The sequence below is a fragment of the Diuraphis noxia genome, unplaced genomic scaffold (assembly GCF_037042655.1).
Source record: "Diuraphis noxia isolate RWA-SAM2 unplaced genomic scaffold, SU_Dnox_SAM2 contig0009, whole genome shotgun sequence".
In the NCBI taxonomy this organism is placed as follows: Eukaryota; Metazoa; Arthropoda; class Insecta; order Hemiptera; family Aphididae; genus Diuraphis; species Diuraphis noxia.
In genome coordinates this window covers 337,816-463,627 of record NW_028301719.1, presented here as the reverse complement: position 1 = coordinate 463,627, position 125,812 = coordinate 337,816, and the positions used below count along the sequence as shown (strand labels likewise).

At 29.3% G+C, this 125,812-nt stretch overlaps 6 protein-coding genes and 1 pseudogene across 10 annotated transcripts; 4 read left to right on the top strand and 3 right to left on the bottom strand.

Annotated features, from left to right (window-relative positions):
- Window positions 1–24,159: 24,159 nt before the first annotated feature.
- LOC107164379 (uncharacterized) lies at window positions 24,160–30,032 on the bottom strand. 3 transcript variants are annotated; one of them, XM_015512180.2, is made up of 5 exons: window positions 29,763–30,032; window positions 29,411–29,688; window positions 27,738–27,819; window positions 27,398–27,598; window positions 24,160–25,860 (listed from the first exon to the last, which is right to left on the bottom strand). In XM_015512180.2, exons 3-5 carry the CDS (start codon window positions 27,782–27,784, stop codon window positions 24,831–24,833), a joined length of 1,278 nt encoding a protein of 425 aa, XP_015367666.2. In that variant the 5' UTR covers window positions 27,785–27,819; window positions 29,411–29,688; window positions 29,763–30,032; the 3' UTR covers window positions 24,160–24,830. The 3 variants fall into 3 exon arrangements, with proteins under 3 accessions (XP_015367666.2, XP_089086631.1, XP_015367664.2); XM_089230505.1 differs by having other exon boundaries at window positions 29,411–29,512; XM_015512178.2 differs by lacking the exon at window positions 29,411–29,688.
- A 137-nt stretch (window positions 30,033–30,169) lies between these two features.
- On the top strand, window positions 30,170–32,109 carry LOC107164378 (RWD domain-containing protein 4). Its single transcript, XM_015512176.2, has 5 exons — window positions 30,170–30,386; window positions 30,450–30,566; window positions 30,899–31,008; window positions 31,585–31,750; window positions 31,832–32,109. The coding sequence occupies exons 2-5, from the start codon at window positions 30,456–30,458 to the stop codon at window positions 32,012–32,014; spliced, it is 570 nt and encodes a 189-aa protein (XP_015367662.1). The 5' UTR covers window positions 30,170–30,386; window positions 30,450–30,455; the 3' UTR covers window positions 32,015–32,109.
- On the bottom strand, window positions 32,036–35,223 carry LOC107164377 (RUS family member 1). Its single transcript, XM_015512175.2, has 9 exons — window positions 34,826–35,223; window positions 34,353–34,510; window positions 33,987–34,147; window positions 33,599–33,797; window positions 33,422–33,540; window positions 33,100–33,299; window positions 32,450–32,733; window positions 32,258–32,375; window positions 32,036–32,198 (listed from the first exon to the last, which is right to left on the bottom strand). Exons 1-9 carry the CDS (start codon window positions 34,902–34,904, stop codon window positions 32,143–32,145), a joined length of 1,374 nt encoding a protein of 457 aa, XP_015367661.1. The 5' UTR covers window positions 34,905–35,223; the 3' UTR covers window positions 32,036–32,142.
- A 2,140-nt stretch (window positions 35,224–37,363) lies between these two features.
- Window positions 37,364–52,330, bottom strand: LOC149054184 (uncharacterized). Its single transcript, XM_089230539.1, has 16 exons — window positions 51,896–52,330; window positions 51,190–51,449; window positions 50,288–50,558; window positions 48,847–49,092; window positions 47,453–47,624; window positions 43,159–43,303; window positions 41,760–42,629; window positions 40,661–40,858; window positions 40,369–40,586; window positions 39,992–40,259; window positions 39,632–39,868; window positions 39,395–39,568; window positions 39,067–39,320; window positions 38,750–39,002; window positions 38,032–38,225; window positions 37,364–37,958 (listed from the first exon to the last, which is right to left on the bottom strand). Exons 1-16 carry the CDS (start codon window positions 52,158–52,160, stop codon window positions 37,766–37,768), a joined length of 4,218 nt encoding a protein of 1,405 aa, XP_089086665.1. The 5' UTR covers window positions 52,161–52,330; the 3' UTR covers window positions 37,364–37,765.
- On the top strand, window positions 44,945–58,211 carry LOC107171537 (glyoxalase domain-containing protein 4). Of its 2 annotated transcripts, XM_089230540.1 has the most exons (9): window positions 44,945–45,016; window positions 45,113–45,166; window positions 54,334–54,545; window positions 54,664–54,752; window positions 54,819–54,868; window positions 54,986–55,251; window positions 56,254–56,409; window positions 57,182–57,357; window positions 57,469–58,211. In XM_089230540.1, the coding sequence occupies exons 4-9, from the start codon at window positions 54,666–54,668 to the stop codon at window positions 57,592–57,594; spliced, it is 861 nt and encodes a 286-aa protein (XP_089086666.1). In that variant the 5' UTR covers window positions 44,945–45,016; window positions 45,113–45,166; window positions 54,334–54,545; window positions 54,664–54,665; the 3' UTR covers window positions 57,595–58,211. The 2 variants fall into 2 exon arrangements, with proteins under 2 accessions (XP_089086666.1, XP_089086667.1); XM_089230541.1 differs by lacking the exons at window positions 44,945–45,016; window positions 45,113–45,166 and adding an exon at window positions 48,840–48,979.
- A 48-nt stretch (window positions 58,212–58,259) lies between these two features.
- LOC149054183 (uncharacterized) lies at window positions 58,260–58,942 on the top strand (annotated as a pseudogene).
- Window positions 58,943–66,719: 7,777 nt separating this feature from the next.
- Window positions 66,720–68,321, top strand: LOC149054182 (uncharacterized). Of its 2 annotated transcripts, none has more exons than XM_089230528.1 (3): window positions 66,720–67,129; window positions 67,264–67,461; window positions 67,752–68,321. In XM_089230528.1, exons 1-3 carry the CDS (start codon window positions 67,109–67,111, stop codon window positions 67,896–67,898), a joined length of 366 nt encoding a protein of 121 aa, XP_089086654.1. In that variant the 5' UTR covers window positions 66,720–67,108; the 3' UTR covers window positions 67,899–68,321. The 2 variants fall into 2 exon arrangements, with proteins under 2 accessions (XP_089086654.1, XP_089086655.1); XM_089230529.1 differs by having other exon boundaries at window positions 66,909–67,129; window positions 67,234–67,461; window positions 67,752–68,317.
- The last annotated feature ends 57,491 nt before the right edge of the window (window positions 68,322–125,812 follow it).

Sequence of the window (125,812 nt, the reverse complement as noted above, 5' to 3'; positions counted from 1 at the left end):
TAATGTGCTCAATTTTTGATTTTATTCTTACGACCGAGCTAAAGTTTTTTTTTTAATTAAAATTTTAACAACATTTGTTTTCTCAGTATAGATATTCGTATAATATGGACGTATTATTATTACTAAAATTGTGAGTAGTGCCTACGAAATTAAAAATTGTGTAATAATGGCCTGTAATAACTCGTAAATTTTTTACAGTTTTTTCTTCAATAAATGGACCATATAGCTAGGTAATGTTTTCAAGGCCGATACTATTTTATTGTGATGTTTGATGTAGTCTGTACTTTTTAGGTAAATAAAAATAAAAATTGATTACCCCATTTTCATGTGTAGTGTATAATTTAAATACATGCCTCTCCTCCCCCGTTAACTCCAAGTCTTATATAAAGCGTGTAATACGAAAATATATAATATATTTAAGCCTTTGTGGTACTATAGTTACGCTTATAATATTATTCTCGTTATAAAACCTATCAGGTAATAATATTAAGTAAAAGTACGCAAATGCAATATATTATAACAATTATTATTTAACCCTTAATTATTTTCACCTTGCAGCAATTTCGATCACATAAATTTATCGGTCGACGAAGAAGAGTATCATCCGCATGAATAGCTGTGTAGTCTATCTCTGTGTGGATTCTGAGAAAAATATAGGTCAGATATGGGGTAGGGGCTCTGAAAATCTGAAGAAATGGAACGAATGCAAAGGCATTATGTGATTTTATCTTAAAAATGTGGAATAATCGGGCTTAAAAAATCACCCTTAACAGTAAGTTATTATATAAACACTACGCAAACCAAAGACGAATTTAGTTGGGAGACAGGTTACGCGTCCAATATTAGGTGACATTTTTTTTTTGTAATATAAACATAAATACTGACATTCTCTTATCTTGTTGAAACTTTTTGTTTTTATTAATCTTGTAAAATAATAATTGATATTATGCACCGATCATGGAAATGTTGACAATTGTAGCTAAAGAGCATCACTGTGTCCCGACTGCTATGGACATTTTTCTATTCTTAATAAAACAGCGCTGCAGATTGGGAGATAGATAGCAGTTCTTAATTTTTTTCACTAAATCGTTTTTTTCTTTTCTAAACATCGTTTGGTATGTATAAAATTCATTTTTATTTTCGAAAATTGATGTTTACTAAGATGAGAGGCTAGGGAAGGGTTAATGTGAGAAAATGAACGAGTACCGAAGCGTGAAAATTCTAAAACCTCTATAGCCATATCTCATTTATACATCTTAATATATGTATATAGCGGAAAATGGTCTGCAATGATCGCCCCGTTGCTACGAGGTTACTCTGACACCACACGGTGCTCATTTTTCTATAAAATTCATATACCATGATTTAGTAACCGTTTGTTACCATAGATTTAGATAGCCGTCACCCACGTGTAAAAACATTCTACTCAGACATTTAAAAATAATTCTGAAGCTTAGCGACTGATTCGTAACCATGATAAAAACAATGTCGAAAAATTTGACTTTTTGGTGCCTGCAGAGTGTTAATACTATATAATATTACATTTAATTTTATAATTTAAGAACTTAGTCATATTTAGGTATGAAAATAACTTATGTTATAGTTTCATTCAGTGAGTAAATTAGTCATGGTTGTGATAATAGAGTCTAAAGGATGTCAGTAAAGTAAAATATAAAAAAAACAAAAAAAAAAATGTTATTTTATAATACCTCAAAGGCTCAAAAGGGCTTTTCCGTCGGAGGTACAACCTTAAAAATATGTCCATATATATAAATATTATATAGTTATTATTTATAAGTTATCATATTGTATTCACCCACAATAATGTATTGTATTTTTAAAGAAAGATCCATGGACAGTTGAAAAACAAATTCCATATATCATTTAAATACATTGAAATATATCGAGTTCAAATCGCAGGCAGGTCATGTCTGAATACACTGTCATAATTATTTATTTATTTTTAGATTTTACAATAACCGTTTATAGACTTATCTTATACACTATATGAAACACTGACCATGGTGGGAATACATATAGCAAGATTTTCTCTTAACATTTCCCGTCATGGAGACAGTGAAACATGTCGGTGTTGCGTTCCCTTATAACTGTAACAAAGAAGGTCTGGAACAGCACACTTGTAGTTATATTGTTATGCATTATACATTTATACGAGTACATATAATATATAAGAATACGTTGGCTGGAATAATTTATAAAGGACCATTATAATATTATAATACAATTGCCACTTGTATAGCCTTATTAGTTTTAATATTATTTTTATGTCTTACGAGTTATGATGATGATGACATTATAGAACTGAAAAATAATTTAATGAACGCGTACGAGTTCATTGAACGTTATAAATGAAAGTCATCAAAATTTTGCATGGCTCGTTGAAAAAAAAAATGTCAATACATTGAAAATAAACTGTTAATCGATATAATTCGATACCGTTATACAGTGCGTGTATGGCAGTTGATACAACAGTTTTGCCGACCACAGTGATAAAATTAAAATTCCGTTTTTGTGCACTTTATGCTATACCCTCAACAGAGTGTGCAGTCAGGGAAATGTATTAGCTAGGGTCAATCAGATGTTTAATTTGATAAAGAATTTTTTTCCGTGGACTCATATATTAAAACGTGACAGTAAAATCACAAACCTAAATAACAACGATATTGTGAAAACATAAAATAATAATAATCGACGTTCGCAAAATTATAATAACATATACATATCATCGTATTACCTACATTAAAAGCCTGCAGGTAGGCGCTCATTTTATATATATCGTATAGTGATTATTACAAAGAATATACACTTCGTGGCTTCAAGCTTATAATATTGTAATTTGTAATCATACTATTATAGGAATCGAAAATATTTAGCGATTTAATATAGAATGTCACATCATTATCATAAATTAATAAACTAACGTGCAAGCGAGCTATAAGTTATATAGTAAAGAAAATTATGTTATTCATATTATTTTGACATTCGATATAGTATACATAGATACATAGATGTTATTATATATATATTATGTAAATTCGTGAGTTTACACATCATTATTTGGTTATAAAAGCCACGTGGTATAAACCATTAATATTATACAACAATGTATTAAAAAATTGTTTTTTTGAACTCAATATTTTATATGTATAGGTATACTGAGTTCTGCAATGATGTTTTTTTTTTAATCGCGCATTAAAATTATATAACAATATATGGGTATGAATATGTAAAATGAAAGAAAAAATGGCAGACCACTGAAAGAATAATATACATAAATAACATGCCATAAAATATTTATATACTGTTTCATTTTGTAACATCGTGCACGCTGTACGGTGACATTTTTGGTATTTGGTACGTTGCCATTTCCCGAAAGAAGACAATTTAACACTTTAGACGTATATATAAAATAAATATACGCACAATACACATATAAGCAACTACAATAATATTTAAGTTTGTATTTATTTTTTACACAACAATACGAAAATCTAACAGTAAAAAGACAAACAACGATTAACGTGATTTGTAATAATAATAAAAACGTCATCGAATGGCTAATATAATACCTATTATACCTAAATATATTATATAATATACTACTTGTACCATAACGATTTTTTAACGACTACCTATATGTATATTCTCTACTGCGCATATTGAATTGAATTAAAATAAATATGTATAATATATATACGAACACGATAAACAAAACAAACAACATATTTATTATAATACCTATATATACGTATTAAATACATATTCAAAAATGAATAATGAGATACGATTCGCATACTAGTTGAGAAGACGGTCCACATCTCAGCTATTGCGTGGTTTTCAATTTTTTTACTAACTAGTTTAACTTGCATAATTGAATAACTTTGACATTAAAAAAAATAATAAAATTAGGTTCACAGATATAATATAAGATATGATAGGTTAAATATGGCCACAGTAACCTCTAGCAAACCTTCTTTTACCGCTTATATATGGTTCGTTTAAACTTTGAATAATTATGCATAATATTAATTATTTGAAAAAAGTTATCGTTCTATAAGTCTTACGTACCTATAAAATATGTTCCGATGTAATGCACTGATGCCGTTTAAATTTCAAATAAGAGTTGTAGCATGGTGTAAATTTGTAAATTTTACAAAATTATAGTATGACCACTACTTAGAACAAATTAGTTGATGAATAAGGTGGTAATATGCATACATTTTTATATTTCTAACGTTTTTTTAAAAAAAAAAACGCAATAATCGACTGAGAAAATTAGTGTTTTCCGTTAGATAAAACCACCTTGTAACGCTGAATTATAATCACATGTACTTTCGCATTAGTAAATATAATAATAACAATAATGTATTATAAATTATAATATAATTATGTGCATCAGCGTTGTTGCTCAAGCCGTGTTGCGTTTGGCCCGGCCACTAATAATGTGGTGCCAGGGTCATGTACCTGTATAATAGTTGTTGTAGTCGCATACATATTATAGTGAGCATCCGAGAGAGTGACCTTGAAGGAGACGCACGAACGTGAATTATATATTTTACAGTTGTTGGCAACGGTGGACGAGACTCGATATCGCAATCGGCGGGCAACTACGTGGATAAAATAAAATTAAAAACTTAAAATTAAAAAAATCCCAATACCGTTTTAGTCTTTTAGTAAGTATACATAGTTTATTACTATAGCTAGATCATAATAATATATCATTCATATTATGGACATGTCACACGCGCAATAGGGCATGGACCAGTTGCGCCTATAAAACAAAATTTGTTTCTATTTTTGAACATTGTTTTATTAATACATGTTTTCATAAAAGTATACACTATAGATGTAATGTATGGAATAATATTATAATAGTAATTTATAAAATATTAATTATATATTATGTATGTGATGTAATATTAGGTACTGATGTATAATCTACAAATATTATAAATATTGACGCCGTTCATTGAATATTTTTGATATTTTTGAGTACAATTATTGGTCCATAGACCCAGAAAACACCGAACGCAATAGTTATCAACCCAAAAAAAGACCGATCGCGATTGGTATATCAAAACTTCAAAAGGTCATTTTAAGCACAATCGGTAAATTCCCGCTTAATAAACGCGATGCTGATTATTCGATACTTCACGTACATATACATATTAACGATTAAAGTTTCGGAAAAATATTCGTGGGCGTAAGTTATTTGTACCTATTTACTATTTTTTTTTTTAGAATTTGGTACATAAAATATTTTATACTCGCAGCACTTGATTTATGTGAAGGTATTATACTTATACACACTTGAAATGTACACTCAGCACTACAATGTACATTGCACATATGTGTTTGTGGTTATTTGATATTCGTATTATTCCAATTGTGCGCAAGTGTAGTGGATGGGTGGTCACTGGTCGTGATGGGTGGTTAAGCTCCTTAAAAACAAAAAAAAAATAAACAAATGCGAATAAAATGTTCGTACACTTGTATAACAAATTTGGAATGTAACAGAAGACAGAAGAGCTTCTCAATAAAATACTCAGAAATTAATGGTTATATTATTGTTTGGAGAAAAGCTCAGAGGGGCTTTTGTTCTTTCTCGATAATTTTCCACTTTATTCCATAACTGGACTATTACACACGCAAAAACGTGAGGATAATATCATATTATATAAGCAATAATCTTACAAAACCAGTCATCCCCATTCACCGACACTCTTGTAAAACGGATTTATATCATAATAATAATATATAATATAATATTTTTATGCATATTATATATATATTATACCCAATAATGGTCAAAATGAATCAACCAACAATATAAAATCTGAACCTGATGTATAGTGAGTGTTGCAGCGTGCAGGCGTAACCGCACATAGGTCCCAAACTCCGAAGTGCATTTATTTTGGAATTTAAAATTTGTTATAATATTCATTAGTTATATGTCACTATAAAATACATACCTATAGTATACCTGAAGTATCTGCCTACAGCGAAATGATATAAATGCTGCCCGTGAAATGCACTTAAAGAACAGACAGTTTTCGAAATCAAAATTCTGGCAACGGTGAAGGTTTTGATTTTTATACGTTTATTTTAGATTTTTAGTATTATATTAAAATATGCTTGTTGATTGATATACATATATGTATATAAGTATGGTGTTTTTTATTTTGTACCAGTGCCAAATTTCATAATCCATAAATGTGTATATAAGTATATAACACGAGTCCAATCCGTATAAAAGGAACATGGTTCGACAAAAATAATTTTATGTTTGATTAATATAATTTCTCCAAAGTTGCTATTTTTAACCACATTTGCATATAGGCACTTACATAATTTAATAGAAGGTTTTACTTAATCGTCGTCATCTATATAATTATACTCTATATATGCATCATGCATGGACCTATTATAATATAAAAATTATTAACAGTTAATTAATTAAAAGAGTAATTAATTTGACGGTTAACCGATATAATGTCAATTATATAATATGCTTGCTGCCTGTAATGATAACTGTTCGCTTATAAATTAATATTTTTTTTTCAGGCTGTGATGGAACAATAGAAAATGTATTAAATATTCTTAAGAGGACGCCACGCATTATTATCTCCGTCTTACAAGTGATGGCGTACCACGGCAAATTTTATGCTCAGCAGATCACATTTAGCTCATAGTATTTTAAGATAGGTATACAAACAATTTACAATTTAAAAATACTCACAACTCCCTTTAAATTAAAATATAATAAAAAGCCTGCGAGAAGCTCTTATATTACCTTTAATTTTTATCAGAGGTCAATTCACTCGAAATTTTAAACTAACGAAGCTAAACGTGATCTGCTGGGCATAACATTTTCTATGGTACGCACTTGTAAATAGATTTGAATTTGTTGTCAAGACTACATGAGATTGACTTTCCACATTTTCGATATTTTCTACCAAATTCCTGAAAACACTATGTTAGAAAATTGTGGTTTTTAAATTTTTGGAGAAGTTGAAATCAAAAAATCTAAAATATGGAAACGTCGATTTCAAGTAGACCTGACTACAAATTCAAATCTGTTTTTAGAATTCTTATCGCTTTACTATATCCATCGGTACATTTGGCAAAGAACATGTCTAAAATCCTATGACGTGAATGTGTTAGACACATAGACAGAAAATCTGCACGGTATCAGATTTCGTGATTTATTTATCTCACTTAAGCGTTATTTGTCTTAGAGTCTAAAGATACAGAGTTCAAACAAACAAATTTAAACAAAATCATGATTAAAAATAAACACATTTACATAAAACAAATTATTGTGTAAACAGTACGTATATAGGATAATTAGGATAAATATATAAATAAAAAAACACAAAAAGAAATTTTAACAGAGTTACATATAGAAGTTTCTAATATTTAAAATAATCAATCATTTAGAACTACCTTAAACATTTTCTTAAACATCCAAAATTTGTCTATCGTGTTTCGATCTATATATTATTGTGTTAAAAATATAGAGCAAGAGGTGTCGCCGTTATGTTATTCTTATTCCCTTCAATTAGTTAAACAATAATATTCTATACACATATAATATGCAAACAGTTCAGAGGTTAAGAGGGAATTCGAATCAAAATTTATCCAGGCCCCCGAAGAACTTAGGGACCCATGATGGCATCCATGCAAAAACCAAATGAGCCATCTTTGGTAAGTGTAAAAACTACAGTCTATAGACTATATATAAGAGCTATATCAGCACATATTCGTGAAAAGTATAATGTACATAGATTTAATATTCTGAAATAAATTTTTTTTTTAAACTGGCCTCTTGCATGATTCTGTCCCGAGCCCCGAAATATCACTGAACGGTCTTGAGTTTATAGATTAAGCTATAGCAGTTTTCGAAGTCTTGTAGAATTGTAAAAAAAGTAAAAATACATTTCTTGATTTAGTGCCTACCAACCTACCTACTATCCATAGATTATTATAGTAATAGTGACTTTAGATTTACCTATATCATAATATTAACGATATGACTTGACGATTAGTTGGTAGGTATATAGGTACACAGAAAAATAATATTCGAGATCAAGTACAACGCCTAAAGAAAAAAAATGTGACTGGCTGCAAGATTATTACTATATTATGCATATACGCACAGTATAAAAATATAATGTAATTAAATAATAGAATATAATTATAATCTGCAGTGTACGTATATAGATATTATATAGGCATCATATATAAGAAGGTGATATAAACGCGTAAAAACTAATAATATAAAAATATTGTGTTACGAAGTATTATGACACGTATATGACGTAGGTAAATAATATATATATACAGTGTATAGGAGTATATATACATAAATGTTATGTACGCATATTACATATATATATTATACATAGAGAGATATTATAGAAACAATAAATAATATTATATTTTAGGGTCATAGGGACATGATAATTGTTGCTATACTCGTATATTCAACTGTGCCTATTGATAATATTTAACTATTGAGTTTTCGTGCGTTCATTGGATCGACGATTAACATACGTATAATATTGTATTAAAGAAACTGCTGTTTTTATTCAGATTCAGACTGCGTGTAGTTATCGCAAGAGTTTGCCGAGAAAAGGAGAGTAAGGCGCTCGAAAGACGTAAATATTATATTAGAATATTACACACATTAATATAATTATTATTCGTGTTTTATATGCTACATACATAATGAACCAATCGTTGATCATAATATAAGCGATATAATAATGTTAATACCACATCATAGCGGCCTATAATATGTATTAGCTATTTGTACCTATATATATATATCAAATAAACATATCAATGTGAACTTATAAGTGTCTATACCTTTAGAGAGAGAGAGAGAGAGAGAGATGCTTATAACGAGATAAATGCGCTGCATTATATATTACAATATTCTATAAGTTATTCAAGTATGATGTTATGATATTATATGTAGTACTTGATTAATTAAAACAACGACAAAAAATATGAAATTCGCACTTATTCGCGAAATATATTGTGTTATATTTTATTTATAAAAATTAATGCAAATCTATAGTATTATCGCAATATTGCGTGCTATGCGGATATAATATATTATTATTATTATTATTACGTCGTATATGTATAGGGAGTATATTTTGTACATACGTCTGTAGATAATAATATATTATATTTGTATTATATACGATAAAATATAATATATATTTAAGTATCGTATAGCTGTACTATATAGAACTTACACGGATATATAGCATGATATACATTTAAATTCGATTTTACTCGATTTTGTCAACCCAGATCACATTTTAAAAATGATTGGAAAATAAATTGCACAACGGTCGTTAAAAAATCGTCGAGTTTCGCTAGTTTGTATACACAGTACTTACACACACAATGATTTCAGCCAGTCAAATCTGGAACTTTAATTTGGAAATAATTTTCACGCTATACATAATTGTACACAATCAATGTATGTCGTAAGGAGGCACCCCCTCCCTCCATCAAATCAGCCGTATTTTATTTTTTATTGAAATTTTACCAGTGCGTTAGTACATATGATAATATAATATATTATGTAATATGTATGTAGGTACTATATTATATAATTAATATATATTCTGATAAACACGTGCAGAAATCTACAGACGAGGATCCAAGAGTGGACTATATTATATAGGATTTTAGTCTCAATGAAATATTGAAATGTCATATATATTTTCTATTTATTTAATTATATGATAAAATATAAATAAATCGTATTAAAACCTATGCCGCGTACATCTAAAATTAAAACATAAATACAATTTTGAATATTTTTATCAAATATTATCTATAACCAATAAATTATATAATTGTATTTTTTCCTGAAAACAATTTAAGCCCTCCCCCATTTCGGACATGTATTTATATCCAGACTGTGATGAACAACAGCGTATAGTATATAGCAAGTAATATCTGTGGTGAATGATGCTGATAAAAATTGTTTAAATTGTATTGGGTTTTATTATTCCTCTCCCTCCCCACTTTAGAAATCCTGGCTTCGCCATTGACTACAAATATTGATAGAATTAATCAATTAAATATATAAGTAGCTGGTAATAGGTATTAATAAATTAGGTAGGTACTAGGTTCTAATAACATCATCACTATGATAATAAGTAAATCATTACCTAAATTATATTTTTACATCGAAATTGTTGTGATGTGTATTAAAAATTTAATAAATCATGCGATTTTTTACCATGTGTAAATTCGATATTAATACAGATAAGTATACCACGTGCAGTTTGTATAAAATAATATTACATTCTGGGCGCATGCACGTATATTAAATAACTGCAGTGTATTTATCTATATAATATGATAACACGTGGGCATTATCGTTTATGATCACTGTAATTATTAGTGCCGTATATATATTATTACTGTGCACTAGAAATAATGAGATTATTTTCAAATGTAAAAAAAAAAAAAATTAATTAGTAATAATATAAAATGATGCAGTATACCTATACACGCTGAAAAAATATACGAAATTAATTGCCATTAAATTGAATTACGAAACCATTATTGATAACACTGATCATTTTACGTACCTACGTAGGTTTTAGTTAGTCGTGTTTACTCAATTGGTATAAAATAGTTGTAATAGTAAGTACCTATAATATTATACCGTGAATTGTAGTGACGTATAAGAAGTCTATAGTCCGATTAGGTAAAATGAAAATCTGGAATCACATTTTTGTTTTCAAAACTCGTAATGATTTGTATGTTTGATTAAATATCACGGTTAATATAATTTACGTAACAAATAAACATATGAAAGAAATAACAATATAATGATTGTTTAAGTTTAAATGGATCAAATCGGTCAGCGTGTAATTATGTGCATAAAGTCTAAAGGCTTTTTATGGCAATATTGAAAGTAATTATTTTTAAGCACCTTCCTATTCCTATACGATGATGTGTGTTAATAAAAATATATTTATTAATTATAAAGTATATATATATATATATATAGCTTTATATAGTGTTGTTTGTATTCCTTTAAAACTTACAACAAAACTGCCCAATGAACACCGAACTGATATTAAACATTATTCAATAGACAATAGTAAACAAAAGTCAAAATCGCTTTAAAAATATAACACAATTTAATTGATGAAGTAACAAATCTCATGCTTCACAATAACGACGACCACGTAAAAAATAATTCCCTATAAATACCTATATGCGGTTAGCGAATTTTTTTTATTTTGGGTCTGAATAAAAGAAGTTCAAATTTTCACTACAAAGTTTAGTTTTCATCACGCACATCTTCTGGGAAACGCTGATTCCTATTGTATAGTACATATTACCAGAGACGTATTTAGGAATTTTGCGCATCAGGTAGGAAAAAAAACTGCCCCTTCCAACCTAAATTTCTTTAGAATTAGTTGTATTTGTAAAAAAAAAACCTGATAGTTTATAGTATCTGAGTGTCATTATTTTTTTTTTATCACCCAAATGACCATTAGGTACCGTATTATATCAAAATACTCTCCAAAATTTAGCACCTGAGACCCAAACCTCCCCTGCCAACCTAGATATGTCACTGAGTATTACGCACTATATAATATTATTATATTATTATACTCGGAAGTTGGAATGCTGCAGCGACGGCTCGACGTATTCATAATATGTAAATTTCGAAAAACAAATGTGTATTTAGACTATTTACGGATATTATGATGAAATGCACTCTGAAGTGAAAAGAATGAAAAGTAATAAATTAGTTCATTCGACATACAAGAAAAAAGGAAAAAGTGTCATCATTAACTTCAACGGGGTAAATAACAATATGACGTATCGTATGATGTATATTATTATTATTATATGGCGTGTATTGTTCGTCCGCTCGACGCGTATACAGCGTGCATTTCGTGGCACATAATTACAATGATTAAAAACACATATTATAGGGGCTTTTAAATGGAAATTCGAGCAAACAAAAACACGACCATCGGCGGAGAATGAACGAAAATACGGATGGATGTGTATATACAAAAAGGATAGATGAAAAGGAAAAAAAAATTGAAACAATATTATGCAGCAGTATATTATAATGTATAGTGCATATATGTAAACAAAAATATATTATATATATGTGCGGACGCTAGAAATTGAAATCGCAAACAATAATGCAAACACGAACAGAGCAGCTGTGCAGCAGTTATTGTAATCTTTGCAGAAAAAATGTACGTCTGCGGTTCCTAGTAGTCATCACTAGAAGAATAGGTCGAGAAAAACAAAACGAACAAAAGATTTGTTTTTGTCTCTACCGTGTTTATAATAATAATTAAAACTCACTGCGCACTCGCTTTAAACATATACACACACATATATAAATATAATACGTACCTACTACGTATTATTATCTATTGCAATGACGAGAGTAGGCTCGGGCCTACTATTTAAGGGAAGGTGGTGAATTTGTCGAAGTCCACACATGTTCTGGCGATCTGGGCATCGATAGAACCAACAATAATATGCCCACAAGAGTCCAATATTGACTCCTTCATAATATAGGTTCAAGGTTCCATACCAGGGGCCCGATGGAATTTTAATTCTGCTTAGTACAAGGCGATCAGAAGAAATTCGTTAGATAAATAAATAAATACAATTGTTGTACACTTTGGGAAAATACAACAATTATTTTTGTTGCTCACTGCAGCACAGAAATCAGCACTGGCACCTATGTCAATAGTAGACAGTAGGTATAGAAGACATTAAACTATACGCGGTGGTTTGGTCATCGTTAATCTGAAGGACAAACAATTCTTTTTTATGTGACAAAATTAATTCGAATGGTTTAAACTTCAAAACTCTAAAACAGTATAAGCAAATTAATAAAAGTTAAATAGAAACAGGTTATATTATAATTGTAGCAGTAAACACTAAACACTGACTACCCCAAAAGTATACGTATTAATATTTTAGGAAATATTTGATTTAATAATTTGAAGACGACATTACAAAAAAAACATATTTTTTGAATATGTCACGATTGTTTATAATTTCTAAGTTTTTACTTCTTTGAATAGCAGAGAGTACACTTCTAATTTCATACGTATACTGCGATATTTTGTTTTCATGTTCAAATGTTTTTCTGATAACTTCAAACGAGTACATATAGTTAATTATAGTTATTATTTAATGTTTAGATAGAGTTTAGATGAGCTGAGTATAGTGAACCAACATTTTAAAGGGTACCTATAGCTACAGTATTGTTCTGCAATAACTTCAACTTTTGGGAAAACATTTTTAAATAATAAGTGTCTAAGTACTGTTAAAATGACCATCTAGACAACGCGATGTTTATTTTTGTACTACAAAATTAAATGTACAATATAAGAATGTTATCAGAGATTTTTGTCTATGTCCTCCTCAGATTTTTATGTCTGCGGGCACCCTTGATCGATCTTAAAGCATTATATCTATAGGAATTTAGGATATTATGTTATTTTTGTACTTTCAATCTAACATGATGGCTTATTATTGATATAATATAGTAGTGAAGCAATGAGAATTCTGCAAAAACAAATTTAAATTTGACGACGAAAAAAATTCGTTTTCGAGTGGATTTTAACCGTCGAATTTGAGTGTTCGACAAAGAATCATCATTATATTCTCTGAAGTTGATTTTTCTATTGGTATTATTCCACCGCGCGTGTCATGGTCAATAAATTGTATCACCAAACTGCACAAGTACGCCGCCATCGTCCATCGAGATGTTTCCATCGTTTCAAATCATAATAAAGCCCTATTGCAGGGGGCACTCTTTAAATAAGCTATTCAGATGAGTGGCTGGCAAATAATTTTGCAATGGGGTTAAATAAGGCTGATTTTTTAACACGAACTTTTTGATAGTTAAAAATGAATTTTGTATATTTGTAACAATCATATTCACCTGTGCTTTTCTAATTTTACCACCATTGCTTCAAATTATTCACTCTTTTGAAATACATATACCATACCTATCATAATATTATATAGTTTAAAAAAATATGCCACCATGATTATATTCGCACGAAATCTAAAAACCCGATTTGTCAGTTATATTCCACACGGACAGACTATTATATTATAACAACGCGCCGTAACACGCAACATACACTGCAACACTACATACACAGCAATAACAAAATATTTGTGACGGTGTTCCGGAAATCGAACAGAAATTAGACGTGTTGGCTTTGGGAATTTTCCATTTCCTCTGGGGCTTTAATGCACATCGCATCTATTTATTTTTATTTTATTCGCCAGCCCTTTTACATAACAATATAATACCAGCGGACTCTGCTACATAATAATATATCATCGTACTTATATAATTATATTATACCGAGTGTAACAGAAAGACTTGAAAAAAATAAATATATATATGCTAATTAAACGTATGGCAAAAATTGTTAATATTATATGATAAGTAAATAATTTAAGAAATATACACGTGTCAACAAATTCTCAAAAATCATGTTTTTAAAAAAGTTATTACATCATGAGAGATTTACAGAACAAGAGATTCTTGAAACACACACCATTGCTAGCATCAGAATCCACGTAGAAAGATTCTTTGCTAGGTTAAAAACTTATGGAGTGTTAAATAAAATAAAAATAGAGCTTCTACCTTATATAGATGATATTGTTCGTGTTTATTGTGTTCTGACAAATTAACAACCTCCAATAATAAAAAATGAAATTTTGATTGCGACTAATTATGGGTGAAATGATTGCATACTATTTCATGTTATACCGGGTGCTACACCCTCCCCCCTTTTTAAACAATTTAATATGTTATTTTGTATAAAATAATTTTTACTCTACAACTTTAACCTTAATTAATCAAACATACAGCACTGGGTATAGGTATACATATTATAATAACACATAATGCGTGCGTATATCAGGTGTGGACGTGTGGTCAATTTGCGACACGCGTCTTATTAAAAAAAAAACCAATATTTCTCGACAACGATAAAATTAAAAAAATTATAAAATGTATTTATTAATATTTTTGCTTTTGATATTATTGTATTTATACATGTGGTTCGTTGACGTATTCATGTTGGCCGCCCCTGGCGTATATCAGTATATGTAGGTATCTACAATCTACATAATACATATTAAGTAGTATTACATTTATATACGTATAAACATAAAACGATGTACCTCCATATTATGTACATTTATAACCAATTGTAACCGACCTATTAATGTCTTTAATCATAATAATCATAATTATTTTGTACTCAAATTGTGATGTTTTTGTTAATAAATAAAATTGATGTAGTTTTATTTCACTCTCACTACAAATAACATTTTCAAACATATTATTTTAATTTATAACAAATATATACGTCATACAGTTTGCTATGCCTCCAAAAATATTCCTCGCCCGTCGTTTGCACGTCTATGAACAAGGCATGCAGTTGTATGGGTACTATGTAAACATTCGTTAAGTTAAGTACATACAATTTTATGGGCACTAATATAATAGTCATTAATATATTATGTATAATAATAAAACATTTGGGTATTAAACTTAAGTAGGTAAGTTCTAAATTGGTCATTGACATTTAATTAAAATATACCTAAATACTCAATTTATAAATCAAAGTAATATCAAATCCATGACATATTGACATGGGAGACTATAATAATTATTATGTAATTACTAATTAGTTTATTTCATTCATTAAAAAACTAATTTTTTTTTTTTTTGGAGGGTGTTTTAAACCTTTTTTTTAAAATAATATTTATAAACATGACAGTTGTGTGCATTTTATAGTTTTGTTCTTTCAGTTCTTTGATATTGTATACCTTCCTAAAAAAGTTTATGATATCATTGTAGTTACTTACACAGTTGTACACAATGCGTGCTTCAACTTTGAGTTAACCAAGTCCGATCTTAATATAATTGTTTATGTTTTACCTAATCAATCATTAGGTGCGTTTTACACCGCGACGGCCAGCATTTCTCCATAGAATCGCAGTAAAAACGAGTCCAAGAAAGTCCGGTTCATAAAATATAAATATATAATGATATTAAAATATTAATTCATTTGAAAATAAAAATAAATTATTTGAATTATTAGGTCACTTAGTTATAGAAAAAATAAAAACTAATTAATTATTCTAAAACCGTAATACTAGTATAGATGTAGAGGGAAAAGGTTTCAATAAGTCCCTACGGCTAATATCATTTGTATTAAGTACAACGAAATACTTAAGCTATTTTCTACTGTTGCAGAACACTCGAACACTGACACCCATAACTGCAGTTGTAAGACCCTACGAGTATGCCAAGTAGAACTTATAATGGTTAAACATTTTAAATTTCTGAGAATACGACAAAATAGTAGATACCGTGGTATAGCTATATCATCGGTGAACGCGGTATAGATTTATAGAAACTCTAAGAGCTTATAAATATTTATAATTACTTATACAGTGCTATATACCTATAAAAGTATAAATCTGTGGCAGCAGCCAATTCAATATATTCAGTTCGGGTAAATGAATAATTTCATTTGCCAACATCCATTTCAGAGCGGCAAAGATGACGCGTTTAGCGTTAGTATAACCGCACAATAACAGACGTTTCACTAGAGGAATCAATATTTTTGTAAGTTTTTTTGATTTGATTTTGCTATGAATGGTCTAATTCTAATATATTATTATAAATATTTCGAAACGGACGAGCGTCGTGAATACCGAAGCGCGCAATGCATAAAATACACGAATCAACTAATAGGTATACAACAGCTTGGCAGTTGTTGCAGTCGAGATCTTTTTCACTTATTATTTGTACGCCACCACCCACTCATGGAATATAAATAACAATTTTTGTAAGTAGTATTATAAACAGTACACCCTTATGTGACAATTATTTTTTGTATTTCACGCGTACATTTTAGTTTTACCACTATTGTTATTGACGACTGACGTAGAGAAAAGAGTTAAAGCCTGTCAATATAAAAATTGGTGGAAGGTGGAACATGTCTTTACATATTTACAATAGTGATTTTCGTATCGATAAATAATTTATGATCATCATTGAAAATTGATATTTTAGTTATATTTTAAATTCAATATTTATAACATTTTTCTTCTATTATTATATTAGTCTTAAAAAAGTATCCAAATCAAATCATAAGATGCAGCGAAAGAACTGTTAAATAAAACTAGAAATTACTTTATGTATATACAAAACTGACAATAGACAAATTTTATTATAAGACAGCTTATTGAATTATATTAACAAGTTTTTTTTACGGGCAAAAATTCTATTATTAATATCTACCTATTGGAAATGAACTAATTAAATTTTAAATTTTAAATATTCATGAACAGCTTAAAAGAATATATAATTTACCTACCAAATACAATTTATTGATTATTTTATTGATTTTTATTGATCTTAATAATATCTGCTTCGACATCTGTGGTCATTAGAAATTTGTGTTGCTCTGTAAAAATGTATGGTGCTTACTTCGATGACTGGATTTGGACCAAGACTTGTTCCGATGGTTTATGTTATTAAGCTCTTCTCTAAGTTTTTAATATATTTTGCATTCTACGAAGATGTGTTTAATAGTGCTCGGTATATTGGTGGGTAACCATTCGTCATAATTAATTTTTTATAATAAATATTAATTATTAATTTCGTATTCGGAGAAAATGTTTGACTTGGAATTTTACAAATTAGTTGGCGCTAAGCATGGTCGGCGTGGAAATCTAATGTAATCACATTTGTTTAAATCAAAATTTGTATTTAATAGTTCATAAAAAAATATATTTTAGTAAAACTACGCACGAGTTTCTAACATTTAAACATCATCTAAATCGATAATGAAATAAATACATTTAGAGTTATACATTATAATTTCAGTATAGTTATCACATTACATTATTTCAATGAACAAATTGTGTACACACGTACATCTTTGGTACAAAAGTTATATAATAATATATATATATCTATGAATTTATCTAATTGATTTGATATAATATAATCTATGGCGATTGTCAAAATTGTTGCGGTAGACGCAGTCGATTAAAGATTTTAACATTTCAATTAGATATAGAAAGACAAACATGAACGAAAAACATCCTGCTTTTCGTGTAATTTAAAGAAACTTAAAGAAACTAATAATAACTATAAAATTATCAAATGGCTGTGAGCAACAAAACTATCACATTATATTGTATAAATTTGAATAATTTATTATTATTTTAATAATATAGGTAATACTTGTTTGAAATACAATGTAAAATAAAAAATAGTTACTTCTTATAATTATCATGACCTTATGATTATTAATATTATGCTACCTATTGCTTTGAAAATAAAAATCAGTATAATTTTATTACATAAATTATTAATCACTATTTCCATAGTTTTTTTTTATTATTACTATTAGTATTTTTTATTTGTATTTATTTATTTCAGATACCTACTTTTAAGTTTTTATAAAAATGATGGTAAGTATCTGGAATAAGTTTTGCTTTACAAAATGAAATTAAATCTTTTTTTTTGCAAGATTCTAGGCTCTTCAATAAATTAAAATTTCTTATGTATGTTTGATGATTTTATTTTTCTTTAAAAATACAATTTCTTGAAAATTTGCTTGTCTATAAGTTGTTTAAGTTGTAAAATCAATTATTCAGTACCATTTATTAGTGTATAATATAATATTATACAAACTATATACAACAACTGAGTACTGACATAGATTAATATATTATTATTACCTACTTAAACTTTATATTTAAAATTCATATTGCTTAAAAGTTAAACCATTTATAATTAAATTACATTTTTACAACTTTATAGGTAAACAATTTTATAATTATTTTATATATTACATATATTAGGTACCTAATTCTATAATTTATCATGATTTATTATTTATTTTCTAAAACACAATATATCAAAAATAAATAAATAATAAATTGGAATAATATTTTTAAATTATCGAAATAAAATAAATACAAACATTAATAAGCAATTATAATTAATCTTTGTTTTATTAAAATAAAAATGAACTGGTAGGTGTCCGAGTTCTAGTAGATAACTTTCTGTGGTTAGTAAACTAGTGAAGAAATATTATATTCATATAAAGCTAATAAGGTCTTGAATAAAATATTTAAAACATAAAATATTAACACATTATAACTAGGTAGGAAAGATAAAAATTAAACATTAATCGCCAATCGGGTTATTTTAGATATATATTATCTGTAATGCGTAAAAAAGCATTATCTTCATCAATAACCAAACAAATAAACAAGAAAAATAATATTAAAATAATATATTATATTGTTATAATTGAAATTTAAAATTACAAACTTTTTTGGTTATTGTTATATCACATTTAATTATTTCAGTGAACAATATTCATACACATGAACCTCTTTGGTATGAAAAGTTTTAGTAAAATATTATATATCATTGGATTTAAACAATATTTCAAAAATTAATATAAAATAATAATTATAATATTCATGAATTATTGAAATAAAATAAATAAACAAACTATACCAAGCGCGTATAATTAAACTTTGTATAAAAAACTATTAAAATAAAAATGAACCAGTACCAGAGTTTTAGTAGCCAGTTACTGGCTGCCAGTAGGTAACTTGTCATCGCTAATGAAGAAATGTTATATCTTTATATTCATATAAAATTAAAAGGTTCTTGAATAAAATATTTAAAACGCATTATAACTGGTTAGATACAATAAAAATCAAACAGTTAACGGGTTGTTTAACTATCTATTATCTGTAATGGTTAAAACTGAATAGGTCATAAAATATTGTTTGAACATTTTTATTGAAATTTCAGAGATGATATTCGTCAGTGAAAATATGTCAACTATAAATATCATATTCGTTGTGTAGCCTGTGTGAAATGAGTTAACATAATGTTTTGGAGATGAAGTTTTAAAGTAGATCCAAATATGGGATGGGGCAAGTCATTTTCTATTTTTCAGTAGGTTTTTTTTATATTGTTAATTAATTAACTGATCAGGGGATAAATTGCCTGACATTTTAAATTAATTGTTTTGTAACCACTGGTAAAACACTATTCAGGCTATCAACAAAATCATGATCAAAATTAAGAAATTGGTCTGGTATAATATTAAAAAAAAAATTTTTTTTAGTAATTTCCTCAATGATATTTAAATATTTTCACCAATTATCAGGTATGATGACCTGTAGGTACTATAGTGACTGGGAGTGTGAGAGTGGGGAGTGAGTGAGAGGGTAGTGTATGATAGGGTGAAAGGGGGAACAGAGAGACAGGTAGAGAGTGAGGTAGAAGTGGTGTAAAGAGGTGGGAGAGAAGCAGAAAAAAAGCGAGAAAGAAAGAGTGAGAGGGCGAGTAAGAGATTGATATGGTGATTGAGAGGGAGTGGTTGTGGGGGAGATAGTGAGAGAGATAGTTGAGAGGGAGGGTGTTAGTGGTAGAGGATTAGGTTAGGGTGGGGAAGGGGAATAGTTAGGTAGAATAGTTATGTTTACAATTTCGAATACGTAGGAAAGGATCTTGAATTGCAAAGGTCACTCGACCCATTGAGTGAAACTACCAGATTAGGTAAGGTTTACATCCTTCGACTTATAGGATAGAATAAAAAGAGAAGGTTGGTTAGGCCGATTAAGAGGATATCAGTGCAATTTTTTCTCTCCGACTCGTGCATTTTTTGTTTACAATAATATAAAAATATTATGATTATAGTGAATGTATTTTGTGCGTGGGTCAGAGGGAGAAAAAAGAAATGCACTGACAGACTTAAGTGTTATCAAGTTGAAAAATCTCTTGATTGTTAATTGTTTAGGTATATTATCACAGTCTTGTAAAAAGCATGATTTTGGTCATTACATGTAATGTTGTTTAGACATTTAAAAAAATGTATTGTTTTTCATGTATGTATTTATTACCTATTCAATATTTTAAGTGACACACGTGTTGTTATTATTAACTAAATTAACAAAAAAACATTCTTGAACTTGATGAAAAATAGACGTACAAGTACTAATTATCTCATATAATAGATAAGGTTATGGTTTATATGTGTTTAAAAAGTAAATTTGGGACCTGCAGGTGTGGTACGGTGGTTGGCCGAAGTCACTTGTTCTGATATCTGAAGTCAATTCATCGACCGGCGTCGCTAGCTCCTGGATGGGTGACCACCTAGGTTCTTAGTGACGAATCCTCGTCCTATTTACATAATGTGAAACCAAACAATAATATCAAGTTAAACAGTATTGATCATTTGAAAAAAATTGCCATTGGCCTGGTAGGTATATGCAGTACACACTAGTCATATACTAATATAAGAATACAAAAAATAACATTTATATTTAGAATACACAAAAGTGTATTTTGGGGCCTGGTGTGGCGCGATGGTTTGCCGTGGTCTAACATCGTCTGACGTCAGTAGCTCCTGGATGGGTGACCACCTGGGTTCTTAGTGACGAATCCTTGCCCCATATGGTCACGTGTTTCTAAAAAAAACACATGATGTAATTATGGCTATAATTGATGATGGTTTTGTTAAAAAAAAAATCTATTATGTAATTTAAAAAAATAATACGGATCCAATAGTACATTGTTTAAGTCTATATAAGATATTATAGTTCATAGATTATAACTTATCAATAATATTTAACAATAAGTCTGCAATTTAAATAATTTTAGATGACTAAATTTTCTTCTAGACACTTTGGTCTTTATTACCATATAAAAAAATACGGACATTGCAATGTAAAGATTACATATCATACAGCAAAATGTTATGTTGAAATAATAAAAAATAATATTTTATAGGAGAAAAAATTTTGTAAACATTGTTATAGAACATTTCACTTAAACAATATTCAAAATCGTAATAATTCAGCTTCTGGTGTCGAGGGTCGTTTATTTAAGTTACCATATAAAAATTAAAAATAAATTATCATGATGCCACATGAAGTTTTTGGGGTCAGAAAAGTATAATAACTATAATTTTAGTGTGTTGAAAGGGGACATAATTTAGATATTACCCCATTTATATAATCATATTACAAAAGTTGTTTAGCTTTAATGAGGATGTCTCACTTGTCCAAGTATTCAGTTATATTCATACAAGTGCAAGACTATATAAAAAATATATGCTCAGCAATTACCAATAAGTTGATAATTTTTTAATAATAATAGGTAAATTCTCTTCAACAGGACTTTTGTAAGTCGGAGACAATACAAACACATAAATCTTTAATACTTATTAGTTATCACTTCTACAATTTACGTCCAATCATACTTCCGAGTTCAGATCATATTTTTTGATCAGACCTTGATAATAATATGTACTATGGGTGAGCCTATATTCATTACACTTCAAGTATACGTATTTATGCACTCATTACGACCAGACACTTGTCTGATAGATATGTGCTTAAAATTATATACACCAAAAAGTTGGGCATGGCTCTATTCATAATATACGTAGATATTATCAAAGAGCAAGTGGCACCGAAGTCCTAAAAATCTAGTAGGGCGAAAACTATTTCAAGAGGCCCATATATCTTTATAATTAAAGGTGTTTCTAAGAGGTTAACAATCAATAGAACAACTTGATAAGTAAACACTTTTATCGGAAACCAACTAAGGATCTTTTTATTCAAAGTGTCCTAGTTAACCATCCGTATGTCGCGCGTTACACAAATACTATTTATTTTTCTACAATCATTTAGATTGATACTTATTAAACCCAGTGTCGTAGTTAGCCTTCCGCGCCGAGGGGTATTGGGTGTATACTGTATACACATTTCCCCTCCCTAAATCCTAACCCTGGCTACGGCACAGCCTTCCCCGCGGACATGCAGATGGTTAATTAAGTCATAAGGAGGTCTGTTTAGGTTATAGGTACCTATAGCCAATGGTAAGTTAAGCTCAGTTGATGATAGAAGACTATCATCACTGGTAGTGACTTTTGCATTGATTTTTTCCTACTAACTAACAAGGTATTCGAGTATTCGACATTGTAAACATAACAATGAAAGAAAATATTTAAAAATTAACGAGGAAAATATTGATAGCATACCTACTTAATATCATATTAAATAGCGTATACTTTTTATTAAACTTTTATAATTAAATAATTAAAACTTGAAAACAAAATTTTTAATATTAGTTATACCATATGGTTAATATTTTCGTAATTTTTAACACGATTTTAGCGCCATATTAGTGTTATACCAGTATTTCATAACAATTAACAACTGTTAATTACAGTAAATATTGAATCCTCTGATCAAAATTTGTTCTATTGTTATGAACTTATTGTTCTCAAGAGTAAATGCCATTTATTTTCTTGGAATTACATACTGGAGTCTGCAATTGTATAATGTATATACTTATATTATAGTTGTTTTCAAATTATATTTTTGACTATTGAAAAACAATTGCCTGCGGGCGACAGTTCCCCACCTTTTAATTTTTTTTTTCATAATTTAATTATAATTGTTTTTTTGTGTACACAATTTTCTAAAAAATTATACCAATTTTCATTATAAGTTATCACTACTAAAACCCTCCAAGCATTCCAATCCATATGCCTACGGCTAATAACCTCTGCCCCTTGGTATGTTACCAATAAAAATCTACATAAAGACCTGAACATACCAACCCTAAACGACTTAGCCAAATCCTATTACTCAAAATTCCACTCAACGCTCCGCACTCATTCAAACCCCATAATTAAAAGTTTATCGTCTATCTCAATCATTCTTAGAAGGTTAAAAAGGCAATGGCCAAGAGATCTGCTCAATACCTAATTAAAAAAAAATAAAAAATATTAAAAACCCTAATTATAAAAAATAAAATAAATAAACTCAAACCCTAACTTCTTGTCAGGTGGCACTGCTGGGAGCCTTCCTTCTCTGTAACTAATGTTATTTTTTTTTCTTTTTAAGTCACCACACTGACTTATTATACACTGTATGTATAGATTATAAATAAACTTTTATCGTCAATAATAAAAAAAAAAAAAAAAAAAAAGTTATCATTAAATCATGAATTAATTGATTTTAAGAGTAAATCGCATTTATTTTCTTGAAATTACATATACTGCAGATATTCAGTGTGTATTCTTACATTATAATTTTTTTTAAAAGTACAATAATTGGTTGTTACATTATGGTGAGCGGTGTTTCGTCCTGACTAGGAAATGTAATTTGCTAAGACTGTGAATGGTCCGTCTCCAAGTGTCTTGTTTAGTCCCATCTGCCTAATCATCTGATGAGCTCTTGTCCTCGTCTGTCTTGTATGTATATGATTCGGTCATTAGGAGTGGTTGTGACTTTCCTGCTATACGTCGAAATTCGGGTCTCGAACTTAATATGCTGGCCGTTTCGTATTCTTTCACATGGGCCTACAATTGTTTACTAAGAAGAAACGTGTGAAAACACTTTAATAGTCTGATTAATTTTATATCTTATTCACCACATTCCATTGTTGACCTCCACATGATTTTGATATCAATGACTTAATAGTTTTAGTCATAGTTAAGTACCCCTATATTATAGTCACAATTGCGTGCCATCTCATACATACTTTTGTACTTTTTAGGTAGGTAACAGTAGTAATCCCAAATCTAAAATGTCGTCTTGTATTTCACATCTATATAGCTATTTGTCAGTATGCATCATTGTTTGTACTTTTAAACATGTTCTCATGGATATTTATATGGCTTTTAAACAGCATGTGTTCTCATATGGGTTTTTAAATGATCTGCACGAGAAAACGTTCGTTTACATATATCACATTTAAAGGGTTTTTCTCCTGTATGTGATCTCATATGGGTTTTTAAATTTCCAGCTTGAGAAAACATTTGATGACAAATCTCACATTTAAATCGCTTTTCACCAGTATGTGTCCTATTATGTTTACTTAAATTTGATGAATTAGAAAACCCTTTATCACATAAAACACATTTATAATAACACTTATTTGGGGAATGTGTTCTCATATGGGTTTTAAAATTTGCTTTATGAGAAAAAGCTCGTTCACATATTTTACATTTATATGGCTTTTCACCAGTATGTGTTCTTAGATGGACTATTAAATGTATCAATTGAGAATACTCTCGATCACAGGTATCACATTTAAACCGCTTTAGTCCAGCATGAACCTTTTTATGCCTTGATAAACTTGATGCCGAAGGAAACCTTTTGCTACATGTATCACATTTATATGGCTTATTTCCGGTATGTATCCTAGAATGAGTTACTAAATTTGATGAGTAAGTAAATTTTTTATCACACACATCACATTTAAATGGCTTTTCTCCTGTGTGTGTCCTGGTATGGAGTCGTAAACTGTCTAAACGAGAGAAAGTTTTCTTACATATATCACATTTATGAGGCTTTTCTCCAGTATGTATTATCATATGACCTCTTATAGCTGATTTAGTATAATATGATTTATTACAAATGTCACAAACAAATGCCTTTTCTCTTTTACTGCTATGAATCTTCTCTTTTGACGTCAATAATTTATCATTCACATTGTATGTCTGATGATTATTTTCAGTATGAATTTTCTTACGCCTTTGATATTTATTTGAATTAGATCTCATGTCCGAATTCATTTGAGTAATAAATTCAGAAGTATGGTTTTCATTAGAAACAGTTCCTTCAAACACATTACCATTGATATAATCAGTTTCTATTTTTATTTTTGTTTCAGTTTTGTTAACTTCATCTTCAAATTGACTTACAGTTCTAAAAATAAAAATAAATATTAAGTACAATTTTATTTTATTGATTTAAATATAAAATTTGAGAATTATTTTAGTTAGTTTCTAAACTAAAACAGGGTACCATGTTAAAATATCTTTTTTTTAAATACAATAAATAATTTCAGCACATTTTTCAATTCACCTTTCAAGCTTTTCAATCTTAATAAAATGTTTATAGAAATTTAAAGAAACAAGCTAAATATTTTTTCAAATTTCAAATTTCTATAGATATATTGCTCAAAATATTTTTAAAACACTACCATATACATATATAAAATATAAACATTATATGAAAAAGTCAAGTACCTATGGCTATTATTATTATTATTTTTTTTTTAAGTTACACTCTTCTTTTCTTACAATTTATCTTAAGCGGAAAGTGTTTAAAACCTTATAAATCCACCTGAATGATGTGTAAACTAATATAAACAATGAAGACTATGATAAGATGATCAAACTCATACAACTGCCTAAATGAAAAACATCCCATAATGATTCTCACTATTAAATGGGCTGTACTTGTCCCTAGGGTTGCTACTTTAACCCGTGTAGTATAGAAATATTTTATTAAGTTTTTTTTTGAAACTATATATATGATATTGAACCATGACCTTTTTTAAGTTGTATAGCTTGTACAATTATACATTTATATACTTTAAACATGCGCATGTGTGCATATTTCATAAATATATTTTTTTTATTTCAATATTCTGTAAATAATCAAATTATATAATCCGTGTTAACACTATACTTAATTATTTCATACCTGAATTCATAGTAAGACTGAGCATAATATTCCACGACGCACCTTATATATATTGTCTCCTTGAACAATCATTTTATATTAATATGTATTGTTATTTGTAACACTAAAATTTGTTTCTTAAGAATTTTGAATGTTTAATGTGTAATCGTACAAGCTATATTGTTTAAAAAGGGTCATAGTTCAAAATAATGTATATATTTTCTAAGAAACTTAAAAAAACATGAATTATCCTTAAATTACACAGATTTAGGTAGCAACCCTAGATCCCGTGGTCTCCTTATTCTAGTCTTCATTCTTACAAGTAATAATTTGATGCAAAATCAGTTTCAAATATTAAAAGATAGTTTTGTTATAAAGTTATTTTGGCCAGTCATTGGCTACCACTACAGCGCTCCATAGCAGCTAACAGCGGGTCGTCACAAGTTACAAATGTTACCAAGTAACTTCTAACTTGATAAATTTATATTTTTCTTCAATGATTGTTTATAAATGTTTCAATTTCTACTAGATATCACAATTCACATTATGATGTAGAAAGAAACATAATTTCTAAAAAAAAGTACCAACCAAAAGTTAACCTAAGTAATTAATAATTTCTGTTACTAGTGTCTAGTACCTATAGTATACACGTACTAATGTGATTCTCTAATTAGATGACTCCTATTTTTATGATAAATTTATTAGTTTGTTGGTTAGGTTAGTAAATAGTTTCATTCAATTTTATATTAAACTATAAAGCAAATACAATTCTTACCCTATTTTTGATAAATGATTATCATCATTTTGGTCTGTTTCATCTATAATTTCCTGTTTAATAACTTGATCATCACATCTGATATATGGAATTACTATAGAACTGCGAATCATATCATATTTATGGTTTATTTCATCTATAATTTCCCGTTTGATAATTTGATCATCACATCTAATTAGTGGAATTTTCAACATTCTAGAACTGTATAAATTGCAGAAAAAAAAATATTAATTATTATTCAGTATTAAATCAGATACAATGAATTAATTACATATATAATATTTAGGTTAAAATTTCATATTATTGTAATGTTCCACTACCTAATAGTGTACTTGCTTACTTGGAATTTATTACTGGATCACTAGAAGATGTTCTTAAAGGTTCCATATTGAAGTAGGTATGTCCTTATTGGTTTTCAATTCCTGTAAATATGAACCATTAAAATTATGTATATTTCAGGATAAATCGGTCATTTGGAGGGAGGGATTGCAGAAGGATTTTATCAATTAATGATTGATAGTTCAAAACAGCGAGGTATTTATTTTTTAGATTCTGAGCGGAGCGAGGAATGTATTGATTTTACCATGATGTGTTTTTATTTTTTTTGTGTCTGTCTTCTGTCATCACGTTTTGGGACAGTAAAAGTCCTTTGATTTTTGACTTCAGAAATTCGTTCGATCAAAAAGTGAATCCAGTTAGTACTTTGGGGGGTCAAAAGTAAAAAATATTTTTCAATATTTTTCTATATAATCGGGATAAACAAACTATAAATTAAGGGAAAAACAGGAAATCTTACGCACAATCAGTTTTTGACAAAATCGATTTTGGTTTTTGATGTAACTTTAAAACAAAGGACCATAGATACATGAAATTTTCACCGAATGTTTATATAAGTATATTCTATCCACCATGCAGTTATCAAAAAATTTTGATTTAAGTTTAACTATTTATAGGCATATGCATTTTTGATAATTATTAGTTTTTTTTAAATTAATATTGATAAAAATGTATTTGTTGGGTAGAAAAGCTTGAAAATAATATAAGGCTCCTAACATATTGTTACAATAGGAGTTGAAAAATGAAATAAATTCATAATCACAATTTTTTTTTTATACCTAAGCATTCAAAGTTTGAATTTTGACAAAATACGTTAAAATCACAAAAATTCGCAAATTATTTTAAGCTAGAAATTCATAAAAATGTTCTCTTTAAATCTAAGATTTCAAAATTTAATACAAGATTCCTTACAAGTTTGTCAATCTTTATCACAAAAAAAATGTCCACCAGAAATTCAAATTAAATTTTTATGAGCATTTGAAATTTAAACTTTTACAACATTGGATTTTCACTAGATTTCTCATTTAGCAATTTTTTTTATTTTGGTGTAACTCTGAAACAAATGACAGCAGATACTTGAAATTTCCACTGAATGTTTATATTATAGGCATTTTATATATTTTATAAAATTTTCAAAATATTTTGATTTGTTTTGAGCTGTTTACTGACATTTTACTTTTTTTTTCTATAAATATTGATAAAAATTGATTTGTTCCTTTTATATCTAAGATTTGAAAATTTTTAATAATCTATAATTTATCGTAGACAAATAAACCGTCTTCACTCAGAATCATTTTTCGTATACAATGATATATTATTGAATTCAAATTTAATTACATCCATAATTACAGTAACCCACTCGTAGCCTACTGTACAGCAGAGCGACATCCACGACTTACCAGCTTTAAAAAAAATGTTCTTGTCACTATAAGACGTGTCGTGTAGTTATTAACACATAAAAGTTGATTCTATAATATTGTTAATTTAGTAAAAACTAAATTAAACTTTTTAATATATACAATATTACGTATAATCGTAGTGAAGTTGTAAATCAATTAAAACAAAAATGCTTTCAAAACTTTAACCTTAAAATTAGGCAGGTAGATATTAAATTTGTATTTTATTACAATAGACTGTCGAAAAGGGATGCATTTATAGAAGTTACAAAGTACTTACTAGTTACTGATCATTCACAATGACACTGTGTTACTGTATTATGATTTAGCTGCTAGGTAACTAATTTAGAGATGTTGTAGCAATTCGGGATAGTACTTGGTGCTGAATGATGTGTCGAATTTTAGTAGCAATAGATACGAAAATAAAAACAAACCATATATAATTGTAGAAACCATTTAAATTATAAATAATTACTATTCGACATTAGTTGTTAAGACAGTAAAGTTGTAGCTCAGGCACAGAAATACAGATTATAAGAATATTGTGATTTGCGGTAGCTGCAGCAAGACGCAAGACAAAAAAGCATGGTTAATGGTTATATTATAGTAGAGCACTAAAAATTGTCACTTACCTATCAGACAATTAGTACTTGGCAACGCACGACGTCTTGGAGAGAGAAATTAGAATTCGAATTCGATCATGTCATCATGGACCACGATACAAGCTTAGCAGCCGGGTAGGTCGAGTGTCGGCCACGGAACCAACCGCGCTCAGCCTTGCCGATTGGCATTCCGAAAAACGGGCATGAAACCATAGATATTAAATATCCTTTAATATTTATGCATGAATAATATGCTTATAACATAAATTTCAAATTTTCACCGAAAAGATAATACTGATAGTATTACCACTAGTACCGATAAAATGTTTTCCTTCGTGCATAAAATATGATAACATTGATGACTAACGATAATGTTATCATTGAATGTCAGAATTAACTATTACTTATTAGACACATAATATGTTTGTTCTTTGATAATATAATATTAATTATTATGCCTTAAGAATTACTCTCCTGTATTATTTTCCTCGTTGATGAACTGATATTTTGTATTTTTGTTGCTACTCAATCGATTTCTTTAAATTATCTTCATTTTAATACGTTATTTTAAATAATGATGTGCATAAATTACTCAATCATATTATTTAGTCACATTTAGTTTTTTTTTAAATAATTGCATATAAGTAATCATAGGTACTTATTACATTACGTTATTATGATAATTTGTGGTACACATTTTTTTTTTTTTTTAATTAGATAAATATGGACGAAGACTGTTCCGTGCTCCAAGAAGAAGAAAGAGAAGCCTTGCTTTCTATTTATGATGGCGATGAAGCTTTTAAGCAAGTTTCTCCTACTGTTTATCAATACAAGGTAAGAAAATATTGAACAAGCAAGTTTTCTTTTTTAAAAATGAAAATTTTTTTGACAATGTAATCCAATTTCATTTAAACTAAAAATTTGGAATTCTGGATCTAATTTGTTATTAAATATTTCATAATTTGTGCAAGTTCAATATTTTTGTAACTTTTTTCAAATGATTTTTGTCATAACTATTCAAAAACAAACATAGAACTTTAAAATATATTTGAATCTATACATATTCACTTTGCTTGTTAATATTTGTACTGAATAGTACACGTCATTATTAGTTTATTATTATTTTATTTATAATATACCTACTTTACTATTTTTTTCTTTTACAGTATGGAGAAGATAACGATAATAAATCTTTTCTATTGGAGGTTGAATGGCACAACAATTATCCAAGTGAAGCACCTAAAATAAATTTAGACATGTTCTACAATAAACACATGTATGGATAAATTTGATTATGAAATAAACTTGTGTAATATAACGTGTAAGGTTTGGATGATGTAACAAGTTAAGTTTAGATATACAGCATTGATGCCCAATCTTTTTTGTTCAGCTCGCCACTTTGGTAAGCAATAATCTTGCAACGGGCCACCAAATATATGTATTTTTTTTTTTATTATTATTATCATTACAATTATAAAATAAATAAATATAACTTTACTTTTTTTTAAATATATTGTTCGATTTAAAAATTTGTGATGCGGGTTGGGCACCACTGGTATAGTGTCAAATCATTCATAAAAAGTATTCTGAAATTATTTTATTTTCACATTAAAGTAAATGTATTAATCAATTAATTATTTGTTTAAAACTGTTGGTTAATATTTTATAGTTTTATTGAGGGATAAACTTAAATATCAATGGTTATTTTATTAAAACATAAGCAATTTTCAACTTCAGATTATCAGAATCAAGACTAACTTATAGTTACTTCACTCTTAAACATACTGAATATTACTTCTTAGAAGAATTTAATTTAATTTATAAAAATATTAATATTAAATAAACATTTTAGAGTAAGTTCAGTCAAAGAAAATATTAAAGATAAAATTTCAAAAGAGGCTGACCACTATTTGGGAGAGTCTATGACATTCACTCTTTTTGAATTTCTTAAAGATTTTGCTGAGGAACTCGTTGCTGATCAACCAGAAAAAGAAGTTACTGAAAGTATAACTAAACTTGTATGTATTTTAGTATATTATTTTTAACATTAATAAAATACATTATAATAAATGTTACAATATATAATTTGTACTTTTTAGTCTATAGATGATGATGATTCTGCAAAAAAGACAACAAAGAAAGAAGTTATGAGCAAATCTCAAAAGAGAAAACAATGGGATCGTTTAGATTCCAAAGGAGAAAAACCACGAGGATATGATTGGATAGATGTTGTCAAACATTTATCACAAACGGGATCATCCAAGGTAGAAATATCTACGTAATTAAGTTAAATAACACTGTGATATGAATTATGAATTTTTATGTTTTTGTGAAAAAATATTTTCATTTACAATATTAACACTGATTAATATTTTTATCCGAATGTCTATAATTAATCCATTAAATCCTATCACCAAGAAGCCCTCCATTCATCAACTACTAGGTGATGACTTGTACAGCTCCAATCTAAAACAATATTAAAATGTTAGTAGTGAGTCATTGATAAAATAATAATACATAAATACCTGACATTTTAGCATGTAGGAGAAACTTATCAAAGTTTTTATTAACAAATTCGCATGACAGTTTAACATACTCTGAATGTGTGCAACAAAATTGAGTGTTGTTCAATGTATATTTCATCTATAATTTTTTTTTTAAATATATTAAGTATTATGCTACTATTCACTAATGGAACTATTCTATTTAATACTTACAGAACGAAGAGAATTGAGTTTTATCATTGAAAATTTATTCTTGGGACAAATTAAATGACCTAATATGTTAGCATGAAAATATGCTTTTAAAATATTTTCAGTATTAATATTTTTATCTAAGACTACGCGTATGATGTCTTTATGCGTATCCACAATTAATATATAAAGATAATCTTTATACAATTCAATGTGATCTATTATATCCCACGTCGTTAATGTGTTTGTATACAACAAATCATGGACAGATGTTCCCAATTGTATTTTAAAAGAAGACAGCTTTTCATCTAAAAAAAATTAGTTAAAATTTTTTAATCTAACCATAAATTGTTAAGTTTTTGTTATTAAAGAAAATTCTACATATTAATATCAATGATTAAATTTAAATTAATATCTGTAAACAAGTGTCTTCAACCTGCCTTGTCTTTAATTGTGGTCTATGAACACATTTTAAGCACAACACATATTTTTTATTATATTATTTAATATAATAGGCTGTTACGCTTAAAAGATTGAAGAACCCTGATATAAATTTAAACTAAAAAAAAAAGTTTTACCATAAATCTGTTAAGCTGTAATAGGTGCTTTAATTTTATACGAACATATAACAATTAAAAATTATATAAGTAAGATTAATAGCAAATACAATTTACCTTCTAAAAAACAAGCTTCTCGTTTATTGATATAATCAGGTTTTTGTACATCATGGTTTTGCGAATCATTAGACAAATAATATTTAAGAGTCAAATCATAACGGGCACTGTTGAAAACATTGATGTTTAAACTTTTGACTGCTTTGTAATTGGCAAACAAATGCAAAGAAGTTACTACTAAGTATATTATCCATATCAATCTAAAAAAGTTGTAATTAACATTTATCATTAAGATTTTATAAAAAAAATAAAACTAAAAGGATATTGTATCTGTAATGACAAAAAATAATAAATGTTTGAGTGTGAAGACCTTCATACTTACAAAATACGGTTTTCAACAATAGGTAACATAATTAATCCGATGAGAAATGCAATTAGATTAATACAAGTTTCTTGACTACCGTCTTTTGCTGAAACATCTCCCATATTTTCACGAATAGCCTGTTTAAAGTAAAAATGTATTGTATAAACATAATATATTATTTTAATAAATAAATACCTGGTGCTGAGTTAATGCTGCACGTGTGGCTCCTCCAGCAACACCTACAATGGACTTAGCACAGCTTGAAAATGATAGGATTATTAATGAAAATTGTCTAATCCATGGTATACTTAAAAGTAATTCAATGAAAATTGCAAAATCGTTAAGTGCATCGGCTCGAAGTCTCCATTTTTTACATTGTGTATCTAATTCAGATCTGAAATCAACAAATTTTACTAATCAATGTTTTTGCAAACATAACTAATACAAGTGCTTAAATATACTATTTAAATAAAAACAATTAAATTAATAACTAGTGAATATCTATATTAATAAGTTAAAAAATAAAATAAAACTATTGGCATCGGTGCATCAATTCTACATTTTAATAAATATGGAAGTTTACCCTTTCCACCACGCAAAACTAATGCGCCCGACCATGCCAGCTCCATCTTTGAGTATATAAGTAATGGATGCAGCAAGAGCTGTAGCTTGAGCATCGCCTACACCGACACCTTTCAGAATAGCATTTGTGGCTAATATGTTTGAAATTGTACTACAAAACGCCTAAAACCGAATTTAGGTACAGTTAATCTACTGAAGTAATAATTTGTACACCAATCAAAACTAAATTTCCATTAAATTATATATAGGTCAATAGTTGATTTTTTTTTTAATACTTTAATAGATAAATACTTCAAATGTTTAACATAAATATAATAGTATTAATCGATACCTAAAATGCATTATTTTAGAAGTACTAATATGTCACCTGTATGGTATCCCACATTTGATATTCCGTATAGTCTTTGCTCACACTATTTGGAAATCCTCTGGGCAAAAATACTTCTTTTAGTATATTAACCGAATTACGAATGAAGCCAGTAGACTGTTTCCGTCTTTCAGATTCCAATATCAATTGTCGTTGGTCTAAAAAAATAAAACCAGTGATGAGAGTGCAGTTATTAACTGAACTATAATACGGGAATAAGGCGCTATATCATATTTTCTAAATCTTCTAAAATATAATTGTACCACGTACTGTTATGGGCATATTGGTTTTTAGCAATGAAAAAATTATACGAATCTTAAGTTATTAAATACCTACCTACAATTTTACATTTTATATCAAAATTTGAGGGCGATATTTCATTCTCTACTGCGCTGAATCAGATTTTGGGGGGGGGGACTAAAGTTATTAGAGCTTGTCATAACCAAAGCGGTAAGTAAATCGTTTTCAAATACCGTGTCTTTTGTATATGACATTGCACTCTTCCGGTCCGTATTCTTCGCTCAGAAGTATTTCGTCGTGATTTTTCGACATCCTCTTTGACGTCGGCGCCCGTTGACGGTTGACAATCAGTGAGAAAGATATGAAACGGTGTTCAAAGAAGTGCGTTCGGAAGCCAAAATAAGGCGGCCATAAATCGTGAACATAGTGGGGTCAGCGGGTGCTGATTTTTTTCGCAAGCACTGCGCGACTTAGCGACAACTCGAAAGCTTCAGAAAAAAGTCGTATTCCGATATCCGATAACGATTGGCGGCGTTTGGTGAATTGTTCCATGACACGAACGTCGATTCAGTGACGGTTCGACAGTCCGCACGAACTTCGGTCACGGAATAAATAAATAATGATAATAATAATATTATGTTTGACGGCCGAGTCAACCACGACAGCCGCTGATATAGTGTTATCACGATTCGCGACATGACGACAACTTACTTACTTACTACAGAGACAGACGTCCTTTGATCATGATATAATTATTATTTATTATGATCCAAGAAACAAACAAACCGTACAAAACTGAAAACACAAGCCATTAAAATTATTTCAACGACGTAGGCAAAAAACACATCATTATTATTTCCACAAAATCTTCACACAGTCTTCGCTGTCTCTTGTTCGGTTATTGGAAGCCGGTACCCGATCCTACGACGGACCATTTTGTAAACAGTAGTAATGTAAAAAAGAGGCGAACTTGCGATATATACCTATTATATATATATATATATATGTGTGTGTTTACCTCTTTTGTGTATATCGCGTATACACATGCAAATTCATATAATATGCAAATCATAATAGTTTGATTATTTGTACATTAAATTAACTTACCCCACTTCGACTCAAGTCTTTTTTAGTGTTTGATGGACGAAGGAAGGAGAAGTAGGTTCAACACTAATATTAATAATTTATAATTCAATATTAATTGACAACACAAATGTTCATTTAGAGATATCTAAAATGAGCATATTTTATTATTTAAGACACAGAAAAATTACATTTTATATATATAGAACGGCTCTTGTATAAAAGGACATAACGATGTGTGACCACAGATGTTTATTATAATATAAATATCTGTTTGGCTGTACCTATTATACCATATTATAATATAATAATATATATTATGTGGAGGGGCGTGATGATTTGGGAAAAATTAAAAATGTTCGCCCTCTTAAAGTTTAAAATGTTATCAAAAAAAATGTCTGGCGCCCCTTTAAACGATGCGCCCGGGGCATATGCACCCTAGCCCCCCCCCCACAACGGCACGGCTCTTATGACACTCTTTTTAGTATTACCTAGTTGTGGAGGGTGGCAAAACATTTGTTATGTACCCAACACAACGTTCAACTTAGAATAAAGATAGAGATAGTCTTTATGTTAACCATGATAATTGATAATATCATATTATAGTAAATGGCTAGACGCTGTTATGTGTAATGGCGTCTGATTTCTTTCTTTTTTTGCTCTTACGCGACAGGACGACTGTATATCGGCCTTGTCAACTTACTGTTCAGTCCTGCAGCAGTGACCGACTCATTCGTAGAGTGCTTACGCAGAATAAATGATCACAACTTAAAGAGTTGATAAAATATATATATTATTAGTCATTACATTAATTTAAAGTGTGTAGGTTATTTTATTATTCTTTTCTAAACAATCGCCTGATAAACGAAGCATCATTTGGTTTTCACCTACTGCAGAGAACGGAACAACAAATTGTCGTCTTTCGGATATAACTGAATACGACACAATATAAAATATAACGCAGCAATTGGCAGCATCACAGTCCATAAACGCGGTGCTCATAACACATTCGTTTACAGGTAATTACCAGGTACTTACCGTTATAAAATTACACTAGAACAGTGAAAATCATTAATTCGGATCGATATGCTGCAGTTACAATGAATATTATGATCTAGAAAACAATCGAATAATATTAAAATTGAATTTAGCAGGTTTGGCAATTATTTCAGGAGTCGAAGCCTAAACAGTCGTTAGCAATCGTTCAAAAATTCGTATAACATTAATAGTTTTGACAAGTCGTCTTTTGAAAAACGTAGCCTATAATATACGTTTGGACTATAAATAGACATTATTGGGTAATTACCTTAAAAGTTTTAACGCCCACCAAAGTTATCGGTATGATAATTACTATAATCATAATTAGTGACGACACGTGGGTACTTTCAAGGCTAAATAATTAGGTATGATAATAGTTTTCCGTTTCTATTTTATTCTATTTACATTGTCAAAAAATGAAATATGGAAAACTACGAGTAATGGTTTTGTGTGTAGAATAGTGTGGGGGGGAGGAGGCGCCAGCCGGATAAAAAGTGTTTTTTTTTTTTTTTTGTGATGATACCTAATTATTTAGCCATGGCCTAATCTAGCCTAAGCCTAACCTATTTACTTAAATTATAAATTATATACCTATATATAGATAGGTATATTGTTAAAAAATTTAAAATTATAAAATGTACCAACTACGCTGAGATAAAAAAAAAGTGTTATGCATTTAGTAACTAAATTTTAGTTGGACGGCGCTTTTTTATCGTATTTTAATTTTTGATATCCAGGCTTTTTTTCCGAATACCAATAATACCATACACATACCTAGTTTTATGTAGGTATCACATCTAACTACAATGAACTAAACATTCATGTGTCAAAATAATTGGTATATGACTTTAATATAAAAAGTATCTTTAATGTATAAACATAGCCATATTATAGCATGTTGAGCTTGAGACGCGTATTAAAAATAATTGTAGGCATTTATTCTAATATTTAGTTTAATCGGAAATTAATAAATCTATTGTATTGAAAGTATTTGTTAGTAAACAGTAGATTGACAGATTCGAGTATACCGTTTAAACATGACATTTTCATTATTAGTATTTCCATGTATTTAATGGATAAATGTTAATCAAACTGTCTTTAATAATTGATGTTAAAATAGTTTCCAGGTTAATTTTAGCCGTTTTTGATATACAGTTTGGATGGTTTTGTTTTGAATTTCTTAATTGGTGGTAATATAATGGCTTGCATTCTATTTCTTTTGAACAGATTTTATCTACGACATCCCTGTGATAGTTATAGTTGGGAGACCTTATTAAATTACGGGTTTTTTTTTTAGATTATTAATTGATCGATTTACCATAACATGTTTTGAAAGTTATCCGAACAGACCAATTTTTGTTGCATGATTCTTTTCTCTTGTTGAAAGTTATGCTTTTTTATGTTATCTTTTGCTTCATTTGTCCATTTGCTAAATTCATCGTTTATTCTGACATAAATGTACAGGACTAAATGTTTTTCTTGTGGCTGTTTTTCTATTTTCATGTTTAATTTCTAAAAACATTTCATAGAAGGTATAGGTATTGGTCAGTAGGTATATACAATTTTAATAATAATCTTAATTTTATGTTACATATTATAATGTAATCATTTTTATTTTTGTATACGACAATTATTGATAAGAAGATGCCACACGTTTTAAAAAAACCTTTCGTGCGAAAAATATACACTCAAGCCTCAAGCTTTACAGTCATATATAGTTACAAACTACATACTATTTTTATACATCACCATAAAACGGTACAGAGAACAATTCATTAGTATCTAGTATTAAATATATTTTTTTATTATTAATATTATACTCGTGTGTTAAGATTTTCAAACTGATTACTTAAGTTATTAACACTGTACTGTGGTACGCGATATTAACAATAAATTATGTGTGATTTTGATAATTTATAATTAATAATATAATATATAATTAATTTATGTGATATTTTTATTTTTTGTCAATTATATAGCACGTATTATAAAAATAAAATATCCTTAGAATTAAAACAGACATTTAAAATTCTTACTGATTTGTAATTGCCGTATTCGTCGATTTTGAAATATCCTTCGAGTCTCTTTTTATTTATATTATAGTTTTTTAACGACTGTTCATAATTTTTAATTTCAGAAACAAACTTATAGCTAATATTCAACATTATCGTTAAGATAGCTGGCTCGTTATAACTGGTAATAGAAATTTCAAATACTTGACTTCTATGTTTTTTTAAATTTCCTTTAAGCGGACATATTACAGCTGTTAAAATGTTGTCGACTGTACACCTAAATCACATTATTTTTGAACAACCCCTACCTATTATATATCAAGTAAATAAGAAAATCATACTTTTTCCATTCGTAAATAATTTCTTCATCACTATTATTATACAGGCAAAACATGGATTTAATATTTGATAGTGTAAATATCGGTTTAAGTATTATGTTTTCTATTGATAAAAATATTTCTCTATCATTTTGGATCGGTAAAAATGATGACAAACCATGTCCTGGTGAAATAGCAGTTCTGGTATACGATTCGCCTTGTCCTAAAAGGGTTATTTGGCGTCTGTAATAATTGTTTGTTAGTAACATAATTGTAGCCTATAAAAATATAATGTTATTTATTTGAAAAATTATTATTATTTCCGTTAAATTTGTTTTGTTTTTTAAACTACCTCAAACGCACATAGTCTGTCGGGTGAAAATACAAATAGTATTGGATTTACAGATTTAGGGCTGAATACTCCACTTGGGTTTAAACAACGGAAATATGGATGTGCGGGTGTTAATGAATCATCAATTATTGAATATGTTACATTGCAATTATTGCTGTTATACACCCAAAAAGCCTGCAAAGTTTAATGAATTATTATATTGTTATTGATTACATAGTGACATATATCATAATGCACTTGTGCTGGTGGATTAGGATGAGCAATGAATATTGGTACAAAATTGAATTCTAGTTGGTCGGTTATGCCGTATTTTGGATCAAATGATATCAAACCATCTTCGAACGTTTTGGGTTCTATTAGCAATTCAGTGTTATAAAATAACGTTTTGTAGAATCCAATCGACCAATTATAACTCAAATTAGCTTCTTTGTCTATAGTATTTAATTCAATTTGCATTTTTGAAAAATGTTCCATCTAAAATATTATCATTTTCATAAGTATACATATTGATATTATTATACTAAATAACTAATAATAAACGTAAAACATATATTACGAAGGTAATCAGTAATTACTGTGAAATTTGTTTTGAATTACTTTCAAGTTTACAGTTGGGGTGATTTTAACACTCTTGTAATGCATGCATTTATTGGACAGAGTATTACAGTTTTTGTGATTATTATTGTTGTTTTTGTTCTCTGAAGTGCAGTTTATGCATTCGTTGTATTTTATTTCCCAACTAATTGGAACTTTAGAACGATTATATAACTGAATGTCATAAGTGGTCGATTCAGAAATTACAGGTAAAGTCCATATTAATCGTGATATATTCTTTTTATAAATTTTACCGAGTTCGTTGTTTATCCTGTAATCAGTTTTGTGCTTATATATAATATAATAATAATAATATATTAGGTACCTATAAACTAGGTGATGAAAATATGACCTCTCTTGTTAATCTTCATTATAATTACTTTAAGTGATGAAAAAGTTTGTTCAAAGCCAACTTGCCGAAATAAGGAATAGAATCGTTAGATATTCTTAAGATTTGCAGTGCACACGTTTTGACGTTCATACTGACCGTTATTGTATTCTCGTTTTCCGGATAAGGTTCCACATTAGGATCAAACTGTATGTTGACGAAAAACTTTTGAAATCCCACCTCTGTAGGGTATATAGATAAATCCATTTTCTAAAAATAATTTAGCATAAAAGTTAACGCGTGCAATCATTGAGAATATTAAAACTTAAAAACGATTAACGTACACACTGGTTTTGCTGGGGCGTGAATCGAAAAGTTTGCGGATTTATTTTACTAGTCGGTATAGGCCAAATCATAGAATTGGCTGAAGTCGTAACAAATTTGATGTTTGCGTAAGAACGACTTTTATTTTCGATTATAAATCGTTGTGTTCTTTTCGTGTTTACTATCATATTGTTCAAATAACATTTTTCTGGCGTTATCTATAGTAAAAAGAAGAAAATTATGTTACCAAATCATTTATTCTTATTTTTCGTAGGTATAAATAAAATGTAGGAGTGGATTTATAAGTTATTGTACCTGTCTACTGTATTCTGTACCTATGATATTCACTATTATCCAGAGAATAAAGTATTTATTTTACAATAAAATACAAGATCTTAATAACAGTAGGTTAGGTTAGGTATATTAAGAAATCGTGAATGGCAAAAATGTAATAAATAAATAAATGGTGGTGTTTAAAAAACAACTTATTTAAACTTTTTTGAAAAAAATTAGATATATTTCCATCTAAATATTGATGTATTATATTAAAAGCTATTAGAATTATTATTTATGTTTATTTTTTAATGTCTTGGATTTATGGTAGTAACTAATAAATGGTTTCTTGTTAGGTGGCACTACTGAGGGCCTTCCTTTTCTAATCTCATTAATGTCATATAAATAAAATTTTGTCATCATACTTACTGATTATTGTAAAAATAGATTGTAAATATATTCTTCTAAATAAATAAATTAAAAAAAAAAAAAAAAACTAATAAATAATGATAACAATAATATATTGCACCAAATTCCACCTAGCATATATATGACAATTTTTTGATTGTAAATAATGCGAATTTTGATATAAATTATTCCGAAAAAAAAACACTATGACCGATACAGTGTTTCTCGGTATCCATCAGGTATGTATAAAATATACCTATGTATGGGATTATTAAAGTATTATTAAATATAGATAAACGAATGGATTTATCACTGTTTTTGACTTTTATTTAAAATAAATGACTAGTCACGCCAAATGATTTTATAAAATATTTTAATAATTTATCGGTAAAATGGCTTAGTGATTGATGATGGCAACTTCGAAAATTTTAAGCTCACCTGGAACCGCGTTCTGCATCCTGTGCCTTCGATGGTGATGGGTAACGCGTTGACGATTTTGGGATAGTCGTCGCGGTCGCACGTCAAGTAGCATGTCGCGTCTACCGTGTACGTTAAGTTGGCCGTCGGGCAGAACGACAAACGCAAGTTGCGTCTCTCGTTGGGTCCCAACTCGCCGACTAGCGAATCGAACGCAAACACGAACGGCCAAGGCGTCGTTCTCTCGGCGTCTCCCTGCAGCATCGATGACAGTGGTCCGAACTTTGTCGGAGACGCCATCGAAGAACTGATTGAGTACATGTCATAGCTCCGATTCGTTACCGTCGACGAACTTTCATCGTCCGCTTCAGGTCCGGCTTCCCCCTCGTCCGGTTCAGCGTACTTCGATTTGACGTGCTTTTCCGGTTTAGTGTGATTTTCCGGTTTAGTGTGCTTTTCCGGTTTAGTGTGCTTTTCCGGTGCGGCATGCTTTTCAGGTGCGGCATGCATTTCCGGTCCAGCGACCTTTCCCAATCCACCTTCTTCATTTTTCGATTCGTCGTCGTTTTCTGATCCGACGTCAATTTCCGATTCGGTATAGCTCTGGTATTCGTCGCCGATCTCTTCGTCATCGAATTCTTGCTCGGCCACTGAAGCCCACGAATAACGACGTTTAGTGGACGGAAACTCCATCAGCTCGTTGTTCACCGAATGGTGCTGACCGCTCACTTTTATGCAGTACCGCAACCAATGTCGGGTCGTGTTCACTATCGGCACGCGTTCGTCCCGTATTTCACACCCCACTTGGACGTCGTTCGGCACTTCCACGTGATTTCCATCTCCGATCGTCACGCACCCGAATTCTGCGCTCGCGTAGATGTCTATGGTGACCTGCAACCGATTGTTGATTTTCTTTTAGTTCGAATTTATCATCAACGGCGTCATGCCCTGCACTGCTGTACAGTGTGGCGCAATTTAGACTATACTTTTTGGTGATCGTTTGAGTTTATGAGATGGCATGGATGGGGGGGGGGGGGGGAGAAAAAGCTCATTCGAGACCTGCGGTTAAATCATCATAGAATCCCTCTCCGCTACACAAAAAAAAACCAATTGGTGCAACAAACTTTTTAACATTATCAATAATAATATAATATTAATCGATTATGAGTTTATGACACACAGTGCAATATTATTCAGTGTCGAGCGAAATTCAAAGACAGTTATTTTATGTCATCGTTACTGACGTTACTTAAAATATAACATAATACGTTCAAATTTTTATGACAATTATTATGAACTATGCAAATTAGACTAATGATTATTCGTTTAGTAAAAGTAAGGATTGCTTCACCCGCCCCTCACGCCACTGACATTGAAATTAATATTAATAAATAATTATTTATTTATAAAAGTAACGTACCGAATTATTTTTGGAATCTGCATCGAACACTACGTTCCACCGTTCAGCGTAAAGTGACTGTTTATTGCTTGTTTTCATGAGTTGAAACACTACAATTTGGTAATCGCTATTTATCATTCCCATCATGGGTTTTGCTAAAAACTTTCTATAATATAAATATTTAGCGTCAGTGCTTCATACACGACTGACCACATGACCATATTATAATGTATATTGTGCATACAAAAATTATAAAAATTATAAAATAAATAACGATAGAATTGTCACGGGTATTCAATTTCGGCTGCAAACGGATTGTCCTCAAGTTTTTTTTTTGTTCACACGAGTTGTGTCCCCTCATTTTTTTTTTGAGATTACACGAGTTTCTTTTAACTTATATAAATAAAAAGTAAACAATAAATACACAAATAATCATTATAATAATATTTCAATAAAGCCGCCTCCACCAACATCAATACCCCCAAATTAGACCTTTCGTCTTTCAAGGACACCGCCCGAAACTCCTTAATAAATAGCAAAAAGATTCACCAACGACTCTGGGACCAGGAACTGAACAACAAACTACATCAAATAAAACCTTTTCTGTCACCTAACCCAAATCCTCCCTCAAGTACGAGAAGACAACAAGTAATATGGACACGGATGAAAATTGGACACACTAACATCTCACACGTACACCTAATGAGAAGAGAGCCGAGACCAAACTGCGAACTATGCAACAACGCACCGATTTCCACAGCACACCAACTCCTGGAATGCCCTAATCTATCTGAACAAAGAAAAATCTTTCCACACTTAACATTAAAAGATATTTTAAGTATAGATAATTTTAACCTCCTAATAACATTCCTTAAAATAACTAATCTCTATAATAGAATTTAAATAATTATATATTACTGTTACCTATACCATTAACACCATATACCTGTATTATACTGTACTTCCTTTATTTAAATATTAGTATTAAGATGATTGTAAATAACTTGTAAACATGTTTTTCCGGCTAATGACTTTATTGTTGAAGCCTTATCATTAATAAAAAAAAAAAAAAAAAAATATTTCAATATTGATTATAATACACAAATATGAATTTAATGACAAATATTGTTTCGTAATACACTAATACTCGTTACTAATATATCTAAATTAAAAATAAAATAATTACACATTGAGAAAAAATTCAAATAGGTACAATTTTTTTTATAAATTCTGATTGAGAAATGTGTCCATTACAATATTATGCATTGTGTTTTGCATGAAAAAAAATCGATTTGAATTTATCAGCACACAACTCATCAACTCAACTTGTCTGAAACCTAATAGAACTGCCGGGACACAACTCGTGTACCAGAAATTTGGTCTGGACAAAACTGCGTAGATTTCAACAATAATTTAAGACATACTTAAAAATTAGATAGGTATCCTTTAATCGTGATTCTAACTCTTTCAACATAATATAGGTACCTATATAGTACATGAGTGCTAACTGACGATATATAAATATATTTTTGTGTATTTATGTGGTGCAGAATTGAGAATATACAGTACACCGTACACATAATATATATTTTAGTAAAGTAGTAAACTCCTGCACAGTAGGAATTTATTAGTAATAATATCGTTAGATGACGTATGAATTAAGAATTTGAATTAATATAATTTAAAAGTATCATTTTAAGCTTTTTTAAAAATGGTCATACTGCTAAATTTTTTGATAAAATTGATTGATATCTTATCATTTATCATTGTTGTTTTCACTTTTCATTCTTATCAGTTTTCTAAACCAAATATTGAAGTTACTAGATACAGGACGGTCTACAATCAAATACATTATTTAATTACTCATTTTAACTTTAAAGTTAGTTTTTTTGGTAACCATACTTTCAGCTTTTAGACTTATTGTTGTTTGAAACTTAAGTAAACATAAAAATAAATAAAGGTTTATTGTTAATAGGCACGTCTACATAGAGTTGAATAACAAGAGAAATCAGTTTCTTCAACTTTTAAGGTAATTTATTTTTATTTTTAAGATACCCGCTTAACATAAGCCAGGAAACGTCTATTATTTACAAAAGAATTTAATTGTAATGATACCTAATTTCTAACAAATTTTTGTATTTTTTTTTTTAATGAGGTAGAAATATGAATTTTTAATTCTTATACCAGCTATTTACCTATTTAAAAATAACTTTTTTGATTAATATTACAATTTTACTTTTGAATCAACCTATTTTATTTAATTTATTGGAGATTTTATGCCTTATATTCTAATAATTACGAATTAATAAAATTATGAATTTTTATCTGTCAGAATAGCATTTATCTCGCTCCTCAAAATTAACTGACCATAGAGTCTGGGTCAGAAAAGCACACTGAATCCTAGGAAAACCTCACAACATTAACTTATTCGTGGTTTACTTAATTATTTTTGTGATCATGTAAAATTATGACATTATTGTGTCCTCAGTCTTATTTACTATACCTAATATTGCTTTTTACTCTATTTTTTATTTTTATACATGTTCTTGTATAGGTTATTAAAACTAAAATAACTTGTTAATTTTCATATTTTTTGGTATTGGTATTTCAATTTGTACAAGATAAAAAAAAAATTAAATTGGTATCTAGTATTGAATTGTAAAGAACTTATACTTAAAAAAAACTTTATTGTATATTTCTTGTAAAAAGAATTTGCTACTAAGAAAATTATTGAATAACTAATGAACTAGTAGGTACAAAAATACTTCCCTACTCTAGTTACCTACTAGGTACATAACATAATATTTAGGCTATTTATAAAAACTTGTAAATACATAATGTAAGTGTTAGTATAGTTATTAATTCTATATAATAATACAGTTTATTCTATGATTCAATAAATTTGGGATTTATTGAGTCTGCAATACGGAAGTCTGAAATTATGGATGGAATGTTTACTAGATCTCTGCCATAATGAAACAATTTATGAGCCAGTATAATTAAAGTGGGCAATTTCATGGAAACTATTACCTAACCTTCTATTTAATGAACACGATTAGGTTTAGTGTGATTTAGTGTTTGTTAAAAATAATTAGTAGGCACCTATTAGGATTTTACATTATACTAAAATGTAGGTAGGTACATCTAATTTATTTTAGATTCTCTGGACTCTCAATGATTTTTTTTTTTTCTGAAAAACACTGATCATTAAAACTTTAAACGAAAGTTGTAATTATTACTTTCTTAGATATTAAACTATTCATTATACACTCCTATTAATTATTATGATACCTATTTTATATTTTATGAGATATTTTATATCGTTTATAAGTTTATAAAGTTAAAACAAAAATTATCTTATTTATTTACAAAGATATAATCTTTTGTATACTGTATATAAAATAATTCAATATTTTTAAATTATTAAAGTTTAAATTACGATGAAATGTAAGAATTATGCTATGATTTTATAATTATTATTTTTATGTATCCAGAAAAATATAAAAAAAATAATAAAAATATCATAAAATAAGGAATATATTGTATTTTGTACTTTATGCCTCCCACTATACCATATACTAAAGAATATTTTACATTTGAATATAATATATTATGTTGCATTATGTACACAGTTTAAGAAAAAATTACTATTAGATTTTCTAGTTTTTATTACATAAATCATATTAAATGTAGTTTTTGTACATTAAATAATGAGAATTAAAGTTTATTGTTATTCTAATCATTTTTAATCTAATTGATAGTCAATCCATAGTTGATAACTCACATCATATGCTTATATGCAGTACCTAAGCACAAAAGAAACTTAAATTTTGACCTCATAAAATTATCGAATTTAATGTTTAAGAGGTAGGTTTACTAGGTAGTAAAAGATAATCAATGTGTATACTGTTTCTTAGTGTTAAGTACATATCTATTATACTTTTTGTTTGTGTAGGTAAATACTAAGCTACTGGCAATTCGTATAAAACAAAACAATTACAAATTACAATTAATAGCTATAAGTGAAATGTACCATCAAAAAGCATAATTCTCTTATTTTCTGTTTTTCTTCAATTTTTGAATCATTATTTTGAAAAATTGACTCATTCAAAATGAATCCCTAACATTTTAATTATTTTTTCTTTTTCTATTAAAATTTAACAATTAAACAATTTTAGAATTATAAGTCAATATTCTTTACACGCAAAATAAGTGGAGAGGAATTTAAATGAAATATTCTCTCAAATAATATGCATATCATTGTTCTCATAAATAATCGAAAAATATGCACTATGCATTCGTTATTTTTACTTACGATTTATTAGGCGGTAGTAATTCAAACATGGTTGGTACTCGGACGATTCTTTTAATTAACAGCGTTGCAAATACGGACTTAGAAGCCGGCACAGTAGGCGGCATTACTATTACGCGGTTGTTGAGTTTACACGTCGATTTCCATCCGGCAAAAGGCTTTTCGAAAGAATGGCCTAGATATAAGTACAATTTTATTTAAGAATGTTTTCGCCTCGGTCATATCAGGGGCGCCATTTCAGTTTTTTTTAAGGGTGTTGTCCATGCAATTAAAGAGGCCAATTTTTTCCCACCACCAGGCCAATTGTCAAAAAAACATTTGGCTTTCATACATAAAATATTACAAATTAATAAATTAAATATTAATATTTTAGGTACTAGATATCTTACCATTCAACTATTACTATTTTGAAATTTTTTACGCATACATTTAATTAATAGTTAGGTACTTACCTATATTTGAAATTAGAATATCAATAAAAATATAAAATACAAATCAATCATTAAAAGCAGTTTATGGCCTAAACCATAATGTTAAAGATAGGAAAACTGAAGGCCAAGGCGGCAAAGCCGTGTATCAGTGACGCCTAGGCCAATAGCAAATAATAAATTCAGGGTGTGCAAGTGCACACCTTGCTCCCCCCGCCCCAAATGGCGCCCCTGGGTCACATGAGTAAAATAAATTTGAATACATGTTATATTATACAGGGTGATTCTTTTAAGTGGGTACACTAATTAATAATTATCTCGAAAAGTATTTACTTTTTTCAATATATTTTTTTACATGGTTTCAAGTTGTTAAAAAAACAACGTTTTTATATAAAATTATATTTTTAAATATTTTTTATCCTTATCGTTTTTTAAGTTTTTTACTTTTTTGAATGACAACATAGAGTTTTAATTTTATATTCCAAAGCAGAATATTTTTCTAAGTATTTTGATTCATAACAATCAAATTTAGGATTAGTAGTTTTTGAGTTATAAGTATTTAAAGTTTAGATTGGCAGAGTGGAGTGGTACGGGGTTACCCCGCAAAATGTTTGTCCACTACTCCACTTATCTAAACTTTTAAATACATATAACTCATAAACTACTCGTCCTAAATTCGATTTTTATGAATCAAAATACTTAGAAAAATATTCTGCTTTGGAATATGAAATTAAAACTCTATGTTGTCATTCAAAAAAGTAAAAAACTTGAAAGATGATAAGGATAAAAAATATAATTTTTTAATAAAAACATTGGTTTTTGAACAACTTGAAACCATGTAAATTAAAAATGTATGTTGTTATTCAAACAGTAAAAAACTTAAAATAGTAAAAATATAAAAAAGTTCTATATTATTTCGTAGTGTCTTATATTAAATAGATCAGATATATAATCTTTGCATATGCGTACCAGTGACCGTTATTGAAATGCTCATTGGAGCGACGTATGTGGGCATTGGAAATGCGTCATATCCAGTGTAACAATCCAACGGCCGCGGAGAGTCGGTGGCCCCGAAATGGACAGATGCTTCGAACTCAACAAAGTAAATATTTGAAACGAATTTTGGTTGAAACACGCACTTCAGCCTTTTCGAATCATGACTGCCGATATAAAACTGTTTTGGACTTATTGCGAAAGAATTATCACTGCCGGGTTCTGTGTATGAGAAAGGATAATGTTATAATATATAATATATATACCCCAGGTTAATATTTAGACGTAGAGCCGTAGATGCTATAAGTCTGGTGAAAATTGTCGTTTTCCACCGCTAGCCTAGCCGTTAACTATACCAGGTTTCCTTGTAATTTGTGTTTGCATTAAATTTAATATCTTGTTGTTTTCAGTATTATGATTAAATTGAAGGGTTAAAATATTACAGTATTAATTTTTAAAGTACGAATTACACAATAATGCCAATATAGGTATATTTAATCAGTGTAATTTTACTCCTACCGCCAAGGCTCTAATTTGTTTACGAGATACAGGGTAAGTAGGTATCAACTAGTTTTTGTAATGAAATTTAGGTAGGTATAAATATAAATTATAAATACTAGTATTATTTAGTATTTATAGTCAATAGTAGTGTAGTAAACCTTTCTTTATATGTGCTGTGAGTGTGTGTATAACTATTGTAACTATTATTATTACTGTTATTAACAGTAATATGTTGGTAATGAATTAAACTATAATTATAATTAGAGAACAGATAAAATAAAAATGTTGGACCCCCCCATAAAAAATTCCTGGGTAAGCCCCTGCCTTGCCACACACTGCATAAACATTTACGTGTTACAACCTACCATCTTAAAAACCTACAAACAAATACACAAAAATAATTCCTACCGTATCATCCCACACCCAATGGTCTATGTTGCCGTGGGTTCCCTCTAATAATAATAATAATAAAAAAAATGTAATGTTAAATATTTAAATAGAAACAACTGAATACCATGAGAAAATATATGTTTTTTGAAACGTTTTACTGAGAATTTTTATTACAGCGAGCGTGCGTTTAAAAATAAAGTTTTTAGATAATTATTTGAATAAATAAATATGTTTAACCATATAGCACCGTATGATAAATTGAATACAAAATTCATAAGTCATAATATTAACTTCAAACTAATAAATAAATGATATAAAAAAAGGTAATTTTTTTTTAATATGAAAATCGAAAATGTGTGTTCAGTTACGTTTTTGTTATAGTACCTATAAATTTATGATACCAATTCAAATTATCTTCAGATTCGCTACTGATTAGGTATAGTGGTATGTGTATACTTGATTATGCTGGACAGATAGGTGGTAATGTGTATACGATAATTTTTTATGAATATAATTAATGTTTAACCGTGAATCCAATTTATGCAAAGCGGCGTGTCGGAATCGTTGCGTACATTAAAGGACATGGTTTTTGCATTCCTTACGTAACCGAATCGTAATTCTTTTGGTATCACGGTTACTCGGTGTTGTACGTCATTCCTTGGGTGCGCGACGTCTTTAAAGAATTCGGCGTATTTGTTTTCCGATCTCGGCAATGGTCCGAACGGTGACCTGAAGTACGAAAACGGATCCATCTTCATTGTACCAGAAAATGCGTATATATCAATGTAAACGGGATGCTAGAACATAATATATGCGACTACCTATAGAATAAACGCTATGTAAGTGATCAACAAGTTATATGATATTTGAATTTCTACCGATCGGTGGTGACTTGTCGCCTCCGTACATTATAGGCATATGATATTTTGATTTTTTTTTTTTTTTTGTCTACATAAAGGATTAGAGCATGATAAGTTTTAACGTGCATTACAATAGTTTATAACAAAAAATAACTGTCGAGATATTTTGGAGAAACGCGTATAAATATGAATGATATAAAATATAAATATAAAGATCGTACAACAAAAATGTTAATCCGTAATCGTAATAGTTAACCTGAATTGTAAATTATAAAGTAAATAATTAAAATTATTTTATTAATTATACTTCGTCTAAAATATTCCACGGAATACATTATTAAATTTAATCTGGTTTAAAGAAAAACATTTTATACTTGAATATACTTTTTATCTTGATAACATATAATAAAAAATATTAAATAGTAAACACTAAGATGCTTAAATGTGTATATATTATCATTATTTAAAATTGAAATCAGTTAGGACATTAGGAACGGAACTATATCCCATGAAAATATTAGTGGCTATGTGCCTTACATATAATAATATATGGGTGTATAGAGCTTACGTGGTACGCGATCAGAATGTAAAGCCGTTTGTAATAATATCCAATTTGAAAGGGTTTTAGTTCCAATTTGATCTGAAAGCGATTTTGAACGACTCCAAATGACGGATGACATTTTATCGGACAATTTGTCCAATCGTATTGCACTTGATACTGCCCAGGCATTTTGGAATTGTTTATAAGGTTTACGGACTTGACTGTTGGTCCATCTCCTCCCGATTGACACATGAACACTTTGGTTGGTGAAACTTTCACCGATGGTCCTTTAAGTGATTGGAAAATACAAATTTCATATTGTGTACTAATTTAATAATATATTTTATTGAAACATTGGTAAGAGGTTCCTACGACCCTACTATACTATACGTACGCTTTGTATGCCGTAGTATTATTACAATAATAAATTAAATAATGAGTTAACAATACAGCTTTAAATATTATAATATACTCGACCAAAATAGTGATATGTTATATGATATATTCACTTATTTCACAATATTGTTTACGAAACCCTGTGGCATTTGCGTTATTATATTGTATTTAGTATCATAAATACTATAATAACAAATAATAATACTACAAATACTTGTATTTATACTATTTATAGTCAATGTGGTATACGCACCTACAATTAAGTATTCAGTTCGTTATAATTTATGAATACAGTTAAATATTTAATATTTAGCGTGACTATAACTACAGCACTTACCGTAACAAGATCCTTTTACGCAAACTGTGACGTTTTGTACTATCTCATCGACAGCACTGTGTTCACTCTGCAGTGATTCACACTCGGCAAATTCATCATTAGTTGTTTTATCTTGATCGTTTATCGAAAATAGTGTAAAGTACTCTAACGTATTTTGTATGAGTTCAGATTTTGGAGAAAATATAACGGTAAAAGTCGCTTTTTTGTTTGGAAATATTGGTGGAGTTATTGATGGCTCAAATTCGATGGAATCGGCCAAGTACATAGATTCATTGTTATTTTTTACTTTAAATTTTGTGACTTTCTAAAAAATAAACAATAACAGTAATAATAAAACGTAAATTATTTATTTTTGGTGTTATCGTTTTGGTATTTAAGTAGGTACATACGTACCTATCAACAAATACATTTTGCATAAATTATAGGCTCCTATAATATAAGAATATGTACCTATTACAGGTATTATAAACAAAGCAACAAACTAACATAACAAAACATTTAATTAAAAACAAACACACTTATTTTTAATGTTTAAAAGTTATTATATAGGTATAAATAGATTGGTTCTTTTATTAGTTTATGTCAACAAACTCTACATTTTATCCAACTTGAATTTAGACAAAATTTTGTGCAAAATCATTGAATAAATTATAAATAGTGAAAATATAATGGTATATTGTACCATAATATATTTTATATTTACTTAATAAATGAGTAAATACTCTGAAATGTTTTAAGATATTTAGAGAAAAATCAATTCAGATACAATATTGTAGTGTGCCTTCAAAATATATTATTAACTAAATTGGTTATCAACAATATTTTATCAAGCATAATTAATCATTAGGGGCGCTTAGGCGCTAGTAGGCACTTTATATCACTTTTTGTTTCTATGTTATTTTTTTGAATTTAAGTTTCTAAAAATAGAAAACACTACTTCCATTTCAGATTGTTCATGATTTTGATTTGGAAAATAAGTAAAAACTAAAATAATTATCTACAATAGATTACTTTCAAAAGTATTAAGTACTTACGTAGTTGTGTATGCGATATGTAATAAAAAAGGCTGCAAAAAAAAATTATTTTAAATGAAGTGAGGAAATTTATTTTTTGACCCAATGCTATCACTTATCAGTTATCACCTATTTACATGTAAAATACTGTAGTACCCAAGGCCGTACTTAGAATAAATTTCAAGGGGAGTGGAGGTTATACAAATCTTAGTAAGTGGTGAAAACAAAAATGATGTTAAATTTCTAAGCTTGGGTACCTAATGCGAGAAAATTCGGGGGGGGGGGTACCCCGAACATTGCGTATACCCACGAATATTTTTAGCAATACATCACTGGGTGTATAATAATATATATGAACATAGTAGTTTTTAAAAATAACTAAAAAACAGAAAGTATGAACTTGCTTTTAAGTCGTTGGTTATATCGATTAATCTTTTACGAACGGATCCAACTGGGATGGCACCAAAGTCAATATTTATGAAATATTTGTTTGTGTTATCTGTGGTTGTTTCAGATACAGAGCGCATAATGATTTATGTTGTACCGTGTTTATTATACTTATAATATACAATTAAAGCCTCATTACACCAGAAAACAATAAATTAATATTTTATATTATTATTGCGAAATATGCACTATACTGATTAAATTTAGAATAAACAATCTATGAATCGTCATAGAGATTATCATAATTATAAATATAGAATTCAAAATAATGTGCGTTTGAAATAGTGAGTTTTGTTGATTTATGATTATATTTTTTTCTAATAATTAGTTGACGAGAAAACTACTTAAAGTGCAGCTTTTACGATTTATATTTTTTTATTATTGAGTATTTACATTATTAGTTATTCAATATTATTTATATTATATACGAATTATTATGCCAATTATGGGATATACTTATTTAATGTACAAATAAAAAAAAGATATTTTAATATGTTTGTTGGCTCACGCTCAATAGTAAGGGCGAAGTAAAATATTTTTATTCGAGGTATCGAATTGAAATAACACATAAAAAAATAATATTTTTTTTTTTTCAAAATATACGTAATTTAAAAACGGTTTAATTTTAATATCACTAAAGCAGTTAAACCTTATTGTGTTGTTTAATCCTTCGAATCAAGTCCTAAATCCTAATTACACATCTACACCTGCACACCGCTGCACATTTTGAGAATAAATAGGTATGTAATAACGAAAAAATATACACAGATTTTGTTGTACGTGTGGATAAATGTTATTTTTACATCTTAATCGTTTTATAATTACATAAATCTGTTTTTAAGTCTTAATATTTTGATTTTTTCCATGCCCATGCACGGGAAATAAGTACCTACATACCTGGCTATCTGCATAGTACTTATAGCTTTAGGTATAAAGTATTACGAAAATATTTTGATGACGTAATCATTTTAATTTCAGATTAACCACAGCGAACCGGTTTGTCAGTGGATCCCCTCCAGCTTACTGTGTACCTAGTGAATTACGTGTTCACTGCTGTCCACTGGTACTTACTAGTTACTACCACATTACTATATAACTAGTGAAGTATATAGTAACTACTATTTACTATTATTTATACTATTTACTACTATAGTAGATATTATAATAATTAGTTTCCATTCGCTCCGAAAGTAAGTATTTTCGACGTCGTGTTTTGTGACGACATTATATTAAAGAAAACACTAAATTTAAAACTTTGTTTGATATTTTTATCGTTGAATCAAAAAAATCTACTGATTGACTATACAGAGATGAGTGGCCGCGCATTACATTTCGTGTTCAAAATAGCCGAGAGAACGAAAACCATTAAGTTTTTTAGAGAACTTTTGGGAATGAAAGTAATTATCTTTAAAAAAAAATACATAAATGACTTCAATGATTATTATTTTATTTTTTTTTCAAAGATATTGAGGCACGAAGAATTCACTCAAGGCTGTGAGGCAGCGTGCAATGGGTAGATATATTTTTTAGTTAGAGTATATTACACATATAAGATGTTCATTGTTCAGTCAAAAATTATTTGTTATGCAATCGATTACTTACATAATTCCTATCAATTCAATCCTTGTAGACCATATGACAACCGATGGAGTAAAACTATGATCGGATATGGACCAGAAGACACTCATTTTGTAATTGAACTTACCTACAACTATGGTGTTGATGATTACAAACTTGGAAATGATTTCCTTGGAATAACATTAAAATCTTCAAAAGTGTTAGAAAATGCTAAATCGCTTGGTTGGCCTGTTGAAGTTGAGGACAACACGTCTTACGTTGTGGCACCTGGAGGATATAAATTTTATGTGATTGATGAACCTCAACCTGTTGATAAAGGTATGCATATTAAACATTTTTAAGATTTAACTTTGTAGATACTATTAAAAATACTTAAAATATAGTAATATTATTGTTTTAGATACAATAGATATCATTTATAAATACTAGATATTTAATAGATGTATGTAATAACATAAAAACTTTAAATACTTCTATAATTGCATTCTTAATAATTTGATAATATTTTAAAATTTAAATCATTAAATCATTAATTAGAAACCGTAAGAAACCTACATTGTTACATTCAAATAATTTAAACACAGCTAAATTATGTAACTATTAAGTGTGTACACTGTACATTTTAATAATCACAGTTTTATGTGTTTCAAACTTTCAAATAATTTATAGCTGTGGTACTTATAAAACATAAAAGTGTGTTTGTACTTCCAAGAATATTTTTATTGTTTTTAATACCTGAACAGCTTGACTTAAAATCGTAGACATATTAATAATATGTCTATGCTGCTTAAAACTTTTCATTTTTGTTTAATTTTTTAATTTTTTCATCATCTTGTGTTATGGATTTTTTTTACCAATTATTTACATCTTTTGTTTATTTTAATATCTGGCTGTCCATTGCGTTTTAATTGACATTCTACTGCATTATTATTGAAAAATAAATTAATTAGTCTTCCAATAACTGCTACAAAACAACTATTAATGTTTTAACAGTACAATTATTAATAAAGTAAATTATTATTTTATTAATTTTTTAAAAGTAATGTAGTAGTAGTAATTATCATTAAATTTGTGCTTTAAAATTGTATTTTTAATTATACTAATACATCATTCTAATTATACACTTAAATCTTTATGAAGAACAGATGTTTTCCTTCATCTTGAAGATAATTATTATAAAAATAACAATATTAGTGTTTAAAATAAGCGGCTTGGTAAATTATTCATTGTATTGTATTTTATGTTTGATAGAACTAATTTTAATATTATAATTTGGGCACTTTTTAATATTATATTAATAATCAAATTGTATTTTTCTAGATCCTGTTATAAATGTTATGCTATCATCTACAAATTTGACAAGATCTATGAAATTTTGGAACGGCATACTTGGCTTAAAAATTTTCAATCAAAATGAATCTGTAATAGAATTAGGATTTGCCGATGATCAAGCTAAGCTGAAATTAAGAGATATTGGTAATTTTTAAATATGTTTTTTTTTCATTTTTTTGAATTATTAGTTTAATATTTATATAATATAATATGCATGTAAAAAAATGAATGCATGTTTGGATGAGGCTGATAGACATAGAAATGACTGTATCGTTGTTTCCACCAAATTTTGCACATATATTCCTTGAGACTATATTTATAGTTTGATTTTTTAATCTAAATAGACAAATTGTGTACACCATATTTAAGAAATAAATTTTTTATTTTTTAGATTATTCTTAGAGATATCAAGAAACTTTAAAGAGTAGTTAGAACCACATTAAAAAATATACCTTATACTTTATCTAATCTGCCACAGTCTCACAGGTCTTATATTTGTTCATTATTTCAAGAGTGATCGGGTTATACAGCTAGTTTATTATAAAAATTGTTAATTGAATATTGTTATAAATAAATAAAAATAAATACTTATAATAATATTTATTTGCATGTATACCATACCTACAATCTACATAGTAAAAATAAAACATTTAAGTAATATGCAACACTCCATGTAACTATAAGCCATAAGCGTGTATTGGAGAGTTGAGTTCAATCTATAAAGTTAGCTAAACAATAATGTTATATGTATGTCTGAAAGAATATAACAAAAATAATTGAAAGAAACATAAATATTTGTTCAAAAATTGTTAAAATCTAAATTTAAAATTTAAATTTCTTAACTTTTGAAATAATATAAATAAAAGTTAATTTTATACCTACATTAATTTCAATACAATAATATAATTGTTTTCAGGAGAGCCAATTAACCATGCCACCGGATATGGAAGAATAGCATTTGCAGTTCCTACATCTGAGTTAAAAAGTTACCAAGAAAATGCCTTAAATAATCAATATAAAATCTTAACTCCTTTTGTAACCTTAGATACGCCAGGAAAAGCTTCAGTTTCGGTGGTTATTTTTGCTGATCCTGTAAGTTAAATTGTCTCAGTGCATATTAAATTAAATTGATTATTTAAGTTATTTTTTATACTAAATGTTTGATTGTAATCCATGGAAAATAATCAATTTGTAATTTTTTAGGATGGACATGAAATATGTTTTGTTGGAGATAAAGAATTTCGTGAGTTATCTCAGTTTGATCCAAGTTCTGAAAAGCAATTAGACAAATATATTGTTAAAGATGAAGCAAGAAAATTGAAACATTAAATGTTTGTGATAGCAACATTTTTTTTTAAATTTATGTTTCTAAATTTGTATAACCAACATACATTTCTATAGTTTTATACTTATATTGTTGTACATGAAATAATGTTAAAGATAACGGGTTAACTTATTTTGAAAATTAAATAATATTTATAATACCCAATATAAAATATTGTTGATATATTGAAAATATATTGAAAATATCTCATAAAATTATCCTGAAATATAAATGTTATGTTCAAAATAGGTATAATATTTCATGTTTGGCAATTTGGCATTAGGTGTATTTGTTTTATATACAAGAATATTATTTAAAACAAAAAAAATAATAAGATATTTAATCTTAAGACGTTTATAATTTATTACAAATCATTAAAGCATTTACATTTTTAATTGCAATGATTCTATTAAATATTTTTAATAACAGTGATTTACCGCGGTCGTGAACACGAGTAATAACTGATCCACAACCACTTCAGTTAGTTTTGTAACAATATGCGTTATTTTCGATCAAATAATTATAATTCATACCATAGAAGAATATGAGTCGTAAAATTGGTTTATTAAATAATAATTAACATGTTAATGAGTATAATAAATTGATTTGTATTTTATTTTAATTCTCGAGTACGTTTTTTCATAGTCCGATAGTCGATTTCAAATTTACTATGATAGACAGAACTAATTTATTAGTAGTATCCAGAGCCATATCTAACAGTTAAGAAAAAATACAAAACAATTAAGCTAGAGGGGGACCCTCTTGTACTTACAAAGGATGATAACGATAAGTTAAGCCGGTTCCAATGTTGCGACATATATACAATAGATCAGTGAATTCAATCAAGAGGATATTTCGACATAAGCCAAGATTGATGACACTATTGCTGAGGCAGCCATATCAGAGTATGAACTTAGTGGGGGCATCAAATCTGTCTATGACATATCTTCAAGATTATATAAATATCACTGGTAGGGAACCAATAATGGTATTTTGGAATGGAACAAGGATTTAACAATAATTAAGAGATTATGGTTAAGGGGTATATTAAAGTATTTAAATATAACAAAACATAGTGATTAAAATAATAATGAATTCCATTTAAAACTAGTCAATATGGAATTTAAAGAAATATGTTCCAGTAAAATAAGAACAGTGAATAAAAATAGTAGAATGTTGAATTTATTAGAGACATGTGGATTAATATGTGACATGTATCTCAGTATCACACATTGTCACGATCCAGTGGCTGATGTAGCCATGTAGGTAATTCAATCAAAATGCATTTTTAATCATATAGTAGTATACTATCTAAAATTAAACCAACAACATTATATGGATTACCTATGGTAAGAGGTATAAAAAAATAAATAACAATAATAAAAAATGATTATATATAGGTAAATAGTAAATAAATAGAATACTAGAATACAAAAAGGTAAATTCTAATATAAATTACGTTTGAACGCCTTTGAAATTCATTGAGGAATTAAAGAAAATCATAAGCACGGAAGTACATATCTATAAACTTAAGGAAGATGAAATAAAATCAATAAAACTTACACATTTTGAATTTTTGAAAGCTATAATAGGAGGTTAAATCAACCTTTTGAATTTAAATGATTAAATAAAATAACAAGAGATATTGAGTTATTTATGAAAGACCATTGAAAGGGAGAGTGTAAGGAACTTTGGAAAATAATTCAAATGACACATAAATACCCAATTATCCTAAATAAAAAAATGTAATTTGGTAACTGACTTACTTGTAACAATTTTTATTCTAACTATCTATTTACATAGATAAATATATTATAATAATTATTTTGGTGAAGGATTCATGGATATTATTATTAACACAACTATTATTGTAATTATCTTAAGGGCCTAGCCACACTATGCGTTTTGGCGGGTCCGGGTAAATCGGATGCGTTTTGACCAGACGGTATTCACTATGCCACAATATGGGGTTTTGTTCCTGCCAAAACAGCCTTCTCCCACCATTTTTTTTTCATTTTTTCATGAACCACAACAGTTCAAACGCTTGTATAGGACTGACGTATGATTCATTTGATACTTAACATCTCATTTAAGATTTAACTATAATTATTGAATACCTACTTAGAGAAATATTGATATTATTCAGACACTGCTTAATTTTAAATAAAAACAATTTGATATTATTTTACAAGTAAGTAATTTATATTATATTATATTTTAATTTCGTAAGCTTTACACTTTTAAAATACATTAATTTATATTTAATCATATGTAATATAGCTTAAAAGTTATATTTAAGAATGAATCGGCAAAGGGTTAAAGTTGTTGCAGTAGCTGAGGCATTCGGTTTGTTAGACGAACCTGTAGAACGGAGGTACTGGGTGCATCCAATGAATAATGATCGAGAAAATAGTGAACAATTTAAAAAAAATATTGAGAATATAAGGCGTTACCCGGAAAATTTTTTTGAATACTATCGAATGTCAGTCTCGAGTTTTGATGAGTTATTGGAAAATGTACGGCCTCACATAACGAAAACTACCACAACATTTCGTAATCCTATATGTGCCGAAGAACGCCTCACAATTACATTGAGGTGAGTTAAATTTTAAACATCAATAATAAATTTAGTGGCATAAAATTATGAAAGAAAATACTAATAATTGTTGTGAATATAATTTTTATTTATATATGGTTATAAAAAATTACTATTATATTATATAAACAAATAAAAATAATAATAAACAATACAAATTTAATTATATTAAATGAGTATCCTTTTAAATATCTGACTTAGATATAAAATAACAATAAATAATTAAATGTTACAAATATAATTTTAAGGAGTGTCCTTTTCAATATCTAACTTAGATATAAAACAAAACAAAAAATAATAATAAATAAATAAAATACAAATTGAATTGTATTAAAGAAGTATCTTTTTAAATATCTGACTTAGATATATAATAGGAAATAATAAAATTTTTTTTTTTTAAATGCGAATGTTAAAAATATAAAAATATCATATTGGGATATATATATATATATATATGTATAAACATCATAAAAATAATTATACTTAAATTGTCTAAATTGATGAACAGATTGTAAGCAATTGTAAAGATTTCTGTCTTTTACAGCAGACATAACCCTTTTTTTTTCATGGGGAGGTGTCGCGGGCTATACGAAATGTCAGTACAAGTTATTATTGTTGCGGATATATAAACTATCGCACTATAAATTATAATGTTGTGCTATTTTAAATATCAAGTTGTAGGTATGAGATAAATAGATCAAACCTCTGACCTTTCAAAATGTATTAATATATACCGTGTTCAAAACAAGACTATCGATCATCAGCTCTGACAGCCAGGTATTAGAAATCCCGAATCTCGGCAGACCTTCTAAAAATTAAGATTCGACTAACACGATTTTCTACGACAACAACAACTCCACCCTGCAAATACGCAAGCCGCCAGATCGAAGGAACCGCCATAATATAAGGACGCTTGGATCACGCCATAATAATTAATTGCACCATATGGTCGCTAAGATCTGAGCACCTTCACGCCACTCAGTCTCATGAACACACGTAGGTACCTACACGCTATTGTACATTGCTACATAATTTTTGATTTATTAAAAATAAACGATCATTGGACATAATATATAACTCGGACTTTATCTGTAAAATTCGTCATCAAATAATTGATAACTGGAAAAAAGTCCGCACGCAACAATAGAAAACAGTTAATAAACTGTCAGACTATGACCATATTATAAATTAAAATAAATTAGTTTAAAAAAAACACTGAACACAGTGAATACAATTCGATAATATGCTCAACGTTGTGATTTAAATTGAAAAACACAATTTTAATATAATATTACACGCATATTTGAAATATTTAAACAAAAATAGGTAGGTGAAATTTTATATCATGAAAGATAATTAACATGAATAATAAATAATAATGAATACCTCCATATTTCAATTGTATTAAATTGAAGGCTGTAAAAAAAATTATTTTTTTAATCTGTTAAACATTAAAATAGTTTGTCAATTGAATTTCTTGGTTTACTTAAAATTAAAAAAAAAAAAAAAAAATACTAAACAAACTTTGTTCAACGTCACCTTACATTCTTTAGGTTTAGTATTCTTTTTTAATTTCATACTCCGTAGCAGGGAATTTCAAAAATGTAAGTGTATAAAAATCGAATTTCAAACAAGTCGGTAGTTAATAAGTTGTAAGTACCTATTTAAACTTAAAAGTTTAGATAAGCCAAGTGAAGTGGCACTACACATTCCGCAAAATGTCGGACTACTGTTCCGCTCGCGTTGACTTGAAATTTGAATGAAATTATAAGACTTTAATATCTTTCGAGATATCTAAAGAATGTTTAATGTTGAAAGAATCACTCAATAATAAGCGTATTTAATCTATGCTTATTAGCGCGCTTATATTATTAATAAGTTTTTTTTTTTTTCTTTATTTGTAATACACAATCTGTACACAATCGGCACAATAAGAGTATGAGCTAAGACAATAAAAAACATGAAATTATGAGCTAAGAAGCCACCCACCGATGACACTTATGTTTTTAAATTATTTGTTTTAACTTAATTATTATTATTATTATTATTAAATATTATTAATAAGTTACATTAATATTCTGATATTCACTGACCTCTGTACCAACTTGATTGTTATTGTTAACCAATATCGTTCGTTTGTAAGTATCGACTGCATAATTTTGTTTGCTTAATCTCTAAGTTTACAACATCCAAATGTGTTTTATTGTTTTTTTTTTTAACATGATTTAATCTGTCACGATGCATATACCGAGTGTCCACAAAAACAGGGTAGGTACACTTGTTCACTCGGTTACTTACTCATATTACTGAGTAGGTACCTTATACTTATTGAATTCTGTTTGCTGGACATGAGACTAAACCACGAAAATGTACTCTATAATAATGTTCATGGACTAAACTTTGGTAGGTAGTGTATACGTACCATAGGTCGTAGGATCATAAATAACTTTGGTTTTCTAAACTCTTTTGTTCTGCGCATGTGCAACAATTTCACTATATCTGTGTACCGACCCAACCCTGTTTTTGTGGGCACACGGTATTATACAGTTTTATACAGGGCGTGCCTGTAATTTTTTTTTCGGGGAGGGTTTCAATATTTTTATTAACACGTATATCAAATGTATTTATTTCACTTGATAATAATTTAAAATTTTGTGGAGAGTACCACTCAACTCCCACCCCCTCCCCGTCCCAGGCACGTCGCAAACTAGGTTATTATAATATAATAATAATACGTTCTTACAAGACTAAAAGGGAAATTCACTTTAAATTAACGGACATTAATTTAAACTACAATTTACGAAATATTATAAAACCGTAAAATATTTACGGCGAGTCTCGTCCGACATATTATTATAAAAAAACACGAATGCGAGTTTTTTAATAATTTCATATTATTGTGCGACGTACACCAACATATAAGCACACGACACAACCAAAGCGAGAACATCTAACCACTCGAAATGCATTTTTAGTAATATTATATTATTTATATTGAATCGTCTATGAACCATAATGTCATTATTTAAAAAAAAAAAATGTTCAGGCCATGTTCTATAGATAATTAAGACCGTTTCGTCGAAACTCTTTGACACCAATCGTCGTTAAAATATATTTACATACAAATATACGCGCCATTACCTACCCATAGAATCCTGCCCGGGGATATTCTGTTTACAGTTTGTTAAAAAAACCAAATTATTTTTCAAATTAGTGGCTGGGTATAATATAAAATATATTTTAATATTTTCGCATGCTATTATAACTTTTTTTAAATTACGTACCTACAACTGCACAAGCTGTATACCTACCAGACATAAACATTATGTTTATCTTAGAAAAACAAAAAAAAGGTCTTTTTAGTGTTTACCCGTTTCAGTTTCTAGACCTTAATAATTAATTTCTTGCAACTTTTTAACATATACATATATAAATAATAAACATAATAGGGATACTCTTATTTTTAGAACAGGAACTAGTTTAATATTATGCGAATCTGCGGATTAATTTATTCCTAGTTTTGACGTTTCAATTATTATTAATATTATTATTAGACATCACTCGAGTAAACCGCAGCTGTATGGTGATTCGCATATAACAACGATTTTTTACTAAGTATTATGTTTACCAAAAAACTTGAACACTTGTCTACGAAACCTTGAATTCGTCAAGATGACGTTTGAACGCATAAAAAACTTACGCTACGAAAGCGTATAACATTATTACACCAAACTGTTAAAATTTAGATAACCCACCGTACTTATATTTTGCGGGCGCCCACCCAGTGGCGGACCGAGATTAAATTTTAAACGACACAATTTCATTTGTTTGACCTCATCAACAAAGAGTTCTGGGACTGCCCACCCACTAGTCCAGTGGCGCACTCAAAGCGGTGCATCTGAACCACTTGAAATGGCGGGTGGGTGGGTATAGGCAGGTAAAAAATTATTCAGGACAATTAATACTATTACCAATGTAAATAAATACTATATATAATAGGTACTTGCGCAGTTATCGGTCACGTGGATGAGCTTTGCCAGCTTTGGTCGGAATTACACTATCTTTTGTTCTTTTTTTTTCTTTTTAAACTCAGCGCTACTGGTCACCACCTTTGAAGAGCTGACGCAATAGACCATTTTCTCATAGACCTGTCCATTCTGTACCAAATACATTGATAGCTGCGTGCGGACACGACGCAGTGATGCAGCCAGGATAGTGAAAATATTATGTACAGGAATAAACATAGAAATTCATAAAATTTGTACCATAACAGAGTAATTTAGTAACCCAAAAGCGTCACCTATCTTGACACTGCAGAAACGTGAAAATTGCCGCGTTGACGTGGTCTATTATTGTAGCAGAACTTTGACGCATCAGCCGCGTACAAATTGAGACTTTCGGCCCGCCACTAAACTATAACTTATCGCACATTTTACGACGAAATAAATTGTTTGGCGAGCAAATCCCTCATGCATACATATGTATATGTATATAGTATCCCTGTCGAGTGGGTCACATGGTCGTGTGCCGTATCAATGGCGTGTAACAATATATTGTCAATTTTACGATAATATTTCGTATTTTTATTATGTAATGCTTTAAAAAAAAAAAAAATATCAAAAAGAAACATCTGTAGTCATGCTACACCACTACGTATATAAATATATAGCTGATAGCTATATATATATATATATATAATATATAATATGATATTTCGACGTGCATAACGGTGGTAAAACGAATTGCTAAATCCAAATTACACCTCGGCCCAGACATATTTTTAATGAGCCTATTCGTTTTTCCGTCGTTAAATTGAAAAAAACCGCGTGCCTATGTACACATTACTATAATACCTATACTTACATTAGGTATTATTATTTAACTTGTAAGTTAATTATAAGTTGTGACACGATTCAAATTTTATATGAAAAACTGTCTGGACAAAAATGTTTTGTGGTTTTCTTAAAGACTATATAAGTAGAGGTAGTGTATAGAACGAAGAACGCATTAAAAAAAAAAAAAGTCTATATACCTATATTGGTACACAATATACCGTAAAAAAAAAAACATCACATAATAATAAAAATACGAACTTTTTTATTTTTATATTGAATACTTCCTTTTTGTGTTAGTGTACCGTCCGTGGACGGTATATCATGCCCCATCATACGCCCATATCATGGACCATATATTGATATATACATATATTGATATATTGTATATATAACACATAAGTGTATAGGTACGTGAAAATATGCCTACACTCAATACGTATGCCATAATATTTTCTCGGTGAACAAGAATATCAGATAGCCGATAGGTATTATTATTCGTGCGTATGTGTATATTATTGTATACATATAGTATATTATAATATACAAAGTATTTATACGTTAAGGGCCCGTATTGCAATATAGTTGAACTCCGGTTAAACCACGTAATTCGGCCGGGAAAATCAGTGGTTCAAGCATAACCGGGGTTTAAACTATGATTGTAAAACGGGTCCTAAATAGGGCCGGATTTAAACTTTAAGAGGCCAAAGGCAAAGAAGATTTTGGAGCCCCCGAGTGGTCCATAATAAAAATTGCATACTTACCGTGTGTATATATACAAAGTATATAATATATATTTAGTTTTTATTATGTAAATAAATATTTATGTCAAATAAATTCATCAAATATTCTGATCTAAATGTATGTCAACGTCAAGTACCTAGCGGATCTAAGAGTGAATCAGGTGGCGATTTTCAAAAACTTTGAAGTTACAAACATGTTCAATCCAATGTCGTGGATCGCCGAGCCATCACTCTCTCCGTTCTCACAAAAAATAAAAATAACGAATGGCACAATTCTATCAGTATATTTATATGCATTAAACCCGACTATTACATATACTGTAAATACCTACGTATTGATCGTGAAAATTATTCGGTACTTATTGGCACACAACAATAATATTTAGCTTACTCTAAAAAAATTGATTTAAAATTTCCAACGTTAGATCGGTACATCGTTTTTTCTTTTCCAGAAGTCGTGCCGTGTGGGGTCTATGGGGGGGGGGGGAGGGGCGGTTGAGATCACTCTTGTTCCACCACTATGCACTAAGCTTATACAATACTATAATATGTAAATTGTCAGTGAGTATGGTTTCACTGTTTCTGCAGTTATATATATATGCAGACTACACACATAGAAATATTGGTGTTGATTTAGCAATAATTAAGATGTTGAATATAAATAAGTTAAATTAAGAAATATTTGTATTACACATGACGACAATGGCGTGTTGAATTGAGTTATATAGTGTAACAACACAAATGTTTAAAATTACTCATAACTTATATTATTTTAAATATACGTTATGCTTAAATTTATCTAAAATTAACTCAAAATAATAAAAAAATATATTAATATGACATTTTGATTTTATTAATTTGAATAATAAATGTGGGTCGAATCAACAGTCATAAATGGCATTTTGACCACCATAATATATATAGCAGAGAATGGATTTGATAACTACAATTATGTTAAATCAACCCCATTATACTTTAAAACGACGTGCGATAAAGGAGCAAAATTTACCGGAAGTCTAAATTTAGCGCAAACTTCCCGTGGCCGCGTCATGGGTGACGAGATAGACCAAGTTTCCAAGATATTGATAAATGATAACTGTCGTTCGACGTTTGTGTGTGTGTTCTTTTGTTTGTTTATATTAATAGTTTTATTACAACTAATGTGCAGTGTACGCCATACATAATACTTGTGTTATTTCAAATTCCAATTCATAACCGTCTCCGCGTTCTTCGCTGTAGTCGCATAGGCATAACAGCGTTGGTACTTCGTTGGTCAATTATTAAATATTGCAAATTTATTTTTTTGTCAAATTGTATAAATGTATGTTATCATTTTATCAATACGAATATGGATTTGTTTCAAGAAGAAGTATGTGTTAAATTAACTAAATATTTTTAAAGAATTCTATTTTTATAGTGCAATTTTAAATTGAATGGTGTTCTTAAACGAACATATCGTTTTCTGTAATATAGTTTCTATATTCGGATTCTTTGGCACCGCAGACAATTGCAGTTACACAGCAGTCTGTTGGAGGACATTTATTTGAAAGTACTTTAGTCCAAGATATTTCAAATCATTATACAATCCTATCTACGCCTTCAACGAGTACATCAACGTCTAAAAACGGCTCAAAAAAAAGACTATCGCCATTAGGACATAAGAAATATGGTATTTATAAACCAATGGAATGGACGAATGAAGTAAGTTTATTATTTGAATTCAGATAAGTAACAGATTTTTTAATTAAATCAATTCAAAATAGTTAAGTTTTAATATTAGTCAAACCTTATATTTAGGATTTATTAAGACATTTAAATGTAACATAATTAAAATATTATAAGCTAATTTTTACTATTAATTTATTAACTCAATTAGGTAATTTTACATTTTGAATAACTTTCCCAGGCTCAAATATAATCAAACTATTTACATGATATTTAAATACAAAAAAGACATAACATATTTTAAGGACTTTAAATTTTGTTTATAGGCAGTATTAGATTTAATACATACAACCAATGATGGGAGATATATTTTAGTTGATGCTGAACTAAATGATGGGTCTTTATCTGACGATTCCCAGAATTTACTCACACAACTTTTAATAAACCATTCATTTCAAGAAAATAGCAAGTAAGAATATATTTCATAATAATTTGTTAATGGATAATTTTTTATCAGGGTTTGAGTGTATATATAGTTTACATAGAAGTGTGCACTGCACAAGTAGGAAGCAGATGCTGTACTTAAACATTTTCTTAGGGCTATAAATCTTTTTGCTGTTAATAAAATCGGTACAACACTAGATTCTATTTGATTATAATATTTAGTACATATTATTAAATAATACTAAATATTGTGATGCATCTAATACTTAAGTCTGTTTGTATCATTAAGATATGCATTATAATTTGTAATGTATTTAAAATATAATACTTTTTTGTTGTTTATTAGTATTCATCACAATAAATTATTACCTATCTGTATATTTTATTTATAATATATATATTTTGTTTTGTATATATTACCTATTTATTTAATTGTATTTGTGACATCAATAAAAGTTTGATTTGTATATAAAACTGAAAAAAATTGTCATTTATTTACCTTATATCATGTATCTATATCTGCTATACGCATAGCATAAATGACAAATGTCATAAATCTTATTTGTATTCATAGCATTTAAACTACGGCTTGGTAGACTTCAAGCCGATATTAGCCAGACCAGTTACTTATTGTAGTGTAAAAATACCTTACAAGGTAAAAAATATTCAAAGTTATGTGGTAAAAATAACATACAATAAAATTATTTTGAATATTTAAAATTTGTTGATTCAATATTTTCTTTTAAATTAAATCAATAACAAAAATGAGGTTATTTTAACACTTGCATTGTGTAATTTTACATCAATTGCTTCTTATCAAACAACTACAATAATGAAGTTGAATTGAAGTATATCTTATTTGATCTATATTATATATAGAGTTAATTTCACTAATAGTTGGAGTTATTTTAACAATAAAATAACGTTTTAAAGTCACACACAATATAATTGTTTTAAATAAGTTTGTAGTTATTTTGATTCTGAATTGAAACGGAGATAACTACTAATTATTTATTTAAAATAAATATTATGATCAACAATTAGTTTTTGTTAAATTAACAACAAATTGGGACTGGCTGGAAAACGACGTGCAGTTGTGCGTAACATTGACACTTTCGAGAGTTGAATCAACTACACTTTTCTATGTGTGTATAGGCTAAGTTCTACTTCACATCACATTAATACGAGTGAGTATAACAAATAGGCATAACAATTATATGTATACACACATAAATTATAATAATATTGAATATGGTTATTACTTTTACTTTGAACTAAAGTTCATAAACGTCTGACAATTCACATAGGTTTTCATATCATTAAAGTCAAAAACCATAACCCCGTTAGAAAATCGTAAAAAATACATTTATGTAGGTAGCGGATATTTAAAAAAATTTAACACTCTCAGTATAATAGTGATTTAAAGTATAAGATTCCGAGTGAATTAAAAGGCTTTACATTGAAATAGTTTTGTGATTCATTACATTTAAAAATAATATGTCTCTTTTTAAACATTTTTTTTTTGTCACCATTAAATAAAAAAAAAAAGGAATGATTAAATTTTAGTATATTTTAAGAAAATAAATCGAATCGATTTCTTCCTTTTTCCGTAGGTATATTGATATACGTATAGCATAATGGTCTCGGATAGTTGATTGTAAATTTTATTTTATTTTACTCGTTATGTATAATTATATATGTATTCTACGTTTTACTTATGGTTATGACTTATTTTTTCTCAATACATTATTCGCTTAGAGGTAAACATATTATACCTAATAAAGTATGGCGTGATGAATGTGTCAGCTTTGTTTTTTAACTTAAACACGTTTTAGCGGATAAAAACGTTTATATTATTAAAATAATATGTTGTTCATTATCTGCACACGACGGACAACGGTCAATTTGAATGTTTTATGCTCGACGATTGTCTTATTATGTATAGGTATACGTTTTTTTCTTCGGTTCGAACTCTGCAACTTGGAAGATTAAGATTTGCGATTCGCAAAAATGGTATGACACCGACACTTATTTTTGTAGTAGCTGTTGATATTTAGACACAGTATTTAGAGGGAAACTAATGATATTAAAAAAGATAATGATGGTGTTGGTGAGTGTGTGGCACATTTTTTTTTCACCATAAAACTATTCAGTAAAAGAGTGCACAGTGGCGGTCGAGGAGGGACAGGGGGTTGATATATATTTTACAATGGATGTACGCATAAAGGACTAACAGGACTTGAATTCCTTCGAGAACGTCAAGAGTCTCGAGTTTTTTTTTTTTGCGATAAAGAACGAGGCAGGACGGATGTGACGTCTTAGCACCGAGTTGGTTGTATATTATGAATTGAGTTTTACGAGTGTGCACCTATTGTTGAAACGATGTTGACGAGTATGCGGTTTTCGCGGCGAGTGCGTCGATTTTGGAATATTTTTCTCATCAATATCGCTGCGGGTTTGAAGCGGCGCAAAAACACACATATTCGCGTGTATATATACACATACATTATTGTATTTATTATTATCGTGTGCAACGACATTGTATTGCATAAGTCGTTATATTATTACACAACAATACACAACAAAAGTATAGAAATGTTTTATTGGCCACGAGTCCTCGTCGGCCGTTCACCCCTCCCCCCCCCCCCCCCCGATCACCACATAGCCACGAAATAATATTAGGTACCTATTGCAGTAGATGCGCGTTTATCATAATTAATCAGAACATATTTATGCATAATTATTATATGTACACTGCAGCAACCCGCGTTGTTGTGTACCCACCTTACCTACCCGTGTTTGAGCCGAGAAATTTAACGATTTAGCGTTATGGCGTAAGCTATATCATCTACATATTATTATGTATTCCGTGTGTTCCAGTATATCCCCCTCGTGATAATTTATATTATGCGCCGTAAACAAAATGGTTACGTTTCAATACCTTTTATCTATTATGTGCGGGTAAACAATGCAAGTTGCTGCAGTCTATGACTATATTGTTGGCACAACTATGTCAATGCAGATTTCTGAGTGATAAAAAATAAAATAATTATAAGGTTATAAATAGGGCTGGGATTTTAATGCCCTCAAAAACCCCGAAAAATGTCCTAAAAAAAATGCTTTTATGACCTAAAAACTCTAAATAATGCCCTAAAAAAACACGAAAAATGGGCAATAAATCTACAAATTTTTTTATTTTTAATAATTTTAGTATAAATTATAATAAAAAGTTACTCAAACCTTGTCCGATAATATAATACGAATTAGGAGTACCTACTTATAATCTGTTATATTTATTTAAAAACCATGTTGGTGTAAAAATCTTAAGATCTTAAAATAAAATTTCAAATTCATGCACTTGGTTTCCAAAAACTCAAAAAATGCTCCAAAAACTCTAAAATGCCCTAAAAAATTAAGAAAATGATCTAAAAACTAAAAAATGCAAAATAAACTTTCTTATTCTCATTCAAATGTATAAACATAAAACAAATTTGTGACAATATGAGCATTGCACAGTAAGCTTTGAAAAACAATGCAAAGTGCATCGAAATCCCAGCCCTAGTTATAAAGAATAAAAATCGTAGTTGCTATAGTGTCAATTAATGTCGTAGGTACACTTTATGAATTTCCAAAGCGCTATAACATGCATAGGTATTATATTTATGTACAAATAAATGCCGTTTTAAAAAATATAGCTTGTTATAACCTAATAAGTTTGTTGTATTAATTGGCCACATCGGTCGCCTGCAATGTCATAATATTATGTATGAAACGAATTGTTGGGTCAAAAATAACAATAGTTAAGAACTGTCTTTAGAATTCAAAACAATATATGACACAATATAGTAACATATCGACCCAATTGATATTATTGTAATTGATCTGAAATTAAATATATAAAGTATAGTAATAATAATATGTATAATCATCATTTTCAACCTTTCTTTTAAACACGGCACACTTGTCAGCTATAAACGACGTTTTCTTCATCAAAAACCATTTTTTTTTTTTTTAGATAGTCGTTTAATTTTTTTACACCTAATTATATAAACAAAATTACAATTTATTGTACACTTAATAATATTTAATAGCCAATGTGTCGTTACTTATTGTATTATATTTTTATTAAAAAAAAAAAAAAACTTTCAAAAAAAGCTCGTGATACCTACACAATGTTTGAGGTACACCGGTGTACATCATACAGCACATCGGTTGAAACCCATCACTGACGTATATTATGCATAAAATTATAATATAGATTGTATATGGCATAATAAATGTATGGATAATGATAGTAAATATCAATTATTATTCAACTCAATACACATCATCTCGAGGCTTACAGGTTTTAATGTATTATTTTTCGTAACGAAATCGTTACGCAGTATTTATTTTAATTTTAATCTGATCCGTACTTCAACATTGAAAAATAAAATTCGGTATTGTTGCGAGCAATCAGAATCAATAGGCACATTTGGCCGAGCATTTCTCGCGAGAGTCGTATAACAGGCATGGTCGAGAATGATGATTGCGTTTGATTATACAAACTGTACAGATACAAAATACATATACATATAACCTACGTTTTTCGCAGGCGGCGCTTGTCCGCAATTTTACCATACAAATTACATATTGTCGGACAATTGTGATTAAATTAACCTCTTTACATGCGCCGTACCTTTTTAGAGAACGAGTTTGGGACATTATGGAAAACGTCATGCGTAGATATATCGTAGGGTCGAATTCGGGACGAGTTTTCCGTCTGAATACTTTATATACACACTAATGAAGATCACTGAACTGCGATTTTCGTAAGATAATGGATTTGAAATTCCGTACGTAGGTACGTCCTCATCAGTGCGGCATAATAGTACCATCAGAGTATAATATATGGTTTATGATACAATGGGACACGCGGAGAAGAAGGGGAAATGGCCAGAATAACATTACTGCAACAGTATGACTTAAATGATATACAGCATGATATCGGGATGATTCACCGGCAAGCATGCTCAACCTCATTTTTTTCGTTTATAACGAATTAATTCAAACTCTGATTTTTAGGGTGCTCACAACCTAACCTGAAGGTGTAATATAGTAACATTCTGAATATATTAAAATTTTGATTATTCAATTTTTTTTTTTTTTTTTTTAATTATCCCGCGGCAACTAAGGCCATTGGGAAGGGGGTAGTACTGTAGGTTCTTATGGCACTGTAGGTTGGTTTTACACGTCGTGGGTGAGAGTTTTGGCAGAATTTCTATTGGGGCACCCGTAGGTTTCTGCCATGCCCCGGAGTGGGGGATGGCGGCACTTGTTCTCCGGACACCGTGACTTGCCCGGAGAAAAATGCCACCCGATGGTCGAGGATCGAACCTGGTCCGGCTGGCTCACAGCCGACGCGGTAGACCACTCGGCCACCTCGTGCCCCTAATCAAAAGTATTTTATACTATATTGAAGAATGTCGCCAGACGATACAAATTTCTTTTCTTTTTTTTTTTTCAAACGAGCACCAATTTTTTTAACAAATAATAATTTTTTGGAAAATTCTGTTGTAGCCAAATCAAAATTCGAGCTATAATTTCTGAGCTATTAAAATATATTACTAACGATAATCGTGCTTACAATTAATCTTATAAAAATACAAAATAGATGTAATATCGGGATTTTGCATTTATGCTATACTTAGCATATTTTTACGGATAATAAAATGTTGATGGATTAACATTAATAAATAATAATACATACATTTTAGTATATTTTTCAAACCACTTTAATGCCCAAATCTTACGAGTCAAAATTGATGAGCACTTGAAAGTACTTGAAAAAGTTGTTTTTCACAGACTGTTTATCACTCACATCACTTTTTTCGTCTTTCTCGTTTATGTTTTCGATGACATCTCCACATCCTAGAGCTTTTTCTAAGTCTTCCTCTGATTTTAAAGTAGATGTACTAAAGGCTATCTTGTCGTATGCGCTCTACCATAGATTGCGGTCATCTACCTGCAATTACGGCACGCTTGTCGTATGCGCTCTACTACCTAATTTATCTATTAAAGACGAGACGATGACAAACGGTCTTATATAAATACTGTATACCACTTTAATAAGTAATATAAGTAATAATAATAATAATAATAATAATAATAATAATAATAATAATAATATTACGTGTGTTGTTTATTTTTATTTTTTACTTCTTTTATTGACTATATGGTTTACGTGTATATTATTATTTTTTACTTTATGATTTAATTTATATAATAATTTTATTTTTCAATCTATAAATTGTAATCGTAATCCGTGCCGGCCTAGAAAATATTATTATCTTCAAAATTATCTAAAATGCGATATTTGTCGCAATAAAATAAATCTAAAAATACGGTTTCCAAATTTTCCCATAGTTCGACTTATCTATATATATAAAAGCAATGCTTGTACCTATCACCTGTGTATGTATGTATGGTGTAATAAAAATAATTATTACTCATATTACTTATTAAAGTGGTAGAATCAAACGGTAGAGCGCATACTGCAGTCGTATAATGTCGCCGGTAGAGCGCATACGACAAGATAGCCGAGGTAGAAAATATGAACACTGCGGATAATACCTTTACAATTTATAACAGTTAAAATTCACTTTATTTTTTATACTTACGGAGCTAAACGTGATCTGCTAAGCGTAAATTTGCCATGTTACACGCTTGTAAGGCGGAGACAACACATTGTAGATATGATGGCGTACATTGGCGTCTTCTCAACTATAATAACAGACTACGCGACGTCGCCGTAGCGATAATAATCATTAGAAAATATCGAATAGGAATTTTTCGATTCCATTTTGAAATATAATCTAAATAGCTATAATGTTCGTGCAATATGCTATGTGAACACTTTATCGTTACAAGATTACGGATCGGTTCATATAATCGATATGCATTTGTGCAGCGTGATGTACTTGATTTATTTTGCACACTTGCAGGATCTGGGCAGGGTACACTTTGTCTAGTCCAATGCCCGATCAATTTATGACCAATTTGAGTATTAAAATGATGATTCTTACGTTGCCCAAAATATTTGGGCATTGTATAACAATGCCGAATTTTCTACTTTGCCTGTAACATATTATAATATATTATGATACATAAATATTAAAAAAAAAATTTAATTGGCACAAAAAAATATATATATTCTCTTTTGAACAAAAAAAGTTGGTAACTATAAATCCACAGGAATACAGGATACCCCTTAAATCTTATGAAAAAACCTGACCTACTTAGAAATTCTAAACATCAGAATTTGAATAAATTCTTTTTTAATGGTAAAATATGTGGACGAAAATATAGGTATACTCGATAAATCATTCTACATAATTAGTATATACCTATAATATTGCATAATACAACTGCAGCCAGCGGAAATCCATGAAAAGCAAATCTTTTTATTTTTAAGGCAAACCACATTATATTATAATCTTATTAGTGCAGTATGTACCTATAGTTACTATTATATTATAATTATGTATTGTGACCCGTGTAAAAAATCGATCCGAAATGGCGTTGATGATACAATAAAAAAACTAACACTCGAATTCCTAAGAAAAAATAATATATATACCTAAATAACCTAAGCGAATATTCATCGCATTATTGTTCGCCGTACGCATAATGATGGTCTCACGCCGCCGTTATAGATTATATATTTTATTAATATTTACCATCTCTTCGTATAATGTCATAAATTATTACATAATATTGTTTTATAATATTATATTGAATATTCACGTCTCCATCATGTGCGTCACGGAACAAAAATATTTGGATCGCGTGCGTGCGATGTATAATACACGCTGCTGCAGATGATGCAGTAATTCAATTATTACACTGTATTATGTTCCGGACATGGCGTAGGTATTATATTTAAATTACGCGATGGCACGTGGGTGAATTTTTGGGTGGGGTGCCCGGTGTCTTTACCCGCCACCACCACCCGCGGGTGGTTATTCCGTCGTTGCGGGAACACAACATCGCCCGAGGCTAACCGCGCGTTACACCGCCGACTTATTACTGTAATAACTGCACCACGCATATAAGAGGTCAAAAACGTCGACTTACGATATAATAACCTACCGTGTTTTGGAGGGTCAAGGTTTCGGTCGGCCGGGCGGCGAGTGTTGCAGGTGTGTAGGGCCCTGGTCGCGGCGAAAGTTTTTTTTTCCCCCGATATCGAATAGGCACCTATACATCCACATCGTACACGATGGTATTATATTATAATATACGATCTCATCGTTTTGCTACGGTCGGCTGCAAACGGGCCACCGGTGGTCGCTATTTAGCGCGTGTTATGCAAATTTTATACCGTACGATATTTTATTGATCCGTTTTACTCTGTTCTATAACGGCCGCGATGGTCGTCCGTCGCGGCCATGTGGTGTTGTTAAAACATTATTATCAGTGCTCGAATTGGGGGGGGGGTGCGCGCAGGGGGGCGGAGCTCCCCTACTATTTTTATTTTTTTTTGCGCACCCCTACTATTTTTTTTTACTTAAGCGCGGGGGGGGGGGGGGTACAAACTAATGTCCGAAATATGTCCGAAATAATTTTTATTAAAATATGGATTTTTAATTAATGGCAATTATATAAAAAATTTACTATTTTTCATATCAAAATTATTTTTGATATAATATATAGTTTAATAATTTATTATATTTTTTCCACACGGTTTAATATCTACAGCCGTGCTTTTCTACGGTCCACAGAATAGATATGGTGCACAGATATAGGTGTGTGATGGTATATTATCTAATAAAATCGTATTTTGAACATATAGGGTAAGATCTTACTCTATGGTTCCGAACGAAATGTTATCAGTAGAGCCCGGAATTATATTCTTTAAAAATAGCCAAGATAAGATGCTAATATTCTCTTAAAAATTTGAAAATATTCTTCCAATATTCTTTAAAAATAATAATAAAATATGCCAAAAATATGCTTTTTGCTTGGAGCTAGCTATTTTTGTGTAGTAATTCCATTTTTTGTCGGGCATTGTTATCTTAGATAAGTCACATATCTTATATACTACAGTGGATTGCAGCACATTACTACGTAGGGTATAACAATCGTATATACGATGGACGATGGTATATAAATATATGGTATATTTTCAATATCATATCATTATCACTATTATCGGACATAATATAATTTATATTATTTACGTGACTGCAACCAAAAATATCGAACATCTATATACAAATTAATCGATATATTCTCTAATATTCTTTATTATACGAAATATTCTTTTATCTTGAAATATTCTAAAATATGCAAAAAAACTTTTGCCATTATTACACCTGTTTCATGATTCGTAAAGATTTCGAACCCCCGTCTGACTGCATAGACTCATAAAAAATATGAAAAAGAATATAATTCCGGGCTCTAGTTATCAGTTCCAGTTATTACTGTTATGGTTATCATTTATGAGTGTTTTGAATTTTTCGATTTTGCATTGTAATCGAATTTGACGTATTTCGACTTATCGACTCATTTTGTGTTCAATTAATTATTTAAATTATAATAATTGAAGACATTAAAAATATTATAATATGTTTTCTTTACAAATTACACATTCACATAGACCAGAACAAGATTATAACAATCAGTATTTTTCATATACCTAATACAATTATGTGTAGCTGAAAAGTGGTAGGTATTCAAAGTATACGTAAGGTGGTTGGTGGGAAGGTGTGTGTGTGTGTGTGTGGGGGGGGGGGGGTGAAGCTCCCCACGGGTCTGCTTTGATAAATTGTGCACTTGGAACGCAGTTTTTAAATCGTTGGATTGAGCTCCTCTACTTAATTTTTCCCAATTCGAGCACTGATTATTATTATAATATTCACACCTATTTCAATACTTAGTTCGGCGGCGAGAACGAGCCCATAATAAATAATATTATGCTAGGTCATGCGATGTCTATATAATATATACAATAGGTACACCCGTACGAGTATTTTTCATCGCAGACAACGCGACGAGAGAAAAAACCGTAGACGACGACCAATCGTGCAGCAGCTGTACAGTGTAAGACAATCACTTAGGTACGCTTTATACTAAGTGCTTTGGGTGTTCACAATATTTGTACGGCTCCCAAATCATTACGAAAAAATCGAAACAGCACACGGATACAATATGGGAAATATGTTATATGCGGGCGATAATAACAGCGACTTTAGTACTAGAAATAAAACCTCAAATGGTCGAATCGTAAGGTGTGTCGTTTTCATTTCCATATAATGATTGCAAATTATATTTATAATAATTATACATTATTATCTAGGAATGATGTTGGTTTTCGGCGCTTTGACGCGGCTCCCTTTGCAAACTCACTCTGCATAATACGCGATCATTGCAGTTGTAACAAAATAATATGATTTTTTTTTCACGAAACCACACGCGAATATTAAACAAATAATAGGAATATTACGTATAAACTCTACGCGGATTTCGCTGATATATATATTTTCGTTAACACGCCCAATGAAAAATATCCGAGATGCAACGGGTTAATATAATATCGTCCCCGTTCGTGCAAAACACACCAAGTCCAAAAACGTGATAGCGGAGAATCAGAGTTTGAAATTTTTCTTTAACTTTAATTACCATATGTAACCAAATTTGATTTGTGCTTGTTTTAATTGATTTTATTTTAAGCTAAGTAGTTATTTATAAATGGTTGTAAATAATTTGAGTAGTATATGACGCTGTGAAATTTATTTTTCTAATTATAGTGAAAATACAAATTACCGAGGTGAACTTGCAGGAGTTTATTTGCTTAGTTTGCATGGACTTAGTGCGGTATTTATGAGTTGTTGGTGAAAAATAACCAAATGCAAAATTAATCACGTCCGTTTTACATATTGTTAAAAGTGAACCTAGTGTGTTCTGCGTATCAAGGAAAATATCGAATGGACTTGTTGAAATTTTGAATTATTTATCGAATACTTTAAAAATTATATCAGGACTTAATTGAATATAGCATATTGTAGATTTTCAAAAAATCGATTTTTGGTCTTAGTGTGTTTTTCATGAACGCGGGGACGATATATAATTCGTCGTAATTTGGCGATATACATGCACTAATCCTTGCGCATTTCACTTTAAGTGATAAGTGCTTAGTTATTAAAATCGAAAGTAGTCTTTTGTTAACAATGTAAATATTTGAAAAAAAAACACACACTTACCGATGACGTGACAGAGGAGAGTAAAAGCAAACTGCAGGTATCGATGTTCAGCGCATTGAGTGAATTATTTATCTGTTGACAAGTCGAATTATTACGATTGTATATGGTTAGGTTAGGTTGTGAATATAGGCTGTGAATCGATATTATTAAATACGTCTGAATCGGATAAAAAGGACATCGCACGATTGATTGTTCAGGATCATTCATCTGCAGCAGCAGCAGCAGCTGTCAGTGTAACATTCGCAGGTGTTTCATACTTCGTTTCGTAACTGTTTCGCCAAGGAACTATTATTCCGTATGAGGATTTCACTATTATAGGAATAATAGGGATAAGTAGGTTCAGTGTTCGGTAACGAAATGAGTGTGCGGGCCGAATCGAGAATAAATATAATTTGTGCTTGGGAAATCTGCGAAATCTAACGAGACATCATGTTAGAAAAATGAAATAATATATTTCTAGAAAATACTATTTTTCCACGGAACAACGTTACTTTTTTTGTACGTTACCTACCCATATTATACTTACCTGTTACCAGGCCAACTGAATTCTAAGAAAAAAAAACCGAGAAAAGTTGGCATAGAAATTACTTCTTTTATTAATTCCCGGATAGGTGCATCATCGGGTATACAGTTAGGTAGTTCATATTTTTGGTATTACGTATATAAAATATCGCATTCGTGCGGGGTTGCGGTTTACGGTTTTGGGTCGTTTCCAAATTATCAAAAACACGAGAACAATACATCCAATAATCCCTGCATAGGTACACCGTGCGGCGTGTGTCATCTGTAATAAATAAGTAGTCTGCCCCGCGGAATACCTTGGAGTCACCCAACAATATTAACCATTTAGTCGAACCGTACGACATCGACCCCATTACAAATGGCTTCGAACGTGCCAGTGGAAATCCTTTTCCGTGTAAATTCGCTAACACACGAAAATAATGTAAAAAAAGAAAAATATTCGTCAACGGGAAATAAACTGTTTAGACATTGGGTACACGTGTACGCGCGCTGCAGTGTGTCTCTCGACTGCTGTATTTTAATTCCAATAGTTGGTTTGGATTTGTTTTTTCCGAACGATGACCTAGTACCGGAGTACAACCAGTGGCGGTATCAAAAATTCTTAATTGGTGGTGGGGAGGAGGTGTTATAAATAATAATACATTTTTACGATCACTTTTTGCTAATACCTAATAAAAAGTATTGAGTAATGACTATAATGACTCTAAAACAGTTCTTATAACCAGTAAGTAGTTAGCTTTAGGTCGGCAAAAAAATACAAATGAGCAGTAGATAATAATATAACTATCCTAACCTCACCCCCTGAGCCGCCACTGAGTATAATTATAATATACAGTCATGAGACATACATTAAACGCATTATTTTACATTGCACGTTGGTATTGTCTTCAAAAACAAAATAACACGTTTATAGCGAAAATATTATGAATGGTACAATACAATAAAATAACAATAATAATTACAGAATACATAGATGAAAAAAAATGTAAATTATTCCTCGCATTTAATTCTAAAGAGCAAAATATAATATGTGAAATCTTAACTTTCCAGTATCAGCGTGAAAATTGCGTACGTTAATTTTTACATAAGTAATATGAAATGTGCAAGTTCCTACACGATAAAAAAAAAAGTTATGTATGCATATAAGTTCTCCTATACACGACAGAAAAAAATTACTATATTTCATTTTCATACACTTTAATGTAATATTTCATAAATGTAAAAAAAAAATTATACTTATTAGTATTATAAAAATTATAACACTTGTTACAAAAAAAAAACTATAATTTTAATAATTATGTATATAATAATACAATTTTCAGCCTTGTATGACCTTACATATTATGTACCTATCTATTTTTTTTTAAACATTTTGCATCTTACACATCTTATTTTTATATTCGCGAATAAGGAACTAAAATACGTACCATCTTTTTTATCGAATTAGGAACTTACATATTGTTAATAATAATATATTACCTATGTACCTTTTTCTATCGTGTAAGAACTAACATATCTATTTTTTTTACCTATTACTCTATTAGGTCTCGTTTTAGGAATTTATGTTCGTCTAATAAATATGTATGATTTACATTTTACAGCTTTATTACCTCTCGATATTATTATTATTATCATTATCATTGCGACGACATAATTTAATAATAGATATGTTTTTTTTTTTTTTAATTTAAAAATTATTTGTTTCGTATAATACCTGCTTTAATGTTTAATCGACGAGCATCATGAATTCGATCCAAACGTCATAATATTTCGATGTAAGCCAACCAGAGGTTGAAATTTGTTTGATGATATCTATAATCGAATAATCGATATCATGTATAATTTTAATAATATGATATACCATACAAATAGATAATATATATGATATTGTCTACAGCTAAAACGTTTTGTTCTACAGTGAGACGGAGAACCTAATTACAACTACACCACATTCGTGTCGATACCACAACAATTAAAATCAAGGATTTTTGACTGTTTGGATGGACGTATTATTGTTGAAAACCGCAATTCTCTAGTATCTTAAGGTATTCCGTGCACGGGTCCTATTGTTATGATTTATACACCAGTTCACACGATTTATGATAACAGATTGTCGGCTAATTATAAATTTGATTTAAATGTAATACTGATTGTAACACGGATTTATGATTGAAATAAAGTGTTTGTTTTTGCCAATTATTATCGACATTACACCTATTTTTTTTTTTTTTTACCAACACGATTATAATATTAATTTAACAAATAATACGGTCAAAAATAATAATCTTTTCACGCCTTATTTCACTCTTATACTATAGTTACTATACTGAATATGACGTCATGTCGTGTAATTTCCATGTTTTACATTTATTTTTGTAAAAAATCTAGTTAAAATATTGTGTGTATTTTTTTTCACAAAAAGACATCATTCGATTTCATTCTACTATTACCTCCAGGCTGAATATTATATTTTAAATTTTCGTAATTTGATTGTTAAGCCTCACTGTTAATTAAATTGCTTATGATACATTAATCATATGAATGTGCTGCTTTTATTGTTGGTAATAATTGTTGTTTACACATTCTAGTTTCTCGAAACCAATAGAGAAGCGTGTAATATTATTATTTAGCGCTGTTTAGTCGGTTTCAGCTGATATCGACATGATTATTAGTTATTTTTTTAAATTTAATAGGTTTTTTTGTTCCTTATAATTTTTATATAATAAAATATGCCTTGATGACGTGACTTTGAGTCACATATGCATGTTTAGTCTGAATCATTTTGTGATCAACGCCGAGTAAAACATAATATGTACTACACACGGGACACAGCAATCACAAATCTGTAACAATATTTAAAAAAAAATATATAATTAAGTTTTCATAAATCCTTGAAAAGAAGAAAGAGAGCGTTGTTACCAAATCCCCTTAAGTTAATTTATTATTTATTAATTATTATTATTATCATTTTTTTTTTTTATTAATGATAAGGCTTCACATCTTATATAGGTAATTAGCCTACAATTTTAAAAATGTGAATATAAATAAAATTTACAGATATTTACAATTTATTTTTTAAGTGTAGGTATGCGATGGAAAAATTTGAAAATTGCTTCGGCGTTTTCTTTGCCGAGAGCAAGTCGGAGGGAAGAAGTTGTGTTTTTAAAATTTGTCCGAGCTTCGGTGTATTTTAGGCATCTATCTAGTGACAATGTGGTCGATCGATAGGTTCACGTTGCATGCGTCGCATACTGGAGCAGGTCCCTTGGTGATGAGGAAGGAATGGGTGAGTCGAATGTGGCCTATTCTGGCTCGGGTTATAATGACCTCGTCTCTTCTTTTTATATTTATTATTATTTAGTAAGATTATTTTTACGTGGATATTAGCACAATATTATCTACAACGATAAATGATCATACTTCACAGCTCAACATATGTATTATAAATATACATATTTTAGACTTCAGTTTAAAACCTATGCAATATTTTGATTTAAGATAACTTTGATATCTCAAGTTAAAATACACGTTTTATCAGTTCTTTTAGATATCGCAGAGAATGTGCTTTTATACAACTCTAAAAAAAAAAAGTTTAAAATCCTTTCAACAATAACCGAGGTTGTCATAGTGGTTTATTATTGTTTCGTTTTTTTTTTTTTTTTTTAGAAATTTAACCATCGTTATTCATTAATAATAATAATGAAAAATTATAGTACCTATGCCAAAAATCATAAAAAGTGCATATTCTTGGTATAATAATATGTGCATAGGCAGTTAGCACCAACCGCTTTTTTTTGGAGGGGTGGAAAATAAAATATAAAAAATATATTATGCTCAATTGAATTTCCTGTTGTTTTGTGTTTTGCAGTTTTTTCATAACTGTCATTGTTTCTTATAATACCTAGTAAAAATGAATACATTCTACCTACCGTTGGTTTTTATTTTGTTTCATTAATATGATTTGTGTTTAGCAAACCTGCAATTAATAGCAATGATTTATTATATACCTATAGTAGGTTTAGTGTATATGACGTGTAATTAGGTCTATTAGACATGACTTGAAGACTTTTGTCAACCAAAAAAAATAAATAAAAAAATACAGCTCATTAACTGTAACACATAAATAGTTTTGTTGATCACGGGATATCTTGTGTGGGCACTGAAAAAATCTGATTGGGTCGCTAATTTTTAGCCAGATAAAAGTTATGCCATTCAGCTACTGTTATTCGACTACGAAAATAGTTTCTAAAGTTTGTGGATTATCTCATTTAAAATGAACGCAAGAATAATGAGCAGATTACGAAATTCTGAAACTAAAGAATTTTAAAATGCGCTCGACGGAGTCGTGCACTGAGAGTTATATAATTTGATATACTTACGCTGTTTATTCGCAATACAACAGCTATCAAAGGTACTTGAACACTATGTATTTTATGTGCATACAATATAATGATATTACACTTCATACATATACAGGGTGATTTTTTTATCACATTCGTTCGAATTTTATACGGTTAAATTATGCATATATTAAAATTCAGATTTTTGATATCTTTAAACACGCTTGAAGATCATTTTTCAAATCATCGATATATTTTGTACCATTTAAGGATTATCCCATGACATACAAACCTCAGTCTTCCTTTTTTTTTATTCTTTATTAATATGCAGATTTTGTTTTTTGAGAGTTCTGATGTTTCTAAATCAAAATTCAAGTTAGCAGTTTTTGAGTTATACAACTTTGTGTTTTAAGGATAATATGTCTATGGTAATAGATTAAGTAGATAAGTGGCTTAAACGATTTGAAAAAGGTAGCGATTACTAGTGATTTATATCAATATAAATAATTTGTAAAAATGATCCAAATATAATAACTATTACATCCAACATAATATAGTTATTATTTTTGTAAAACTATTTTTAAGGATTATTATCCTTATAGTATAAACATTTTACTAACTCAGGAACTAAATATTAGAATTTTGATCTAGATACATATACATTTTCGAAAAAGTTATTCGCTATAATAATTTTCAGTAAAAAGGAGTTTCTCGTTTGTAAAACAGAAGTTGATATCGCCACAGTAAAGTTAATCGCCCTTAATTACAGTATAAAAAATATCAGAAATATGAAAACATGGCCTTTAAGTCTACTTAAAAATTCTAGAAATCAAAATTTGAATAAATATACTATTAAAGATAAAAATCGGGGTGATCGTGCTTAAAAAATCACCCTATATATGCAGTCAGTCCGTAATATGTACTTAGCACTAATTGAATAATTTCCTAATCATACGTATTATACTGGTGATTAAAATGATTAAATATTACTTAACGAACAGTGTCAGCGTGATGGTTTAATAGACGCCGTCTACTATTGTTCAGACATTATATATTATTTCTTGTTATTAAGTAGGAATTTTCTTTTTTTATTTACTTAGCATGATAGAATGGTATTATATGTACACAAAGAGAAATGTGCACGTATTTCTTTTTGAAAGCCTAATATTTGGCTCGGGGACAATTGGTTTCATATTTTTAAATTAATAATTTTTTATTACAGTTAGACATAGGTACCTACGTGAATGTTTTATTAACGACGAAGTTTAAATAAAAAAAAAAAAAACTAACATACCATCTAACAGACTTCCAAAAGTTGTGACTCATTAATGGCAGAAAGTATAAGCTGCTTGGAGACATTAAGAGTATAAAGTGTAACGTCTGAGACGCGTAAAGTCTATTCCTCTCTGTGTGAATCTTATAAGTATCGTCAAGTGGTGTGGTGAAGTTATGTTTACGAATAAGCCAAGAAAATATTGTTTTTCTTTCAAAAATAAAATGAAAAATACATAATTTTGCCCGTAAACCAAATCAATGAAACGCGTACCTGCAGCAGAGTCAACTCATAGAATAAATGACAACAACATAATTATGTCGTTTTAATAATTTTTCCCAATAATTTACTCGTCTAACATGCACATTATTGATTTATGCTCGAAACAGCTATATACAGTATATATATTTTAATTTCTAGTGCTAAAAAAGAAATATCGTGTAAAATGGTCAAAATGATATCAATAAAATTCAACTTTTGATTTTCGAACAAATATTTATAAAAAATGTCATTAACGTTTTAAGCGTAAAATATTTTGTATAATAATATACATTTCTTATGGATTTTTAAATGCTAGATGCAATATATAAAAATGGTATGATTAAGACATACGTTTATAGGTGTAATAATATACAAAGATTTTTTCATAGAGAAAATAGAAGAAAAAATTTCTGTAAGGTATAATTTTTTTTTTTTTTTGATCCATGAATTATTTATTTAGGTCATACTTTTTCGATTTAGGTCTTGCTGGTTAGGTACCACTTTGGTGATTTTACGGGAGCACACAAGTTGAGTCCAATAAACTGAAAGACCACATTTTAAATATAAAAAATGATATTTGCTAATGAAATTATTGCAATTTTATTTCATTGTTTTGTTAATTTAATTGTGCTTGCATACTAAAGCCTTAATTATTTAATTAAACCAGAAGTTTTGACAGTGAATAAATTTTCAAATACGTCATCTAATACTAAACACTACAATAGAACAGATATTGGGTAAACACGTATAATCATTCGAAAACCTAATTAATTTTCGGTCTACTGCAATATTAATTATGACTACGGGAAATTAGGCGAATATTGTTTTCCACCTTAAATAATGGTCTTAAAACCATCTAACAGATGTTTTAATTGTTATTGTTAAGCCTCAAATATTTACGAAGTTCTCAATCCCCTTGTGTTGTCGAGGCAACGTCAAAACGACATGAAATGCTGTGATGTCATTTCCAATTGAAAAAATTGCATGACAATGCAAATAATATATTATTAAATGGTTTTATATCTTATATAACTTTCGAGTTTATAGTATTTCGAGTAATTTGATGAAACTCAAAATTTTCAAAGATATATCTTCAGTATATAGGTAGGTAGGTACAGCGTACATTTTGTATTTTTTCTTAGCCATAACGAAATGAAATATTTACCCGTTTGAGTCGTTGCCAAGAACTCTATCCACGCTTCAATTATTTAAGATGATGTTGTTTTTTTTTCACGCCCAAAATAAATTCTTACAAGCAACAAAATTAGACAATATTTAAAAAATAACGTCGTTATTAACGTTTTAAATATTATGTAACATAGTCACGTAATGAAAAACAGGCAAAACAGTGTCTCAATTCTCCTAAAAAAAAATCATTATAAATGTATAATTAAAATTATTAATTAATTTATATCGATTCAACTTATACCTACACATTAATATGTAAGTGACTACGCGTTTGATAAAATGTTTACTGTTCTTGTTGTATTACGTCATTAACAATTACCAATAAATATTAATCAATAACTACTACCAAAGGTCTTAGAAATTAATTGTTGCTTGATAATAATGTACCTATAAATCTATAATACATGCTTAAAAAATATTATCCTTGTGCCAGAAAACAATGATAAATTAGTGTAAATATGTTTTATCCTCTTCAAAATCATGTTTCAAATGCTGCAGTTTTTTTCTATTAAAACAGTATAATGTATAATAGTGTAATAGAGAAAATATAAATGCAAATGCAAAAATAAACGAATGTTTTAGCTTATGTTTTGATATAAATACTAAATACAATATGCATTATGCTGTATAATGAATACATTTTTGTCGTGATGATACTAATGATAAAACGATTCATCAATTATAAATTAATAGTTAAAATTCGATTTAATGTAATAACTTATGAAAACTTACTGTAACACGATATTTTTAATTTTGTTTATATATAAGAGTTTTAAATAATACAATTTTTTTAAATATATGACTTTAGAATTTTTTTTTCGTGTATATTAATAAATAAGTAACACTTTTAATAGGTAAATAAATACATTTTTTTTGTTGCATATTTTGCCTTTTTTTGCTCCTATAACTTCCGAACCCTACTAATAATAGTCACTATAGTTACTAAAAACGTTTGTATTTTTACCTCGTCTAGATAAATGAAACTATTATTAGATAATCGAATAACTGTTTCGTTAATTTCCACTTGATTTTTTTCAGCAAGGCGTCGCCCAGACTGCGTAATATAATGTCACGTGTACGTTTGCCTAGAGCATTTTTATAAAATAAACAATAAATTATTTTATCGCTGTGATTTTCCATGTAATAGCACGATCAGCTATTTGAAGCATCTCTATGGAATCATTAAATATTTAAATCTAAGTGGTTTTGCTAATATTAGTGGTTTTATCTTATGTCAAAATAATTTATCCACCACGAATACCTGCAGGGTTCAAAAGTTCCGAAGATCATATTATTAAATACCATAAACACGTGGCCCACGATAAACCATAATTAATGTGGTTATACGACCACCCGACCAATATCTGAATGCATGTTATTATAATGGATTGAATTGTTAATTAATTTAATAATAATAATAATAATGTTTGCTGGCGCCAATTACAAGATAAATAGTATAAATATACAAAGAATACAGTTAAAACTTTCGTCCTCTTTTCAAAAGCATGCTTGTGCGGCTGAAGAGAGAGAGAGGGTTAATGCACTGATAGATGTTTTCTTTTACGATATCATATACCTAGGTAAGAAATAATAATTTTAACCGACATTTTAATTGCCACTTATCAATTATGTAACTTTGATATCGCTTCTCGTTATAATTGATACACGGCAAAATAGTGTTGTGAACTCAGATTCGTTACCATCAGTTCGAAGGGCTTATTAATATTGTAAAAATTACATTTTAAGATGTCTTTTCACGTTATTGATGCAAGCAGAAAATTCATCACAACATTTTGTCCAACTATACTGTTAGAAATCCCGATTTTAGCGATCGTTGATTGATCTCCAAAGATTTTCAAAAATGTGTAATGCCTTGTGCCGTGGAATAACAATTATATAACATTTAAAAATGATCACATTTTTCATTTAACCATCACTCTCCGAAAATAATATGTAATTTGAAGGTCACCCATCGATCCTATACAAACAAACAAAATGTTCGTAATCAGGGACACATTTTCGTGACAGGATTTTAACGTCATAGTTTCCCGGGAACATGACAAATTTTCAGAAGGGATATAATCTGCAGTTAAATCTCAAATGATTTAAACATAATACAACTGAGTAAATATTAGTTGACGATGAAATAAAATATTTTTATTTATTTGAATAAAACCAAAACTCTCGCCGCCTGACACTAAAATATTATCGAAAAATATTCATCGTTGCCAAAACGGGACGAGATTCAAACGTCATATTATAGTTGACCGAATATGGTCCTTATTATTTCATTGGACGGGGCACGCGCATTTCCGGTCCTAACTGAGCTGGGGATTCGCCGCGAATCCGATCAGTGAGCGTCGTCCCCAAGTCCCGTAACTGATTTATAAAGGTACATCACTACCTAATAACAAAAAAAAATCGTGTAGTAAGCATATTATTGTGTGCATGTACGATGGCAGAAGCACGCGGTTTTATTAATCGTTCAACGCTGCTTTCTCCGGAATATCAAAACCTGGAAACCGCTAACGTTTTTCGGTCAGGATCATCGACAAAGGGGAAGGAAGATTTTTCCTGAGTTTTAATGTTTTGTCAGACATAATTAAGAACGCTAATGAAAATAAATATTTTGTTGGTGTATGACAATATTAATTTCAGCGGCTGTCACGGTAAAAAAAAAAAAATTAAAAAAATACCGACCATAAAAAAACTACCTACTACAATATTATTGGGGTTCACTTTTAATCCGCCAAAAAAAAAAGGGGAAAAAAAACAATAAACCGAATCAAGAGATTGAGGATCAAAACCAACACACGATTAATTACCAGCAATACGCTATTTTCCAACACAAATATTTATGTAATTACACTCGAGTTTTTTTTTTTTTATCATTTTATAAGGAGAAATATTACACTGTAGTTTACCCTGTATTACATTTTCGAATCTTATATTAAAATAGAGTTTATAAGTAATCGAAATCAAACCGGTCCAGTACTACGTTTAATTCTGTTTTTAATCAAATAAATTGCTGTCGATTTCTTGCAGGTTATAATTTATTGAGCTACGCTCGTAATGAGCCGATTTGTACGTAACTTTTTATATTACATACAAATATTATAAATAAATAAATAAAGTAATAATAATCAATACATGTACACATATTAATCGTTTACGTGAAAGTGTAATGATATAAATTTCAGAAAGAAATACCAAAAGAACTACAAAACTGTTGTACAAAATAGTTTACTTTGGCTTCAGATTTATGTGCACTTGTTGATGGTTATAGTTTTTGGAAGTTTGTGACTAGAGACTAAAGCTAATATAATAATGGTTAGTTATTGACCTCAGCAAACAAATTTTTTTCTTTTAGAAACTTGGGAAACCGGAAAAGATTTTGTTACCACGACCTGTATTTTGAAGGAAAATAATTTTTAAGAAACTTATTCCAAAATGGACTCGTCCTACATCGTAAATCTTGATTGTTTGGATTTTTCAAATGAAAAATATTATCATTAATTTTTTTTTTGAAGCTTACCAGAAAAGTTATTTTATTAGTCAAAACCCTTCGACCATACACTGAATTTTTGTTAATTTTTATAATGCATCGACGAGTTGATGTTATATATACATATTTATAAACAAATGTTCCTACCACACCTATACTACACATTATTGTAGTGACCTATAAACAGAGCTCGTTTCCACCGAGATATTATGCCATTTGAGGCGACCCGGGCGAGACGAATGACCTGACTCTAATGTATTGAGTATTTCAATGTTATATGCGTGGTAAATCCAATTTAGTGTATTATCATCATAGATTTTACTGCTGTAAGTATTGAACGATTGAACTGAGTAAGCAGATACTCTAAAGTAATTGAATGTTCTAATAATGAAGACTTTTTTTCAAATAAATCAAAATGTTTGTAATAATGGAACAATTATTAAAGACTTGTGCAGTTGTGCATTTGGATAAAGTCTTATTAAAAAGTATTAAAAAATAAGTTTTGAAATGGATTATTTGTTGGCCTTAGAGCGATATCCAATATTAATTACATATTATGATAATTCTATCATTTGTGAAAGCCGTCCGAGCATAATATAACTAATAAGAGTATAGATTAACCGCTAAATTATGCGTACTTATATTTTATGTAAACGATTATTAAAGACTAATTTTAATAACTCAGAAACTACTTGTTCGAATTAAGATTTATGTACATCGTCATTTTCGAAAAATCTTCTCCAATAACATTTTTCTATGAAAATGGGTTTTCATACTGTATCGTCTGCACGAGGAAATCGCCACTTATAATCGGGGAATACAATATACGCGGGTACTTTTAAAAAATCTAGGTTTTTGAAAATATTGCCCTTGAGTATGCTTACAAATTCCGAAGATCAACATTTTTAAATATTCATTGTTAAAGGAAAAAGTTAAATGCTGGGGCGTGCATATTTGTTGATTAAAGTGGCATTATTTAAGATATTATATATTTCACAGAATAAATAACTATATATAGTTTTTTTAACTGTTAATAGTAATTTTATCAATGTTGTCCTATTAAACAATGTCTCAGACGATGGTTTTTCGGTGTTTATATTTTACGAATTATGTGTGTGTGTGCGCGCGTTTTAAAATCTAGGTTAAGGACTGATTTAAACTTTAATCGTTTAAAAACTCTTACATGATACTATTTAACAATTTAGTAAGTATAATCTTTAATTGCGCTAGCTATATGGATTGTTAAAATGGGTATATTATAGCTAAGTGAAAATTCCTATACCAGTAAAGTTGTGCGATGAACGCGCGAGTAGATTGATAGCCTAGATATATCATCAAGTTTTAAGCTCATCCCTGAAATATTTAGGGTGTAATTTATTTAAATAAACAAAATAAATTAATTTACCAAAGGAGAAATTAAATTATTATGGAGTAAAGGGGACGTTAAATAATAACATTTAAAGAAAATTAAATTATAAAAACAATTTAAATATCAATGAAAATTAGGTTTAAATTTCGAATTTTTCTAAAAATGTGTTACGGTTTCAATATGGGTAAATTTATTATTTAAAAGGTATTTATTCGTTAATTCTGTAGAAAAAAAATTGTTTATCTATTTTAAATGTTGATTTTGACAATGTCAATAAACGAATGTCTTAAAATATAATTTTTTTCTAGTTATTTATTTATAAACTATTATACGTATATAATATTAATTGAATTTTTTTATCTGAAATATTCTTAATATAACTATATTTATACAACGATAGTACTAATTTGAAAAAATTTTTTTTATTTCAAATCTGTAACAAATTAATATATAGGGGTACCTTACTAATAGATATATGTCAAACATAAACTTTTAATGGAAAATTTGGTCCAAGTTCAAAATTTTAATTTAAAAACAAAATCACCCAGAATAGCTTTAAGCAATTCAAGTTTATATATAAATTATTATATTGTAATATTAATTTAACCTGATAAATTATTATGTTAACATATTTTACAACAAAAACAGTGAATTCAATATAATATTGTAATAACCTTCCTATTCTAATATTCAACGGTATTCACTATAATAGACTAATACTGTATATCAGAATTTAATTACGATGATCGGTTTCAAATATTCAACCACTCTGCAGAAGTACTCTGCTCTCATACATAGTCAAATCTGGGACGAAAGTGAAAAATTATACTAAGTGAATAATCGTGTAAAATTAAAAACTACTAGTTTAGAAATAATTATTAAATTAAAAATAAATATGTAAACTTTAAATTTAAATAAATTTTGGTATCTTTGGATTTAGGTTGTTGTTTGGCTTAATATATTTAAAGCTATTATTATCTTTTTTTCGGTGAAAAAGTTCTCGAAGGCTAACGCTAACATTGCATTTGTAACGTAGAGTTGTTTAGAGAATTTTCATAGTTTTTTTTTTTTTTTTTTTATGCACGCGCGGCTATGCTTCTTGCCTGCCAATAATAATATAATATACATTTTATGGCAATATTGTCGATATATCTATCACGGAATGAATTATTCGAGTACACATAATAATAATATATATTTATATCACATTGAAATGTAACAAATAAGATTCAAAGTGCAACAAAGGCAGCCACAAAAGACGTCCAAAATGTATTGTGCTATATATAACTTCGACCAGAAGCGGGAGGATCTTTGTATTAAAATAACTATACATATAGACGATGAATTTTACGCATAGAAAGGTGAAAATACAATAAACATATCAATACAAATGAATAAATATATAGACATAATACATGATAACATGAACAATAGATATATGCGGGTGTACTCGTATAAGTAAAAATAAAATAAAAAATAATATAATGTATGAGTACAATCTTAAAAGAGTATAAAATGTATATAGAAACTGTCTCGTTCACTTTGTTTTGAGATAGGGTAAAGTAATAATTTAAGTTGGCGAAGAGACAACATTTTTTCTCATTTTTTAGCTTTTTATATCCTTAAATTTTTTTCAGTAGCTTATGTATAAATAGTTAACTATAGATCTAACAACTGTAAGTTTATAGGCGTAGCGTTTAAGCTGTGAATTATTACGTTGTTAACAACATGACGTTTTTATAATGCTTAAAAACGTATTTTGAAAACTTTTTTTAATGCTCGAAATTACTAATGCACACAATGGTGATGGACATTATCGTAACAAGTTTTCTGACACGAGTTTATTCTGTTTATGATTCATGTCCCATATTGTAAAAGGCTTAATACCCTGTCCCGCTTTACGGCAATTATTGAATTTTCATGATGTCCCTCAATACAAGCGGCGTTATTCTGTCCTAAATTATCAGCTCCAATCCAGCGTACATAATGGCTACAATAGTCCCATCGATATAATCTCTCGTGGATTTAACTGGTCAAACGATTTTGATAATATTTTCGTAGGTATAAAACATATTTTGTACGGATTATACATTTTACTTTAATTTGTTGTTGTATGTAGCTTGACAGTAACATAGTAATAATTAATAAAGGTTAACATTGCCAACTGATGCGGTTTGGAGGGCTGCAACACGCGTGCACACGACGAAACCTCCATGCACACCTGTCCTGATCGTGGCTTCGATTAAAAACGGCATAACCGTTGGATTCAAAATAAACCACTGACAAAGCCATGCGCTATTATCTTATCTCTGCAGACTAATAATCTCATTGAACTCATAATAAGTGGGCTCTGCCTTAACCCTAAATCGCACCTGTGATCGCCTATGCAACAACGCACTGATGCTGATGGACGCCATCTTGAAGACATAGTTTTCAAAAAATAATCTTAAAAATAAGGTTTCCTACTTTTTTTTAATACAACAAACCGTTATGTATCTATAAGTGTTACTGTTCGTTATTTTAATATAGCCCTTCAAAACTCGTCAGTTGGACCGCACCCCGTATTAATGCAATTATTCACCGTCGTTTTTTATTGATTTTTTTTATATATTATTCTACAACCATTAATACATCTTACACCGTACTTGAGCCACCCCTTTTGGGCGCTTACTTTCGAATAAATAAATATACGAGTCGAAAGTATCTAATTTGTTGGTCTTAATTAGTGTAAAAATTAAGTCCCGCCAGTGAGTATTGCTCTGCTGTAATTACAGTAAGTGTTAAGACGGTCGAATCATATACTATTCAATGTTTACCTACGAAAAACGGTTCTGAGAAAATACGGTCAGCCTATTACATTAATTTTATTTCATGATATTATTTCTTATGATAATTAATTCTATCAAAATACGTTGGTAATACAGTGGGTTGAATTAATTTTGCCGAAAAATTGAATTCGAGACTGTTGTTGTTTGTACATAATGTAATAATACCTATATACTCAAGAGTATTCAAGCACTCGCGAATAATATTCATATATTAGGTAGGTATATTAAATTTATAATTACAAATATCATGGTATACATTAATTACTGGATATAATCGATCAGGTATGATAAGTATGACCATTATGAGAAATTAATTAATGATTTATTTAATATAGCTCATTTGTTAAGGTTTATTTATTTTGTTTCAAAATATGAACTCATGATTTTAATATATAAAGCATAATTAATTGTTTGTAATTTATATAATATTCAAAACATTTCATTTGGTTCATTTAAATTATAATATACGTTCGATTTTACACAACATATTTTCGGTTATGAATATTTATAAACTAAAACCAAATTAATAAAATCGTTAATTTTTGAAATTCAAGCACTTCGGTATTTACCGCAAAGAATATTATAATTTCTAAGTAGCACTCGCGAAAAGCAATTTATCTTAAATGTCTTTCCACGTACACACTATTGATTGCTACCTCAATGATAAGCTGACGCACAGAGCGCATACTGATAAGGAAAACCCGCAGAGACCTATTTTATAGGGAAAAAATGTAACTGGCGTCAGTATTGTTACATAACATACAAACATCAGTCGATAATGAAAATCGCATTATTATATAATAAGCTCAAACATCATACCTCAATTTTTTCATTTTAAAGTTGAATGAAATTGCACGAAGATTATAATGTGTAAATCTAATTGCAACATATAATGTCGGATTAAATACAAATAATCGAATATTATATTTTATGATCAAAACTATTTCGAAAAAACAATTTGTATGATCTAAAAACTACATAACACTTATTGGTTAGTTGTTGTTCCACCATTGAAATATTGTTTTTAAACATAATTTAAATAAAGACCTGATTTATTATAATAATTTGTAACTATATTTTAACATAAAATTAAAATATTGAGAAAATATTGTTTGATAAATTTTCAGATGTTTCGTTTTTAGTTTACTTTAGAATTATCTGCCTTTAATGCGTTTAAAACTTGAATCACTGTTTAAGGCACATTGACTTGTATCATACACAGTGTGGGCGTTGTTAAATAATTTAGTACGTTGTCTTGAATAGAGACCAATAGTTTTAATCACCCGAATATGGTAAAAGTAAAGTTATTAAATAATGAACGACAGCTATTATGCGTTCGTTGAGATAAACAAAATAAAAAAAGTATATTTCACGAAATAAACAATAATCAGTTTAAACTTTAAACTTATTTGAATTGAGAATTTTCAATTCTTGAGGTGAAAACAATTTAAGACAAAGCGATACGTGAAAAAACAATCAGTTTACCTATTTATTAAAATGTATAAACAATTATTGTAAAATATATGACAAAATATCTATGGCCTAATATCTCATAATTTGCTATAAAAGCGATACTAAGCATTAAATATTTTAATAATATACGTTTGGGCACGTATCGAGAATTCCGGGAAAAAAGTCCAATTTGGTATTTATTTTATTTTTTTTGATTTCTTACTGTACAACCTATATTAGACGGGTTGGTATTTTTGCCAGTATAGTAAATACATTTTACGACAGAATGAAATATTAAAAGACCGTTTGCACAGAAAAAAGCTACACAAGCGTTCTCCATTATTTTGATTCCACATACAATACATACATACGTCAATAGTACTATAAAAAGTCAGAAAAAGATATAAAATATATAAAATTAAAAAAAAAAATAAACTGTTATTTTCTTCAAAAATATGAAACGTTCCTACGATAAACTATCAACATCGAACAAACGATATTTATGAGAATTGGAACAACCCTATTATGTATATCTTGCTGGACGCATTCATCCATCTGTTTGAAAGTTAATTTCTAAAATGCATGAAGAGTTAGGATAGACAGAGCTGAAATAGGGGAACAAGAATTATGCGAACGAATTCTATCACCAAAAAAACGGAAGTTGGTAACATCGGTGAACGTTTAAGAAACGTACCTATGCTCTTGAGTGACCGATAATGAAATATCAGTTGAATAATTTTAGATTAATTATAAATATTGATCATAGTATTTTATAAGCTAAATAAATATAAATTAATTATTGGCTTTATATTATATTAGGTATATTCCTATATCTTTCGTTTTTTATATAATTAATTGCAAATTATTTTTCACTATTATTAATCATAAATTATATTTTTATTATTTTACCTTTCATTACCTACTTATATTATGAATAAATCAACACTTTTTTATGAAAAAAATAATTAAATTGGACTTTTTTCCGAGTACTTTTTCCTGGATCCCACTTATTTAATGACATATTTATTATTTATTATTATTATTATTATTTTTACTAATATACGGGTTTCCCCTATAACATTAAAGTAGTAAATTAAAGAAATATAAATATTACATGTAAATAGCAGAAGTACAATTATATAAAACAGTAATTAAGTAAACAATTAAAATGCTTATAAACTTAAGATTTTATTAACAGTGTTTAAAAAGAAACATTAGAACAAATTATCATCAAAAGAGAAGGTCCTGGCAAGTGACATAATCCGCCTTAGCTACTCAAATCGCAGATAATTTGTGTTGGCGGTAGGAATATGGAACGTCACTTGAGAACGAGATACACGCGAAGAGACTTTGAAATTAACTTGGAATAGTAAACAAGGTGAATCGATATGGTTAGTAATTAGACCACGAATAAATTTTAAATTTAATGTTCTTCTTCGTTCAGCATTATAAAAAGTAATCATGATAAATAAGGTTAGCATTTTTGACTTATATAATATTATGCATTTGTGTAGTGTTTTCGTCCAATACTTATTCATTAGATAATATTAAATTTATTTTGAGATAGATCGAATAGAAATTCAATGATTTCAAATACAAACTTATGATAACAGATATTTATGTCACGAAGAAGTACTATAAAACACATAAAATAGAAATTGGTTTACTTTCTCATCATGTCATTAATTTTTTTCACAGTTCATTCAACGTTGACATAGTATTTTTTAATAATATAACAATTGGATCTATAATTGAATTATTACGAAAATTCATTATGAAAACCTCACCCATGATATTCGTATTGTATGAAGTGTATAACAGCTGTCACGTTGTCACAGTATTAAAAATGTCTTAACAATTTTCCATCGTTGGCTAATTTAACTCCAAAAATCATCATTGTGTTAGTAATTGAGTCGTTAGATCTTTATTGATGAGACCTCTACATGTCACTCAGTCTCGATGATGCGATGTCTTTATTATTGGACGCATCCTAAAATGCATTTAACTACCTATATATTTTATAAATGAATAATTTACTTAATTTAATACTAATGACATAATTAACAATATCTACTCTACACATACTTATCTTATCTAAAAATACTATAAAATGCTCTGTCATTTTTATCACTTGTCCATCACTCACTCTTGCCCAGTTTCAAAAGGTGATAAAATCACATAACATGTAAATAGTATTATAACGCTATCATGTAAATTAGAAATTTATTTTGTCTTGTAACTTACCGAATAGGATGTTGAATTCTTTTAAATAAAAACACAAAAATAGCGTAAGATACCATTCGAATACCACCTACACGTTGGTGTACCGGAATTGCCTATACAATGCGCCAGCTAACCAATAATAAATAAATAAATATTGCTCTATTAAAAATTAATCCAGAATGGCAGACTTCTGTTTTCTAAACAGAAAACCTCTTACCATCGTTAGATCTCATGTACATGTGATCGAATAATATTTTCAATTATTTTTAATGAATAAATTAACAGTATATTATGTCTGATCATCAGGAACGGAAAACGTATTGAAAAATTGGAAATGTACGAGTACATTAATTATGTCTAATATTGGCATAGCGTAAAAGTCAATAACTAATTAATTAGATTTTATTTCTGACCAAGGTGTGCAAAATTCAAATACGAGTTTGCTCGTAAACGTTCTAATTATTTTAATGCATTCGTATTTACACAGCAATAGTGTTTATCAACATTACTTAATATTTTTGAATTGCACACTCGTGGAAGGTTATGTATACAAATTAAATTTAATAGGTTGAAAATAACGTTTGGATGAAAATAAATAAGTTTTGTTTTCGATGAAAATGTCACCTTATCGCATGAGAAAGGACAACCTATACGAACATAATGTTGTACTATTTTTGTATAACTGAATATCATTAATGGCGATAAAAAAAAAAAAAAAACAATGAAATTGAATACATTTATAAATACCTTCAACATAGTGGTTGAGATGTTCACGATACCTTAACTTTATTCAAAAGTTTTAGATTGAATTGATTATAACATATTACAATAAACTATACAAATTAATTGTACAAAGATATGGAAAAATCATTAAAACGTTTAAGCGTCTCATTTATCATAGCGTTTTATACAACTGTAAGCTAAAATGTGCGTATTTTTAATTGGTTAGTTTTTTTTATAAGTATGCAATATAAAATAAAAACGTGAATTATTTAACATATATACACTAGCCATACAGCAAACAGATAGAATAAAAGAAAAAAAGGTTTATGTCTCGAATAGAGCATAAAACTTGTCTAGCAGATAGCAATAAAACAAAAAAGTATTAAATGTAAATATCGAAATATAAACTCAGTTATATGAACATATTATGGTAATAGTTATGTATAGAATAAACATAGAACGCTCCGAGTGTAAATAATACGCTACGACCATTGTCGGGTAAGAAACTCACGACAAATCAAAATTCATAGATTGCGCACGACTATTGTGAATTACCTATTTATCGATGTCGATGAAAACAAAATAAACGTCGAGGCGGTTTAAACGAAATGGCGACCATCAAACGTTTTCGATGACGATTCATTCTATTTTTGCGATGGTCACGATAAGTAGTTGAACCTAAACGACATAATATATAGACCACGCCAAGTTTGCAGAACGATTTACAATATGTTAATCGTAGGTAACACATATTATCATACATTCCTGATTAGGAGAGTGGGTTACACATCAGCAGTTTAAAGTGTACATCGGCATTCGATGCGAGAGTATTTGGTAGCTTGTGTGTTGTCTACAGTGCCCACCCACGCGAAACGTGCACACGCGCGTCGTCCTGCGTGTAAGCGGCGCGACAGATCAAAATAAATACGAACCCGTGACGGCATTCGGTGCTCGCGCGGTGTGTACAAAATAATTTAATGCACTCGTTACCTAACCGCCGGGGTGGTGAATTTCGAAGGCAGCTGAAATCCGAGTCTGTGACGAGAGTAATCGCATTCCGGCGGGTGGGCCTCGCGCGATTACTCGACTAGGTCATTAGACGTTTGGACGTGCGACGGGGCGCGTTTGTTTTGGCGCCGCCGTGGAGGGCATCATGCAGGACGAAGCGGACTTACTATTCCGTCCGCGTCATCCACCACACCCCCTCGCCACCACCGTCGCTGCACGTCCGAGAGAATAAATGAAATTACCGCGCGGTATGTGTTTTATACCGGCGCGCGTATACCGAGGTATAATATTATGCGCGCGAGATTCCGGTCGGTTTTCGCTTGACGACACGCGTCATCAATCATTCGCGCGGCCGACCGAGTCCGAACGCACCGCGAGTTCCGACTGACGACTTGTGTGCGGCGACGTGCGGTTTTCGGTCGAGTATACTGAAAAATCTCCACTTTTTCGACGCCGTCGTCGTTGCCATGCGAATGGTGCGTGATGCTGTGCGTGTCTTATCTTGATACCTATGTTTATAATTATAACAATCTGTTATTAATTAAAATTATACAATTTATATGTGTCTCCCCTCCCCTATCAAAATATCGAAAATCCGCCACTGGTTGTATGAGGTTATATACATTTAATTGTGATAAGTACAAAATGGTATTTTAATATCAACCGTCCTATCAATTTAATGTGTAAACAGTCACCTCTTAATTAATAACGATTAGCGATCATTTAATTGGAGACTTCTATAATAGCAGCAGTGGCGCAATCAAAGTTAAAATGTCGGAAAGGCTGTACCCCCCCCCTACCCCTTTTTGGCATTACACGATAAGTAACTCGTGGGAGAACCGTCCCGGACCCCCTCAAAATTATAAATACAGTTAAAAATTTAAAAAAATCATATCATACAAAAATAAAAAACAAATATTTATTTTCTCAAGTTTTATTTTTCACAATAATTTCAATATACTGTCTGTATATAATACGTAGGTATAGTTTAGTGCATAATAAGCTGTACCTACAATTATGACGTATAGCAATCGAATCATTTAAGAGGACGCTACACTCGCACGTGTTGTCTCCGTCTTATACAAATGTAAAACCTTGCGAAAACTGTTTTGCGCGGGTAAGAACCACTCAAGCTGTAATCCAAGCTAAGCGACCAAATATTCACACTACAAAGAAGAGAATATCTACAGTGCAACGTTGTTTTTATTTTTTCGATATCAGAACTAAAAAAAAGTTATTTAAGTTTGAAAAACTCAAAAATAATGAATTCTTATGCAATTCTTTCTTAAGAAATGTTTTCGTATTTGTGATATCGAAAAATTACACTTCAAATATATTCTCTTCTTTGTAGTGTGAACATTTGGTAGCTTAGCTTGGATTACAGCTTGAGTGATTCTTTCCCGCTCAAAAAAGTTTTCGCAAGGTTTTACATTTGTAAGATATGTGGTTGTAGCGTTCTATTAACAGACATAAATCGTTGCCTTTGCTATCATAGGCCATGTATAAATTAATAATTTTTAACTTTAAATGAAAATTAAATAATTAAATTCCCCCTCCCCAAAAAAAAAAAAAAAATAATAATAATTACAGTTGAGTTTTAAAAGGTTTTCATAATATTTTATAGAAAACAATTGAATAGTTTATTTTAAAGGTGCTATTAAAAGTTTTAGGGATGGGAGATAACCCCCCCCACCTCTAAATGCACATATGTATTATAGGGAACAAGGTAAAAAAATATCAAAGAAAAAAAGGATAAGAAAAAAAGAACACGGGAAAAAAGAACAACAGAAAAAAAGCGGGTAAGTCGTGGATGTCGCTCTGCTGTACAGTAGGTTACTGTAATGGATGGGATTAAATTTGAATGCAATGATAGGTATCATTGTATACGAAAAACGATTCTGAACGGAGATGATTTGTCAGTCTAGGATATATTATATTTAAATATTGTCATATATTCTATTTTGAAACAAATATTTTATTTTTCAATTAAGACGCATTTTGCATAAGGCACGGTTAATTAATTAGTGTAGTTATCATAATTCATAATACCTTATATTATCATAGATATACGAATACCTGGTTTGAGGATAAATCGTTATCATTACGCGATTTCATAAAAATTTAAAACTCAAACGCTCAAAACATTTTTCCTATAATGACACTTCAAATTTTCTCTATAGCTATTTGAAGCAAAACTTATGGAAAACTTGGTGTTAAATTGTATAACCTTAAATATAAATACAAACAATATTATGAATTTTGAACTACAAAATAATTTGCAAATATTCATGGTTTTGACGAATTTTTGTCAATATTTGAAATTCAAATGCTAATAAAAATTTAATTTGAATTTCCGATGGACATTTTTTTTGTGATAAAGATTGAAAAACTTGTAAAGAGCCTTGTATTAAATTTTCAAATCTTAGGTATAAAAGGAAATTTTTTTATGAATTTATAGAATAAAATAATTTACGAATTTTCGTGATTTTTACGTATGTTGTCAAAATTAAAATTTGAATGCATGTAAAAAAAAAATGTAGCTATATATTTCTTTTATTTTTCAACTGATATTGCAAAAGTATATTATGAGCCTTGTATTAAATTCTCAAATCTTAGAATTAAAAAGAAAAACTTTTATGAATTTCGATCTAACATAATTTGAACATAACCGTAATTTTTATGTATTTGGTCAAAATTTGAACTGTAAAATCTTATAAAAAAAATTTGTGACAATATATTTCTTTTATTTTTCAACTGCAATTGTAAAAATATATTAAGAGCCTTGTATTAAATTCTCAAATCTTAGAATTAAAAAGAAAAACTTTTATGAATTTCTATCTAAGATAATTTGAACATTGCCGTAATTTTTACGTATTTAGTCAAAATTTGAATTTTAAATGCTTATAAAAAAAATTTGTGACTACGCATTTCTTTTATTATTAAACTGCTATTGTAAAAATATGATAGGAGCCTTGTATTAAATTTTCAAATCTTAGATCAAAAAAGAAAAATTTTTATGAATTTCTATCTAAGATAATTTGAACAATGCCGTAATTTTTACGTATTAAGTCAATATTTGAACTTCAAATGCTAATAAAAAAAATTGTGCCTATGTATTTTTATAATTTTTTGATTACTATAAGAATAACTTATGAGGAACTTTGTATTCAATTTTCAAGTATTTTGATAGGGCCAAAAAAATTTTATCGACACTTCAAAAAAAATTTTTCAGACAAATTGAAAATTTCAGTCGTCTATAAATATCTCAAAAAAAGTCAAAATATTTTGAAAATTTAATCATGTAAAGAAAATACTAATCCTAATAACTGGTAAAATTTTCAAGTATCTAGGACTTATACTTTTTGAATAATAACAAATATTTAAAATCGTTTCAGGATAAATCGTTATCGTTACGCTATTTCGTAAAAATTTAAAATTCAAACGCACTTAAAATTTTTTCTATAATGATACTTCAAGTTTTCTCTATAGCTACTTGAAGGAAAACTTATGGAGAACTTAGTGTTGTATTTTTAATCCTTAGTTATAAACGCAAAAAATTTTATGATTTTTCAACTTCAAAATTACTTGCAAATTTTCGCGTTTTCGACAGATTTCGTAAAATTTTGAACTATAAAAGCTTATTAAAAAAAATGGTGACTTACGATTTTTAATTTTTTTTAGCTACAATAAGAAAAACTCATAAGGAACCTTGTATTAAATTTTCAATTTTTTTTGGTCGTCCAACATTTTTTTACCGACACTTCAAAAAAAAATTCTCAAAAAAAGTGTAAATTTCAGTGGTCTATAAATAACTCAAAAAAAGTCAAAAATTTTTGAAAATTAAACTGTATATAGAGAACACTAACATAAACATTTGGTGACAATTTCAAGTATTTAAAGTGATTATTTTTTGAATTACAACCATATAAAAAAAATCGATTTGGTCGAAAACTGATTTTGCGTAAAAATTCCCGTTTTTCTGTCATTTTTTTTTTGTTTTTCTCGATTTTTTTGAAAACTGTTGGAAAATGTTTACTTTTGACCTCTATAATGCACCAAGGATCTTCAATTTTACATCGGAAACCACCCCCAAAGTTTGAAGTCGAAGCATTATTTCGACTAGTTATGCTGTACACAGACACAAAAAAAAAAAAACAAAAAAAAAAAAAAAAAAAACACACATCATTGTAAAATCAATACATTCATCACTTCGTTCAGAATCTAAAAGATTACGGAAAAAAAGAACAATTTTTAAAAATTAAAAATAATATTATATTATCATTTATCACAAAAAAAATTATTGATATCAATTTGATATCTAATCACATCTCATCTATTCTGTGATCCTTAGATCATATTATATTGTAAGTATATGATCTAAGCTGTGATCTAATTATTATTATTTATCACCGGTAGCACAGCAAGCCTGTAAAGCTGATAAGTCAAATTGCTTATTAAATATTCAAATATTGTCATATTGACTAATCAATAATTTTTCATTAATCATTAATTAAAAAAAAAAACATAATATCACAGACCACAGTGTAGTAATTAGTAACGCTTGTTATGTTATACTAATAACCTAAACTTTTGAATAATGATAATTTTTTTTACACAAATTAATAAATAATAATATCTCTTAAAAGTTATAAAAATATGCACTCGAAATGCATATGTGATGATTTTTAGTGCATATTTTGATATTGCATATCAATAATTTTTTTTTTGTGATAATATAATATTTTTAATTTTTAAAAATTGTTTTTTTTTTCGTGGTCTTTTTTCTTTGGTCTTTTTTCCCGGGATTCGTATTATAGCTGTCGGCTATTTAGTATTTTTTTCATTTTTATATCTGTGGCGTAGACACGGGATTATACGTACATTTTCTCGGTATTCGACGACTGCATTTATTTTCCTAGGGATATTTTTTGAGCTCACAACAACACAACTGCAAAGTCATCGCAGTTAACTGCAACGAATAAGATTCGTATGACGAAGAAAACGACGACGACGGCTACTCGTATAATTAACAAATTAGATTTCTGAACTCATTTCATTCCCGTTTCTCGTGTATTTCTCGGAAAATTATTTTCGATTCGACTCCGGCCTGTGACCTTTTTTTTTTCTGGTAAATCACTACATAGGGGCCGTACTGTTTTCACAGTGCTTAGCCCCCAACATTGCTTAGCCCCCAACATTGCTTAGCCCCAAACATTGCTTAGCCCCAACCGCATTGCTTAGCCCCACTGGCCTGTGACCTGTCGATGTTATTCGTACCACCGATGATGATGTCATATTTATTTTGTTTTTTCGTTACATATCTATTGAAAAATCAAATCGTTTTATCATCAATAAGAGTCGTTGTTTTACACTATAAATACACCGGAAATTCCTTAAAATCTGTTTTGGGCAAAAATATCTTTATCTCATCCTAGATCGATCAACGGGATAATTTGATTAGCGATAAGTTTTAGAAGTCGAAAAACGTTATTTTAATTCTTTGGATCAACCCATTTTACAGCGACTAATATTTCTTGATAAAGCAACAAAAAACGTTTACGAAAAGTTATGAAAGTAGTTAAATTTTAATATTAAACACGACCATATTATCTACGTTTACGTGGTATGCTTTAAATCTCCAAAGCGCTTCTTATTCAAAATAAAATGTAGTGTGGAACTTTTGTAATATGTCCGCAAGGGCTCTAGTCGGTACTCGGAAAAAAAATCCCCAGAAAAAAACCCCCGGATAAAAAATCCCCGGAAAAAAAATCCCCAAAGTTTGCTTTGTCGAGTTTGCAAAGTTTACTTATATAATATAAGTGTACATCCTAGGTTACAGTTAGGTATAACTATTGAGGAATTTTTGATAGCTGTGAGTAATAACATACGCAAAAGAACTGATTAACTTTTTATTATATAGGTACATCCCTGTATAGATCGTAATATTTCACAATAAAAAATCATATTTAAAAAAAAAAAAAAGGTACATAGATATTATTTTAACTTTATGCCCAATGTATTTACTGTTGTTCATTATTATCATAATTATTTTTAATTTTTGCGTAATCTAGCTGTGTGATCAAGATAATATTATAATAGTTATCATTCAAAATTTTATATTTTTTTAAAATTATTTTATATTATTAATAATTATTTTTATTTTAGAACAGTTAGGTATATCTTTGGGGATTTTTTTTCCGGGGGTTTTTTTTCCTAGATTCCTACAGGATACACTAACTAAACACTTTGGCGCTTTTTCTAAACAAATTCGCTTTTTACTGACTTTAAAATATTTTGCACTCCAAACACAGCGTGACACAATATAATGTGTTGTTGCCTGCGCCGATAACACCATAACATGTTATTTAGGGTTGCTGCCGCGAATGTAATTTTTCACCTGAAATGGGAATTGGGGAATATGCGAAGTCATTATAATATTATTATATCGATCACAAATCACGATTATTATCTCATCGTGTAGTCGTATAGATAATAAGTGGCATACATGGGCCCGATTTTTTTTTTTTTTTTTTTTTGGGGGGGGGGAGGAGTTAAATTTTAATAGAATATTAATTTTTATTCCTGTTATTATTTTTAATTGATATGCGACCTTATACATTTTAGTTGTCTCGTACTAAATAAATGATTTTATACCTATAATACATACATTTATCGAAAATCAAAAAAAAAATCAAAATTGATAACCGAGTTTAAGGTTCGTTAAATTACTGTCAATCGATGTGTACTTCCGGATTGAGCATTTATTTTGTAAACTATTGTAGGTGTGCCATGAACATTTTCAAATAATTATGTAAATTTGTACATAATATTATAATTATTATATGTTATACCAACATGCATAATATATTATCAAAACACTCCGACTCTCGAGGGAATTCGGTGGCGTAATCAATTAGTTTTGGAAAATATAGGAAAACAATATTTCATTCATTATAACCGTTTCTGTCAGCGGAGCGACGACGATAGATCGGAAACTCGGGACTCGCGTGTTTTTTATAATTTTTCGTTCGTCTGTGACGCGCTCGTATCCAAACCAGGGGCGTCTTTGGGGTATTGCAGGGTATGCCAATGCATAATATCTTAAATATTCATCAAGATACGTTTTGGCTTGACAATAATTTTTCTGCGCTGGGCAACCAAATTAAACCGTTAAATATTACTTATTAATACTATTATATAATATAAAATAATTCGATAATGGAAAATAGTTGTGAGCAGTGTATTTATATAATTAAATCATTAGATTTATAGACGATAAAATTGTCGAGCTTAGCGAGAAAAAATATTTTTGTTATAACTTTAGGTTATATTATATATTGGCCTGCTGAACATTTTTTGGCCTGCCTTCTTGTTAGCATCATATATGTATCAAAAAGTTGAAATGACACCCTTGATCCAAACACTGTGTGTCGTTTTATTTTTTTTTTTTTTCATGCATTATTCATATTATATTTTTAATATTTATACAGTGTGTACGAGTACTGCACGCAGAGCGCACTGCTGTGCACACGTAACACGAACGCGGTCGGCGTCCATATAGCAAAATAAAAGGGCTACACCGCAGAGGCCCACTCCTCACCCCCCCCCCCCCCCCCACCGGAGGACGATTTCCCTCTTTCTGTCTCCCGAGGAGTAGAAAACGTTTCACATCCACACTCTTGGCGGAGTGGGTGGGCGGGTTGGCGGTGAGGGTTGCGTCGTCGCAGCACAGCGGCCGTGTGGTAACACTCTCGGCTTAGCCGTCCCCGGGCTTTTGCACGCGTACGCTATTACGTCATTCGAGGCCCCGTGACCTCATCGTTGACGTCATACTTCCGCCGCCTCGGGAAATTTTTATCGTCAAATTCATCGCAGGTCAATTTCCACCGACCGTACCGCATCACCCGGCGTGTCCCGTTGGCCCCGCCCATCGACGCACCCCCTACCACCCCGCGACGACGTGTAACACACACCTATTATGATATCGCAACACGCACATGTCATCCGTCGCGCGCGATTTCCGGCAGACGGCAGACGCACGACTGCGTGTCGCACGCGATTTCCGCGACACACGTGTCCCGTGCGATTTATCGTCGCCATCGTCGGAGAACTCGTCTGCAGGCGATGTGTGGTCACGATAAATCACTCGACGAAAAATCTCGAGAGGTTTTAATGCTATACGCATATAATATAGTGTTCACCCACGTGTAAAACCAACCTACAGTTCCATAAGAACCTACAGAACTACCCCCTTCCCAATGGCCTTAGTTGCCGCGGGATAATTAAAAAAAAAAAAAAAAAAAAAAAAAATATAGGTAGTGTTGAACTGCAATATATAGTATAACCGAGATACGTATAGGTATTTACGAATGGTGGACAGGAAAAAAAAATTGCTGAAATTCGTTGTAAATATTGTAATCAATTACGCTTACCAATCATTCTAAATGTTAAATATTGTTATTATCTTATCAATAAGTTTGATGACCATGTATGTCAGCCATCAGGAACACTATAATTAATTTTTTATAGTTTTAATTAATTATTATATAGTGACTATATAATAATTTTTAAAAAAAATCATGGGGGCGGGTTGTCCACGATTTTTTAAGTGAAATCTTCCTCTGATGTTATATATTTGTATGCAGACATTCCCCCCTCATTTTTTTTTCAAAAATTTACTATTTTCTATTATTTTTTTAAACACATTTATTGGATTATATTATACAATCTGTAACGGTTTTTATAATAAGCACGTGTGTGCGTTAATATATATATATATATGTATAAAATATATTTATAAGAAATGGAGAAGTAAAAAAAGAAGTCACCCAGCAGTAAAACTCAGACGCGAATGATGAGGTATAATATTAGGTATATGATTAGACTTTATTATACGTATTGATGTTGTTAATATATTTTTGTTTTAATTATTGAGCAAAGTCACGAGATCCTTATTTAATAGGGATTTATTTTTTTCCCTTATTGTCTAATTTTGTCTAAAAAAAATTAAATTTCCAAAAGTTTTCATAAATATAATAAATTATTAGTGTATATTTTTAGATCTTTGTCTATTAGAAACAATAAAAATCCCTACTAAAATAATAAGTAATGTTCAAAACAAGACATATTAAAATACGTCTATTTGAAAAAAATAAAAATTTAAAACAATGTTTAAGAAAACTAAGTAAGTATATAATTTTTAATAAATATAATAGCTTAAAGATTTCCTGAATATATTAGTTAATAAAAATATCTGCTTTATATAAAATTATATATTAGACAAAAAATAAAAATATATTAAATATTATATACTTTTAATAATAATTCCTAATTAAAATCTTTAAAATATCCGCTTTAAAAAACTGATCTGGGGGGGGGGGATATATCCAATTACACCAAAAACAGTCAGCAAGACATGGTAATTAAATCCTACGTTTACCGTTGGTATACCCAACGGGAGAAATCTAAAAAGTTTGAATAAATAATGATGGCCAGTCTTGTAATAGATACTTTTAGAAAAAACTTTAATTACAAACACTGATACTTAATTTGAAAGAATTTGAATACCCGGTAAAAAATTATCCATAGATATACTTTGATACACCTAGTTTCAATTTTTTTATAAATATATTTCTTAACTATATAAGATAACTATATAGAACCAGATTTTCACATTTTAAGTATTATAGAGCATTTTAAAGTTTTAAACAATCATTCACTTATCATCAAAATATCATTTGGTATAGGTCTGATTTTTTCATCGAAATATCAGGATTTTCGGTTGAGTATAGTTCACAAAAAAAAAAAAAATAAATAAATCCTTGATATAATTTTTTTACCCTATATTAAAATCAGAACTAAAATAGAAAGTGTATATACATTTAAACGAATCAAGTATTTGAAAATTAGTATTTGATTTTAAATATAGACACTTTGAGAAAGTATTTACAGTATACTTTGTTCGAGAACTTTTTAAAATACGTATTAGAGCATTTAAAAATTGTTTGAATTCTTTCACTCAAATACACTCTACAACACTGGCTGCAGTGGTAACCTTTTAAAGGCAAAATCACACGATTATGTATAGGTACGTACAATACCTTTGTTTATGTACCGTCTTTTCGATTACTATCATCGTCATCTCTCTGTTATAAATCGAATACCGTCAAATTCACTATTCATCGTAATATTTTTACTAATTATCGTACGCGAGCAAAGTGTAAGTAGAAGGTAAACTTTTCCGATAGATAACTCAATTATATTGAAAACAGTCGACAAATAAATACACTCTAAAAGAGCAAAATTCAGAAAACACTTTCGTAAACCTTTTGGAACGGGCCCGATGATCGGTTTTTAGTTGTCTCGACTTGAACCGCAGAATTGTGTTCAAATAGTCTTCTTTTGAAATCATAGTCGTAATATAAAAACTATATAAAGATGTATTCTCCTTTTGCTCGTGGATGCCACTCCGGACGAGCAGATAACGCTCTTTTTTCGAAATCGATTCAAAACGTCATATCTTGTATTATATACGTAGATACTTGTTGTTAAGTATGTGCAGCGTTAGTTGAAATTCATTTGATTTTAAAATCGTATTTTCCAGCGGAAATAAATATCTGTCAACTACGTAGTCCTGCAGCTAATGCGGAGGAAAAACAGAAATGATATATTATCGTACGATATAGGATTTTATCATGCGAATTTCGAGAGTTTAATGCATTATAATTTTACACTAAAAAAAAAACGTATATGATGAAAACGCGAACAGGAATTTACAAGTTTCGGTAAATAAATAATGACTAACGGTATCGGCCGGAAAAAAACATATATCTGTAATAGATAAGGGTAGTTCATTGACGCTGGAATTCGTAATTTGAAAATTTGAATTTATTTTACATTTGATAAAATATTATTCGTATAAAATATTGTTGTACACGTGCGCACTGCAGATTAGATACTTTTATTCATACTTTTTGCGATATTTATATATTGTAGTTATGTAGTTTAATTTTTATTGCGCTGCTTCGATATTTCTACCGATGCGACTGTTTATTAGGAAGCAAAATATAAGCAACAGAACTATACTACACATAATTGAGTACACCGTTCTGTCGTCAATTCAAAATACACAACACCGTGGTAGTTTCATTTCCGAATTTCCGTCATGCTGCACTCTATCGTATATAATATTATCGTATTCGATATTCAGAATATTTTAATCTCGGTTATTTCCCAAAGAAGAAATTGGATTTATAAAGTATAGTCGGTATACTTGTCGCAATAATAATAATAATAATAACAATTCAGTCTCGGAAAAAAATAAATCGAAATCCGTATCGTATATTAAAAAAAAAAAAAAAACACTGTTTATTCTTACGTCTTGTGAAATGGATGTCTGCGTACAATCGAAATTTAGCGTTTATAATAATATATGATCCACCCCCATGCAGCCAAGTTCTATCGGTTTCGCCACTCTAAAAAAAAAAATAAATAAATAAGATCGACGAGAGCTGGATATATTTTACCACAGTGAATAATCTAAATTCATGTCTGGAGAAGATGGGTGGAGGACAACCGGAAGTCAGGGCTGACTTGATAGGCATCAGATTTTGGTTGTGTACCGTAAAGAAAACATATACTATAATGTTAATTGTTTACTTATTATCTATTCTATGCGACATAAACGTTGAAGGAATCCGATCGACACAGTATTATTTTACATCCCAAAGTTGTATTACAATCAATTCTCTGACGGTTTTGGCAAACGATTTTCATTGAGTTACGGTTATATGTCGCATTAACAGTTGTTTGGGAAAACAAAACATACAGTTGTAGTTGTGACTGCAATAATTATCAAGTTATCAATTAGATACAATTTTTACTGTAGACATTAAGGATTCCACATATATTTGGTGGGCGACATTTCTAATGATATATTTTGTAATAATGTGGCATACGTACTTACTCACTGTTGTCATTTTAGATTCTGAACGAAGTGATGAATGTATTGATTTTACAATGATGTGTGTGTGTCTGTGTACAGCATAACTAATAACTAGTCTAAATAATGCTTCAATTTCAGACTTTGGGGGTGGTTTCCGATGTAAAAGTGAATATCCTTGGTGCATTATAGAGGTAAAAAGTTAAAATTTTCCAACAGTTTTCAAAAAAATCGAGAAAAACAAAAGAAAAATGACATAAAAACGGGAATTTTTACACAAAACCAGTTTTCGACCAAATCGATTTTTTATATGGTTGTAATTCAAAAACTAATCACTATAAATACTTGAAATTTTCACCAAATGTTTATGTTAGTGTTATCTATATACAGTTTAATTTTTGACTTTTTTTGAGTTATTTATAGACCACTGAAATTTTCGATTTTTTTGAGAATTTTTTTTTGAAGTGTCGGTCAAAAAATGTTGGTTGACCAAAAAAACTTGAAAATTTATAAAGGTTCCTTATAAGTTGTTCTTATTGTAGCTAAAAAAAATTAAAAATCGTTAGTCACAATTTTTTTTTTATGAGCGTTTATATAGTTCAAATTTTTACGAAATCTGTCGAAAACGCGAATATTTGCAAGCAATTTTGAAGTTGAAAAATCATAAAACTTTTTGTGTTTTTAACTAAGGATTCAAAATACAACACTAAGTTTTCTATAAGTTTTCCTTCAAATAGCTATAGAGAACACTCGAAACGTCATTATAGGAGAAATTTTAAGTGCGTTTGAATTTTAAATTTTTACGAAATAGCGTAACGATAACGATTTATCCTTAAACGATTTTAAATATTTGTTATTATTCAAAAAGTATAAGTCATAGATATTTGAAAATTTTACCAGTTATTCAGATTGGAATTTTCTTTACATTATTTAATTTTCAAAATATTTTGACTTTTTTCGAGATATTTATAGACAACTGAAATTTTCAATTTTTCTGAAATTTTTTTTTGAAGTGTCGATAAAATTTGTTTGGCCCAATCAAAATACTTGAAAATTTAATACAAAGTTTCTCATAAATTATTCTTATAGTGATTAAAAAATTATAAGAATACATGGGCACAACTTTTTTTTATTATAGCATTTGAAGTTCAAATATTGACAAAAATTCGTCAAAACCATGAATATTTGCAAATTATTTTGAAGTTGAAAAATCCTAAAAATTTTTCTGTTCATAACTAAAGGTTAAAAATACAACACTAAGTTTTCTATAAGTTTTTCTTCAAGTAACTATAGAGATAACTCGAAGCGTCATTATAGGAAAAATGTTTTGAGTGTTTTAGTTTTAAATTTTTATAAAATCAGGTATATGTATATCTATGATAATATAAGGTATTATGAATTATGATAACTACATGCAATGTTTTTGGAAAAATTGATTAACCATGCCTTATTCAAAATGCGTCCTAATTGAAAAATAAAATATTTGTTTCAAAATAGAATATATGACAATATGAAAATATAATATATTCTAGACTGACAAATCATCTCCGTTCAGAATCGTTTTTCGTATACAATGATACCTATCACTGCATTCAAATCTAACCTACCCTAGTCAGAGGTCCACCCCACCATCTAATGTATAGCAGAGCGACATCCACTTACCCGCTTTTTTTTTTTATTCACTTTTAAGAGTTTATGACTATATCTGTAAGTTCCCATCAGACGACTTGTCATCATTTCAAAGACGTTTTTAAAACGTAAACCCCGTTGAGAATTCAAAAACATTTTCAGAAATCTTATCCGATTCTTAGGATGGTCGCCAATTATTGGTCGGTACAGTACAATAATATGGGTACATAACAGGACATTTCTGATTTTTTTTTGTACTGCTCGAGGAGTTTCCTGAGACGACACAAATTTCTATTTCTCAAATCAGAAACCCCCGATCCCTTTGTACTGAAAATTATTTAGCAGATGATTTTCTTGAAAATGTTGATGTAACTAAGTCGAGATTCTAATGAGTAATTTTTGAGTTGTTAAAATGTTTGTGGTAAGAAAAATATATGAAATATATACAAACTATAGGTAATTCTATATATGTAGTATTTATTAGACTTATTATTGTTTTATTTTTAAAAAATTATTTATATTTATAGATCAATAGTGATTAGACACATTATCCTTAGTACACAGAGTTTGATATCTCAAAAACTGCTCACTCAAATTTTTATTTAGATACATCAATTCTAAAAAAAAAAAAAACTGCTTGATAATAAAAGAAAAAGTGAAATAACTATTCAAAAAACAGAAATTTGTACTGTCCCAGAATCATCTATAAGTGGTACAAAAATAGCAAGGATTTGAAAACATGATCTTCAATAGGGCATATCAAAATTAAAAAAATTTAGAATTTGAATATAATATGCATCACTCAAGCATTAAAAATACGGCGAACATTCCTAAAACCACCCTGTGTAATGTTGGCATATAGGTAGTGTAAAAATTAATAAAAAAAAAATAGGCTAGTGTTACATTAAAAAATTCATATCTGAAAACAAAATTATATAATTAGGTCTTATAAAAAAAAAAAATTGATGGGATTTTCCACTGTTCCTCTTAACCATCCGACTACAGTACCTATACACCTGAGAACATCGTTGTGGTTCTGTTAACGAACAACAAATTATAGCTGACCGGCCCCGGGTTCGAGAGAGGTGTGATAATAAGCTGATATTATTATCAATATATATCATACAATTTTACATTACGTTGTTCCTCCGGAAGCTATATTTCTGGCGAGAAATTGATATTAATATTACATTAATAATAATAATACTAATAATAATTATTATTATTATATTTTACGTCGTACCTACGTATAACGTAAACTGTCGAGTAGTGGTCCGCTATAATAAGTATACGCCGAGAGCGTATTTCCGAGCAGCAGTTTATATAAATATATTGTTTATTATATTATGTATATACTATACGACGTAGTCACGGTGGCGCCGCCTCGGGCTTAAGCATAGAGTAATTACTCTACGGGCTTAAGACGTCGACACGACGATTTTATATAATAACATAAAAATAAAATAATAATCATAATTATTATTTTTATCATTATAATTATTACGGTGAGCGTACACAACAGCCGCCATCGAGACGTCAGCGAATCGTCCGAAGGCCGTAAATAATAATAATTACCACGTTAATATTAATTATTAGTATTATAATTCAGTCGGTACGACGAAGGTAAGTAATACCCATGATGTATATATATATATTATAACAATGTGATATTTAACGTACCGCAGGGGAAGCTTAACTGCTGCAGCGGAAGCGGTCGTTCGTCTCGAGAGTTTTTGGTGTTTTATTGCGTCGTAAAACGAAATATATAATATATTTTATATTTTTCCAGAAAATACGCCTTGTGACATAGCACGACGAGGTCCAAAGTTGACTTTGTAATATAATATTTACGGTTCTAAAAACAGTCATAATGTTACGAAGGGATTATGCCCCCTCCCCCATTGGCTCATAAAACTACGATAACAGTGTTCAGTGCAGTATAATTTTTTTATATATATATTTTTTTTTATTTTTTGTTTTTTTTTTTTTGTATCACTTGTCAGTATCGTCAATACGATAATATTTCACTAGCTGAATTCGATGACACGCATGGTCCCAAAATTAACCCGTTGGATATTATTGTATAGCATTTTAAAGATCCCAAAAACAGCTTCAGCTATGAAAATACTATAGTTTTCCCTACGTCGTTTCCTGTTTTTTCGAAAAATATTCACCGGTAGTTTCGTGTATCTGTTGCTTATAAATGTATAAAACAAAAATGATTAGTTAAATAATATTATTAATTCAACACGGTTAAAATATTTATGTTATATTATATGTTAATACAAAATTATTTTTGATACATAAAATCACTCTGTAAACATCATATTTCTAATTCACTTTTTAAACGTCGTGCACATACATAATTTATTATAATTTTAATACTATTTATAGTACTTGAATAATGTAAATAAAAAATTAATTCATGACGTGATAGGGGTGCAAAAAAAAAAAATTCAAACCTTACACATATTTAAATATAACCGTTTTGATTTTTCGTAAAACATGCATACGCGAAATTGCGTTGTAGAACAAGATGATTGAAACAACATGGTGAAATTTTATATAGTAATGCCTGTAAATTGGAAATGTCCGAAAAGGAGTGGCGTTATTACTATTATTATTATTGAGTATATGTATTTAAACGGTTGTTCGCATGTATGCATTATTATTTCGCGAACTAATTCATTAAGCTTAATAGGTCGTGTTTGTGTGTTACTGACACGTAATCAATTTAAGCTACACGGGTTTTTGCGACTTAAATATACAGCACGATGTATAGAAACGACACTATAGAGTTAGGGATGTTTAATGTATGTGTCTAACTAATTCCCATATTATAAAACGGTTTTGTTTTGTATAGTTACTTTCGTTTTTGAGATGGGATTATTATCACGATAAAAGTAATCCGTATATAATCATCGGTAAAAATAATAATAATAATAATATTATGTTTCTTCCTGCAGCGTTCGGATGTAAACGGCGACCGTTATTATTACTTTGTTTAAGCTGTACGTTATGAAAAATGCTATTGTTTCGGTTGGCGAGCCCAACAATTTTGTATGGGAAATTACCAACAATTTTAACGAAAGATTAGAGGATTAAAAATATTATGCAATGGTAATAATAATTATAAATGAAGCCTCAACCTATGTTAGTAATATAATATAACTAAGGAGATCACAAAACAACAGTGTAAAATAATATAAACTATAATTCAAATAATGAACAAAAACAAAAACATTGCGATTGATAATACAATAATAATATTATGGTATGACCTGAATACCGGTGATGTGGCGCCGCGGTGTGTGTGTGTGTGTGTGTGAATGATTAATGATATGCACGTGAACAAAATAGAATGTCTGGCTCGCGCTGTCCGGACGGGCGACAATAAAAACTTAAACGTTCGCACTGCGACGGGATGCTTCGGTAGTAAGAATTTCGGTTACGCACTCCGAAACACTCGGGTGGGCGACAGCTTACGGCGATTTTGTTAATATTTAGAATATCTGTACGGCACGTTTTTTATAACAAACGAAACAAGCGGTCGGTCGAGACGAGCACAACACACTGGCCAAAGGCAACATCGCCGGTACTAATTATTGCTGTCCGCCGAGACCGGTCAACCGACAGATAATAGCTTAATATGTCTTCCGTTTGGTGGTGACGTCAACAGATATTCAAATTGTGACGAGAGTCACCGATCACGGGCACCTGACGAGCAACACCGAACTTTCGACATGCAAAACTCAATAGTCACGGTCAGACACAATAAATGCTCATCCATCGTCAAAATATTATGTACACTGCAGAGGTCAGAAAATAATGTGAAATCCCGGACAACCTCTACGCAGCCATAGGACCCTATGCGGTAAAAAAATAATAATTTTTTTTTAAATATCGAATTGTACGACTTATATAATAACATAATCTCAGACCCTGTGTACATTGTTATTTATACGTTATATTAATATTTACGTTACGATTTTAATTTAAACTGTTTTGTAATTGTGAGCCAATACCTGGTTGCTGATGCTGTAACAATAGAAATAGAAAACTAAGATGTTGCATTGTTAACGTGTGGTTTAAAATAATTTCCAAAAGGAAAATGTTCGACGAGGTAGATGTATTCGGAGAAACTTAGTCGGGAATTATGGTAGGCGTTATATGTTATGTTTTCAAAAGATGCGGCGGACAGTGATAAATTAGAAGGGACAATGACTGAAAACAAAACGTTGTGTTCCGACGAAACAATAGAAATATCCCGCGACGGGTGAATTACAGAAAGTTATGAAAAGTGTATTGTCGAAATGTAGGGCGAAGAAAGGGAAAAACGGACGGTGACAATGTCTCTACGTTGCTTCGAAAAAATGTTATTGACATTGAAGGGAAAATTCTAAAGCTTTTACGTCTGTGCGCGAGAAAAATGGTTTGTTTTCCCGTTCTAAAAACAGTGATAAATCACGAATAATGAAAAACTCGTGTTAACTACTGGAAACAAAGCAGCGTGAGGTGCACTATGTGGAAAAATGATTCAAAATGCTAAGCAATCGTTGTTTGAAACATTAGTTATCTTGCACAGGTATACAAATTGTTGCAAAATTAATATTGTCAATTCTAGTACATTTCTATACACAACCCCGTAAAATTTACATTTATCGAACAAAAATAAATGGATGTCAATTACTGCTCTGGAAATATGTTTGTTTTTTTTTTTTTGTCAAATATGCGATAGTGAGGGTTTTCTATTGCGGTCAATATTGACGGATCTATTGATCCTCTTTATGAACTATTTTAGCGGGCATCGCACAATTAGCGTACAATTTAATTTTAATAAAGTACCTGATATATATCTTTCTCAAATAATAATCAATTAAATAATAATAATAATAATAAAACGATCAATACAATTTTATTTAAATTATAGTCAATCGTTACAGCGGCGGATTGGCCCACCGGGATACCGGGAAGGTTCCCGGTTATCGTATTATAACTCTGGGTCAATGTATATTTTGGATTAAAATTTTTTATGAAAATAATAAGTATATCGTATTTAATTATTAGATAAGATTGTTATAAAAACCTAGAGTAAACGTGATATAAACAATTCTACAATCATTTATTCTATGAATAAAAAAGCTGCATGGTTAGTGAACTAAGGTAATAAGGTAAAGTGATAAAAATGTTATTATCACGTAACATGTTCGTGGTAAATGATAAAGCTGTTTTTTTGATTACATTCAACATTCATAGACCCTATCCCTATGGTATTTACAACTATCTAATGTATATTAAGCAGCATGAAGACTATAATATTCTAATAATAGACCATAATATACTAATCTTCATATTAAGCATTTATTAATAGAAACTAGTTTACCACAATTAATAATTAGAAAACAAAAAACATTTTGAATCAGTTGAAGATGACCCTATTAGCGATCCATATTTAAAATTCAAAGTAGAAGTGTACAATGTTGTAATGGATGGGGTAGTTAGTAGTATGGAAAAAAGATTTATGACAAACTCTCAGATTTACACTGATTTATCTTGGCTTTCACCTCAAAACTTTCAGCATACTAATTCTAAACTATCAAACGAAGCTTTTGTCAATCTTGCCTTAAAGCTGATCAAGATATTACACCTGAAAATCTGAAGTCAGAACTATTGAGTTTTGCTGTTAATTGGAAGCTTTAAAAAAAATCAGTATCTGAGTCGTACCAAACAACAATGCAGCCAATAGTGACAAAGACAATAATGATGATAATAATAATCATGATGAAATTGAAGACAAATTTTGTACTACATTATCATCATGTAAAAATTGTGCTTTTGTTGCTTCAATGTACTTACAATGTATAAACTTTATTTTGATGCATATAGCAAATTAACTTTGGTTTACAAGTATCTTCTTATCCTTCCATCAACACAATAAAGTCACTATAAGCATTATAAAATATTAAACTTTTGTTTCATTTTAAGTTGCATGTGAAAGGTCTTTTTCGGTTCTTAAAAATATAAAAATAAGGCTTAGAAGTACATTAAATGAATCAAAGCCTGATGCTTTTATGCGTATGGCTGTGGAAAAAAATTGTTTGAATAGCTTAGATATACATGAGATGATGATGTAAAATAAAATAGTGATTTATTAAAAAAAGAATTATCTTACTAATTAAATTGCTTTAATAATAATTTGCACGCTTGTAATTTTTTCCACAATATAATAGAAGCAGTTAATACATGAGTTAATTTATAATTAACTGTTAACCATCTAATCTAAATTTTTCTAAAATTTGTTTTAATATTTAGATATTATAATATTGTTTTTATGTATTATGTGCACATTGCATGATGCATGAGCACTGATGCAAAAAGTAAAGGTAAGTCAGTGATATTATAATTCATTTTTTATGATAATATCTTTCTATAGTTTTGTTTTGTTAAGCCTTAATAATACAACAATGCAATAGTAACAGACGTTTGTGGGCTAAGAACGTATGAAAAATAAAAAACTACCTATCAAAAATCAATAACACATAAAAAATATATAAATTTTTGTAATTGTAGAAAAAAATTTCAAAATTAAAATGTATAATATATCAAATCTGAATTAAAATTGTGAAAAAGAGTTTTAAGTAAAATACGAAAAAAATTATATATGTATAGGTATGTGATACGAAAATAAAAACGATTGTATAAACAGTATTTATGAAAGAACAAAATATGATAAAATGAAAATTAACCACTAAAACCAATTTTGTCTTTTATATAACCTTTTACATCTTATATGAGACATACGTCACTTTTCGTAATACTTTTTGTTATTTGAATTTATGAATATTAATAAGATAGGTGACCTCTAACAGCAAAAGATATCATTTCTCGTTTCATTTTCTAATTTTCCCTCACAAAGCTTATTAATAAATAATATTATAAAGACCTGATTTAAGTTACTCATATTATAATATTTGCTTTAAACGTTTAAATTTAATGGAAAAAATTAGATGAATATAAAAATTTAAAAATATTGTTCATTTTTATTATTTTAAAATGACAAAATGCATAACTTGTAGTTTTTGTTTTTTATGATGAAAGTTTCATTTTCAAATTTAAAAATCAATAATCACAGTTTACGGGTTTCACGATAGCAATTTTTTTTTTTTTAAGTTACAAGTTTTATTATTGTTAATTTTTAATACTTCGTAAATTATTTAAACAGCATTTATCATTTTTATTTTTCAATTTTATACGTCATATTGTATTTATAACTTGTAACTTACGTAACTTGGAGTCTTAAAGCTTAATTTAAAACGATTACGTCATTAAGTAAGACGTTTATTTTTACAGTTTCGAAAATAAGTTTTCGTAGTAGTTGATATAACAAGTATTTCCGAAGGGCTTTACCTGCATGTCTGGATTGAGTGGACGTTACCTGAAACATTTCATATGGTCTTTAGAAGCCCTAAATGTCTTAAAATTTTAGAAGTGTTAAGATTTAAGCCGTTCGAGGAACGTCTTAACTGAAGAAAAAGAAATAAATTAATGTAGTTTTTGACTACGGCCCCAAGTCTAAACGGAGTACTTACGGTAAAATGTATTCCAAAACCGAGCAAATAGGTATTATAAATCCATATAATATCATATTTCTTTTCAATAAACAAACGCAACTGTAGAACAAATAAAATCACAATTATTATACTTTTGGTCGTTTATTACAATCGTATTATGTATAACATTTTGTTTTGAAACCAAATTTTTTTTTTTTTTAATATTGATGATAAAGTACTTTAATACAAAATAGGTTATTATATATTGTTCATAAACACATAATTACAATAAATTAATTATAATAATAGCAATAATAAGTAACTAAAGTTTATTTTTCTTTAATATTACTATATATTATAGTTAAGTTTAATATGCTCATACAATATAATAAGTCAGAAACTACAAAAAGTACAAATCAGTTTGTTCATCGATTGCCGTCATCGTTAATCTAATCTTATTTTAAAAAATAATTATTTTCTATGTTATGCAGTCATACGTTTTAGTAGATTGGGTGTTATTCATAAACAAATAAAAAAACTTTACACTCGAAAAATCAATAATTATACGCACATTAGCAAATTATAAACGGTTCTCCTGTCACTAATATCACTAATCATAGGTAAAACTAATAACTATAAATGTATAATAACAATAATAATAATACTCTTATATACTTATTTTATACATTTTTACAACTTTTGTATTTATTGCAATATATTAGACACGGAATTATACATTGCGTTTATTTTTACATTAATCACCTATACGATTCTCGAATTGTTTTTTAGTACCTACTTAATTATTATAAATATTATAATACATTATTTTTAATGCGAACGTTGAACATTACAATGGAGGTAGAATAATCTAAAATAAAATATTATGCAGAAAAAAATTATAACCCCTCTCGTAGGATAACAATAATACACAATATTAATATAATAATATGAAATATACTCACATCGTTATTTTAATATCGTTTACAATCCAAATATTAAAATGCATGTTTGACGTGGCTTTCTAATAGATGTTTATGTACAAAATATTAAATTAACACGGTTTTTCTCTCACAGTAAGTTGTCATAAACATTCCGAAGTCAAAAATGTAGGTAAAACAGAGCTTATTTGGATTAATAATACGCCATGGTTAGGTATGATACTATATAACCTATAGTGATAGTGTTATTCAATATGAAATATATTATGTTGTTTTTAAACTATATTAATACTTTAATTGATATTCGTCAAAAATTGTTGAGAACTATGCGGAAAATCTTTTTTATTTTACTATCATATATATAATATCTCGATACGATCAAAGTCAAATAATGACCAGAATACGGACATCAGGCCCCCACATCATATTTTTTGCCCTGGTAAAATCCGAACATTTTTCTAATATACAGAGTGTCCCAAGAGGATATACCCAATTAGCCGTAGTGGGGAACTCGCCCAAAGACCAGTTTTTTGCCATTTTATCCATACCTAAACTAAAAAAATTATTAAAAATCGTGTTTTTAATGAGAATAAAATATTGAAAGGTCAAATTTTCAGCAAAATAAACTCTATATAATATAGGTATAACACATGGCTAACACACCAATATCTGATAAAAAAGGAAGACCCTCCCATTTGTGCCAGTTGTGGTATTCCTCTCACAATTAAACACATCATATCCGAATGCCGCATATACGAAACGGACAAACGGGAAGCAGGTGTATCCAACATTTTATCAGAAGCCCTACACCCAAACAATATTAATGATTTGATAACATTTATAATTAAGTCCAAGCTTATAAATTGTATATAACCTGTAAATAATTGTATATATATTATGTAACCTATTGTAAACCAACGCCAATGGCCTTTGACGCCGAGGCTTAATATAAAAAAAAAAAAAAAATATTTAGGTATATTTAATATTTTCGAAAATTAAAAAATAATTTTTTTCAACTTTTTTACCAAAACATTTAATAAGATAAAATACATGTAGCTTTTGTCTATTTGAGTTTAATAAAAAAACAAATTTATTATCTCAGGAGATATCGCAATGTGTAAATCCTCGCCGGACACTCTGTATATTGAAGTAATTATTTTTATTGAACGGCGGGCCCCTCAAAAGCTCGGATCCAAATACCATGGGTCCTTCTGACCCACCCATTGTTAGGGCCCTGACGGACATGTATCGGTGTTGTCATAAGATTGTGATTTCCGCCTGCAAAAGAAAAACTGAACCATATGCCGGTCTTCGCGAATTCGTCGAAAAATAATAATGATTGAATATAACCCCGAAGATACTATTCAGCTCTGGAGGTTGAACAAATTGATGGGGGAAAAAATTAAAATCCGTACTCGGAGTTGTATGACATTGTTTAACGATGTAGGCGCCTACCTGTTGTGTGAGTTGTATGATAATATTTAAATTAATCTGAACACAATGACCATCGGATAACACTGGTCGCTGCTATGCGTACCCAACACGGTAAATTAACGTTAGAGTTCACGTTCCAGCTTTCATTGGCAAAGGTGTGTGTCCTTTTTAAATGAATTTTCAATAACTAAAACACAGGGGAGTTGGATAATAATATATCAATATACATATATCGAGTGACTGAACTGTATAGTGTATACGTATACATTATATTATAATAGGTATATATCAGTTAGACGAATAATAATTATTATACTTTACGAGATTAATTTCGGTGATAAATCTATTAACACAACATGTCACATCAGCGTTGTTATAATATGAAAAATTATCCCAGGACTCTTTTGTTTTATATTTTATCCCATCAATTTACCCCAACGAAGAGTACTAAAATATTCGAAGCTCTACAATTATATACAGCTACACTCATGGACTATACGTAGTAGAGGTCGACTAAATATTCGAAATTTGGATAATAATTCCCGGCCACACGTGGAACAGCAGAAAACTATGATGAATGAACTATATAATAGTATGTCTGTCGTGTGACAAAATATTTTAAGTCACAGACATGAAACACTTTTTTTATTTTTTAAAGTTTTAAATGGATTCGCGTAAGTTAAAATTAAAAAAGCCATAGAAAAAAAAAGAACTAAACACCAAAACGTTTTCGATGTTATGTTTGTAATTCTATGATTATTTGAGTAGACTATATTAGATTTTATGAAAATTCTTTCAAACGGTTATTAAAAAAAAGTGTATCTTTTCTCTTAGAGATATCTTAATAATTGTGCATTCGACAGTGGTAAAATGAAGGTGGAATTCGCGTTTACCATATTATATAAATTTAGAATAATTAAATAATAGTTGATTAATGTATTAGAATAACGACGATGGTTTGGTGAGAGATTGTTTAAAAAAAAAAAAATTATTCCGAGGATACTATAAAGTTTGAATGGTTCTCAAGACATCGGTAATATGATTTTGGTAGAAAAAAATCTAGATAATATTACTTTTTAAAAATAATCATTAATTTTTAACGATGGGTCCGATTAACACGTGTCCGTCTACTTATTTCGCTTTTAATACAATACATTAGCTGTTGTTAACGTCCATTTGTGGATTACACACACCATTACATTATATTATTATATCATCTATATATTATGCACTCTATTCGAGTTGAGTTTACCCACTTTCGCGTTTGCTTATTATCATAATACTGTAAAAGGTCACTCCATGTGTCTAAGTAGTAAGTATAAATACTATGCTTTCATAGTATAGGTAACTCATAAGTCATAATACCTACATGGAAGGCAAAATGAGTAGACTCCATCGGTCGATTGAGCAACTCTCGAATAGAGCATAATAGGTATATTAACATATATAATATAATAATTTAACGAGTGGCGGTCAACAATGGGGGGGGGAGAGGAAGCGAGGGGAATATATCGCCCTTGACCTTTTTTTCAATGTCTAAGAGCTGATAACCCCACGCATTTTATTATTTTTAATAATCGAATAGTAAATGTTAAAAAATTCAGCTATATCCATCACCCTTTGACAAAATAATTTATTCACCATTGAATATTATGATCGACACATAGTACATAGTACTATAGTGTACGTTCGTTGTTTAAATGTAAGATTTTTCGGCCAATAGCTCAACAATTTTGTTCACACGTCGTATTACTTTGTGCGTGCAAACGTTTACAGGGAATCGGGATTACTAGCAATACAGAAGATAAGTCTAGTAAATTAATTTTACACAAATCAAAATACGTTAAAATATAAACATGATTGTAGTGTGGTCCCAAGATTGTCCATTTGCCCCTTAAATCCAATATAATATGTTATTGCGCTCTAATCCAAATAGAGCTGTAGGTACAATATTATACCATTATTAAATCTTGTTATTCAGTTATACCGTTCGTATAAACAATAATAATTGTCGTGTAATAAAACCTTTAAAAATAAATTAAAAGTAATATGCACACGTGTCTTCTTAATGTACTTACACAATAACTTACATTGCAGTTTAATTGCAATATATAATGTCAATGATTAGTCTACTACACGACGGCAGCCTGCCATCTAGCCAAATTAAAACCGTATCGTTTTTATCTACATTAGAAATTATTAGAAAATCGTATTTTAATAAGAAATGTGCCCGGAGGGTTTTTAAAACAAAACCGTTAACACGCGGCGCACAAACTCGCTATTATTATCAGTCAAAAGTTACGTAGGACTTATAGTCGGTAAGACTTCGGAAGGTACACGCAATATTTTTGAAGTATTCATGTAGGATACGCGTTTAATTTAAATTACCTCACTAAACACAAGTATTTTGTTTGGTTATTTGCAATATAAAAAAAAAAAAAACGATAATCATAATGATAGTTATAGGTAGCAAAAACGACACCAACATATAATTATGTATAAATTGTGTTTAAAAT

What these genes read in the sequence shown, in the direction of transcription:
- LOC107164379 (XM_015512180.2), bottom strand. Translation starts at nt 27,784, where the DNA reads ATGGAACCTTTAAGAACATCTTCTAGTGATCCAGTAATAAATTCCAA. An exon ending in GATCCAGTAATAAATTCCAA is followed by an intron (nt 27,599 to 27,737) that starts GTAAGCAAGTAC and finishes CAATTTATACAG; the next exon opens with TTCTAGAATGTTGAAAATTC. An exon ending in AATCATTTATCAAAAATAGG is followed by an intron (nt 25,861 to 27,397) that starts GTAAGAATTGTA and finishes TTTTATTTTTAG; the next exon opens with AACTGTAAGTCAATTTGAAG.
- LOC107164377 (XM_015512175.2), bottom strand. Translation starts at nt 34,904, where the DNA reads ATGTCGAAAAATCACGACGAAATACTTCTGAGCGAAGAATACGGACCG. An exon ending in AAATGTGGGATACCATACAG is followed by an intron (nt 34,148 to 34,352) that starts GTGACATATTAG and finishes ATTCGGTTTTAG; the next exon opens with GCGTTTTGTAGTACAATTTC. An exon ending in CCTACATGCTAAAATGTCAG is followed by an intron (nt 32,199 to 32,257) that starts GTATTTATGTAT and finishes ATATTGTTTTAG; the next exon opens with ATTGGAGCTGTACAAGTCAT.
- LOC107164378 (XM_015512176.2), top strand. Translation starts at nt 30,456, where the DNA reads ATGGACGAAGACTGTTCCGTGCTCCAAGAAGAAGAAAGAGAAGCCTTG. An exon ending in CTACTGTTTATCAATACAAG is followed by an intron (nt 30,567 to 30,898) that starts GTAAGAAAATAT and finishes TTTCTTTTACAG; the next exon opens with TATGGAGAAGATAACGATAA. An exon ending in ATGTTCTACAATAAACACAT is followed by an intron (nt 31,009 to 31,584) that starts GTATGGATAAAT and finishes TAAACATTTTAG; the next exon opens with AGTAAGTTCAGTCAAAGAAA.
- LOC149054182 (XM_089230529.1), top strand. Translation starts at nt 67,109, where the DNA reads ATGGATTTGTTTCAAGAAGAA. An exon ending in TGGATTTGTTTCAAGAAGAA is followed by an intron (nt 67,130 to 67,233) that starts GTATGTGTTAAA and finishes TCTGTAATATAG; the next exon opens with TTTCTATATTCGGATTCTTT. An exon ending in CAATGGAATGGACGAATGAA is followed by an intron (nt 67,462 to 67,751) that starts GTAAGTTTATTA and finishes TTTTGTTTATAG; the next exon opens with GCAGTATTAGATTTAATACA.
- LOC149054184 (XM_089230539.1), bottom strand. Translation starts at nt 52,160, where the DNA reads ATGTACTTGGCCGATTCCATCGAATTTGAGCCATCAATAACTCCACCA. An exon ending in AAACTTTTTCATCACTTAAA is followed by an intron (nt 40,260 to 40,368) that starts GTAATTATAATG and finishes AACTGATTACAG; the next exon opens with GATAAACAACGAACTCGGTA. An exon ending in ATTATTTACGAATGGAAAAA is followed by an intron (nt 39,003 to 39,066) that starts GTATGATTTTCT and finishes AATGTGATTTAG; the next exon opens with GTGTACAGTCGACAACATTT.
- LOC107171537 (XM_089230540.1), top strand. Translation starts at nt 54,666, where the DNA reads ATGAGTGGCCGCGCATTACATTTCGTGTTCAAAATAGCCGAGAGAACG. An exon ending in TGTGAGGCAGCGTGCAATGG is followed by an intron (nt 54,869 to 54,985) that starts GTAGATATATTT and finishes CAATCCTTGTAG; the next exon opens with ACCATATGACAACCGATGGA. An exon ending in TGGTTATTTTTGCTGATCCT is followed by an intron (nt 57,358 to 57,468) that starts GTAAGTTAAATT and finishes GTAATTTTTTAG; the next exon opens with GATGGACATGAAATATGTTT.